The sequence below is a fragment of the Rattus norvegicus genome, assembly GCF_036323735.1.
Source record: "Rattus norvegicus strain BN/NHsdMcwi chromosome Y unlocalized genomic scaffold, GRCr8 chrY_unlocalized_4, whole genome shotgun sequence".
Taxonomy (NCBI): domain Eukaryota; kingdom Metazoa; phylum Chordata; class Mammalia; order Rodentia; family Muridae; genus Rattus; species Rattus norvegicus.
The window spans coordinates 1,436,614-1,571,051 of NW_026947400.1; the positions used below are offsets into that span (position 1 = coordinate 1,436,614).

General features: G+C 38.5%; 3 long non-coding RNA genes across 4 annotated transcripts; 1 reads left to right on the forward strand and 2 right to left on the reverse strand.

Moving 5' to 3' along the window:
• The first annotated feature begins 18,692 nt into the window (after positions 1 to 18,692).
• Positions 18,693 to 99,332, forward strand: LOC134484739 (uncharacterized). 2 transcript variants are annotated; one of them, XR_010062474.1, is made up of 3 exons: positions 18,693 to 18,975; positions 24,077 to 24,183; positions 99,201 to 99,332. It is a non-coding gene; the product is annotated as an uncharacterized LOC134484739 (long non-coding RNA). The 2 variants fall into 2 exon arrangements; XR_010062473.1 differs by lacking the exon at positions 99,201 to 99,332 and adding an exon at positions 51,593 to 52,471.
• LOC134484738 (uncharacterized) lies at positions 52,538 to 60,089 on the reverse strand. The gene is made up of 3 exons (XR_010062472.1): positions 56,910 to 60,089; positions 54,602 to 54,763; positions 52,538 to 52,657 (listed from the first exon to the last, which is right to left on the reverse strand). It is a non-coding gene; the product is annotated as an uncharacterized LOC134484738 (long non-coding RNA).
• On the reverse strand, positions 83,854 to 98,200 carry LOC134484735 (uncharacterized). Its single transcript, XR_010062468.1, has 3 exons — positions 98,002 to 98,200; positions 89,793 to 89,973; positions 83,854 to 85,092 (listed from the first exon to the last, which is right to left on the reverse strand). It is a non-coding gene; the product is annotated as an uncharacterized LOC134484735 (long non-coding RNA).
• Positions 99,333 to 134,438: the final 35,106 nt, after the last annotated feature.

Genomic DNA, 134,438 nt, shown 5'->3' on the forward strand with positions numbered 1-134,438 from the left:
ACTAGGGATCTCCAGGATACAAGAGATTTTTTCATGGAGGGCCTAATGATGATGTAACTGAGAATTTCCATGGCCTACCTCTAAACAGCTTTCTTTACATTGAGCAGTTTCGAGAGTGCCGTTTCCAGGTATGTGCCCTGTAACACAGGGGAATCCTTTATGTACTCCGTCTCTCTAAAGCTAGAGACTTCTCTTTGCTTCATTACAGTTTACATGTTCTGAATGGACAAAGTTAGTCTTGGCAGGGGTAGAAATGATCTAGACACACAGAGTAGAGGAGATACTTCTGGATAATAATTTTATTCCCAGATCAATTCCTGTGACATACAGTGCAATTTCCTAGGTTTTCTGTTTCCTAAAGGACAGAATTTGCCCTACAGTATTTTGACTGAATATTGTATTACATTTTCTTATTGTACTTCTTTTATTGGAGACTTTGTTTATATTCCTTTGTATATATATTTGTGTACGAAAAAACTGTATTTTCCAATTCATTTTTGCACTGATTTTGGCAACAAAGAGGGTCGAGCTATAGAGTAAATCTAAGACTTTAAATATAGTGTACCTAATTCAAATGATAAACTCCCAAATCCTTTTTTTATCCCAATATTACCAGACATCAGTAAAGCAAAGGACAAAATGAACTACAGATTATGTTTCTTGTAGTCCCATTAGATATCAGTACTCTAATATCTGAATTCCTGAGTTCTCAGGGACAGACTTGAGGGTTTTAAATAAATTACCCCGATTCTTTCTTCTGGTAAAACATAAGATTCAGGAGGATGGGCAGGGAGAAAAATCACTTGAGGTCAAGATAAACCTCAACTTCAATATTTTCATAAGAACAGGAGGGAGTCTATTTGACATTGTCATTTGGGGATTCTACATTCATGACCTAGTTTCCCAGAAACCATGTTAAAATTCCACCTAACATCCTAGCTGTAGGAGCCACCAAATTATGTGTTTGTGTGTGTGTGTGTGTGTGTGTGTGTGTGCATACATTTTCTATATATTTTTTATATATATTTCAGACACCGAAATTAGATAAGATTGATGATGCTAAGAAGTGCATGCTGTCTGGAAAACAAGGGCACTGGAGAAAACTTCCTGAAGAAACTATGGCCTATGATCTAAGATCAAGAATCAACAAATGGGATCTCATAAAACTGAAAAGCTTTTGAAGGCAAAGGATACTGTGGTTAGGAAAAAACAGCAACCAACATATTGGGAAAAGATTTTTACCGATCCTACAACAGATAGAGGGCATATATATATATATATATATATATATATATATATATATATATATATATCCAAATTATACAAAGAACTCAAGAAGTTAGAACGCTGCAGGGAGTCAAATAACCCTATTAAAAATGGGGTTCAGATCTAAACAAAGAATTCACAGCTGATGAACACGGAATGGCAGAGAAACACCTAAAGAAATGTTCAACATCTTTAGTCATAAGGGAAATAAAAATCAAAGCAACCCTGAGATTTCACCTCACACCAGTGAGAATGGCTAAGATCAAAATGTCAGGGGACAGCAAGTGCTGGCAAGGATGTGGAGAAAGAAGAACACTCCTCCATTGTTGGTGGGATTGCAGACTTGTACAACCCTTCTGGAAATCAGTCTGGAGTTTCTTCAGAAAATTGGACATTGAACTACCTGAGGATCCAGCTATACCTCTCTTGGGGATATACTCAAAAGATGCCCAAACATATAAAAAGACTCGTGTTCTACTATTTTCATAGCAGCCTTATTTATACTTTCCAGAAGCTGGAAAGAACCCAGATGCCCTTTAACAGAGGAATGGATACAGAAAATGTGGTACATCTACACAATGGAATGTTACACAGCTATCAAAAACAATGCCTTCATGAAATTCATAGGCAAATTGATCGAACTGCAAAATATCCTGAGTGACGTAACCCAATCACAGAAAAACACACATGGTATGCACTCATTGATAAGTGTCTATTAACCCAAATGCATGAAATATCCTAGATGCAAAGAACACGTGATACTCAAGACGGATGATCAAAATGCGAATGCTTCACTCCTTCTTTAAAAGTGGAACCAGAATACACTTGGCATGGAATAGGAAGGCAAAGATCAAATGAGTGGCAGAAGGAACACCCATTCAGAGCCTGCCCCACATGGGGCCTATACATATACAGTCACCCAATTAGAAAAGATCGATGAAGCAAAGAAATGCAGACTGGCAGTTACCACATGTAAATCTCTCCTGAGAGTCACAGTCAGAATACAGCAAATACATAGGTGAATGCCAGCAGCAAACCAATGATCTGAGAAAGGGACCTGCGTTGTAAGAATCACAAAAAGGACTGGATGACCTTGAAGGGGCTCGAGACCCCATATGAACAACAATACCAACCAACCAGAGCTTCCAGGGACTAAGCCACTACCCAAAGACTATACATGGACTGACCCTGGACTCTGACCTCATAGGCATCTATGAATATCCTAGTAAGAGCACCAGTGGAAGGGGAAGCCCTTTGTCCTTCTAAGACTGAATCCCCAGTGAACGTGATTGTTGGGGGGCTGGAGGTAATGGGGGGAGGATGGGAAGGGGATCACCCATATAGAATTGGTTATACAATGGACACCTTTACATACTACATCTCCCTAAAGTTAGAAACTACTTCTTGCTTCATTAGTGTATGCATGCTGTAAATGTAGAAGGTCAGGCACTGGGCATACAGAGAAAAGATCTAGGAACATGGGGTGAAGTAGATTCTTCTGGACAATCATTTTATTCCCAATTCCATTCCTCTGACATACAATTCAATTTCCTAGGTTTTCTATGTTTTCCACAAGCCAATATTTTTTCTACAGACCTTAATTGAATGAATTTCACATTACATTTTCTTATTTTACATTCCTTGATAGGGGACTTTATAAATATATTCCTGAATGTGTACTCAAAACTTCTGTTTTCCAATTCCAATTTTTTAAATGATTTTTTCAACAAAGGGGACTCAGCTATACAGTATAATAATTTAAATATTATGTACCTACTTCAAAGAATAAACTCCCTAAACCTTAATTTATCCAAAAATTACCAGAAATCAGTAATGCAAAAAACACCATGGTGTATAGAATGCAGTTCTCTTGTCCCATTAGATATCAGTTCTCACATATCTACCTTCCTGTGTTCCCAGTCCCAGACTTGAGGGTTATGGATGTTCTACCATGATTATTTCTACAGGCCAAACAATATTCAGAAGGATCGGCAGTGAGAGGAATGGCTTTAGGTCCACTAAAACCTCAATACCAATATGTTCATATGAAAAGGAGGGAGTCTATTGGTCATATTCATTTGTGGATTATAAAATCTTGACCTAGTTGTGCAGAATCCATTTTAAAATTGCACCTAACCAGCTGTACGAGCCAACAAATGTATATTTACTAGCCACGAAAACTAGATAATGTTGATAAAGCTAAGCAATGCATTCTGCAAGGAAGCTGATTTAGATCTTCCCTGAGAGACACAGGAAGAACCTGTCAAGCAGAGAAGTGAATGCAAGTGGCAAACCAGTGAACTGAAAACAGACCTCTTGTTGGTATATTTTGAGAAAGAATTAAAGGAGCTGAAGTGGTTTTCAACCCCATAAGAACAACAATGCCAATGAACCAGAGCTTTCTGGGTCTAAACCAATATTCAAAGACTAAATGGACAGACCTATGGCTCCAACTGGATATGTAGCAAAGGATGGCTTTTTTGTGCTTCAACAGGAGAAGCCCTTCATCCTCCCTGGGTTTGACTCCCAGTTCAAGGGAATGTCAAGGAGCAGTAAGGGACATTGTAGAAATGGGGAGAGGGACAGTTTAGGGATCTTATGGGCCGGAAATTGGGGAGGAAATAACATTTGAATTGTAAATATAGAATTATCCAATTGAAAAAAGGAATAAAATTTGCTAAAAAAATAAAAGAAATTAAAGTAAAGAAATCTGCCACCTAATCACACCTACTGATTCAGAAATCTAAAAGGTCACTGTCAAGGAATGGAACTCAGATTATTACTAGTGAAAAGACTGAGATGATGAAGTCTCAACTAGAAACAATTCTATCTCCCAGATATCAGTGTCAGACACAAACTGCAAAATAAGACCAATTTTTCCCTAAGTTTCAAACCACAGATGAAAATCACCACGTGATTCAGGTAGTCTCTTTACTCTCCTTAAAACAAACTTAAGCACCTTCTATTGTTGTTGTAAAAATTAATAAAAATAAAAAATAAAAAATAAAAATGAAACAGTAAATGTTTTTCTCTGGTTGGTTTACCCTGCTTGGGTTCCACACCTCAGTGCCCCAGATATCTGCTGGATATCTTGGCAGAAACACAGCCCAGCCACACACTTTCTTACAGTGAGACTCTTACATATAAAAACACACCACACAATAATCTTATTTCCAATTGGTAAGATATAATTGCCCACTTAAACATACAAAGCCCGGTACCATCTATCCCTTGCACCTTATATTTACCAAGTCTCCAGCTTCTCCCACAACGACTCCTTGCTTCTCCTCTCTCTCTCTCTTTCTTTACTCACTCTCCCAAATATATCAACCCTTTCATGCTTTAGTTTCTCTTTCTCTTACAAAGACTCCTAGCTTCTCCCCTCTCTCCATCTCCGGTCTCTTCTAACACTTCTCAGTTCCCCATCCTATCTCTAAACCGTTCCCTTCTCCTCCTAGCTTCCTTCTCCTCCCCTATCTCCATCTCCGGTCTCTTCTAACACTTCTCAGTTCCCCATCCTATCTCTAAACCATTCCCTTCTCCTCCTTGCTTCCTTCTCCTCCCTTCACACTCCCAACTGTGCCATCCTCTCCCCCTCCTGCTCAGGTTCCACTGGCTCAACTGTCAGCAACTGTCCTCTCTAACCCTATTCTCTGAATCTAATCCCCCTCTTGCTCCTGACATTTCCCTCTGTCCAAATCTCACGCTCTTGCCTTTATTTAACAAATTCAGAGAAAATTTCAAGGCAAACCACAACATTCTATCAATTCTAAAATCAATATGCAACTTAAAACTCAGGGCTTTAGCCCAAAATATATCCATCACTTAAGCTCTCTACCCGGAGCCACAGATTTTTCTTTAACCTTAATAACTTCTACAATATATGTCTGCATTCACTCTGCCTGCTGTTACAGACATTTATCACAACTCTCAACTTGGTGGTAGTGACTAATTTTTCCTTATCTAAGTTCTGAAGCTTTTATGAAAATCCCCCCTGTTTCAGGAAATGTCCCTACACTCTTCTTTCTAAAACCAAATTTTATCACTTTTTAATAATACCTTTAATAATGAAGTACCTTGTGTAGCTAGGATTTAATCCCAAAATTCACTTGGAGCCCACCTTAAAAAGAATATGAGTATCCTGAAAAACTTTCTAAACAACTTTCTTTAAAAAGCAGCTTTAATCTCTTAACTCTCTGAGCTGCCCTTACTTATCACAGAGCAGCGGACCTACAGCCTGTCAGTACAGGCTGCTTCGCTTTTTCATTGTTTGAATTCCTGGCCTTAAGTTATCACATGCCTTAACATAGAGCCTGTGTCCTCTTACTTAGAAAATAAAACTTTTCAGTAAACTCTAAGGAATGCTATTGGATTCTTGATCATCACCTTGGTTCATGATCTGTTGTAAAAAGAGAAAAGAAAAAAGTAATGTTGCCTTTTACACCGCTAGCACTGGCACCATATTGTCCCATGATATCTGGTAGATATCTTTGGGAAAACACATCCCCACTCCTTGGCTGCCCAGTGTCTCTTGCTGCCACACACTTTCCTATCCTCAAACCCTCATGTAAAAGAACACACAACACAATAATTTTGACCCAATTAATAAGATATAATTGCCCACTTAAACAAACAAAGCACTTTACCATCTATCCCTTAGGAACATTAATACCAACCTGTAAATACAGAGAGCAGAATCTTGACTTCACCTTCAATGGCTTCTCACCCTCTCCTCTTGCTGTCTCTCCCTTTTCCTCTAGTCTCCTCCTCTCCTTTCAAACATCTCTCCCGCCCATCCTTCCTTCTCCTCCAATGACAGGATTCCTTCTATCCTGTTCCTGCCCCTCACATGTACTTTACAAATTCAATGGGAGGTGGTTCTTGTGAAGTCACCTGAGTTCTGAGTACAAGACTAGGCAACTATCCTTGGGCCAGTGGATTTAGCATCAAAATACAGATAACTTCAGGGCAAACCACAACAAGTAGCTTTGATATCCTAGTGAAATCTTTCAAGCCATTAAAAATTGCAAATGTGAACATGTACTAATTTTCTTCTCTTGCTTGATGGTGAAAAAAAGTGGTACCCAACACTGTATGAGACCTAGTATTACATAATACACGTAGAGAAAACAAATTACTCCCAAGGCCAACGTAACTTCATAAGTAAGCAATTTGTTATAAAGTAACAAAGAACAAACAAAGTACTTTTTTCAGTTGGTTTCCCTTCACTGTAGGCAGCAATTTGAATTTCTAGAGCAATGGTTAAGTATTGTATTATTTATCATTAAAAGTACCCTCATAAGAATCTTTAAAAAAAAAAAGAAATCTAAACATCTGTATAAAAACGTCATATCTGCTTTAAATGATCAGAATATACGTCTGTGATTGGAAATCCTTATTAAATCTTATCAGGAAGCTGAGGGTAAAACTGGGTCAGAAATCAGTCATCAACAGTCCAGCTTCTGTGACAGTCACACCATTACCTGTGCCACCATTGTTCTTGATCCCAGCCTTTCCGAACTTCAAATTGTTCCATATATATATATATATATATATATATATATATATATATATATATATATATATTTATTTATTTTACATCAGAGACAGTAGTGGAAACATCTTAGCCAGCTTCACGAACAATTTTATTTTCCAAAAATCTTTTTAAGGGTTGTGGTCGTCTCTGACCATTGTACATTTCTTCAGACAATGATGAAAGCACTGATCTGCCCCAGAGGCAATCCCTAAAAGACCTTGACCACTGTTATTGCCAATACCAATGGTGCTGCCTTGTGAGTGGTGGGAATCTCCATGAGGATTTTCATGCACTTCTTAGATTAAGAGAGATATGAGTGGTATAACTGAGCAACAGTCTGCATGAAGTCCTCGTTGGGTTCATGACTCACCAAGGTCCAATGAGGCTGTGCTGAAGAGTGGGCCATAACCCAGGAGTTCTAAATCTCTATGCCATTTCTCCTTCTCAGGCCTTGGCCATACTCCATGTCAGAACCAAACTTGAACCATTCTTTTACCATGGATAGAATTTCAAATACTCTACTGATAGTGGGCATCCTTACATTGTCCTTGACTTTAATGGAATTGATTTATGTTTCTCTCCATTTAGGTTGATGTTGGGTACCGACTTGCAGCTCATTGCTTCTATTATGTTTCTGCATAGGACTGGTATCCCTGCTCGCTCTTATCCTTTTAACATGAAAAGGGTTTCGAATATTTTTGCAAGCCTTTTCAGCATCTAATCAGATTATCATGTGATTTTTTTCTTTTATTTTCATTAGGTAGTGCATTATATTGATGGATTTTCAGAAATTGAACCATCCCTGCCTCCCACTAGAAATTAATAATTGCACAGCATAACCTACAGAAGTGTTCTCATATTCACACACATACTCTAACAGCTCCTCCAAAAAACAAAAACGAAACATGTTAACAAAAAAAGCCATGCACCCTACAGAACATATCTAATACTCACATACACACTCAAACATCCCAATCGAAAAAACAAAAACCAAAAAATATGCAATCAAAAAAAAATAACCATGCTTCGACAACATCAAAATAGAATGAACTAAATATCACTTATCATTAATGCCTTTAAGCATTAATGGCCTCTACTCAATAGTAAAAGAACACAGGCTATCACAATGGATTTAAAAACAGGATCTATCCTTCTGTTGCACTCAAGAAACACAATCCAGCAACTGAGATAGACACAACCTCATACAAAGGTGTTTGAAAAGCTTTTCCAAGCAAATAGACACAAGAAACAAATGGTGTAGATATTCTAACATCCAGCAAATCAGACATGCAACCAAAAGTAATCAATAGAGTTGGGGAAGGACAATTCATATGCATCAGAAGAAAAATCCACCAAAATGCCATCTCGATTCTAGATGTCTATATGCCAAAGACAAAGGCAGCAATATTGCTGAAGCTTAAATATCAAATCGAACCTCACAAATGAGTAGTAGGGAATATCAATGTCCTACTCTTACCAAGGGCAGGCCATTGAGACAGAAATTAAAAAAAAATGATGTAACTAACATGGGGTTCAATTAAGTTGACCTCACTGGTATCTACATAATAATTCACCTGAATACAAAAGTAAACACTCTCCTTTCAGTACCTCATGGAACCTTATCCTAAACTGATCATGTTCTCACACTCTAAAAAAGCCACAAGGGATACAGAAAGACTGTGCTAACCATTGTATTTTCTCAGATGACAATGGATTAAAACTGGACTTCAACAATAAGAAAAAGTGTATAAACTCATTGAAATTCAATAACTCGCAACTGAAGAACCATCAGTTCAGAGAAGACATAAAAAAAAGCATTCCTAGAATTCAAAGAAAATGAAGGCACAGCTTCTCCAAACTTAAGGGAAATAAGGAAAGCATTGCTAAGAGGAACATGCATATGCAGCACAAGGCGCTTTCATAAAGAAACCAGAGAGAACCAACACTAGCAACTTCCCAGCACACCCTAAATCTCTAAAATAAAAAGAAGCAAATACATATTAAAGGAGGAGACAGCAAGAAATAATCAGACTCGGGGTGAAAGTGGTACATCAGAAACAAAGAATACAAAGATCAACAAAAAAAAAAAAATAGCTGGTTCCTTGCGAACATCAACAAGACAGACAAACCCTAAGACAGATAATGTACTAGGAGGAGAAATAGCATCCAAATCAGAAATGATCAGGGAGCCACATCGATGGACATTGATAAAAGTCACAAAATCCTTAGGTCTCACTTCAGAAACCTGGTGGTTACACAATTTGAAGCTCTGAATGAAATGGATGATTTTGTAGATGGATAACACTGACCACATGTAAACTGAGGTAAGATAAACTATGTAAATAGCTCTACAACACCTAAAGAGACAAAAGAGTAATTAAAAGTTTCCCCACTGAAAGAGCCACAAGGCCAGATTGTTTGAGCACAGAGTCCTACCAGATTTTCAAAGAATTCTCAACATACTCCAAAAAACAGAAACAGGAGGAAAATTGCCAAACTTATTCCGTGACAGCACAGTCACCCTGACACCTAAATCACAAAAGGACTCAACACAGCAAGAATTTCAGACGAACTTCCCTTAAGAACATAGGTGGAAAAAATACTAGGTAAAATTATAGAAAACAAAATCCAAGGACACATGAATATTCCATCCAGTGCCATCTAGTAGGCTTCCTCCTGTAGCTGCAGGAGTGGTTCAGTCTATGAAAATCGATCAAAGTGATTCACCATATAAGCAAACTGAAGTGTAAAAAATTCTGCCCTCAGCATTTCACAATAACTTGTGAGCTAAACATGGAGTTAAACTTTGTTGAAGTTGCATATAAACCAATATATATATATATATATATATATATATATATATATATATATATATATATATACCTAGCTATACTACTCCTGGCCTTATAACTGAAAAGACCTCTGCCATACCTCAAGGACATGTGCTCCATAAGTTTCCTTACTGCTTTCTTCATAATGAGAAGGAAATAGAAATAACCCAGATGCCCCTCAATTAAAGAATGGCTACAGAAAATGTGGTTCATTTATAGTATGGAATACTATGCAGCTATGAAAATGAGTACATTGTGAGGATGTAGTCAAGTAGATGGAATGAGAAAGTATTGTTCTGAATGAGGTAATTGAGACACAAAATAAGATGTACATATTCACTTAAAAGAAGGTATTAGCCATAAAGTACAGAATTCACAAGCTACGATCTACGGGACCAAAGAAGCTAAACAAGAAGAAAGGCCTAAGAAAATGCTTAAATTTCACTCAGAAAGATGAATAAAATAATGAGAGTAGGCAGATGGAAGGAAAGGATTGGGTGGTGAGAGGATGGGAAGGGAAATGGGGTTTGAGAATCATTTCTTGGGAGAGACGGGCAAGAGGGACAGAGGGCCAAGAGAATAAACTGAAATCAGTGACTGTCCAGGGTGGGTGATATCTGTATTATTTGCCTGCAATCTGGGATGTGTGAGGCTACCCCAGCATCCATGAGGGTGACTTTAGCTGAGATTCGTAGCAGTGGGGATACGGGTACTGAAATGGTCACTTTCCATAGCCACAGAGGACCCAGGGTGGAAGGATAATAACCCAAACACACTCCCAAAATTTTGACACAGAATTTGTCCTCTCTATAAGAAACACAAGTACAGAGATGGAAGAGGAAATGAGGGAATGGCGACAAGGTAAGAGGCCGGATGTGAGACTTATCCTATGGGCAAACAGCAAACCCTGACATTATTAATGGTCCTTTCTTATGTTTGCAGACAGGAGGGTAGCATTATTGTCCTCTGCAAGACTCAACAGAGCAGCCGACTGACACACGTGCACAGACATACGGCCAAATATTGAATGGAGCTCAGTGAGTCTCACTGAAGGGCTGAGGGAAGTGTAGACAGAGACAGAGGAGCACAATGATCTTCAGGTGGGGTCACTAAACCAGTCACTTGTCTGTGGATCCTGTTCTCCTACCCGGGCTGCGTTTTCAGGACCTGGTGGGAGACGATGAATGTAGTTGAGTAGAGACTTGATGTGCCAGGGGAGAGGGTGAACCCAGAGGGGTCCTCCACTCTCTCAGATAAGAAGGGGAGAGGATAGAAGGAGGGAGTATTAATGGTAGGAGCCTGGAGGAGTGTGGTTCCAAGGCAGCATTCAGAATGCTACCTGGTGAATAGATGAAACCATTCTAGCAAGGGACTCAGGCATGACATCACTGGGAAGGGTGCGGGACATCATGGGTGTGGGACATGACATCATGGTGGTGGGGCATGACATCACGATTATCCATCAGAAGTAATTATCTGGCTAAACATTCATCAAGAGTGTCAGCTCCACAGGCTCACTGAAGATCCTAAACCATAGTTGTTAGTGAAGTTATATATAGAAAAACCCAGTCAATATCTTATCTTGTGTCCTTTCACCTGTACCAAATCGTTTGATCTCTTTGTTTGACTCTTGATAACTGTTTTGGAACCTCTTGGAATGTGTTCTGAGTAGGATTAAGTCTGTTTACTCTCTCAGAACAGTTAACTGGTGACACCTGGGAGACTGGCAGAGTTGTCACTGGAATTTTGACTAATAGAAAGAGACTTATAGCAGTCCCACTATAAAAGAGCTTAATAACCATTGATATAATTTTAAGATTTATTGTAGGATCGTTATTAAGACTAAAGAATTCATCTACTTGTCTGTATACTAACACTACGGGACAGTACAACTTCATAGGCCTGCAGAGATGTGCTCCAAAGGTGCTATAACTCAATTATTGTTATATATGTCTAATAATAACAACAGGAATAGCATTTTAATAGCAGGAAACTTTCCCAAAATGAATCCATTACAACCTTGCTTAATAAGGGTGTACCAGTTGTGGATTATAAAGTAATCCGATGCTGTTCATCTGAAGATGATCACCTGCCACTTATTAGCTTGTCCAGTCATGGCTCCTGACACTTTCTTCTCAGTCCCACATAGTACCTTCTCCAAAACTGACAATATGATCCATCACAAAACAGGCCTCAACAAATACAAGAAGACTGAATTAATCCCTTGCATCCTATGAGATCACTAAACACTAAGAATGGTCTTCAATAACAACAAGAACAACCAAAGACCCACATATACATGGTAGCTCAGGAATGATTTACTCGAGGAGAACTTGTTCAAGAAAGAAATAAAGAAAAAATTAAAGACACTTTTGAATTTAATGAAAATGAAGCCATAACTTGGGAACACAAAAAAGAAATGCTAAGAGGAAAACTCATAGCTCTGAGAGCCTCCACAAAGAAACAATTGCTATGATCCACTAGCAGTTTGACAGAACACCTGAAATCTCAGAACCAATACAAATCCAAATACACCAAGAGGACTAAACAGCAGGAAATAATCAAACTCCAGACTGAAATCAACCAAGTAGAAACAAAAGGAATTATATAAAGAATCAACAAAACCAGGAGCTGGTTCTTTGAAAAATCCAGAAATAGGCAAATCCTTCGTATTCAAATTAAAAATAACAAAATCAGAATTGAAATAGAGATATAACCATAGAAAATGAGAAAACTCGAAAAATTATCAGATCCTACTATAAAAGCCTATGCTTAAAAAAACGGGAAAGTAAGGAATAAATGGATAATTTTCTATTCAGATACAAGTTACCAAAGTTGAATCAGGATCAGATAAACCATGTAAATACTCCCATAACTCATAAAGTAGTAGAAGCAGTCATTAAATATCTCCCAAACAAAGATCCCAGGACTGGAAAGGTTTAGTACAGAATTCTCTCAGACCTTCACAGAATACCTAATACCAATATTCTCCAAACTATTCAACAATCTAGAAATAGAAGAAACACTACACAATTCTTTCTCTGATGCCATAGTTATGCTTATAACTAAAGCAAACAAAGACCCATCAAAAAAAGAGAATTTCAGACCAATTTATTCATGAATATCCCTGCAAATATTCTCAGTAAATTTCTTTCAAACCAAATCCAAGAACACATCAAAACAATCATCCATCATGATCAAGTAGGCTTCATCCTGGAGATACTGGGATTGTTTAATATACAGAACCTGATCACTAATCAAACTAATCCCACTATAAAAACAAATTCAAAGAAAAGAAAACAATTAATTATCTCATTAGATGCTGAGAAAGCATTTTACAGTTAAAAGTCTTGGAAATATCTTAAATTCAAGGACCATACTGAAGCACAGTAAAAGCAATATACAGCAAACCAGTAGCCAGCATCAAACTAAATGGAGAGAAATTTAATGCAATCCCACTAAAATCAGGAACTAGACAAGGACACCCACTCTTTCCCTACCTTTTCAATATAGTATTCGAAGTCCTAGCCAGAGTAATTAGACAACAAATGTAGGTAAACAGACTAATATTGCAAATGAAGTATTCAAAATGTCACTATGTGCAGATGATGTGGTAGTATATTTAATTGGCCCCAAAATTTCCACCAGTGAATTTATAAGCCTAATAAACAACTTTAGCAAAGTGGCAGGGTAAAAAATTGATTCAAACAAATCAGTACTCTACTCAAAAGAGAAATAGACTGAGAAAGAAATTACAGAAATGACACACTTGACAACAGTCAAAAAGCATATGAAATACTTCAGTGTGACTCTAACCAAGCAAGTGAAAGATATATATGACAAGAACATATGTCTCTGAAGAATTAAATTGAAGGTCTCAGAAATTAGAAAGATCTCCCATGCTTGTGTATTGACAGGACAAATGTTGTGAAAATGTCCATTTTGCCAAAAGCAATTTACAGATTCAATTCAATCCCCATCAATATTACAAGTGAATTCTTCACAGACATAAAAATGACAGTTTGCCAATTTATTTGGAATAAAATAAATCCCAGGATAGAGAAAACTATTCTCAAAAATAAAAGCATTTTGGGGAAATCACCATCCCTGAGCTCATGTTGTGTTACAGAGCAATGGTGATGAAAAACTGTAATGTATTGGTATTGAGACAGGCAGGTAAATAAATGGAATAGAATTGAAGATGCAGAAATGAACCCACACAGCTATGGCCACTTGGAAATTGATAAAAGATCTAAAACCATTCAGTGGAAAAAACGATAGCATTTTTTAAAAAATTGTGCTGTTTCACCTGAAGGGCAGAATGTAGAAGAATGCAAATTAATCCATTCTTATCTCCTTGTACAAAGTTTAAGTAAATGTGGATTAAAGTCCTCCACATAAAGATCACCAGTGGAACAGGAAGCACTTGGTCCTGGTAAGACTGAAACCCCAGTGAATGTGATTGTTGGGGGAGGGTGTCAATGGGGGGAGGGTGGGGAGGGGAACACCCATAAAGGGGAGGGGGAGGGCTTAGTGGGATGTTTGCCTGGAAAACTGGAAAGGGAATAACACTGGTAATGTAAATAAGAAATACTCAAGTTAATAAAAAAAATTAAAAAAAAGATCTCCAAATAAAACCAGATACACTGAAACTAACTGATGAAAAAGCAGGGAAAAGCCTTGAACACTTTAGAATTGGGGAAAATTTCCTGAATACAACACCAACGTCTTTTGTTCTAAGATCAAAAATTGAAAAATGAAACTTCATAAAATTTCAAAGTTTCTGTAAGGCAAAGGACACTGTCATTACTTCCATACAGCAACTAACATCTTGGGAAAAGATATTTAAAAATCCTATATCCGATGGAGCACTAATCTACAATATATACAAAAAATTCAATAAGCTATCCTTCAGAGAACCAAATAACACTATTTAATAGTGGACTACAGTTCTAAACACAAAAATTCTCAACTGATGAATATTGAATGGCTGAGAAGCACCTAAAGATATTTTCAACATCCTTTGTCCTTGGGGAAAAGCAAATCAAAACAATCCTGAGATTCTACCTCATACCACTCAGAATGGCTAAGATAAAAATGTCAGGTGACAAAAGAGGCTGGCAAGGATGTGGAGAGAAAGGAACACTCTGTCACTGTTGAAATTGCAAGCTCTTTAAATACTCTGGAAACCGGCTGGAGGTTCCTCAGAAAATTGAACGTAGTATTTACTACTTGAGGACCCAGCTGTACCATTCGATGGCATATATCCAAAACTTGCTCCAACCTACAACAAGTTCACATACACCACTATGTTTATAACAGCCTTGTTTATAAATGACAGAAGCTGGAAAGAGCCCACATGTCCCTCAAAAGAGAAACAGATAAGGTGGTACATTTACACAATGGTGTGGTACTGAGGTATTAAATAGAATGACTTCAGGCAATTCATAGGCAAATGGATGAAACTAGAAAATATCATCCTGAGTGAAGTAACCCTAACACAAATAAAGGCACATGGCATTCACTCACTGCTAAGGGGGTAATCTCTCGAATTTCTCAGATACTAAGGATGTGACAGGTTCCCTGGACCTAACATTGATGACATTAGCCAACATACACAACAACAGTGATATTGAACCTGAAGACACCACCTGCAGTAGATAGACACGGTCCACAGTGCAAGAATGGGACAATTCACCCATCTCTTATTAAATCACAGTTATCCCTGTCTAGTGGAAATGCAGGGCAAAAATGCAGCAGAGGCTGAAGGAAAGGCCATCCAGAGATCTGCAGACACCAAACTGGACACTGTTGCTGATCTTGAGATCTGCTTGCAAACTGGAGTCTGGTATGCCTAACCTCTGAGAGGCTCTGCCAGCACAGCCAACCATTGAACTGAGCCTCGAGATCCCAATGGAAGATGTAGGGGAAGGCCTGAAGGAGCTGAAGGGGATTGTAATTAGAGGTCGAATAACGATATCAATTAAGCAGACACCTCAGAGCTCCCATGGCCCTAACAACCAACCATAGAATGTATATGGTCTGGTACCCTACATATGTAGCTGAGGACTGCCTCATCTCACATCAGTGGAAGGGGAAGCACTTGGTCCTTCAGATGCTTGATGTCCCAGAGAAGAGTGATTCTAGAGGGGTGAGGCAAGAATTAGTGGGAGATTTGGGGAGGCACCCTCTTAGAGACAAAGTGGAGGAGTATACTGTGGGGTGGTTTATTAACAGGGACTGGAAAGTGGTTAATATTTGCAATGAAAACGAAAACAATGATTAACAATACTAATAATAAAGGAGTGGCATTTTCCATACATTATTTTACTGCACAGGTTAGCTTGGAACATTTATTGTTGCCTAGATGCATATTTCTTCCTACAGTTTCTGATTTCTTGTTTTCTGAGGAGTGTAGCCTTAGGGCTTTCTCTTCATTCAAAGAAGGCATAACACTTAACTCCTTTCTCCAAGCAAGGGTGATTGTAGATATGTCTGTAAAAGGCAGGAGCCATTTGTACAATCTAATTGGGGGTCACCAAAAGAATTAATTACAAGCAAAATTTGTAACACGAACATTATGTGTTCAATAAACTTACTAGTATTGAATGCATCCCAGGATTTCTAGCCAGGCAACTGTGTACGATAACAAGAGACATTTAGAATTTCAATATATGTGACTAGAGAAAATACATTCCATTGAGTAGCATACTCAATATTTCAAAAATATCATCATGGAAATAATATTAAGAGCTTTAGGACAAGAAAAAATAATGAACACCAAGTCACAAGCATCACAGAAACACCTGGAAGTCACATGGAATTCTAATATCAATCACATGCATTCTATGCTCTATTCATATCCTATTACATGTTCATTCCCTAACACAGTCCACCAGTGATTTTCTAGTCCCTGCAGTCTCTGAGGAGCAAGGGTCTGGATCAGCTTTTCACATTCGGTTTTGAGGCTCCAAGACACATGACTGCACCACTGATGGCCTTCAGTTTACAGGAAACTACCCTGTTTTAAGAGTCGCTTGACTGCACAGTGTCTTAAGCACTCCTTGCCCTTTCCGTTCATGTTGATCCTTCCAGAATCCCTTGTCTTGGCCCCTGACAGTGTGCACAAGAGCAGATAGCACTCTGGATTCAAAGGAGGAGAGTCGACAGGGATCCTCCCCATTCAGAAAGCTTGGATGATCGCCCGCTACTACAAGCAGAATTGACAAGTGAGACAGCTCCTGACTGGGCCGTGAAGACCTCACGACTGCCTCGTGCAGACCTCGCGACTTCCCGGTGCAGACCTCACGACCCCCGTGCAGACCTCGCGACTGCACCATGCAGTCCTCGCTACTGCCCCGTGCTAACTCGAGGACAGGCCCTCTCGAGCTTTGGTTGTTTCCTGAGGTCAATGGTCACTCGAGATTTCCCTGCTTTGCCTTCCGGACTTGTCCAAAGTTCTCGGGAGAGAGAGCAATACTCAAATGATACAGCTCAACTGATGTTCCTCACCACTGGGAAGTACATTCACTGCCACTTCACGAGTAGTAGCCCATTTGCCATTTCTTGTTCAATTTCCTAACGACTAAAAGGCCAGATGTGTGGAGAGAGGCCAGTGAGCTTCATCCCGGACTTTACCCTCTGACCATGCACCGCCGATTTCCCAGCCTCCTCGGCCTTGGAACGCCTTTAGATTCTCCGAAGATGATTATAACACCGGACTCCAATGGGGGAAGCACTTTAAGGGTTCCCAGTGTTCGCCACCTGAGACCGCCTTCAGTGTCCCCCAACCGGATTATAACTTCCTACACCAGTGTGGGAAGCAATTGAACAGCAGAGACCCGAGCGACTTTGTACCTCCCGGACTACTTAGACGCACTCGGTACAAGTTCAGATGCACAAAACCCTATGAAGACCAGAGATTCAAAAAAACCTGATATTCGTGCTACAGAAAAGCTACGGAAACTCGAAGATCATATGAAGGCTTCAGTCAGTAAGGGGGTCCTAGACCACAGACCGGAACTGACAGAGAAGAAGAAATGGACAGTTCCACTTCCTCTGAGGGTTCCTGAGGGCATGAGTAATTCACTGACCAAGGATAGCAGATCACTGAGTAACCCACTGACCAGGGATACCAGAAGATCTGCTTTACATCCTGCTACTAGAAAAAGAGTGGCCTCATCTTTAGTGCCCATTCTTGGGAAGATGAAAAAAAAAAAGCGGGTTATGTCTACTGGGTTTGAAAAAATCTGGACTTTGACGAGTTGGTAGCCAGAGTGCCTGCAACATCTACAAACCATAGTACTGGAGAGAACAGTGAAAGTTTCAGAGAAAACCACACTGTACCTGGGCCACCTTCTGCTGACTCTTCTACTGACAAACTGGGCCAGGTAATATTCACACACATTCCAGGTTCCCAACATCATTCCCTATCTAGACATGGAGAACTTGGATCTCCCATTTTTCCCCAAGATGTTCCTATCCACCCAGGACTTTCCGGAAATAACCAAATGTTTCCAATATTCAATAGGGTTTTTCGACATTTGTCCAGTTGTCCAAAATTCTTCCCATTGATCCTTAACGGAAAATCATATGTTCTCCTCTTCCAGAAGGAGTGTTTTTTTTTCTTCTATTTTCATTAACTTGCAAATTTATTATTTACATTTCAAATGTTATTCCCTTTCTAGGTTATAGGTTTACATTTTCCTAGCTCTTCCCACTCAGCTTCTATAGGGGTGTTCCTAACCCGATCCACCCCCATATTACTTTCCTTCACTGGGGTTTTAGTCTTGGGAGGACCAAAGTCTTCCCCTTCCACTGGTGCCACTACTAGGCATTCAGTGATACCAATGATTTTGGAGTCCCGGGTTAGTTCATGTATAGTCTTTGGGTAGTAGCATGTAACCACTAATGAAGACAAGACAATTCTCTAGATTTAGTGAGATGGAGTATGTAAAGGTTTCCACTGTGTCACAAGAGACTCTCCTGGAAAAGGCACTCTTGAAACTGGTCAATATAAGGAAAGCTGTTCAGCAGGTAGGACATGGAGGTTCTCAGTGACATCATCATCATTAGGTCCTTCCCGAAAAATATCTTGTAACCTGGAGAGCCCTAGCTCCTTCTGTGAGGTCAGAAGTGTTGTTGTGACAGCACCTGCTTCTCAGATATTCCTTCAGTACATCTAGGGTTTGTAACTGGCCTTTAATTCAGAGTAAACAGCCATTTTTTAGGGAGAGCAAAGAGGATGAAAGGATCCAAGAAGAGGAGAAGGAAGCTGCCCTTCTGTCATGGTATAAAAAAGGAAGAAATACATGGTCCACTGGAGAGCTCAGTGAATCCTGGGTAGGTGTTTAGTGTGTTCCCTGAACAGACAGCATTGATCTGACCCTTCCACATATGGGAATCAAGAGCTGTGAGCCTCTCAGAAGCATCTGGACTTCCCTGTTCTTATGGTTCCTGGAAGTGAGAGAGTTTATATCATTAATTTCTTTATTCCCAAAGCCAAGGGTTGGGAAGGGCACAGTTGATTTCCTGAGAGCTCATGGACTTTTCTCTTTTTGAAAAGAAGAAAAAGGTCCTAAGGAAAAAGGGAGAGACAGGAATTGTGTCCCTAGCTCAGAGAAAACTCCTCCATGGTTTGGATACCTATATTGCAGTTTGTGTCTGACACTGATATCTGGGAGAGAGAAATGCTTCTAGTTGAGATTTCATCATCTGTCTTTCACTAGTATTACTCTGATTACCATTCCCTTACAGTAATCCTTTAGATTTCAATAGGTGAGATTAGGTAGCAGTTTCTTTTACTTTTTCCATTTTTTTTATTTTTTGGCAAAATTCATTGCTTATTTAATTGGATATTTCTATATTTACATTTCAAATGTTATTTTCTTTCCCAGTCTCCTGTCAATATGAGCCCTAACTGACCCCTCTCCCCTTCTTCTATAACCTCCCATACTGCACCTTGACATTCCCTTGAACTGGGAGTCAAACCTGGAAAGACCAAGGGCTTCTCCTTCTATTGGTGCCCAACAGGGTCATCCTCTGTTACATATGCAGTTGGAGCCATAATTCTGTCCATGCACAAAATATTGGGTTAGTACCAGAAATCTCTGGTTCTTTGGCATTGTTTTTCTTATGTAGTTGAAAGCCCCTTCAGTTCTGTTTGGAGCGACACTCTTGATGCCCTCCACTGTTGATGATATTATTATGGTTAGAATTTACTATCACTATTTTCATGGAAAATCCCCACCAAGCTGCAAAATAGTAATACACATTTGGTGGTAAAGAAAAAATAATACTATTTTAAAGTTGTCCTGCTGACTAATAATATGACAAACCTGTGACATTTCTGATACTTTGTGAACATCACCTTATTACCTGACCACACCAGTATTGTATGTTGGTCCTTGGTAAATGTTTCTTACTTTTCCCTGCCCTCTGTTACCCCTGTTATGGTATAAATTCAGCCTTGGAGGAAAATAAAATTGCCGCCCTGGTCAGACTCCTGTCTTAACGTCATTATTTGTCCCAAGAACCCTTGTCCCAATTCTATTCCAGGCACCCTCTGATCTCTCACTTACAAAAGGCACCCAAGTTGCGGCTCTTTGAAGGTGTCCTGGAGGAGAAAGTCTTTCCCTATTAATAGGCTGGTCTGTCTTCTTTGTTTGTGGACGACTTTGCTCCTTCTTGGACCTTTGGCTCCCACCCCTAACCCCCTCCCAGAGCTATTGCTGAGTGATGGGACAAGCATTCTACTCTCATCTTTTGTGACAGGACACAGAGAATAGGGCTATGGGGTCTTAAAGCACTTTGGTGCATCACAGGGACTGTGCTCCCTCCAGACCACAATTGGTTAAGAGATCAGAGGTAAGCTTGAGCAAATCTGTGTTTTGTGTTCTGTGTTACTTTCTGTTTTGTCTCGGTGTCATGTTTCGCCTTTGTTTCATGCTGACTTGTGTTGTATGCCCCGCTGTCTGAAGGGTTTGAGTCCCAACTGGAGAAGTTTTAGAGTCCACTTGGTGGTCGCTATTGGTCCTGTAAGGGGCTTATGGCTGTGACAGGTCGACTTGCTTGTTGTCACAGGCCATAGGCCCTAGAGGATGCTCTAGGAGGAGAAAGGAATATAGAGGACACTCTAGAGTCACATTGGGAGGTGGGATCAGATGTTCTGCCTCATCCCAGAAACAGCTAAGGTTAAGCTGCATTTTGGGCCAGGTATTGAAGGTAATGGGCATCTGTGGAATTCACTTATAGAATGCTTTTTCTTGGTCTTGTTTGTCTAGTTTTTTTCTTTGGTATTGTCGAGTGTCTTTTTTGCTGTTGTTTCATTTTTGGACTTGGACTGATGATAGTGTTTGAAATCATGGAACTGTTTGCTTTCTTTCTCAAGAAGTTTTACTTGGTCTACTTGGTGCTTAACTTGGAAATAATTTGCTTGAGAGAAATTGTTTTCTGCCAGGGAACCTGCCTTATCTGCTGGCCCTATTGCAAGTGAGGAGTTGGTCTTCAGCATTAAGTCACCTTCCTTGTTAGTCATCATTGACATACACAGTGCCTCTGATCCTATTCCTGCAGCAGTAGGTTCTTGCCCCTGTGGTCAAAATGCCCCAGGTTGGGAATCAGGGTAGTCCCGAAAATAGTTTCAGAAAGAGTCTGCAGCAGACTGTGAGGAACATCTTTGTGCCAGACAGAAAAGGCTTTACTCTAGGATGACAAGAGGAGAAAGTCTTAGCACCGGCTCTTCAGCTTACTCCAACTGGAGGCTGTGGCCACGGTCAGGATCAATGTTTTCTTTTTCATGGCCCTCTAACTCAGTGAGGCGGCTTGGTGAACGGCTACAACTGCAGTCCTTGGAGGGCTATACTTCTATTAAAGATCAGTACTCCAATGTTAGTAATCTATTTATTGGTTGTAAGAGTCCGGAAACCCAACACAATTGTGACCAATGCCTCAGGAATGGTAGCCGAAAGCGTCCTTAAAACCAATTGCCTGTAACTATAGTTTACTCTATGATATCTGAGGCTTCAATCGGATAACACCCCCTGGGCAAGCCCCCCTTCAATTCTCAAATGCTATTTTCTCCTGGTCTTTTGGCGCAAGGTCATCTAGCATGTATGACAGCCTGGAAGAAATTCCCCCCTTAAAGTAGACGAACCATACAATTATTTTATCAGCCACTTGGCATCTAGCACTCAGTTCTTAACCATCTCTCTATCCTTTTGTTATTAATTCTTACTGGAAGCCTAGTGTCCTTCAGAGGCTGGGTCTCTTGATAGGCAGAGCCACTGAGCTGACTCTAAGGAGCTGAGCTGAGCTCAGGACAATCAAAGTCCAGAGAGACAGCCGGTAACAAACCAGCTGCCACTCTGCTCTCATTTTTGTTTCACAGGCACAAAGCTTGTGCCTGATTATGGGCTGGCCTTTTTGCCCCAAGAAAGCTGGCCCATTTAGCTGTATGACTGAATGCTATTTGTCACCTATCTGGTTGTTCCACGTGCTCTCACCATGTCACCCACTAGCATTCTTGCCTGGCACCTCACCGCTGTTCTTAAGAATTTTATCACCCAAGACACTGTGTAATTTGACTTAAAATATATCCCATCCTGCTAATATGGATGTCCCAGATTCACATTCTGAAGGTACTAATTTTAAAACAAGGGATGGTACATTCCCCTAAGTATTAAATTGATATACTTGGGGTCTTAGAACGTTTCAATCAGAGGTTGATACAGAGATTATAATTACTTTAAAATAGTTAAAAGATACAGTGCATTCTTACTGACCTGCTTTTGGGCACAGATCCAAAGAAGGAGCCCAGCGAGGCACTTAACATGGCGTAAGGTACACACGACTTCATCTACAGCCTGCATTCCACTCAAAGGACCTGCTTCCTCAAAGAACTGCATCGCTTCAAGAAGAATGAGAAACCTAACACCCACTCCAGGACAGCTAAATTATGTATTCTTCAAAAATGCAATACCATTCATAGGATTTGACTTTTTGGATAATGCAATTATGATTGTTGCAGGAACCCAAATTGTATTGTCTATTTGATTTATTTTGAGACTTTAAAAAATGTCAATCAGCATGCTATTTTTCCTTCTATGTATCAACACATAATTTATTTTTCAGTTAATGATGCTGTACATTAATTATTTGGGGTTTGCTTATTCCTTATTGGACATGCATGGGATACCTATTTATCTCCTTGTCTTTTGCTTATATATTTTGGCCCTTGGACATTTAATCATTTATCAGCCTTGTTAAGTAACAGGGAGATAATATAACAACAAAACCTATTCACTTATATTATCATAGGCTAACTATCAATGATGCTTTGATGAGGGTCAAGTTCACCTACAAATCTCCAGCCCAGTCCAGGGAAGGACATTTTTGTTCCTCAGTCAAATGAGGCCATCATTCTTTTTTGCCTACTGTCCTGATGCCTTTGCTGAAAAACCAAAAAATTCTCACCCCTGCGTGCAGAGCTGGACAGTCATTGATGGATAGAGAATGATATATTCATGAATAAATGGCCTAAGACAGGAGGGCCGACATTAGCTGCTGCCTTATCCCATGATGGGCCCTGGCTACAAGATTCTCTTGGCCATGTGACAAATAACACCCCAAGTTAGACAGACGCAGTTTCCAAGGGGTGCATTCCAGTACATGCATGGGCACTGGTCACTTTTACATTTGAATATATGTAAATTGGAGATGTTGGTTGCAATTCCCTTGAAGCCCTCCATTGTAAATGTTATTATTATGATTAGTATTAAGTATGACTGGGTTCATGGAAAATCCCCAGCCAGCTGCAGAAGACTAATACAAATCTGGTGGTCAAGAAAATAAAAATATGGTAATGTTGTCCTGCTGATTAATAATATGACAAACCTGTAAACTCTGTACCATCCTTTCAACATCAATCCGTGACCAAACAAATCATGTGTTTTGCCCTGCGTAAATGTTTCTTAGTTCCACCTCCCTCTGTTAACCCTCTTATGGTATAAATTCAGCCTTGGAGAAAAATAAAATTGACGCCTTTTTCAGACTCTTGTCTTGGGATCCTTCTTTGGTCCTTTGTCCCACATTCTCTTCCAGGTACCCTCAGAACCCTCACTTACACAGCATTTGTAATCCCTTCTCAAAATCTACCAACAACATATCAGTTGTCAGTAAACTAGTTTGCCACTAGCATTCACTTCTGTATTTGATATGCTCTAGCTGTCTCTCTTAGGAAGGAGCTATATCCGGTACCTGGCAGAATGCACTTCATAGCTTCATCACTCATATCTAGTTTTGAATATATATATTCAAATATATATATTTGGTGTCTCCTACAGCAATGAGGTTAGGTAGAATTTTAGCATGGATTGTGCGCAACTAGCTAAAGAATGTAGAATTCACAAATGACAATGGCAAATAATCTCACTCCTGTTCTTAGGAACCTATTGAGGTTGATGTTTAACTGGACCTCAAGCCATTCCTCTCACTGCCCATCCTCCTAAGTATGATGTATGGCCTGAAGAAATAATCATGGTGGGAACACAGGTAGGTAGATATGAGAGAACTGATAATTAATTGGAAACAGAACCACATTCTATAGTCTATGTTGTCCTTTGTTTTATTGATATCTGCTATTTTTTGGATAAAATAAGCATTTAGGAGTTTATCATTCGAAGTAGGTAGACAATATTTACATTGTTATATTCATTCTATTGCTAGACCCACATTGTTGCCAAAATCAATGAAAAAAAATGGAATTGGAAAACAGATTATTTGATAACACATTCTGGAATATATATATATATATATATACATATATATATATATATATTCCAGAATACACACACACACACACACACACATACACACATGTATATATATATATATATATATATATATATATATATATATATATATATATATATTCCATATTATATATATATATATATATATATATATATATATATAGGTATATATATATATATATATATATATATATATATATATATATAAATTCCCCAATCAAGGAATGTTCAAATAGAAAATGAAATACAATATACACTCAATTAAAGGTCTGTAGGGTAAATACAGGTTTTTGGGAAACAAAGAAAACCTAGGAAACTGAACTGTATATCACAGGAATGGACCTGGTAATAGAATTATGATCCAGAAGAATCTCCTCCATCCTATGTTCCTAGATGTTTTCTACTCATGCCAAGCCCCTGAATAACTTTCTCCATTCAGACCATGTAAACACTAATACAGGAAAGAGAAGTATCTAGACTTGGAGAGATGAAGTTTGTAGTACGTACAGGTTTCCACTGTGTCATAGGAGACACACCTGCAAATCACATTCTTGAATATATTCAATGTACCTCTCCAATATTCCTTCAGTTCATATAGGGTTTACTAATTGGCTGCTAATTCAGTGTAAAGGGCCATTTAGGAGGGATGACAAAGAGGATGAAGAAATCAGAGGTGTGGAAAAGAAAGCTGGCCTTCTGTCTTGGTATAAAAAAAGGAAGATATGCATGGATTATGGGAAATCTCAGTCCTTGGTAGGAGTTGAGTATATTCACTTGAGACACAGACATGACCTTAGCCCTCCACATACGGGATTCAGGTGCTGGAGCCTCTCAGAAGCATCCTGACTTCCCTGCTTCTAATGGTTCCTGGAAGTCAGAGAGTTTATATCATTAATATCTTTATCCAAAAGGCCAGGTGTTGTGAAGGACACTGTTCTTTTCCTTAGAACTCATCGTTTTTATTCTTTCTGCCCAGAAGAAAATGGTCCTAAGGAAGAAGTAAAAAAAACATGTATTCTTTCCTCAGCTCAGAGGAAATTACTCAATTATTTGGATACTTATAGAGCAGTATGTTCTGATACTGGTATTTGAGAGAGAGAATTGCTCCAAATTTGGACTTCATCACCTCAGACTTTCCACTAGTATTATTCTGACTATAATTCCCTGATAGGGACCATTTGGATTACTGAGCCAATAGGTCTGATTAGCTGCTAATTTTCTTTTCTTTTCTTTCTTTAATTTTTTTTATTTTTTTAGCAAATTTTATAGCATTTTTAAATGGGTATTTCTATATTTACATTTCAAATTTTATTTTCTTTCCCAGTTTCTTGTCCATAAGATTCCTAACTGGTCTTCTTACCCTTCTTCTATAACGCCTTTACTGAGCCTTGACATTCCCTTGAACTAGCAATAAAAACTAGGGAGAACCAAGGGCTTATCCTATCACTGATGCCCAAAATCACCATACTCTGCCACATATACAGTTGGAGCCATAAGTCTGTCTATAAACCGTCTTTGAATATTGGTTTAGTACCAGAAAGCTCAGGTTAGTTGAACTTGTTGTTCTTATTTGGTTGAAAGTCCATTCAGTTCTTGAAATCCTTTCTCAACATCTACAAACAAGGGGTCTGTTTTCAGTTATCTGGTTTGCCACTAGCAATCACTTCTGTATTTGACATGCTCTGGCTGTCTCTCTAATGAAAGATCTATAACTGTTTATTGGCAGAATGCACATTTTAGCTTCATCAATCTTATCTAGTTTTGGTGCCTGATTTTATATATATATATAAAATGGCTCCTACAACTATGAATTTTAGTGGAATATTTACATGGATTCTGTGCAATTAGGTCAAGAATATAGGATCCACAAATGACAATGCCAAATAGATTCCTTCCTGTTCTTATGAACCTGCTGAAGTTGAGGTTTCACTGGACCTAAAGCAATACATTTTGCTGCACATCCCCCTGAAACTGACGTTTGGACTGAAAAACTCTCATGTCTTGCCCTGGGAATACAGGAAGATAGATATTAGAGAAAAGATATGTAATAGAACTATAGAACTGCATTCTATAGTCATTGTTGTCTTTGCTTAACTGATGTCTGTTAATCTTTGGATATTATAATGATTTGGGAGTTGATCATTTGAAGTAGTACACAATATTTCCACTGTTATATTCACGCTATAGCTGGGTCAAGTTTGTTTACCAAATTTATTGCAAAAAATGGAATTCGAAAAATGAAATTTTTGAGTACTCATGCAGGAATATATAGAATATCCCCTGTCAATGAATGTACAATCAAAAAATGTAACAAAATATCCACTAAATTAAAGGTCTGTAGGGAAAATATTGGCACATGGGAAACTGAGAAAACCTAGGGATTTGAATTGTATTTCACAGGATTGGACGTGGGAATAAAATTAATCTCCAGAAGAATCTCCTTCACTCCTTGTTCCTAGATATTTTCTACCCATGCTAAGCCCTTGCCTAACTTTCTCCATTCTGAGCATGTGACCACTAATGAAGCAGAGAAATCTCTAGCTTTAGAGAGATGTAGCATGTGAAGTTTTACCCTGTGTCAAAGGGGACACTACTGGAAAGGGCACACTTGAAACTGGTCAATGTAAGGAAAGCTGTTTAGCAGGTAGGCCATGGCAGTTCTCAGTGACATCATCATTAGGCCCTCCACGAAAAATCCCTTGTATCCTGGAGAGCCCTAGCTTCTTCTGTGACATAACAAGTGTTGCTTCGTCAGCAATTTTCTCTCAGATATTCCTTCCATATATCTATGGTTTACTAATTGGCCTCTAATTCAGAGTAAAGAGCCATTTGGGAGGGTGAACAAACAGGATTAAGAGATCAGAGATGGGGAGAAGGAAGCTGGTCTTTTGTCTTGGTATAAAAGAAAAAAGAAACATGTGGTTCTTGGGAAAACACCCTGGGAAGATGGCTTTAGTTTTTTTGATCTCTGGTTTAACTGTGATCTTGGAGAAGTTGCTGAACATTCTAAAGACCTTTGGGCAGATGGTAAAGTTTCTAGATACCCCTTTTTTATTTCATTGGTCCTGGGGATTGTACGGCTGATGGTAAATGTTTCCCAGGAAGACTGCTAAGCCAGATTGATTTTTGGATGCTTTAGAAGACATGGAATATTTCTGATATACTTGGGCTGATGGCACAAGGTCTAAAAGATATTTTTCGATGTGGACTTTCCCTCAGACCTTTGAAAATATAAAAAAAGCTTTTGTAATTTTGAAGTCTAATTTGCACAATGACAAATCACTTTGAGCATGGACAACACTTTCTGGAGCCCTAGAGCAGTGTGAAGAAATTCCCTGAAACCCTGGGCAGACGGTGAACATGCATTTTGGTAGAAAAGTGAGTTTCTTGAGCACCTTGGGACAATATGGAATGTCCAGTATGCCCTTGTAAGGATTGGCAACTTTCCAAAATTCCTTCGTCATTTTTGGAAAATTCCAAGGGCCTATGGACAGATGGAGAATGTGTGGGACTCACCTGAGGAGTAGTTGTATCTTTTGGTGTCTCTTTTTTTCCAGAAGATGACACAATATCCCAATTCACAACTGTCTTCCTCAGAGGAGAAAGTTCTCAAGACTCCATCCGAAGGATCAAATCTTAACCCTGTGTTTCTAGAGACTGGATGCTTATGGTCCACTATGGTAGAGGGAGAATGCAATCTATTTCTTCCCAGAGTGCACATGTGATATAAATCTACTTGGGTAGAGAGGGATAATTGTAAAGCATGCTGTTCAGCTGCAGTAGATCCTCAGACATCCTTCTCAGATGAGGAAGGTCTTAATGTATCATGTATATGTATAGAAATCCTGACTGTGACATCAGAATGGTGGTTAGGTATTAGAGCTACCTCTGAAGATGTGACTTCTTCTAGAGCATCATGGACATATGTGAAAGATCTGGGAGCCTCATGAGCAGATAAAGATGTTTCTACACATCGTTGTGTAATTGTGGAAGTTCCAAGAAAATTTTCTTCTGCGGGAGAAATGGAATCAGACTTTCATATAGAAGTGTCAGGTTCCCTAGCCTGCTTGATAGGCAAAACGGCTTCGAAGGCACCTTCAGGAGATAAGGTAAAATCCAGAGCCTTAGAAGTATTTTGCAGATGTTCTGGGTCTGCTTGTGGGTATAAAGAAGGACTGGATACCCTTTGGGAATATTTGGAAGAGTCTGTAGCGTCTTTTGTGTTTGTGGATGTTGGCTGAGCTTGAGGAGATTAAGAAGTTCGTATAGACACCTGTGAAGTTAGCAGAACTCATATCCATTCTTTTGCACAAATGCAATCCAAGCAATCCCTTTCCTCAGCTGTTGAGGATGGTACAGACACTGGTATTTCGTTATCATGTTCCCCCACTCCTGGTTCATATATGGTTGAATCCATAACCTTCTCTACAGATGGAATATGTCCTAGAACATCTTTTGTACATGTGTCACATCGGCAAGCCATTTCTACATATGTGGCTGTGGGTAGAACTCCTTTTGTAGATGTTTCTTCTCTCACAGTCTCTTTAAGAGATAGAGTACTACTCAGAGAATTCTGCTAAGTTTTGGGAAATGCTAGCATCTCTGCTGTATATGTGGAAAAATTTGGAGCCTCTCCTTACAGGACAGAATGACCTAGAGTCCCTTGAGGAGGTAGGGGATGTTGTATCTTCTCTGCACTTTGTATAAATATGGAGTCTGCATGGCTCATTGACTGTGTGTTGTGATAAACTTGGTTCTTTTGGGCCTGATGACAAGTCAGGAGGGACCTTTTCGGTGGTAGAGGATATTTGAATAATTCTCTGTTGTATAGTGACATTGTAAGTACTGGGGGAGATGGTGAGGGTGCTAGATCATATTTTTTATATGCTGAAGGCACAAGAGTTCCTTTGGTGGACTCAGAATTTTCTACCACATCTTGCTTTGGTATGGAACACTGAAGAGCCCCTTCTGAAATTGTCAATGGTCCTTGATCTAATGTTGTACATGCAGAAAGTTTTGTCTCTGCTTGGGCTGGTATGTGCGTTTTGAGTTTCACTTTGGGATTTGTGACTGCATTTTGTCACTCTGGACCATAAGTGATGATTTAATCTCATTTTTAATAGTGGAGGGCTTTTAAGTTCCTCTTGGTTTAATAGGGAAGTTCTGAAACCCCCTTTTTCAGCAGAATCAGGTTTAAAATTCGCTTTACCCTAAGCAGATTGCATTAGGCACTTTGATGTAGATTGGGGACATCTTTGACTGTCTTTCGGATTGGACATAGCTCTCTGCCCTGCTTTGGCAGCTATCAACGGTATTAAAGTCTCCGGTGGAGAGGGGGCATGTATTAATCCATTTGTGGAATATGAATAATCACTGAGATTACCTTTAAGAGAAGTAGTTTTGCAGCCCTCTTTTTCTGATGGGGCCTGTTGTACCTCCCCTTGACCAGAGGGTTCTTGTCCATCACACTTTGGAGGAGAATTGGAATGATTAGAGACCTACAGGATAGGGAATGAACATTTGAAACTCCTCTGGAATCTCTGTGTGACAGAGAGCTGATCACCCAGAAGAGTGGGCAATACTGGGACCTCAGGGAAGGAGAGACTGCCACTTCTGTCCACCTGTGCCGACATCCCTAGCCCAAGAGGAAACTGCACAGTGCCTCTGGATACATGAATATAGTAGGAGTCAAGGTACAGGAGCCCTGCAGTCCAAACTGCATCTTTATCTGGTTTAGTCCAAATGCATCCTACACCCAAATCTCATGGGATTGGAAGACTTAGAGCATCAGAGGGGTGGAAACCCCTGAAAACCACCTAGCTCCAACTGGGCCTCCTGTGCATAGGGACCTAGGAGCGGTAGGGGTAGGACATTTCTGCTTGTGGCTCTCATAAAGAGCTGAAAGTCAGCTGTGGAATGACTTCTGGCCTGAGACCAGTGGTAAATCCAACTTTTCTGCTCTAAGTGACCTGACTGGTGGACTCAGAACAAGCAAAGGCAGAACTCTTCTGGGACCAGGCACTTCCAGTTTCTAGCTTTCTCCTGAAACTCGTCATCCCGGCCCAGAGCTCCCTGCTCCTAGACGCTGTGGGAGAGAGAGCTGATTATCCAGTATTGTGCACAATACTGAGCCTACAAAGAAAAGAGGCTCCCATGTCTTCCCACTGTTACCCACATCTCTGGCCCCAGACAAAAGAGCATAGTGCTACTGGACCCAGGAATATAGAGGAGTAAAACTGTAGGAGCACCATGTCCCAGACTGTGCCTGGATCTGAAATGAACTGGATGAATAGCTCACTGCACACAAATCCAGAGGGTGGGGGAACTATACTTTCAGAGGAGCGGACACTCCTGGGAAACCAGAGGATACTATTCTATCCCCAAATTCCTGTCTCAAGAGGGAAACACCTTGTGCCTTCTGTGCCCCCCACCCGCACAGTAGGACCTAGGAGAAGTATGTGAATTTCCTTCTGGTTCCTGCCCACAGGGAGAGCTGAAAGCCAGTGGACAGGAGAAACTACTCGGCTGAGAGCAGAATACTCTGTTCCCATAACTGACTAAAAGAAATCAGGAAAACAGGTTTACAGCCGTCCTGACACACGAGCATACAGGACTGTCAAGCCACTGTCATAAAGAGCAAGACAAGCTAACTCTAGAGACAACCTGATGGCTAGAGGCAAGAACAGGAACTCAAACAACAGTAATCTAGACTACTTAGGCTCATTCAGAGCCCAAATCTCCCACAAAAGCAAACACTGGATATCCAAACACACCAGAGAAGCAAGATCTAGATTTAAGTTCACATTTTATCATAACCATGGGGGATGTTAAGAAGTTCATAAACAACTTCCGTAAGAAAATACAGGACAGTAAAAAAATACAGAAGTAAACAGGTAGAATCCCATAAAGAGGGAACAAAAAGGTACCTTAAGAACTACTGGGAAAACAACAAAACAGGAGAAGGAAATGAACAAAACCGTCCCGGAATTAAAAATGGAAATAGAAACAATAAAGAAACACAGAAGAAGACAACCCTGAAGATGGAAAACCTAGGACAGAGACCAGGAGTCACAGATGTTAGAATCACCAACAGTATAAAAGAGATAGCACACATAATCTAATGAGCAGAAGATTCCATAGAAAACATTGACACAACTGTCAAAGATAATGTAAAACCGAAAAAAACTCCTAGCCCAAAACATACAGGAAATCCAGGACACAATGAGAAGATAAAACCTAAAGATAACAGGATGGAAGAGAGTGAAGACTGCCAACATCAAGGGACAGTAATATCTTCAACAAAATTATAAAAGAAAACTTCCATAATCTAAAGGAAGAGATGTCCATAAACGTACACAAAGCCTACCGAACTCGAACTCCAAGTAGACTGGAATGGAAAAGGAAATAATCCAATCACATAAAAGTCAAAACACCAAATTCACAAAAGAAATATAAATATTAAAAGCAGTAAAGGGAAAGGTAAAATAACATATAAAGGCAAAGCTGTCAGAATTCCACCAGAATTCTCACCAGAGACTATGAAACCCAGAAGATCCTGGACTGATGTCATACAAACACTAAGAGAACATAAAGGCCAGCCCAGGTTACTGTATCTAGCAAAACTCTCAATTAACATAGCTGGAGAAACCAAGATATTCCATGACAAAACCAAATTTACACAATATATTTTTACATATCGAGTAAGACAAAGGAAACTAACTGGCAAACCCCAATACAAGGAGTCAGGTAAAATCATAGATAAAGCAAGAAATTAATCTTTTCACAACAAAACAAAGAGAAGCACACAAACGTAAACTAACCTTCAATATGAAAATAAGAGAAAGTTACCATCACTAATCCTTAATATCTCTCAACTTCAATGGACACAATTTTCCACTAAAAATACACAGATTGACAAACTTGATATGTAATGAGGACCCAGCGTTTTGAACTACAGGAAACACACTTCAGAGACAAAGACAGACACTACCTTAGAGTAAAAGGCTGGATAAATACTTTCCAAGCAAATTGTCTGAAGAAGCAAGCTGGAGTAGCGATTCTAATATCATATAAAATCTACTTTCAACCAAAAGTCATTAAAAATCATAAGGAAGGACACTTCATATTCATCAAAGGAAAAATCCACCAAGATGAACTCTAAATCATAAATATCTATGCTCCAAATACAAAGGCACGTACATACATAAAAGAAACCTTACTAAAGCTCAAAGAACATATGGCACCGCAAATAATAATAGCAGGAGATTTCAACGCCCTACTCTCATCATTAGACCGATCAGGGAAACAGAAATTAAACAGAGACATAGACAGATTAACAGAAGTTATAAACCAAATGGACTTAACAGATATTTTAGAACATTCTATCATAAAACAAAAGGATATAACTTCTCACCACTTCATGGCACTTTCTCTAAAATTGATCATATAATCAATCAAAAACCAGGCCTAAAAGAATATGGAAAGATAATAATAATCCAATGAATCCTACCAGACTCCATGGGCTAAAACTGTTCTTCAATAACAATTAGGAAAGAACACCCACATATACATGGAAGTTGAACAATGCTCTACTCCATGATAACTTGGTCAAGGAAGAAATGAAGAAAGAAATTAAAGACTTCTTAGAATTTCATGAAAATTAAGGTACAATATACCCAAACTTTTGGGACTAATATAAGCTATACTAAAAGGAAAGCTCATATCTCTGAGTGCCTGCATATAGAAACAGGGGAGAGCATACAGCAGCAGCTTGACAGCACACCTAAAACTCTAGAACAAAAAGAAGCAAATATTCACAGGTGTAGTAGAAGGCAGGAAATAATCAAACTCAGAGCTGAAATCAACCAAGTAGAAAAAAAGGGGACTATACAAAGAATGAAGAGAACCAAATGCTGGTTCTTTGAGAAAATCAACAGGATACATTAACCCATAGCCAGACTAACCAGAGGGCACACAGAGTGTTTCCAAAATAACAAAATCATAAACGGAAAGGGAGAAATAACAGCAGAATCAGAGCAAATTATAAAATTTATCGGGGGTTGAGAATTTAGCTCAATGGTAGAGCACTTCTGTAGCAAGCACAAGGACCTGGGTTCGGTCCCCAGCTCTGAAAAAATAATTAAAAAAAAGTTATCAGATTGTCCTACAAATGCCCATATTCAAGAAAACTTGAAAATATGGAGAAAAAGGACAATTTTCTCGACAAATTCCAGGTACCAAAGCTAAATCAGGAACAGAAAAACCGTTTAAACAACCAATAACTGTTAAGAAATACAAGCAATCATTAAAAGCCTCCCAACATAAAAGGAGTCCAAGATCAGATGGGTTTAGTTCAGAAATCTATCCAATATTCATAGAACATTTCATACCAATACTGTCCAAACTATACAACAAATTTGAAACAGGTGGAGCACTACCGAATTCCTTTTATGAAGCCACAATTACTCTTATACATAAACCACACAAAGACCCAACAAAAAAGAAAACTTCAGAGCAATTTCCGTTATGAATATTGGTGCAAAAATACTCGATAAAGTCTTGCAAACTGAGTCCAAGAACACATCAAAAAATCATCCATCATGATCATGTAGGTTTTATCCCAGGCATGCAGGGATGGTTTTGTATATAGAAACCATCAACATAATCCACTATATAATCACACTCAAAGATAAAAACCCAATGATCCTTTCATTACATGCTGAGAAAACATTTGAAAAAATTTAAAACTACTTCATGATAAAAGTCCTGGAAATTATAGGAACATAAGGACCGTTCCTAATCATATACAGCAAACCAGTAGCTAACATTAAATTAAATGGAGAGAAACATGAAGCAATCCCACTAAAATCAGAGACATGACAAGGCTGTCCACTCTCTCACAATTTATACAATGTAGTTCACGATGTCTTAGCCAGAGGAAGCAAACAACAAAAGGAGGTCAAAGGTATATAGACTGGCGAGGAAGAAGTAAAAATAGCACTGTTTGTAGATGATATGATAGTATACTTAGTGACCTCAAAAGTTTCACAAGATAATTCCTGAGCCTGATAAACAATTTTAGCAAAGTGGCTGGGTATAAAAGTAACTCTACACAAAAGCTAAACTAGCAGAGCAAGAAACTAGGCATATGACAACCTTCACAATAGCCCCAAATAATATAAATATCTCAAGGTGACTTTATCCAAGCAAGTAAAAGATATGAGCATATGAGCAGAACCACAAGTCTCTGCAGAAAGTGAAGGAGATTTCAGAAGATGGAAAGATCTCCCATGCTCATGAACTGGCAGGAATAATATAGTAAAAATGGCCATTATACCAAAAGCAACCTACAAATTAATTCCAATCCCCATCAAAATTCCAATCCAATTCTTTGTAGAGTTAGACAGTACAATTCATTATTTCATCTGGAATAACAAAAAACACAGAATAGCTAAAACTATCATCAACAATAAAAGGACTTCCTTGTGAATCACTATCCCTGAACTCTAGTATTACAGAGCAACAGTGATAAAAACTGTATGGCATTGAGATAGAGCCAGGCAAATCAACCAGTAGAATAGAATTGAAGACCCAGAACTTAAACCATACTCCCATGGTCACTTAATTTTTGAGAAAGAGCCAAAACCATCCAATGGAAAAAAAGATAGCATTTTCAGCAAGTGGTGCTGGTTCAACTGGAGGTCAGTATGTAGAAGAAGGCAAATTGGCCCACTCTTACTGCCCTGTAAAAAGCTAAAGTCCAACTGGATCAAGGACCTCCACTTCAAACCAGATAAACTCAAACTAACAGAAGAAAAAGTGGGGAAGCATCTGGAACACATGGGCACTTTAGAAAATTTCCTGAACAAAACACCAAAGGCTCATGTTCTAAGATCAAGAATCAACAAATGCCATCTCATAAAACCGCAAAGCTTCTGTAAGGCAGAGGACACTGTTCTTAGGACAAAATGGCAACCAACAGATAGAAAAAAGATCTTTCCAATCCTACAACAGATAGAAGGGTAATATCCAAAATATGCAAAGAAAACAAGAAGTTAGACTGCAGGAGACAAATAACCCTATTGAAAAATGGGGTTCAGAGCAAAACAAAGAATTCACAGCTGAAGAATATCGAATGTCAGTGAAACACCTAAAGAAATATTCAACATCTTTACACACAAGGGAAATGCAAATCAAAACAACACTGAGATTTCACCTCAAACCAGTTAGAATGGCTACGATCAAAAACTCAGGTGACAGAAGATGCTGGCGAGGATGTGGAGAAAGAGGAACACTCCTCCATTGTTGGTGGGATTGCAGACTGGTCCAACCATTCTGGAAATCAGTCTGGATGTTCCTCAGAAAATTGGACATTGAACTACCTAAGAACCCAGCTATACCTCTCTCGGGCATATACCCAAAAGATGTCCCTTCATATAACAAAGACACATGCTCCACTATTTTCGTAGCAGCCTTATTTATAATAGCCAGAAGCTAAGAACCAAGATGCCTTCAACAGAGAAATGGATACAGAAAATGTGGTACATCTACACAATGGAATATTACTCAGCTGTCAAAAACAATGTCTTTATGAAATTCTTAGGCAAATGAATGGAACTGGAAATATCATCCTGAGTGAGGTAATCCAATCACAGATTCACATACATGGTATGCACTCATTGATAAGTGCTATTGGCTCAAATTCTCGAATTACCCTAGATGCACAGAACCAAAATGTGAATGCTTCACTCCTTCTTTAAAAGGGGATCAAGAATACCCTTGTCAGGGAATAGGGAAGCAAATTGTAGAACAGAGGCAGAAAGAACACCCACTCAGAGCCTGCCCCACATGGGGCCCATACATATACAGCCAGTAAACTAGGTAAAAAGGATGAATCAATGAAATGCAGGGTGATAGGAACCAATGTAGATCTCTCCTGAGAGACACAGCCAGAATACAGCAAATACTTAGGCAAATGTCAGCAGCAATCCACTGTACTGAGAATGCGACCCCTGCTAAAGGAATCAGAGCAAGGCCTGAAAGAGTTAATGGGCTTGAGACCCCATCTGAACAAAAATGCCAACCAAACCTAGGTTCAACCGACTAAGCCACTACCCAAGCCTATACATGAACTGACCTGAACTCCAAATTCACAGGTATCAATGAATGCCTATTAGGGGCACCAGTGGAAGGGGAAGTCTTTGGTTCTCCCAAGAATGAACCCCCAGTGAATGGCATTTTTGGGAGAAGGGCAGTAATGTGTGGGTGGATCGGGAGAGGAAAACCCCTATAGAAGGGGAGAGGGAGGGGCTAGGAAAATGTTAATGGGCAAACTTGGAAGGGGAATAACATTTGAAATGGAAATAAGAAATACTCAATTTAATAAAGATGGAAGAAAAAAAGATACTCCCTCTGGAAGAGGAGAATGTATGATTTTCCTTTCAGGATCTGTGGGAGGAATTTTGGACACCTGGGCAAATGTGGAATAACCCTATAGAACATTGGAACCATTTGGTTATTTCCGGAAAGTCCTGGGTGGGTAGGAACATCTTGGGGAAAAATGGGAGATCCAAGTTCTCCATGTCTAGATAGGGAAGGATGTTGGCAACCTGGAATGTGTGGGGAAAGTACCTGTCCCAATTTGTCAGTATAAGAGTCAGCAAAAAGTGGCCCAGGCACAGTGTGATATTCTTTGAGTCTTTCACTATTCTCTCCAGTATTGTGTTTTGTAGATGTTACAGGCACTCTGGCTACCAACTCGTCCTAGTCCACATGTTCCTCAATCCCAGTAGACATAACCCGCTTTTCTTTTCTTTACTTTTTTTTTTTTTTCATCTTCCCAAGAACCAAGAATGGGAACTTAGATGAGGCCACTCTTTTCGGGTAGCAGGATGTAAAGCAGATCTTCTGATATCCCTAGTCAGTGGGTTTCTCAGTGATCTGCTATCCTTGGTCAGTGTATTACTCATGCCCTCAGAAACCCTCAGAGTAAGTGGAACTGTCCATTTCTTCTTCTCTGTCAGTTCCCTTCTGGAGTCTAGGTCCCTCTTATTGACTGAAGCCTTTATATGATCTTTGAGTTTCTGCAGGTTTTCTGTAACACGAGCATCAGGTTTTTTGAATCTCTGATCTTCATAGGGTTTTGGGCATCTGAACTTGTCCCGAGCCCTTCTAAGTAGTCCGGGAGGTGCAAAGTCGCTCGGGTCTCTGGTGTTCAATTGCTTCCCCCACTGTTGTAGGAAGTTATAATCCACTTGGGGGACACTGAAGGTCTTCCAGGCTGTGGAGGCTGGGAACCCTTAAAATGCTTCCCCCATTGGAGTCAGGTGTTATAATCATCTTGGGGGACACTGAATGGGCTTCCAGGCTGTGGAGGCTGGGAATCCTTCAACTGATTCCACTGTTGCACTCAGGTGTTGTTGTCATCTTGGGGGACACTGAAGGGTTCCCAGGCCGTGGAGGCTGAGAAATCGTTGGTGCATGGTCAGAGGGTGAAGTCCGGGATGAGGGTCGCTGGCCTCTCTCCTCACATCTGGTCGTTTAGTCTTTAAGGAAATTGAACAAGAAATGTCGAATGGGCTACTACCATGTGAAGGGGCAGTGAATGTACTTGCCAGTGGTGAGTCATGGTAAGCATCAGTTGAGCTGTATCCTTTGAGTATGTCTCTCTATCTTCCGAGAACTGTGGACAAGTCCGGAAGGCAAAGCAGGGAAATCTCGAGTGACCATTGATCTCAGGAAACATCCAAAGCTCGAGAGGAGCTGTCCTCGAGTTTGCACAGGGAAGTAGCGAGGTCTGCATGGGGCAGTAGCGAGTTCTGCAAGGGGCAGTCGCGAGGTCTGCACCAGGCAGTCAGGAGCTGCTTCACTTGTCATTTCTGCTTGTAGTTGTGGGGCGATCATCCAAGCTTTCTGAATGAGGAGGAACCCTGTCGAATCTCTTCCTTTGTGTCCAGAGTGCTATCTGCTATTGTGCCCACTGTCAGGGGCCAAGACAAGGGATTCGGGAAGGAGCAACATGAATGGAAAGGGCAAGGGGTGCTTAGGACACTGTGCGGTCAAGCGACACTTACAACATGGTAGATCCCTCTAACCAGAGGCCATCTGTGGTGCAGTGATGTGTCTTGGAGCCTCATAACCGAATGGGAAAGGTTGATCCAGACCCTTGATCCTCAGAGACTGCAGGGACTAGAAAATCACTGGTGGATTTTTTTAGGGAATGAACATGTGATAGGATTTGTATAGATCATTGAATGCATGGGCTTGATATTAGAATTCCATTTGAGTTCCAGATATTACTGTGATGCTTCTGCCTTGATGTATCACTATTTTTTCTTGTCCCAAAGCTCTTAATATTCTTTCCGTGATGATATTTTTGAAATATTGAGTATGCTACACAATCGAAAGTATTTTCTCTAATCACATATATTGAAATTCTAAATATGTCTTGATATCGTATGCAGTTGCCTTTATTATTACTATTATTAACAATTGTATTTCTTTGCATTTCAAATATTGCCCCCTTTCCGGTCCGCCTCTATAATCCCCACCACCACATACTCTTCCTCTTTGTCTCTAAGAGCGTGCGTCCCCAACACCCCCAGTCGTTCTTACCTCACCCCTCTAGATTCGCTCTTCTCTGGGACATCAAGCTACTAAGGACCAACTGCTTCCCCTTCTACTGATGTGAGATGAGGCAATTCTCTGCTACATTTGTAGGGTACCAGAACATGTATATTCAATGGTTGGTGGTTAGGTCCATGGGTTCCCTGAGGGGTCTGGTTAATTGATATCGTTGTTCTATCTCTAATAACAATCCCCTTCAGCCCCTTCAGCCCTTCCGCTACATCTTCCATTGGGATCTCTAGGTTCAGTTCAATGGTTAGCTGTGAATATCTGCATCTGTCTCAGTCAGGTGTTGGCAAAGCCTCTCAGAGGACAGGCATATCAGACTCCTGTTTGCAAGCACATATCAGCAGCAGCAACAGTGTCCAGGTTGGTGTCTGCAGATCTCTGGATGGCCTTTCTTTCAGCCTCTGCCCCACTTTCCCCTCTGCATTTCCATTAGACAGGATAACTCTGAATATATTTGAGATGGGTGAGTGGTCCCATCCTTACACTGGGGGCCATGTCTATCTACTGGAGGTGGTGTCTTCATGTTAATTTCAGTGTTATTGTTGATGTTGGCCAATGTCATCAGTATTGGGTCCAGGGAACCTGTCGCATTCCTAGTATCTGGTTTATCCTAGAGGTTACCCCCATCCTCAACTGTTCCTTCTCTCTATACTAATTTTCCTGGTCCTCTGTTTTTTTCCCTGTTTCTTCCAACATCTTATCCTGATCTCCTATTTTTCTATTTCACTCCCCTCTCTCACACAGGGTGATTCCTCCATCTGACTCCCATGAAAATTTTCTTCCCCCTTCTAATTGTTAATGAAGCAATCCCCCTTTGTCCTTTCTTGTTAAGCTTCAGAGTGCATATGAGTTTATGGTGGATATTATGAGCTCTTGGGCTAATATTCACTTACTAGTGAGGGCATGCTATGTGCATTTATTTGTGTTTTTGTTATGTCACTCAGGATTATATTTTCTAGTTTCATCCATTTCCCTATGAATTTCATGAAGTCATTCTTTTTAATAGCTGCATACCACACCATTGTGTAAATGTACCACATTATATCAATCTGTTCCTCTTTTGAGGGACATCTGGGTTCTTTCCAGCTTCTGTCTGTTATAAATAAGGCTGCTCTGAACATAGTGGAGCACGTGTCCTTGTTGTAGGTTGGAGCAAGTTTTGGGTATATGCCATCAAATGGTACAGCTGGATCCTCAGGTAGTAAATACTATGTTCAATTTTCTGAAGAAGCTCCAGCCTGGATTCCAGGGTGATTTTAAGAGCTTGTAATTTCCACAGTGAAAGAGTGTTCCTTTCTCTCCACATCCTTGACAGAGACTGTTGTCACCTGACTTTTTTGACTTAGCCATTCTGACTGGTATGAGGTAGAATTTCAGGATTGTTTTGATTTGCATTTCCCCAATGAGTAAGGATGTTGAACATTTTTAGGTGCTTCTCATCCATTCAATATTCATCAGTTGAGAATTTTTGTTTAGAACTGTAGCCCAGTATTAAATAGGGTTATTTGATTCTCTGGAGGATAGCTTATTGAGTTTTTTTGTATATATTGGATATTAGCACTCCATCGGATATAGGATTGGTAAAGATCTTTTCCCAATCTGTTAGTTGCTGTATGGAAGTAATAACAGTGTTCTTTGTCTTAGAGAAACTTTGAAATTTTATGAAGATTCATTTTTCAATTTTTGATCTTAGAACAAAAGCCTTTGGTGTTCTATTGAGGAAATTTTCCCCAGTACCAATCTGTTTGAGGCTTTCCCCTGCTTTTTATCAATTAGTTTCAGTGTATCTGGTTTTATTTGGAGTTCTTTAATCCAGTTTTACTTGAGCTTTGTACAAGGAGATAAGAATGGATTGATTTGCATTCTTCTACCTTCTGCCCTTCAGTTGAAACAGCACAATTTTTAAAAAATGCTATCTTTTTTTTCCACTGTATGGTTTTAGATCCTTTGTTAATTATCAAGTGGCCATAGCTGTGTGGGTTCATTTTTGGGTCTTACATTCTATTCCATTGTTATACCTGACTGTCTCAATACCAATACAATACAGTTTTTCCTCACCATTGCTCTGTAATACAACTTGAGCTCAGGGATAGCGATTTTCCCAAATGATTTTATTTTTAAGAATAGTTTTCTCTATCCTGGGATTTTTTTTATTCCATATAAATTTGCAAACTGCCATTTTTATGTTTGTGAAGAAATCAGTTGTAATGTTGATGGAGATTGCATTGAATCTGTAGGTTTCTTTTGGCAAGATGGCCATTTTTACAATATTAAACCTGCCAATACATGAACATGGGAGATCTTTCTAATTTCTGAGATCTTCTTCAATTTATTTTTTTCAGACAGTTGTGTTCTTGTCATGTATATCTTTCATTTGCTTGGTTAGAGTCACACAGAGGTATTTTATAAGCTTTTTCACTATTGTCAAGGGTGTCATTTCTGTAATTTCTTTCTCAGCCTATTTCTCTTTTGAGCAGAGGCAGGATACTGATTTGTTTGAATCAATTTTAAACTCTTCCACTCTGCTATAGCTGTTTATCTGCTTAGAAATTCACTGGTGGAAATTGTCGGGTCACAACATCTGCATATAGTGACATTTTGAAAATTTCCTTTGCAATATGTATCCCTTTACATCCATTTGTTTTCTGTTTACTCTGGCTAGGGCTTTGAATACTATATTGAAAAGGTAGGGAGAGAGTGGTTATCATTGTCTAGTTCCTGATTGTAGTGGGATTGCATTAAGTTTTTCTCCATTTAGTTTGATATTGGCCTCTGGTTTGCTGTATATTGCTTTTATTGAGTTCAGTATGGTCCTTGAATTTCTGATCTTTCGAAGACTTGTAACATGAAGGGCTACGTTCTGTAAAATGCTTTCTCAGCATCTAATGAAATGATTGCTTGTTTTGTTTTCTTTGAATTTGTTTTTATAGTGGGATTAGTTTGATTAGTGATCAGGTTCTGTATATTGAACCATCCCTGTATCTCTGGGATGAAGCCTACTTGATCATGATGGATCATTGTTTTCAAGTGTTCTTGGATTTGACTAGCAAGAAATTTACTGAGAATTTTTGCAGGGATATTCATGAATAAATTGGTCTGAAATTCTCTTTCTTTTTTCGGTCTTTGTTTGCTTTAGTTGTAAGCATAATTGTGGCATCAGAGAAGGAATTGCGTAGTGTTCCTTCTATTTCAAGTTTGTGGAATAGTTTGGAGAATATTGGTATTAGGTATTCTATGAAGGTCTGAGAGAATTCTGTACTAATCCTTTCTGGTCCTGGGATCTTTTGGTTGGGAGACATTTAATGACTGCTTCTACTACTTTACAAGTTATGGGAGAATTTAGGTGGTTTATCTGATTCTGATTCAACTTTGGTACCTTATATCTCTCTAGAAATTTATCCATTGAATCCTTACATTCCCACTTGTTAAGTATAGGCTTTTATAGAAGGATCTGATAATTTTTTGAGTTTCCTCACTTTCTTTGGTTATATCTCTATTTCATTTCTGATTTTGTTATTTTTAATTTGAATATAAGGGATTTACCTATTTCTGGATTTTTCGAAGAGCCAGCTCCTGGTTTTGTTGATTCTTTATATAATTCCTTTCATTTCTACTTGGTTGATTTCAGTCCTGAGTTTGATTATTTCCTGCTGTCTAGTCTTTGGATTTTTATTGGTTCTGAGATTTCAGGTGTTCTATCAAACTGCTAGTGTATCATAGCTTCTGTTTGTTTGTGGAGGCTCTCAGAGCTATGAGTTTTCCTCTTGCATTGCTTTTTTGTGTTCCCAAGTTATGCCTTCATTTTCATTAAAATCTGAAATGTCTTTAATTTTTTTTCTTTATTTCTTCCTTGAACAAGTTCTCATCGAGTAAATCATTCTTCAGCTACCATGTATATGTGGAACTATGGTTGTTTTTGTTGTTATTGAATACCATTCTTAGTCTGTAGTGATCTCATAGGATGCATGGGATTAATTCAAACATCTTGTATCTCTTGAGGCCTGTTTTATGATGGATCAGATTGTCAGTTTTTGAGAAGGTACCATGTAAGACTGAGAAGAAAGTGTCAGGATCCATAACAGGACAGGCTAATAACTAGCAGGTGATCATCCTGAGATACACAGCTTCGGATTATTTTATAATCTACAACTGGTTCTCCCTTATTAAGCAAAGTTGTAAGGGATTCATTTTGGGAAAGTTTACGCTATTAAATGCTATTCCTTTTGTTATTATTAGACATATATAACAATCATTGAGTAATAGCACACCCCTTTGGAGCAGATCTCTGCAGTCATACGAAGTTTTACTGTCCGTAGTGATACTATACAGGCAAATAGATGAATTCTTTAGTCTTAATAATGATTCTACAATAATTCCTAAAATTATATCAATGGTTATTAATCTCTATTATAGTGGGACTGCTATAAGTCTCTATATTTTTTTTCTTTTTCTTTTTTTCAGAGCTGGGACTGAACCCAGGGCCTTTCGCTCGCTAGGCAAGTGCTCTACCACTGAGCTAAACCCCGAACCCGTATAAGTCCCTTTCTAATAGTCAAAATTGCAGTGACAATTCTGCCGGTGTCCCTGGTGTCAACAGTTAATTTTTCTGAGATAGTAAACAGACTTTCTCCTACTAAGAACACATTCCATGATGTTGCAATACAGTTATCAAGAGTCATAAAAAGAAAACAAACGATTTGTTGCAGGTGCAAGGACAGTTAATATAAGATATTAACTGGGTTTATCTATATATAACATCACTAACAACTATGGTTTTGGATCTTCAGTGAGCCTGTGGAGCTGACACAGGTGATGAATGTTTCGCCAGATAATTACTCTTGATGGATATTGATGTAAAAATTCTCGGTTGTAAATTATGTTTCAATTTATGCTTGATCTTTCATATGAACTTGTGATGAACATTGTAATATGGGATCATATATTCTTAAAGATGTTTAAGTTCTGAGGAGAAAGAGAAGTCACACAGAAGGACTGAGAGAGAAGGACTGAACTGGAAGGACAGAGACAGGTGGACTGACCTGGAGATGGACAGAGCTGAAAAGTCAGCTTTGAGTTAAGGAGAACTGAGCTTAGTAGAACTGAGCCAAAAATATCTGGGCTGAGAAGAAATGTAGAGAGGAATAATGTAGATATTATAAGTAACATAAGAGGGCAATCTGCAGAATTACAGAGGAGAAGAGGAAAAGAGAAGAAGCTGGAAAGAACAGAAGGTGCAGGCAGGTTTCTCCTTACCATGGGACAGAACAGGTCATTTCTTAATAGCAATGCAGGCTTACTCTTATCAAAAGGAACAAGGCTTTTCTCTTACACACTTGGGTTTAATTCACTTAGCATTAAAAGGGTCGAAGTGATTTTTTTCTTTATGTTATAAAGATTGGACCTCATCATTCTGCACTGGTGCTTGGTCTCTTGCTCCCTATGCATATGAAAGTAAGGATGTCTGATTAAATATGTAATTACAAGAATGAATGCATATGTGTGTGTGTAAGAGTATAATTGTGAGAATGCGTGTAAGTTGGACCCAGCTGATTTTGAGTGGAAATATATAAATGCACGTTTATGGAATTCAGGTGTAAAATTACATGTTTATGCATATTTGGCTATGTAAAATACTGACATCATTTGTGATTCAAATATACTAACAATATATCTATACTTACCTTCATTATTATATAAACTACTCATTGAAGAAATTTTAATGGATATATCAAAATTTGTTTATAGGAATGGTACATCAAATATTTCTGTTAATAGTCAAAATCAGGAAATTCTTTCTACATGCATTTTGGTATTTGAATATGGAAGAAACTGAATGATCTTAGATTTTGTAATAATGTTTATAAATCATTTATTCTTAATGTTTGTTGAAAGAAGGAAGTTATCAATGAATACATATATACAATGTGCCACACATTACAAAAGCAATGTGCCACACCTTTGTAACATAAATAGAGCAAATTAAATATATAATTTATGAACTAAAGTTGAGCAATCATGTAAAAAAGCAAAATATATCATAGAGTCTACCTACATTTGGAGTTAAGAGATGATTCATGCTTCTGTGTATTTCTTTCTAGACATCTAAAGAGATAAAATTAGTGTGGAAAAGGCTAAAACTGCAATTAGTGTGCTTCATGTAGTATACATATTTAAACAATGCTTTTGAAAAAATATACAGTACATATTTTCAAGGATACATATACAGCATATACAAAAATTCAGTGTCCATAAATTATCAATAACACTCAAGCTACTTTCTCTGGTCTTATTATATTTGAATTGTCAAAGATATACATGTATGTATGTATGTATACTCAAACAGGCATACTCACAGACAAACAAACAAACACACACAATACTTCTAAAAATTTAAAACAAATTTGTAAATAATAGTCTTTCAGACAAAACTAATGAAAAAGGATGAACTAAATTTCCAGTGTAATGTACTCTCAAAAGTGTACTTTCTAGCATATAAAACTTTACCTTATAATTTTTAAAAAAATCGTACGGGGCCAATATATGTAATCAGATCCCATTTGGACTTATTACTCAGAGTTAAAGTAGAAATTGAAATGAAGTGGGAAAAATATTAAATTACAAGATTTAGCTATACACTTTCAATTATACAAAAAAATCTGAGAAACAGTGAAATGACACAACATGTAAAATTGCTTTCTATTAAGCATTGATATCTAAGTTTAGTCTTCATAGTCTATATAAAAGAGAGAACTAAATCTCAAAAGTTTTTTCCGGGCTTAAATACAATTTTCTTGGCTTGTGAATATACCCAGAACCAATCAATACAATGAAAATGGATAGATGTTGTGTTACAACAAATAAAACACATTTTGATTATTTATTCAGTATAAATTTATTTTTGTAGCATTTCTTCCTATGTTTCTGTTGGATATTATATAAATCCTCACTTTGGTGTGGTCAGTGCTTAAATTTAACTGAACATGACTGAATATGTCAATATAGTAGAAATGAATTCTTGGGGCAGAGAATACCTTTGGGTTAAACCTGGTTATAATGAAATGGTGGTGACAATGAGCACAACTAAATAGAAGGAAAGAAACTGTGGCTTCAGGTACAGGAGTCAATATAAGATTTCACTTTGTAGTGTTGGAAGAATTGTTCCGTGATATCATGAGATTGTGCAGTGAACAGGCCTTTTCTTTATTCCTGTAATGAAAGCAAAAATTTGTGGCTTTCAGTTCCTTCAGAGAGCTTGCTACGTGTGCAGATCAATCAGCAACTCGGGAGTAGGGATTTAGGTGTGCAAAATATATTTTTGATACTGAATTTCTTCTAGGTACTTTAGGGAGCTAACTTCATAAGATTTGGAATATAATCAGACAAGAGCTTGTTAAAGATGTAGAAAAGCACGGAGTGTGGTGGCACAGGCCTTTAATATTAGCACTGGGTAGCAGAAGCAGGCATAACTCTAAGTTCAAGGCCAGCTTGGTCTACAGAGAGAGAGAGAGAGAGAGAGAGAGAGAGAGAGAGAGAGAGAGAGAGAGAGAGAATAGGTGAAAGAGATAGTGAGTTCTGGTACTGCCAGGGATATAAAAGAAACAGTGTCACAAAAATTTTCAAGAATAAGTTCTGTATTATACAGAGAAAATTCTCATTTTATTTTAGTAAGATGTTAACAATTCTTTCTTGATTCTAATGAAATCTCTTAGCTATAAAATAATGTGAAGGCAACGAAAATGTAAGAAAAGATGTTTTACATCACTATTCCCCTTAAACTATAAGTTGAATTTTTACTAAATAATCCTATGTAAATACACTTTGAAGGCTTTTCTGTGATTAGCTAAAGGGCATTTACATTGTGAATTAAGAATGATGGATTTCATGCCAATCTTGAATTGTCATCACTAAGGTGTAGAAGCATATTAAGCATACAAAATCATACATAAAATTTTGCACAATAAAAAATGAGAACCTTTAATTGGTTTTCCTCTAATGTCAACACCTTCTTTTTGTTGGAGTGAAGATTGGATGATTTGAACTAATTTTATGAGAAATACCACCTGCTTTCAGAAGATAAGTAACAGAGAAAGATGAGGAAAAACATATGCTAAGGAACAGTGAACTGGGATAGAGTATTCTATGTAATACATAGAACAATAAATTTGACCCATCTGTTACTGGTAAGGTGGGGACTTCATTACGCACATCTATGTACTTAAAAATGTTTTCTTTTCCTTCTTAAGTTTGTATGGTTGCTATGAAAACTATGGGTTTTGTGTTAAGATCTTTGCATATTTAATGATAGTTTTGAAATATTAGTGTTATAATCAAAAGCCGTGCTTTGTACATACTTTTTAAGCAACAAAAAAGAGAAGTGTCTGCTTGGGTTTTATGAAGAAAGTTACTATGTTAAACATGAATTAATTTTTCTGACATATACATTATCTTCATGTACCATGCTTGTTGATGAAATCTTAGCACATAGGAATGAATAGTAACCATCTTAGTATAGTTTCAGGATTTTATTGTATCTTGTTTGCCATGTGCCTTTCTATTAAAATGCTATCACTTTTCTAAGTCTCTTAATTTAACTGGAGAGGTTTGCAATATCTCCTATTCTGTTGGTTATTCATATAATTCGTCTTTGGTGTTGTTATTGAATTTTATGACTAACTTCTTAATATTCTTTATTTTGAAGGTAAAATATATATATACATATACATATATATATATGTAAAATAGTTTATAAAAAGATTATAGTTTTAGTGGAAATATAACTTAGTGATGAACAATTTTATAAGTATTCTCTAAATTATTGAATATTCTACATTTTATTAGTATAAAAATATTATAAATACCACATCCTTTATTAACTTTAACACACACTGCTCCAGTTAATATAAACACAAATATGTTCGTCATATTTATCTTTGAAATTTTCTTAGTTTCTTAGTTTCTTAGTTTCTTAGTTTCTTGACTTTTCTATCTGAGCTTTCTCATCGTTTTTCAAAAATAAATCTATTGCTCTTTTATTGAGAATCATAATGAATATTCATTGATACATAGATATATAATAATGTGACAATATACACAATGGTACTTCATTCTCCCTAGGAAAACTAAACCGAGTAAGGTAACAAAGACTTAGAAAGGCAAATACCATGTGTTCTTTTTCAAAGAGATGAAAGAATCTCCTTTTAATATACTTGTATTTATGTGAAGCTGTGGGTGGTTTGAGTTCACTTAACTGGTATACGTCACAGAGATTAGAGAGATTAGAGAGTAGGGTTTTAAACAGTGTGGTATGGAAGATATTGAGCATGTGGGATATGAATCTAGAAGTAAGAATAATGAAGAGAGACTAGTATAAGTGGTGAGGGACATAGGGCAGGCGGAAACAAAGAACTGAGGAAGCGAGGATGAGGGTGATTGTCTACAAACATAACATATGGCAACCTGTTACTTTATAGGTTAGGTTAAAATAAATATTAAAATTTAAAACTAATACCATAATGTTCAATGCTATAAACATCATGTTTGAGGAAAAATGCCAGGAAGTGATATCAGAATGAAAATAATATATTTATCTTATTTGATCTTAGTCATATTATCCATAATTACTTGTTAAAAACATCATTTGTCTGCCAAATTTATGGTACCACTTAAAAATTGCCTGTGATATAATAATTCCTTATGATAGTAGAGAATTTTTATTATTAGGTCAATTTTTAAAATCTGTGATTTGATCTTGTTTTAAGTTTCTTTTTACTTAAATTTGGTCCTCATGACATTCACTCATACTAAATTATAATTTTCAATTTTAACATACTACTGTAAAATATGATCAAGAGGGTTGTTGAAATTGCTCAATTATAAGTAATATTATCCATAAACTACAGGACATCCTCCACAAAGCTTAAAGGTACAAAGAAGATAAACAAGAAGAATGGCCAAAGTGCATAAGATTGACTCTCACTTAGAATGGGGAATAAAATAGTCTAGGAGGCCGATTGAGGAAAGGAACTAGATGAGAGATGGAAGGAAGAGGAGAATGGATCCTGTGTGTGCAGGGACAGGAGATAGGACCCGATAGTCATGAGAAAGAAAGGAAATCTTGAACTTAAAGAGATGAGGAGGTGGGAGAAACCTCCAGGAAGAGAAAGAGACCTGGTATAATGGAGGTACCCAGGAATCAATGGGGTGACCTAAGCTGTGAATTACATTGGTGATATGAAACATTAAGAGGCCAACTCCCATTGCCTGGAAAGACCAGCAATGGAGGGATAAAGACACAAATACACCCACAAAACCTTCTTCGCAAAATTTTTCAAGCCTAAAAGAAAATCTGAACCGCATTCTAGGGTCCATATTGTCCTTTGCTTTACTGATGGCTGGTAATTTTTGCTTAAATTAAGGATTTGAGAGATTATCATTTGAAGTAGGTATACAATATTTATACTGTTATATTCATGCTTTAGCTGGGCCAACTTTGTTGCCAATATAATTGCAAAAATTAAAATTGGAAAACAGAATATTTGAGTACACATTCAGTAATATATATAAAGTCTCCTTTCAAAGAATGTACAATAAGAAAATGTAATACAATATTCATTCACCTAAATGTCTGGAAGGAAAATATTTGACTTTGGGAAACAGAGAAAACCTAGGAACTTGAACTGTATGTCACAGGAATGGAACTGGGAGTGGAATTATTATCCAGAATAATCTCCTCCACCCCATGTTCCTAGATCTTTATACCCATGCCAAGCCCCTGACCAACATTCTCTATTCCGAACATGTACGTACGAATGAAGCAAAGAGAAGTCTCCAGCATTAGAGATATATAGTATTTAAAGGTTTCCAGTGTGTCACAAGAGACACTCTTGGAAAGGGAACCCTCAAATCTGGTCAATGTAAAGAAAGCTGTTCAACAGTTAGATCATGGCAGTTCTCAGTGACATCATCATTAGGTCCTCCCTGAAATATCTCTTGTATCCTGAAGAGCTCTAGCTTTTCTGTGATGTCACAAGTGTCATGGTGACAGCAACTGCCTCTTGGATATTCTTTGAAGACCTCTAGGGTTAACTCATTGACCTCTTATTCTGGCTAAACAGCCATTTGTTAGGGAGATAAAAGAGAAGGAAGCTGGCCTTCTGTCTTTGTATAAAAAAAGGAAGAAATAAATGGTCCATGGGAAAGCTCAGTGAGTCTTGGGTAGGCGTTGAGTGTTGTATCTGAAGAGATAGCCTTGATCTGAGCCTTACACACATGGGAATACAGAGCTGGGATTCTCTCATTATCATCTGGACTTCCCTGCTTGATATGGTTTCTGGAATTCAGAGAGTTTATATAATCATTTTCTTCATTCCAAAAGTCAGTTGTTGGGAAGGGCACAGTTGTTCTAGTGAGAGCTCATGTCTTTCACTCTTTTTGCCCTGAAGAAAAAGGTCCGAAGAAACAAAGGATAGACAAGTATTGTCTCCTCAGCTCAGTGTAAACGCCTCCATGCTTTGGATTCCTATAGTGCAGTTTGTGTCTGACACTGATATTTGGGAGAGAAGAGCTTCTAGTTGAGACTTCATCATCTCAGTCTTTCCACTAGTATTACTCTGATTACCATTTCCTGATAGTTACCCTTTAGATTTCTGAGTCAATATGTGTAATTAGCTGACAGATGTCTTTTCTTTAATTTATTTCATTTTTTTTAAATTTTAGCAAATTTTATTGCTTTTTTTATTTGGATATTTCTATATTTGAATTTCAAATTTGATTTTCTTTCCCAGTTTCATGTCCATAAGACCCGTAACTAGTCCCCCTAACATTCTTCTATAACCTACCTTAGTGAACCTTGATATTACCTTGAACTGAGAGTTAAACCTAGGTTGGACCAGGAACTTCTCCTTCCATTGGTTCCCAACAAGGCCATCCACTGCTACATATGCAGTTGGACACATAGGTCTGTCCAAGTACAGTCTTTGAATATTGGTTTAGTACCAGAAAGCTCTGGTTCACTGGCATTGTTGTTCTTATGGAATTGAAATCCCCTTAAGCTCTTGTAATTCTTTCTCAAAAACTACCAACAAGAGATCCATTTTTGGTTCACTGGTTTGCCAGTAGCATTCTCTTCTGTATTTGACTTGCTCAAGCTGTGTCTCTCAGGAAAGATGTACATCTGGTTCCAACTATACATTTGGTGGCTCCTACAGCTATGAGGTTAGGTGGAATTTTCACATGGATTATGTACACCTAGGTCAAGAATGTAGAATCCACAAATGGCAATTCCAAACACCTCCCTCTTGTTCTTATGAACCTATTGAAGTTGAAGTTTCCCTGGACATTAAGCCATTCATCTCCCTGCACATCCTCCTGAATTTTATGTTTGTCCTGAAGTAACAACCATGGTAAAACCTCGAAAACCTTCACGTCTGGTCCTAGAGGAACAGGAAGTTAGATATTAAAGAACTGATGTCTAATGAGACTACTGAACCATATTCTATATTTCATGTTTTCCTTAGCTTTTCTGATGTCTGGAAATTTTTGGATAAACTAAGGATTTGGAAGTTCATCATTGGAAGTAGGTACATAATATTTACATTTTTATATTCAACGTTAGGTGGGACCCTTGGGTTGCCAAAATCATTGCAAAAAAACATGAAATTGGAAAACAGAATTTTTCACTTCACATTCAGGAATATATAAAGTCACCTATCAAGGAATGTACAATGAGAAACTGTAATGAAATATGAATTCAATTAAAGGATTGTAGGGAAAATGCTGGCCTTTGGGAAACAGAGATAACCTAGGATATTGAACTGTATGTCATAGTAATGGACCTGGTAATAAAATTATTATCCAGAGGAATCTCTTCCACTCCATATTCCGAGATCTTTTCTACCCATGCAAAGCTCCTGATTATCTTTTCCTTTCAGAGCATGTAACCACTAAGGAAATAAAGAGAAGTTTCTAGCTTTAAAGACATGTAGTATGAAAAGGTTTCCATTGTTTCACAGGAGACAAACCTTGCAAGGGCACCCTCGAATCTGGTCATTGAAAGGAAAACACTTTAGCAGGTAGGCCATGGCAATTCTCAGTGACATCACCATTAGGCCTATCTAAAAAAATCTGTTGTATCCTGGAGATCCCTAGTTTCTTCTGTGATGTAACAAGTGTTGTCCTGACAGAAGTTGCCTCTCCAGTAGTCCTTCAGTACCTCTAGGGTTTACTATTTGGCCTCTAATTCAGCATAAACAGCCTTTGGGAAGGAGAAAAAAGAGGATGAAGTGATCAAAGATGGGAAGAAGGAAGCTGGCCTTCTGCTTTGTTATAAAAAAAAAGAAATATGTGGTCCATGGGAAATCTCAGTCATTTCTGGGTAGTGGTTGAGAAGGTTTGCTGAAAAGATAGTATTGATTGGAGCCTTCCAAATATGGTAATCAGGAGATGGGAGCCTCTCAGATGCATCTGGACTTCCCTGCTAGTTATGGTTCCTGGAAGTCGGAGAATTTATATCATTCATGTCTTTTTTCCAAAGCCAAGTGTTGGGAAGGGCACAGTTTTCTTTAAAGCTGATGGTTTTGGTCCTAAGGAAGAAGGGAAAGACAAGTATTGTGTCCTCAGCTCAGAGTAAATTACTCCGTGCTTTGGATTCCTAGAGTGCAGATTGTGTCTGACACTGATATCTGGGAGAGAAAATTGCTTCTATTTGAGATTTCACCATCTTCATCTTTGAACTAGTATTACTCTGACTATCATTCCCTGACAGTGACCCTTTAGATTTCTGAGTCAAAGGGTGTAATTAATTGGCAGTTTTCTTTTCTTTTATTTCTTTCATTTTTTTCTTTTTTAGCAAAATATATAGCTTTTTTAAATTTGATATTTCTATATTTACATTACAAATGTTATTCCTTTTCCAATTTCCTGTCTCTAAGATCCCTAACCAGTCCACCTCCCATTCTACTATAATCCCCTTACTACCCCTTTGCATTCCCATGAACTGTGAATCAAATATAGGGAGGACCAAGAGCTTCTACTTCTGTTGGTTCCCAAGAAGGCCATCTGGTACTAAATATGCAGTGGGAGCCATAGGTATGTCCATGTACATTCGTTGAATATTGGTCTAGTACTAGAAAGCTCTGGTGCATTGACATTGTTTTTCTTATGGGTTTGCAAACCCCTTTACCTCTTGTAATCCTTTCTCAAAAGTTATCAACAAGAGTTCCATTTACAAGTAACTGGTTTGCCACAAGCATTCACTTATGTAATTGACATATTCTAGCTGTGTTTCTCAGGAAATGTCTATATCCTCTTCCTGGCAGAATGCACTTCTTAACTTCAACAATCTTATCTTATTTTGGTGGCAGATCTATCTATCTATCTATCTATCTATCTATCTATCTATCTATCTATCTATCTATCATATATATATTGGCTCCTATGTGAGGTTAGATGGAATTTACCATTGATTCTGCGCATCTAGAACAAGAATGTAGAATCTACAGATGCAAAGGTCCCTCCTGTCATTATGAACTTATTGAAATTGAGGTTTCAGTTGAACTCAAAACATTTCTTTCCCTGCCCATCCACCTAAGTCTTATGTTTGGCCTGAAAAAAGAATCATTGTAAAATATCCAAAAACCTCAAGTGTGGCCATGGGAACACAAGAAGGAAGATATTGCAGAAATGATATCAAATGGGAATAGAGAAACGAATTGTATAGTACATGTTGTCTTTGATTTACTGATGTATGATGATTTTTGGATAAAATAAGAATTTGGAGTTTATCATTTGAAGTAGGTACAAAATATTTACACTGTTCTCTGCACTCTATACTTCGGCCCTCTTTTTTGCCAAAATCATTACAAAAATGCAACTGTAAAAGAGAATTTTTGAGTACACTTTCAGGAATGAATACAAAGTGCCCTATCTAGGAATGAAGAATTAGAAAATGAAATACAATATTCACTCAATTAAAGGTCTGTATGGAAAATAATGGCCTTTGGGAAACAGAGAAAAACTAGGAAATTGAACTGTATGTCACAGGAATGGACCAGGGAGCAAAATTATTATCAAGAAGAATCTCCTCCACTCCATCTTCCTAGATCTTTTCTACCCATGCCAAGTCCCGATTAATTTTGTCCATTCAGACCATGTAAATACTAATGCAGCAAAGAGAAGTCTCTAGCGTTAGAAAGATGGAGTACAAAAGGTTTCCACTGTGTCATAGGAGACTCTCCTAGAAAGGGCACCGTCAAATCTGGTCAATGTAAGGAAATCTGTTTAGCAGGTAGTCCATGGCAGTTCTCAGTGACATCATCCTTAGTACCCCCGTAATATATCTCTTGTATCCTTGAGAGCCCTATCTTCTTCTGTGTTGTCACAAGTGTTGTCCTGACAGCAACTGCCTCTCAGATATTCATTCCATATATCTATGGTTTACTAATTGGCCTATAATTCAGTGTAAAGAGCCATTTGGGAGGGAGGACAAATAGGATGAAGATATCAGAGATGGGGAGAAGAAAGCTGACCTTCTGTCTTGGTACAAAAAAGGTCCTTGGGAAAGCTCTCTGAGTCCTTAGTAGGTGTTGTGTTGTTTCATGAAGAGATTGTCTTGATCTGAGCCATCTACAAATGGGAATTAGGAGCTGGGGTCCTCTCAGAAGCATGTGGACTTCCTGCTCTTACAGTTCCTGGAAATCAGAGAGTTTATATCATTAATTTCTTTATCCCAAAACCCAAGTTTGGGAAGGTCACAGTTGTTTTCCTGACAGCTCATGGCTTTTATTCTTTTTGCCCAGAAGAAAAATGTCCTAAGGAAGAAGTGAAAGACAAGTACTATGTCCTCATCTCAGGGTAAACTCCTCCACGCTTTGGATTCCTAGAGTTCAGTTTGTGTCTGACACTGATATCTGGGAGAGAGAAGTGCTTCTAGTCGACTCTTAATCATATCAGTCTTTTCACCATTATTATTCTGATTACCATTCCCTGACAGTTACTCATTATATTTCTGAATCAATAGGTGAGAATGGCTAGCAGTTTCTTTTTTCATTTCTTCCATTTTTTTAGTAAATTTTTGCTTATTTTATTGGCTATTTCTATATTTACATTTCAAATGCTATTTTCTTTCCAAATTTCCTCTCCACAAGGTCGTAACTGGACCGACTCCCCTTCTTTTACAACCCTCCTTACTGCACCTTGACATTTCCTTGAACTGGGAACCAAACCTGAGAAGGACCAAGGGCTTCTACATCCATTGGTGCCCAAGGAATCCATCCTCTGCCACATATGCTGTTGGAGCCATAGGACTTTCCATGGGCAGATTTTGAATATTGGTTTAGTGTCAGAAAGCTCTGGTTTGTTGGAATAGTTGTTTTTATGGGGTTGAAAGTCCCTTCAGCTCTTGTAATCCTTTCTAAATATCTACCAAGAAGAGACATGCTTTCTGTTCACCAGTTTACCACTAACATTCACTTCTGTATTTAACATGCTCTAACTATGACTCTCTGGAAAGATCTTTCTCCAGTTCTTGGCAGCATGCACCTCTTACCTTCATCAATCTTATGTAATTTTGGTGTCTCCTACACCTATGAGGTTTGGTGGAATTTTAACATAAATTATGCACAACTGGGTCAAGAATGTAGAATCCACAAATGACAATGCCAAATAGATGCCATTCTCTACTTATGAAACTATTGAAGTTAAGTTTCCCTGGACCTCAAGACATTCCTCTCACTGTCCATCCTCCTGAACCTTATGTTTGGCCTGAACAAAGAATCAGGTTAAAAAACCCTCAACCCTCATGTCAGAACCTTGGAAATAAGGAAGGGAGATATTAGAGATCTGATTATCTTTTGGGACTACAGAACCACATTCTAGAGTTGATATTGTCCTTTGCTTTACTGATGTCTGTGATTATTGGATAAAATAAGGATTTGGGAGTTTATCATTTGAAGTAGGTACACAATATTTACACTGTTATATTCACTTTATCATTGGGCCAAAATCATTGCAAAAAATGGAATTTTAAAACAGAATTTTTGAGTAAACATTCAGGAATATTTATAAAGTTCCCTATCAAGGAATGTACAATAAGAAATTGAAACACAATATTCATTCAATTAAAGGTCTGTAGGGAGAATACTGGCCTTTGGGAAACAGAGAAAACCTACAAAATTTTTATGTATTTCACAGGAATGAACCTGGGAAAAAATTATTATCTAGAAGAATCTCCTGCACTCCATTTTCTTAAATCGTTTATACACATGCCAAACCCATGGCTAACTTTCCCCATTCAAAGCATGTAACCACTAATGAAGAAAAGAGATTTCTACAGTTTTAGAATGATGGACTATGTAAAGGTTTCCACTGTGTCACAGGAGACGTACCTGGAAAGGGCACTCAAAATCTGGTCAATGTAGGGAAATCTGTTTAGCAGGTAGGACATGGCAGTTCACAGTGACATCATGATTTGGCCCTACTGCAAGTATCTCTTGTAACCTGGACTCCCTAGCTGCTTCTGTGACATCACAAGTGTTGTTGTGGCTGCAACTGCCTCTCTGATATTCTTGCAGTACCTCTAGGGTTTAATAATTGACCTCTAATTCACGGTAAACAGCCATATGGGAGGGAGAACAAAGAGGATAAAGATTTCAGTGATGTGGAGAAGGAAGCTGGCCTTCTATCTTTGTATAAAAAAAGGAAGATGTACATCATCCTTGGGATAGCTCAGAGTCCTTAGTAGGGATTGAGTGGGATCTCTGAAGAGTTAGGCTTGATGTGAATCTTCCACATATGGGAATCAGGAGCTGGGAGCCTTTCAGAAGCATCTGGACTTACCTGTTCATATCATTCCTGGAAGTCAAAGAGTTTATATCATTATTTTTTTTATTCCAAAGCCAAGTGATGGGCAGGGCACAGTTGTTTTGCTGAGATCTCATAGCCTTATTCTTTTTGTCAAGAAGAAAATGGTCCTAAGGAAGAATGGAAAGACAAGTATTGAGTCCTCGCCTCAGAGTAAATTCCACCATGCTCTGGATGCCTATAGTGCAGTTTTTGTCTGATACTGATATCTGGGAGAGAGAAGTGTTTCTAGTTGAGTCTTCATCATCTCAGTCTTTCCATTAGTATTACTCTGACTATCATTCCATGAAAATGACTTTTACATTTCTGAGTCAATAGCTGTGAATACTTCGCAGTGTTCTTTTCTTAAATTTCTTTATTTCTTTTTATTTTTTTAGCAAATTTTATTCCTGTTTTAATTGGGTATTTCTATATTTACATTTGAAATGTTATTTCCTTTCCCTATTACCTGCACATATGATCCCTAACCGGCCCCACTCCTCTTTTTCTATAACTCCCCTACTGTCTGTTTTCAATTCACTGATTTGCCTCTAGAATTCACTTCTTTATTTGATATGCTCTAGCTGTGTCTCACAGGAAAGATCTCTATACAGTCCCTGGCACAATGCACTTCTTAGCTCCATCAATCTTATCTAGTTTTGGTGACTGATGTGTATATATTTTTGCCACATGTACGGCCTGCTCTGAATGGGATTTCCTCAGTCTCTGCTCGAAATTCATAGATATTATTGTGTCCACCTTTTGAAAAGGATTAAAGCATGCACATTTTGTGTATCATTTTATTGAGCTTCCAGTTGTCTGTGAACTGCATCTTTGGTAATTTTAGCTTTTGTGCCAATATCCACTTTTGGTGATTTCATAAAATGTGTGATTTCATACCATTTTGTGATTGGGTAACCTCAAACATTATGATATTTTCTAGATCATCCCATTTGTCTTTGGCTTTCTTGAGATAATTGGTTTTAAGAGTTGAGTAGTACACAATTGTTTAGATGTACTACATTTTCTGTATTCATTCCTTTGATGAATGCCATTACGGATTCTTCTAGCTCTTGGGTATTATACATAAGGCAGCTCCCAGAAATGAACACACACACCTATGGGCACTTTACTTTTGACAAAGGAGCCAAAACCATTCAATGGAAAAAAGAGCATTTTCAGGAAATGGTGCTGGTTCAACTGGAGGTCAGCATGTAGAAGAGTGCAAATCGTTCCATGCTTATCACCGTGTGCAACGCTTAAGTCCAAGTGGATTAAGGACCTCCAAATCAAACCAGATACAGTCAAACTAATAGAAGAAAAACTAGGCCAGCATCTCAAACACATGGGCACTGGAAAAAATTTTCTGAACAAAACACCAATGGTTTATGCTCTAAGATCAAGAATTGACAAATGGGGTCTCATAAAACTGCAAAGCTTCTGGAAGGGAAAGGACACTGTGGTTAGGATAAAACGGCAACCAAGAGATTGGGAAAAGATATTTACCAATCCAACAACAGATAGAGGGCTTATATTAAAAAGATGCAAAAAACCCAAGAAGTTAGACAAATAACCCTATTAAAAAATGGGGTTCAGAACTAAACAAAGAATTCACAGCTGAGGAATGCCGAATGGCTGAGAAACACCTAAAGAAATGTTCAACATCTTAAGTCATAAGGGAAATGCAAATCAAAACAACCCTGAGATTTCACCTCACACCAGTGAGAATAGCTAAGATCAAAAACTCAGGTAAAAATAAATGCTGGCGAGGATGTGGAGAAAGAGGAACACTCCTCCACTATTGGTGGGAGTGCAAATTGGTACAACCATTCTGGAAATCAGTCTGGAGATTCCTAGGAAAATTTCACATTGAACTACCTGAGGATCCAGCTGTACCACTCTTCGGCATATACCCAAAAGTTGCCCCAACATATAAAAAAGACACATGCTCCACTATGTTCATCACCCCCTTATTTATAATAGCCAGAAGCTGGACAGAACCCAGATGCCCTTCAACAGAGGAATGGATACAGAAAATGTGGTACATTTACTCAATGGAGTATTACTCAGATGTCAAAAACAATGCCTTTATGAAATTTATAGAAAAATGGTTGGAGCTTGAAAACATCATCCTGAGTGAGGTAACCCAATCACATAAAAACACACATGGCATGCACATGATAAGTGGCTATTAGCACAACTGCTTGAATTACCCTAGATGCATAGAACACATGGAACGCAAGATGGATGATCAAAATGCGAATGCTACACTCCTTCTTTAAAAGGTGAATAAGAATACCCTTGGCAGGGAATAGAGAGGAAAAGATTAAAACAGACACAGAAGGAACACCCATTCAGAGCCTGCCCTACATGTGGCCCTTACATATACAGCTACCCAATTATACAAGATGGATGAAGCAAAGAAGTGCAGGCCGACAGGAGGCGGATGCAGATCTCTCCTGAGATACACAGCCAGAATGCAGCAAATACAGAGTCTAAGGCCAGTAGCAAACCACTGAACTGATAACAGGACCCCCGTTGAAGGAATCAGAAAAAGAACTGGAAAGCTTGAAGGGGCTCAACATCTCATATGAACAAAAATGCCAACCAAGCTGAGCTTCCAGGGACTAAGCCACTACCTAAAGACTATACATGGACTGACCCTGGAATCTCATTTCATAGGTAGCATTGAATATCCTAGTAAGATCACCAGTGTAAGGGGAAGTCCTGGGTCCTGCTAAGACTGAACCCCCAGTGAATATGATTGTTGTGGGGAGGGCGGCAATGGGGTGAGAATGGAGAGTGGAACACCCATATAGAAGGGGAGGGGAGGAGTTAGGTGAATGTTGGCCCGGAAACCAGGAAAGGGAATAACACTAGAAATGTAAATAAGAAATACTCAAGTTAATAAAAAAAAGAAAAGAAAAGAAATGGCATGCTAAAAAAAAGAAGTTAAAAACATATATGATATTTTTAAAAAGGCATTTTTTTTTCCATCCACTCTATGTTGGGAAGCAGAATAAGCAGGTTTTTCTTTGTTTTTATTTTGATAACTGTCACTGAATCTCCTTTGTCAAATAAATAAGTTTATTTTTCTTCTGCTTGCATCCTGTCTGACCTTCCGATTGCTTTTAGCAACAGACCTCAGAACAGATGAAGCTAACGGGGGTAGAGACATTACAGTTGTTGTCCTGCTTTGTACCCAAGGCTGTCAGAAAGTGTTCAGTAGTTTAAGGTGCTAAGTCCTGGAATGGCTTGTTGTATAACATATAGCTTTAAGTCTTGTTAGGATAAAAGTCTTCAAGAGCTTGGTAGGACTTACTTCTAAAGTATATACTAATAAGTATTAATAAAAATAGTAAAAATAGCAATAAACAATAATAAGAATAGGTGACTGGGATTTTTAATGAAAGCAATAATGGCAATTTTATTGACCAAACTTTTAAGATAGAAAAGGTTTCTTAAACATTCTGCAGAGGAAGACAAAATTCTCAAAGGAGCATGCTGAATGTGGTAGTTTAATGTCTTTTCCTAGCAAGAATTCATAGGCAAATAAAAGCTAAGGAAAGAACTGTTGAGTGTGATTTTATGCAGAAAAGGAGTAAACCTGCATGTTTTTCACATGGAAGGATGGGCTGTGTCATATTCCATCATTGCTTATACATGGGAAGTATAGCCTCAGCTTTCAAATGTAGTTGTGTGACTTGATATGGATGGTAAATGCTGAAGGATGTGATAGGTTGTTGAGTCCAGGACAATGATGTAAGGGATAACACAGGGGTCATGCATTTTTTTTTCCTTCTTGTCTCACTCTTCTGTTGTTACAATTGCCATGAATGATCTCATCATTCAGGGGACTGGAGTGAACAAAATGATTTTGAGGAGCATGGGAGCAGATTCTTCAAAGATCATGTAGAATATGAAAGCTGAATGCTGATATCTAATGCTATTAGATTTGTGAATTTGCTTCTTTGTTGTCATTGTAGACAACATAAACAATGTGGATGTACCAAAAGTGAAATAATAATGGAACGTTTATATGTTAATATTATGAATATTTCGTATCATTTATTTTCTCCCCCTCCATCACTTTTTACAATAAACTAAATGTACTCAAAAAAAAAAAAAAGAAGGCCATAAGCGGTAAGCAGAAGAGTAAATCTGAATAATAATAAAGTCTGTTAAAACAAACATGAAAAGGGCTAGAAGCGAGCAAGCAACCCATGGAGAAAGACCAATATACCTCTTGAAAATAAAGTGAACATTGGAAAATAAGTGCTGTAATTGGAAGTAAAAGGTACAGAAAGTCCTACAGTTAGGACAGTGATGGCACCCAGGCTACTGTACTCCAAGAATCTATAGTAAAACCTAAAATTGTGACAAAGCAATTGATTTCATAATGGTCACTGGATCTACATATTCAGTCTTCAATAATGTACTGTGACAATTACCTGATCAAAAGGTACCATTCACGGTAGCAAAAGGAAAACTCCCTTAATGTCTCTGAAGCAGCAAACATGCCATTGACATAGGCAAGGGGATAATAACTCACCTGTTATTAATCATGTCTCATTGCCCCCCTTCTTCCTGTTTCCTTCTGGCAAGAGGCCTCTTGCATAAACAGAAAGCAACCATCATCTTTTTGAAAAATTAGACACAGTTCGACTTACATATACTAACAAAGTTAACCTTTTTTCTGTTTACCAAAAGAATATCTTCTTTGTGAAAGTCCTGAAACGTATTAAAAAGATAGTTGGACTAAAACTCACACTTGTAGTTTCAGATTAGTAGTGAAGAATCCTAGGTATATTGGGAGAATCTATCTTCCCATACCTGTCCCTAAAACATAATCCCATAATTATTCAACTAACCAGATCATTTGTGCATATGTAGATTAAATAATGCACACTCTGGAAGCAAAGGGAGAGATACAGTCTATATTACCAACTGAAAGAGATGGGCATCCTGATATCCTCACAGTCTCACTGGAGTTGTTGTCATTACTTGAGAAGAAACTGGGCTATTTATCATATGAACTATCCAAGATATGAGGGACTGGCAATAGAGGGTAGAGACTACCAACCCCATAGTTCCGATCTCATATACACTCAGAAGTCTGAATCTCCAGTAAAGTATGTAGATTTTCTTGTTCTTGGAAGATGTATTCTTCAGGTGCTTTTTGCAAAGGAGATAAAATTAACATTTGAATGACCATTTCAGAATGAGTTAAAGTGGGCAAATACCTTAGACCCTATTCTTTCATGGATTTCAAAATTCTTCAGTCCTGTCTGTTGATGGCCTCAGAAGTTTCACAGGTTGACACCCTTACAACAGAGAGATAACCTCCTCCTCTCTCCTGAAGCTCAATATAATTGAACAAGGGACACTGAGGCACTGGTCCAAGAGTTATAATCACTTAGCTAGCAAGGGTGAGCTAGGAATGTTCACATTTCTATATTAGGAGGACAACAATATTGGCAAAAATCTGGGGGAGGCAAAAGGAACCTGTATCATAGAATGGTTGATGTAATCCCACTGTTCTCAACTCCGGAGGTACTAGACAGATTTGAGAGATTATTTGTGTGTGTGGGTATTGCTCTGCCTGGATACCAGGGTTTTGGAGAAACAGCAAATCCTAGATACCCCAGAACACATGGGGATACTAGAACCTAATCTGCGTGGAGACAGATGGTATGGAGTTTGATACTTGATAGTTCATTGTGGTTTAACTCCTAGAATTTCAAGGTTCCTCAGAATGTTTCCATCTTTTTTTTTTCACGAAACACATGAAAAGACACTGCATGAAGGATTTACATGAACATTTTAGGGCCGTGAAAACACCTTGTGTGCATCTCTCTAAACAACTGGACCTTGTAGCCTCAGGAATGATCACTTGTCTAAAGGCTATATTAGCTGCCCCTCTTCTGTGAAAGAAGCAAGGTAGTTAATTCTGTGTCAGCATTTTATACTCCTATCAGACAAGAGAGTTGAAGCCTTTCTACAAGGAACACCACAATCTGGCTTCTATTATTTTTCTCATCTATATTAACTTGATTATTTCTTATTTACATTTCGATTGCTATTCCCCTTCCTGGTTTCCGGGCTAACATCCCCCAACCCCTCCCCCTCCCTTTCTATATTTGTGTTCCCCTTGCCAACCTACCCCCAATTACCACCCTCCTCCCAACAATAACATTCACTGGGAGTTCAGTCTTGGCAGGATCAAGGGCTTTCCCTTCCACTGGTGCTCTTACTAGGCTATTCATTGTCCCTATGAGTTTGAAGCCAGGGTCAGTCCAAGTATAGTCTTTAGGTATTGGCTTAGTCCCTGGGAGCTCTAGTTGTTTGGCATTGTTGTTCATATGGGGTCTTGAGCCCATTCCAGCTCTTTCAGTGCTTTCTCTGATTCCTTCAACTGGGGCCCCGTTTTCAGTTCAGTGGTTTGCTGCTGGCAGTCACCTATGCATTTCCTGTATTCTAGCTGTGTCTCTCAGGAGAGATCTATATCCAGTTCCTGTCAGCCTGCACTTCTTTGCTGCTTCATCCATCTTATCTAGTTTGGTGGCTGTATATATATGGGCCACATGTGGGGCAGGCACTGAATGGGTGTTCCTTCTGCCCCTGTTTTAAAATTTGCCTCCCTATTTTCTCCCAAGTGTATTCATGAGACCCTGGCTTCTATATGTCCCTGTTGCACACTTACAGATACTATTCCTGCACCATCCTGGAGTGTAGTTAAGAAGACCCACTTGACATAAATCCTGTTACCCTGTTGTGTGGTGTAGACCCACAGATGCTCATCACTGACTGTCCAAGGTAACAACAATGGTCCAATTTATCTAGACAGACCTAATGGATTACTGCAAAACCCCATCCCAAGAAAGACACTAATGCAATAGTCAGCACAGTTGGTAGTATTTTCATTAAACATTGAGCAAGGTATCGAGTAGCTTCAATAGTTACTGTTATTGAAATTATTTCACGGAAGCCTTAGGGCCAGGTACCTAGGCCCAGAGAAGAGAACTGATTTATCACTCTGACTCAGGATGTCAAATAAGGAAAGGGGAAACCTGTCATCTTGTACATCCACAGACATTATGCTTTGGATACTCCACATGTCTTTTTTATAATACAGAGACAAAATTGACCTTTTTGCTGAGTAAAGGACATTAAGAATTTAGAGAAGGTCTTGGCTCTCCAAGAGAATATTTGGATTCCCCTATGATCTGCTAGGCTTACTACTATGGACATCAAAGAGATGTCTGCCTTGTGACTAAAGGTAACAAGATCACTGACCTGGATTCCCAACAAGTGTCCCTAAAACCCATGATCATACTGACCTGCTACCTGAGACTTCACAGTATAAATAAGATGTGAGCATGCAAAAGAATCAAATGGATACCTTGAATCACAGGTTGGTAGTGAACAGGAGAAGGAAAGATCATTCTTTCAGAAACAATTGGCAGTTTTCTGGTAATTCAGCTTGACCAGGCTACCTGTCTTGGGTACACAGAACTCTATGAATTGCCAGTAACAATGTATATTATAACTACCTACATTGAACGGCATGGCAGGATATGTCTAAGACAGATGTCAGGTTTATATTGTACATTAAATAATCTAGAACATTACAAAATTAATGTATATCATACATTAATATATATTCCCCTATCATATAAAAATGTAATTTAAATTAATGAATTAAGACATAAAACCCAACTTTAACTTCATTGCATATTAACATGAATATTCTCAAATACATTAAAATAATGATTTATGGACATATTTGTGTTATCAGACATACACCATAAAAGTCATAAACCTTTCTCTTCAATAATACTATTACGTACCCCAATTGGTTTCTATTTCTACCATTCTCTGCAAAATCAACAACCTGCCCACTAGTCCCCCTCTTCTCGCTCAGGGCCCATACAACATGGGGGTGAATAACGTGAAACTTTACCAGGCATCTGGTTCTTAATTCAGGGCCATTTACTGCTTTATCATCCATACATTCCCCTGAATAAGAAATCTCTATGGTAACGGGTCTAATTAATGAATGATCATCACAACTGCGATGTCATACATTTAGTATTTTTTTTTTCGGCTGCCTTCAGTCAACATACCTGCTCAAGATGTTTTGCAGGTAGGCCATGGCAGGTCTCAGTGACATCATCATTAGGACCTCCTGGAAAAATCTCTTGTATCCTGGAGGGCTCTAGCTTCTTCTGTGATGTTACAGGTGTTGTCGTGAAAGCAACTGCCTCTCAGATATTCATTCATTACCTCTAGGGTTTACTAAATGGCCTTTGATTCAGAGCAAACAGCCATTTGGGAGGGAGAAGAAAGAGGATGAAGATATCAGAGATGGGGAGAAGAAGCTGGCCTTCTGCCTTGGTATAAAAAAAATGAAGAAATATCTTGTCCATGGTAAAGCTCAGTGAATCTTGTGTAGGGTTTAGTTGGTTTGATGAAAAGATAACATTGATCAGAGCCTTCCTCATATGGGAATCAGGAGCTGGGAGCCTCTCAGCAGCTGGACTTCCCTGCTTGTTATGGTTCCTGGATGTCAGAGAGTTTATAACATTAACTTGTTTATCCCAAATCTGAGTGTTGGGAAGGGTACAATAGTTTTCTTGAGAACTCATGGCTTTTGTTCTTTTTGCCCAGAAGAAAATGTCCTAAGGAATAATGGAAATATAAGCATTGTGTCCTAAGCTCGGTATAAAGTGCACCATGCTTTGGATTCCTATAGTGCAGTTTGTGTCTGACACTGATATCTGGGAGAGAGAAGTGCTTCTAGTTGAGACTTCACCATCTCAGTCTTTCACTAGTATTACTCTACTACCCTTCCCTGATAGTGATCCTCTAGATTTCCGAGTTAATGGATGTGATTATCTGGCAGTTCTCTTTTTTTCAATTTCTTCCATTTTTTTTTATTTTTTAGCAAATTTTATTGCTTTTTTAACTGGATGTTTCTATATTTACATTTAAAATGTTTTTTTTTCCCTTTCCCAGTTTCCTGCCCATAAGATCCCTACCCGTTCCCTTCCCCTAATCCCCCTTAAGTCCTTCCTTTAATCCCCCTTAAGTCCACTTGGCATGCCCTTGAACTAGGAGAGAATCCTAGGGAGGACCAAGGGCTTCTCCTTCCATTGGTGCACAACAAGGCCATCCTCAGCCACATATGCAGTTGTAACCATAGATCTGTCAATGCACATTCTTTGAATATTGGTCTAGTACCAGAAAGATCTAGTTTTTTGGCATTGTTGTTTTCATGGTGTTGAAAGCACCTTCAGCTCTTGTAATCCTTTTTCAAAATCTTCCAACAAGAGGTCTGTTTCAGTACACTGTTTGCCACTAGCATTCTTATATAGAGTTGAACGGCTCTAGATATGTCTTTCAGGAAATATCTACATCTGGTTCCTGGCAGAATGCACTTCTTAGCTTCATCAATCTTCTCTAGTTTTGGTGGCATATATATATATATATATATATATATATATATATATATATATATATATATACACAAACACACTTTTGGTTTCTCCTACAACTATGAGGGTAGGTGGAATGTTAACATGGATTCTGCATAACTTTGTCAAGAATGTAGAATCCACAAATGACAATGCCAAATAGACTACCTCCTGTTCTTATGAACCTATTGAACTTGAGGTTTCACTGGACCTCAAGCCATTCCTCTCCCTGTACATCCTCCTGAATCTTATGTTTGGCCTGAAGTAAGATCATGGTAGAACATCCAAAACCCTCAAGTCTGGCCATGGGAACACAGGAAGATACATTTTTGAGAACTGATATCTAATGGGACTACAGAACCACATTCTGTAGTCCATGTTGTCCTTTGCTTTACTGATGTCTGATAAATTTTGGATAAAATGAGGATTTGGGAGTTTATCATTTGAAGTAGATACACAATTTTAAACTTATATTCACTCTAAAGCTGGGCCTTCTTTGAAGCCAAAATCATTGCAAAAAATTGAACTGGAAAACAGAATTTTTGAATACACATTCAGGAATATATGTAAAGTCCACTATCAAGGAATGTACAGTAAGAAAATGTAATACAATATTCTTTCAATTAAAGGTCTGTTGGGAGAATACTGCCCTTTGAGAAACAGAAAACCCCTAGGAAATTGAACTGTCTTTCACAGGAATGGTCCAGTGAATAAAATTATTATCCAGAAGATTCTCCTCCACTCCAAGTTCCTAGTTCTTTTCTACCCATGCCAAGCCCCTAACTAATTTTCACCATTCAGAGCATGTAACCACTAATGATGCAAAGAGAGGTCTCTTTCTTTATGGAGATGGAGTATGTAAAGATTTCCACTGTTTCAAACGACACACTCCTGGAAAAGACACCCTCTAATCTTGGCAATGTAAGGAAAGCTGCTCAGCAGGAGGCCATGGCAATTCTCAGTTACATCATAATTAGGCCCTCCCTGAAAAATCACTTGTGTCCTGGAGAGCCCTACCTTCTCCTGTGATGTCACAAGTTTTGTTGTGTCTGCAAATACCTCTCAGATATTCTTTCAATACCTATAGGGTTAACTAATTGGCCTCTAGTTCAGAGCAAACAGCAATTTGGGAATGAGAACAAAGAGGGTGAAGAGCTCAGCGATGGGGAGAACAAAGATGGCCTTCTGTCTTGGTAGAAAAAAAATGAAGAAATATGTCGACCCTGGAAAATTTCACTGAGTCTTTGGTAGGAGTTGAGTAGGTAAGTTGAAGAGATAGAATTGATCTGAGCCTTCCACATATGGGATCAGGTGTTCAGACTCGGTCAGAAGAATCTGGACTTCCCTGCTTCTAGTGATTCCTGTAAGTCAGGGAGTTTATATCATTAATATCTTTATAACAAAAGCCATTTGTTGGGAAGGGGGCTGTCCTTTTCCTTAGAGCTCATGGCTTTTACTTTTTCCCAAAAGAAAAAAGTCCTAAGGAAGAAGTGAAAGACAAGTATTATGTCCTTATCTCAGAATAAACTCCTCGATTATTTGGATAACCTTAGTTCAGTTTGTGTCTGATACTGGTATTTGGGAGTGAGACATGTTTCTAGTTCATCATATCAGTCTTTTCAATAATATTTCTCTGACTCCTGATCGTGACCCCTTAGATTTCTCAGTCAATATGTGTTTAAATGGCAGTTTTCTTATCTTTAACTTATTTATTTTTTTATTTTTTAGCATTTTCTTGCTTTATTAATTTGATTTGTCCATATTTACATTTCAAATATTTTTGCCATTCCCTGTTTCCTGCCCATAAGATCCCTAAGCGGTCCCCCTACCTTTTTTGTATAATCACTATTACTGCATTTTGACATTCCCTTGAATTGGTAATAAAACCTCATTTAGACCAAGGGCATCTCCTTCCATTGGGGCCGAACAAAACCAGTCTCTGCTACATATGCAGTTCGAGCCATAGGGCTATCCATGTACAATCTTTCAATATCCATATAGTACCAGAAAACTCTGTTTCGTTGGCATTGATTTTCTTTATTTTTCTTTGTTTGTTTGTTTTGTGGTATTTATTTCCCTATTTTTCTTTCTTTTTTTTTTATTAACTTGAGTATTTCTTATATACATTTCAAGTGTTATTCCCTTTCCCGGTTTCCAGGCAAACATCCCCCTCCCCCCTCCCCTTCCTTATGGGTGCCCTCTCCCTACCCTCCCCCCATTGCCGCCCTCCCCCCATAGTCTAGTTCACTGGGGGTTCAGTCTTAGCAGGACCCAGGGCTTCCCCTTCCACTGGTGCTCTTACTAGGATATTCATTGCTACCTATGGGGTCAGAGTCCAGGGTCAGTCCATGTATAGTATTTAGGTAGTGGCTTAGTCCCTGGAAGCTCTGGTTGCTTGACATTGTTGTACATATGGGGTCTCGAGCCCCTTCAAGCTCTTCCAGTTCTTTCTCTGATTCCTTCAATGGAGGACCTATTCTCAGTTCAGTGGTTTGCTGCTGGCATTCGCCTCTGTTTTTGCTGTATTCTGGCTGTGTCTCTCAGGAGCGATCTACAGCCGGCTCCTGTCGGTCTGCACTTCTTTGCTTCATCCATCTTGTCCAATTGGGTGGCTGTATATGTATGGGCCACCTGTGGGGCAGGCTCTGAATGGGTGTTACTTCAGTCTCTGTTTTAATCTTTGCTTCTCCCTTCCCTGCCAAGGGTATTCTTTTTCCTCATTTAAAGAAGGAGTGAAGCATTCACATTTTGATCATCTGTCTTGAGTTTTGTTTGTTCTAGGGATCTAGGGTAATTCAAGCATTTGGGCTAATAGCCACTTATCAATGAGTGCATACCATGTATGTCTTTCTGTGATTGGGTTAGCTCACTCAGGATGATATTTTCCAGTTCCAACCATTTGCCTACGAATTTCATAAACTCGTTGTTTTTGATAGCTGAGTAATATTCCATTGTGTATACGTACCACATTTTCTGTATCCATTCCTCTGTTGAAGGGCATCTGGGTTCTTTCCATTTTCTGGCCATTATAAATAAGGCTGCGATGAACATAGTGGAGCACGTGTCTCTTTTATATGTTGAGGCATCTTTTGGGTATATGCCCAAGAGAGGTATAGCTGGATCCTCAGGCAGTTCAATGTCCAATTTTCTGAGGAACCTCCAGACTGATTTCCAGAATCGTTTTACCAGTCTGCAATCCCACCAACAATGGAGGAGTGTTCCTCTTTCTCCACATCCTCGCCAGCATCTGCTGTCACCTGAGTTTTTGATCTTAGCCATTCTCACTGGTGTGAGGTGAAATCTCAGGGTTGTTTTGATTTGCATTTCCCTTATGACTAAAGATGTTGAACATTTCTTTAGGTGTTTCTCAGCCATTCGGCATTCCTCAGCTGTGAATTCTTTGTTTAGCTCTGAACCCCATTTTTTAGTAGGGTTATTTGTTTCCCTGCAGTCCAAACTTCTTGAGTTCTTTGTATATTTTGGATATAAGGCCTCTATCTGTTGTAGGATTGGTAAAGATCTTTTCCCAATCTGTTGGTTGCCGTTTTGTCCTAACCACAGTGTCCTTTGCCTTACAGAAGCTTTGCAGTTTTATGAGATCCCATTTGTCGATTCTTGATCTTAGAGCATAAGCCATTGGTGGTTTGTTCAGGAAATTTTTTCCAGTGCCTATGTGTTCCAGATGCTTCCCTAGTTTTTCTTCTATTAGGTTGAGTGTGTCTGGTTTGATGTGGAGGTCCTTGATCCACTTGGACTTAAGCTTTGTACAGGGTGATAAGGATGGATCGATCTGCATTCTTCTACATGTTGCTCTCCAGTTGAACCAGCACCATTTGCTGAAAATGCTATCTTTTTCCATTGGATGGTTTTGAATCCTTTGTCAAAAATCAAGTGACCATAGGTGTGTGGGTTCATTTCTGGGTCTTCAATTCTATTCCATTGGCCTATCTGTCTGTCTCTGTACCAATACCATGCAGTTTTTATCACTATTGCTCTGTAATACTGCTTGAGTTCAGGGATAGTGATTCCCCCTGAAGTCCTTTTATTGTTGAGGATAGCTTTAGCTATCCTGGGTTTTTTGTTATTCCAGATGAATTTGCAAATTGTTCTGTCTAACTCTTTGAAGAATTGGATTGGTATTTTGATGGGGATTGCTTTGAATCTGTAGATTGCTTTTGGTAAAATGGCCATTTTTACTATATTAATCCTGCCAATCCATGAGCATGGGAGATCTTTCCATCTTCTGAGGTCTTCTTCAATTTCTTTCTTCAGTGTCTTGAAGTTCTTATTGTACAGATCTTTTACTTGCTTGGTTAAAGTCACACCGAGGTACTTTATATTATTTGGGTCTATTATGAAGGGTGTCGTTTCCCTAATTTCTTTCTCGGCTTGTTTCTCTTTTGTATAGAGGAAGGCAACTGATTTATTTGAGTTAATTTTATACCCAGCCACTTTGCGGAAGTTGTTTATCAGCTTTAGTAGTTCTCTGGTGGAACTTTTGGGATCACTTAAATATACTATCAAGTCATCTGCAAATAGTGATATTTTGACCTCTTCTTTTCCGATCTGTATCCCCTTGATCTCCTTTTGTTGTCTGATTGCTCTGGCTAGAACTTCAAGAATTATATTGAATAAGTAGGGAGAGAGTGGGCAGCCTTGTCTAGTCCCTGATTTTAGTGGGATTGCTTCAAGTTTCTCTCCATTTAGTTTAATGTTAGCAACTGGCTTGCTGTATATGGCTTTTACTATGTTTAGGTATGGGCCTTGAATTCCTATTCTTTCCAGGACTTTTATCATGAAGGGGTGTTGAATTTTGTCAAATGCTTTCTCAGCATCTAATGAAATGATCATGTGGTTCTGTTCTTTCAGTTTGTTTATATAATGGATCACGTTGATGGTTTTCCGTATATTAAACCATCCCTGCATGCCTGGGATGAAGCCTACTTGATCATGGTGGATGATTGTTTTGATGTGCTCTTGAATTCGGTTTGCCAGAATTTTATTGAATATTTTTGCATCGATATTCATAAGGGAAATTGGTCTGAAGTTCTCTTTCTTTGTTGTGTCTTTGTGTGGTTTAGGTATAAGAGTAATTGTGGCTTCGTAGAAGGAATTCGGTAGGGCTCCATCTGTTTCAATTTTGTGGAATAGTTTGGATAATATTGGTATGAGGTCTTCTATGAAGGTTTGATAGAATTCTGCACTAAACCCGTCTGGACCTGGACTCTTTTTGGTTGGGAGACCTTTAATGACTGCTTCTATTCCCTTAGGAGTTATGGGGTTGTTTAACTGGTTTTTCTGTTCCTGATTTGACTCTATACCTGGTATCTGTCTAGGAAATTGTCCATTTCATGAAGATTTTCAAGTTTTGTTGAATATAGGTTTTTATAGTAAGATCTGATGATTTTTTGAATTTCCTCTGAATCTGTAGTTATGTCTCGCTTTTCATTTCTGATTTTGTTAATTTGGACGCACTCTCTGTGTCCTCTCGTTAGTCTGGCTAAGGGTTTATCTATCTTGTTGATTTTCTCAAAGAACCAACTTTTGGTTCTGTTGATTCTTTCTATGGTCCTTTTTTTTCTACTTGGTTGATTTCAGCTCTGAGTTTGATTATTTCCTGCCTTCTGCTCATCCTGGGTTTATTTGCTTCTTTTTGTTCTGCTTTTAGGTGTGCTGTCAAGCTGCTGACATATGCTCTTTCCTGTTTCTTTCTGCAGGCACTCAGAGCTATGAGTTTTCCTCTTCGCACAGCTTTCACTGTGTCGCATAAGTTTGGGTATGTTGTACCTTCATTTTCATTAAATTCTAAAAAGTTTTTAATTTCTTTCTTTATTTCTTCCTTGACCAGGTTATCATTGAGTAGAGCATTGTTCAATTTCCACGTATATGTGGGCATTCTTCCCTTATTGTTATTGAACACCAGTTTTGGCCGTGGTGGTCCGATAGCACGCATGGGATTATTTCTATCTTTCTGTACCTGTTGAGGCCCGTTTTTTGACCAATTATATGGTCAATTTTAGAGAAAGTACCATGAGGAGCTGAGAAGAAGGTATATCCTTTTGCTTTAGGATAGAATGTTCTATAAATATCCGTTAAGTCCATTTGGCTCATGACTTCTCTTAGTCTGTCGACATCACTGTTTAATTTCTGTTTCCATGATCTGTCCATTGATGAGAGTGGGGTGTTGAAATCTCCTACTATTATTGTGTGAGGTGCAATGTGTGCTTTGAGCTTTAGTAAGGTTTCTTTTACGTATGTAGGTGCCCTTGTATTTGGGGCATAGATATTTAGGATTGAGAGTTCATCTTGGTGGATTTTTCCTTTGATGAATATGAAGTGTCCTTCCTTATTTTTTGATGACTTTTAGTTGGAAATTGATTTTATTTGATATTAGAATGGCTACTCCAGCTTGCTTCTTCTGACCATTTGCTTGGAAAGTTGTTTTCCAGCCTTTCACTCTGAGGTAGTGTCTGTCTTTGTCTCTGAGGTGTGTTTCCTGTAGGCAGAAGAATGCAGGGTCCTCGTTGCGTTTCCAGTTTGTTAATCTATGTCTTTTTATTGGGGAGTTGAGGCCATTGATATTGAGAGATATTAAGGAATAGTGATTATTGTTTCCCTTTCTATTCTTATTTGGATGTGAGGTTATGTTTGTGTGCTTTCATTCTCTTTGTTTTGTTGCCAAGACGATTAGTTTCTTGCTTCTTCTAGGGTACAGCTTGCCTTCTTATATTGGGCTTTACCATTTATTATCCTTTGTAGTGCTGGATTTGTAGAAAGATATTGTGTAAATTTGGTTTTGTCATGGAATATCTTGGTTTCTCCATCAATGTTAATTGAGAGTTTTGCTGGATACAGTAACATGGGCTGGCATTTGTGTTCTCTTAGGGTCTGTATAACATCAGTCCAGGATCTTCTGGCCTTCATAGTTTCTGTCGAGAAGTCTGGTGTGATTCTGAAAGGTCTCCCTTTATATGTTACTTGACCTTTTTCCCTTACTGCTTTTAATATTCTTTCTTTATTTTGTGCGTTTGGTGTTTTGACAATTATGTGACGGGAGGTGTTTCTTTTCTGGTCCAATCTATTTGGAGTTCTGTAGGCTTCTTGTATGTCTATGGGTATCTCTTTTTTTAGGTTAGGGAAGTTTTCATCTATGATTTTGTTGAAGATATTTACTGGTCCTTTGAGCTGGGAGTCTTCACTCTCTTCTATACCTATTATCCTTAGGTTTGATCTTCTCATTGAGTCCTGGATTTCCTGTATGTTTTGGACCAGTAGCTTTTTCCGCTTTACATTATCTTTGACAGTTGAGTCAATGATTTCTATGGAATCTTCTGCTCCTGAGATTCTCTCTTCCATCTCTTGTATTCTGTTGGTGAAGCTTTTATCTACAGCTCCTTGTCTCTTCTTTTGGTTTTCTATATCCAGGGTTGTTTCCATGTGTTCTTTCTTGATTGCTTCTATTTCCATTTTTATTTTTATTTATTTTTTTTATTAACTTGAGTATTTCTTATATACATTTCGAGTGTTATTCCCTTTCCCGGTTTCCGGGCAAACATCCCCCTCCCCCCTCCCCTTCCTTATGGGTGTTCCCCTCCCAACCCTCCCCCCATTGCCGCCCTCCCCCCATAGACTAGTTCACTGGGGGTTCAGTCTTAGCAGGACCCAGGGCTTCCCCTTCCACTGGTGCTCTTACTAGGATATTCATTGCTACCTATGGGGTCAGAGTCCAGGGTCAGTCCATGTATAGTCTTTAGGTAGTGGCTTAGTCCCTGGAAGCTCTGGTTGCTTGGCATTGTTGTACTTTTAGGGTCTCGAGCCCCTTCAAGCTCTTCCAGTTCTTTCTCTGATTCCTTCAATAGGGGACCTATTCTCAGTTCAGTGGTTTGCTGCTGACATTCTCCTATGTATTTGCTGTATTCTGGCTGTGTCTCTCAGGAGCGATCTACATCCGGCTCCTGTCGGTCTGCACTTCTTTGCTTCATCCATCTAGTCCAATTGGGTGGCTGTATATGTATGTGCCAAATGTGGGAGAGGCTCTGAATGGGTGTTCCTTCAGTCTCTGTTTTAATTTTTGCCTCTCCCTTCCCTGCTAAGGGTATTCTTTTTCCTCATTTAAAGAAGGAGTGAAGCATTCAAATTTTGATCATCCGTCTTGAGTTTCGTTTGTTCTAGGGATCTAGGGTAATTCAAGCATTTGGGCTAATAGCCACTTATCAATGAGTGCATACCATGTATGTCTTTCTGTGATTGGTTTAGTTCACTCAGGATGATATTTTCCAGTTCCAACCATTTGCCTACGAATTTCATAAACTCGTTGTTTTTGATAGCTGAGTAATATTCCATTGTGTAGATGTACCACATTTTCTGTATCCATTCCTCTGTTGAAGGGCATCTGGGTTCTTTCCATTTTCTGGCTATTATAAATAAGGCTGCGATGAACATAGTGGAGCACGTGTCTCTTTTATATGTTGAGGCATCTTTTGGGTATATGCCCAAGAGAGGTATAGCTGGATCCTCAGGCAGTTCAATGTCCAATTTTCTGAGGAACCTCCAGATTGATTTCCAGAATGGTTTTACCAGTCTGCAATCCCACCAACAATGGAGGAGTGTTCCTCTTTCTCCACAACCTCGCCAGCATCTGCTGTCACCTGAGTTTTTGATCTTAGCCAATCGCACTGGTGTGAGGTGAAATCTCAGGGTTGTTTTGATTTGCATTTCCCTTATGACTAAAGATGTTGAACATTTCTTTAGGTGTTTCTCAGCCATTTGGCATTCCTCAGCTGTGAATTCGTTGTTTAGCTCTGAACCCCATTTTTTAATAGGGTTATTTGTTTCCCTGCGGTCTAACTTCTTGAGTTCTTTGTATATTTTGGATATAAGGCCTCTATCTGTTGTAGGGTTGGTAAAGATCTTTTCCCAATCTGTTGGTTGCCGTTTTGTCCTAACCACAGTGTCCTTTGCCTTACAGAAGCTTTGCAGTTTTATGAGATCCCATTTGTCAATTCTTGATCTTAGAGCATAAGCCATTGGTGTTTTGTTCAGGAAATTTTTTCCAGTGCCCATGTGTTCCAGATGCTTCCCTAGTTTTTCTTCTATTAGTTTGAGTGTGTCTGGTTTGATGTGGAGGTCCTTGATCCACTTGGACTTAAGCTTTGTACAGGGTGATAAGTTGGATCGATCTGCATTCTTCTACATGTTGCCCTCCAGTTGAACCAGCACCATTTGCTGAAAATGCTATCTTTTTTCCATTGGATGGTTTTGGCTCCTTTGTCAAAAATCAAGTGACCATAGGTGTGTGGGTTCATTTCTGGGTCTTCAATTCTATTCCATTGGTCTATCTGTCTGTCTCTGTACCAATACCATGCAGTTTTTATCACTATTGCTCTGTAATACTGCTTGAGTTCAGGGATAGTGATTCCCCCTGAAGTCCTTTTATTGTTGAGGATAGCTTTAGCTATCCTGGGTTTTTTGTTATTCCAGATGAATTTGCAAATTGTTCTGTCTAACTCTTTGAAGAATTGGATTGGTATTTTGATGGGGATTGCATTGAATCTGTAGATTGCTTTTGGTAAAATGGCCATTTTTACTATATTAATCCTGCCAATCCATGAGCATGGGAGATCTTTCCATCTTCTGAGGTCTTCTTCAATTTCTTTCTTCAGTGTCTTGAAGTTCTTATTGTACAGATCTTTTACTTGCTTGGTTAAAGTCACACCGAGGTACTTTATATTATTTGGGTCTATTATGAAGGGTGTCGTTTCCCTAATTTCTTTCTCGGCTTGTTTCTCTTTTGTATAGAGGAAGGCAACTGATTTATTTGAGTTAATTTTATACCCAGCCACTTTGCTGAAGTTGTTTATCAGCTTTAGTATTTCTCTGGTGGAACTTTTGGGATCACTTAAATATACTATCATGTCATCTGGAAATAGTGATATTTTGACCTCTTCTTTTCCGATCGGTATCCCTTTGATCTCCTTTTGTTGTCTGATTGCTCTGGCTAGAACTTCAAGAACTATATTGAATAAGTAGGGAGAGAGTGGGCAGCCTTTTCTAGTCCCTGATTTTAGTGGGATTGCTTCAAGTTTCTCTCCATTTAGTTTAATGTTAGCAACTGGTTTGCTGTATATGGCTTTTACTATGTTTAGGTATGGGCCATGAATTCCTATTCTTTCCAGGACTTTTATCATGAAGGGGTGTTGAATTTTGTCAAATGCTTTCTCAGCATCTAATGAAATGATCATGTGGTTCTGTTCTTTCAGTTTGTTTATATAATGGATCACGTTGATGGTTTTCCGTATATTAAACCATCCCTGCATGCCTGGGATGAAGCCTACTTGATCATGGTGGATGATTGTTTTGATGTGCTCTTGAATTCGGTTTGCCAGAATTTTATTTTGTATTTTTGTGTCGATTTTCATAAGGGAAATTGGTCTGAAGTTCTCTTTCTTTGTTGTGTCTTTGTGTGGTTTAGGTATAAGAGTAATTGTGGCTTCGTAGAAGGAATTCGGTAGGGCTCCATCTGTTTCAATTTTGTGGAATAATTTGGGTAATATTGGTATGAGGTCTTCTATGAAGGTTCAATAGAATTCTGCACTAAACCCGTCTGGACCTGGGCTCTTTTTGGTTGGGAGACCTTTAATGACTGCTTCTATTTCCTTAGGAGTTATGGGGTTGCTTAACTGGTTTATCTGTTCCTGATTTAACTTCGATACCTGGTATCTGTCTAGGAAATTGTCCATTTCCTGAAGATTTTCAAATTTTGTTGAATATAGGTTTTTATAGTAAGATCTGATGATTTTTTGAATTTCCTCTGAATCTGTAGTTATGTCTCCCTTTTCATTTCTGATGTTGTTAATTTGGACGCACTCTCTGTGTCCTCTCGTTAGTCTGGCTAAGGGTTTATCTATCTTGTTGATTTTCTCAAAGAACCAACTTTTGTTTCTGTTGATTCTTTCTATGGTCCTTTTTGTTTCTACTTGGTTGATTTCAGCTCTGAGTTCGATTATTTCCTGCCTTCTACTCCTCCTGGGTGTATTTGCTTCTTTTTGTTCTAGAGCTTTAAGGTGTGCTGTCAAGCTGCTGACATATGCTCTTTCCTGTTTCTTTCTGCAGGCACTCAGTGCTATGAGTTTTCCTCTTAGCACAGCTTTCATTGTGTCCAATAAGTTTGAGTATGTTGTATCTTCATTTTCATTAAATTCTAAAAAGTTTTTAATTTCTTTCTTTATTTCTTCCTTGACCAGGTTATCATTGAGTAGAGCATTATTCAATTTCCACGTATATGTGGGCATTCTTCCCTTATTGCTATTGATGACCAGTTTTAGGCCGTGGTGGTCCGATAGCACGCATGGGATTATTTCTATCTTTCTATACCTGTTGAGGCCCGTTTTTTGACCAATTATATGGTCAATTTTGAAGAAAGTACCATGAGGAGCTGAGAAGAAGGTATATCCTTTTGCTTTAGGATAGAATGTTCTATAAATATCCGTTAAGTTCATTTGGCTCATGACTTCTCTTAGTCTGTCGACATCACTGTTTAATTTCTGTTTCCATGATCTGTCCATTGATGAGAGTGGGGTGTTGAAATCTCCCACTATTATTGTGTGAGGTGCAATGTGTGTTTTGAGCTTTAGTAAGGTTTCTTTTACGTATGTAGGTGCCCTTGTATTTGGGGCATAGATATTTAGGATTGAGAGTTCATCTTGGTGGATTTTTCCTTTGATGAATATGAAGTGTCCTTCCTTATCTTTTTTGATGACTTTTAGTTGGAAATTGATTTTATTTGATATTAGAATGGCTACTCCAGCTTGCTTCTTCTGACCATTTGCTTGGAAATTTGTTTTCCAGCCTTTCACTCTGAGGTAGTGTCTGTCTTTGTCTCTGAGGTGTGTTTCCTGTAGGCAGCAGAATGCAGGGTCCTCGTTGCGTATCCAGTTTGTTAATCTATGTCTTTTTATTGGGGAGTTGAGGCCATTGATATTGAGAGATATTAAGGAATAGTGATTATTATTTCCCTTTATATTCATATTTGGATGTGAGGTTATGTTTGTGTGCTTTCATTCTCTTTGTTTTGTTGCCAAGACGATTAGTTTCTTGCTTCTTCTAGGGTATAGCTTGCCTTCTTATGTTGGGCTTTACCATTTATTATCCTTTGTAGTGCTGGATTTGTAGAAAGATATTGTGTAAATTTGTTTTTGTCATGGAATATCTTGGTTTTTCCATCAATGTTAATTGAGAGTTTTGCTGGATACAGTAACCTGGGATGGCATTTGTGTTCTCTTAGGATCTGTATGACATCAGTCCAGGATCTTCTGGCCTTCATAGTTTCTGGCGAGAAGTCTGGTGTGATTCTGATAGGTCTCCCTTTATATGTTACTTGACCTTTTTCCCTTACTGCTTTTAATATCCTTTCTTTATTTTGTGCGTTTGGTGTTTTGACAATTATGGGACGGGAGGTTTTTCTTTTCTGGTCCAATCTATTTGGAGTTCTGTAGGCTTCTTGTATGTCTATGGGTATCTCTTTTTTTATGTTAGGGAAATTTTCTTCTATGATTTTGTTGAAGATATTTACTGGTCCTTTGAGCTGGGAGTCTTCACTCTCTTCTATACCTATTATCCTTAGGTTTGTTCTTCTCATTGAGTCCTGGATTTCCTGTATGTTTTGGACCAGTAGCTTTTTCCGCTTTACATTATCTTTGACAGTTGAGTCAATGATTTCTATGGAATCTTCTGCTCCTGAGATTCTCTCTTCCATCTCTTGTATTCTGTTGGTGAAGCTTGTATCTACAGCTCCTTGTCTCTTCTTTTGGTTTTCTATATCCAGGGTTGTTTCCATGTGTTCTTTCTTGATTGCTTCTATTTCCATTTTTAATTCCTTCAACTGTTTGATTGTGTTTTCCGGGAATTCTTTCAGGGATTTTTGAGACTCCTCTCTGTAGGCTTCTACTTGTTTATTAATGTTTTCCTGTGTTTCCCTAAGTGTGTTCATGTCTTTCTTGAAGTCCTCCAGCATCATGATCAAATATGATTTTGAAACTAGATCTTGCTTTTCTGGTGTGTTTGGATATTCCATGTTTGTTTTGGTGGGAGAATTGGGCTCCGATGATGGCATGTAGTCTTGGTTTCTGTTGCTTGGGTTTCTGCGCTTGCCTCTCGCCATCAGATTATCTCTAGTGTTACTTTGTTCTGCTATTTCTGACAGTGGCTAGACTGTCCTATAAGCCTGTGTGTCAGGAGTGCTGTAGACCCGTTTTCCTCTCTTTCAGTCAGTTATGGGGACAGTGTGTTCTGCTTTCGGGCGTGTAGTTTTTCCTCTCTACAGGTCTTCAGCTGTTCCTGTGGGCCTGTGTCTTGAGTTCACCAGGCAGCTTTATTGCTTCAGAAAATTTGGTCTTACCTGTGGTCCTGAGGCTCAGGTTCGCTCGTGGGGTGCTGCCCAGGGGCTCTCTGCAGCGGCAGCAACCAGGAAGACCTGTGCCGCCACTTCCGGTAGCTTCAGTGCACCAGGGTTCAAGAAGGTCTTTGGCTTTTTCCTCTGGCGTCCGAGATGTGTGTGCAGGGAGCAGTCTTTTCTGGTTTCCCAGGCTTGTCTGCCTCTCTGAAGGTTTAGCTCTCCCTCCCACGGGATTTGGGTGCAGAGAACTGTTTATCCGGTCTGTTTCTTTCAGGTTCCGTCGGTGTTTCAGGCAGGGGTCCTGCCGCTCCTGGGCCCTGCGCCAAGGGAGCCCAGAGGCCTTATACAGTTTCCTCTTGGGCCAGGGATGTGGGCAGGGGTGAGCAGTGTTGGTGGTCTCCTCCGCTCTGCAGCCTCAGGAGTGCCCACCTGACCAGGCGGTTGGGTCTCTCTCTCACCGGGTCTGGGAGCAGATAGCTGCTCCGGGCCGGGATCCGCGGGTGTGGGACTTCCGGTAAACACAGAACGTGCCCGGTCCTAGAGAAATTCTGCTTCCGTGTGTCCCAAGCTCACCAGGCAGCTTTCTTGCAGCAGAAAATTTGGTCTTACCTGTGGTCCCGAGGCTCAGGTTCGCTCATTGGGTGCTGCCCAGGGGCTCTCTGCAGCGGCAGCAACCAGGAATACCTGTGCTGCCCCTTCCGGGAGCTTCAGTGCACCAGGGTTCCAGATGGTCTTTGGTTTTTTCCTCTGGCGTCCGAGATGTGTGTGCAGGGAGCAGTCTCTTCTGGTTTCCCAGGCTTGTCTGCCTCTCTGAAGGTTTAGCTCTCCCTCCCATGGGATTTGGGTGCAGAGAACTGTTTATCCGGTCTGTTTCTTTCAGGTTCCGCTGGTGTCTCAGGCAGGTGTCCTGCCGCTCATGGGCCCTCATGATTAATCTTTCTAAATAGCTTACCTAAATCCTCACCTACAATGATTCTAGGTGCAGAGTTAATGCATAATCCTCCATCTTAACAAATCAGGCAGCAGAAAAAAAAAACAACAAAAAAACAAGCACTGTAACAATTTTCAAAGTTCACTTAGTACAGTGCTGTTACTATGGTAACTAAGGCAGACTACTTCTTTGAAAGAATCACATCAGAGTCTAAACAAGGTCATGTCATGGTCTTTTACTATTTTTTCCTCAGAAATGTTTCCTTTGCAACAGCCTCAATAGAACAGTATCTAGATAATTAGTAATTTTGACTAGATTCTTTTGTCTCAGTAATTACTTTTAAAGACTTTGTTTTTTAGGACACTGTCCAATAAAGTAACCTAACTAGGGCTGGGGCGATGGCTCAACTGGTAGGACGTCTGCCTAGCAAACTGAAGCCCTGAGTTTTATATCCATCACCATATAAAACTGGTTATGTTGTTGTTGCACATTCCTCTAATCCCAGCACTTAAGAGGGAAATAGAAGGAAGGGAGTCGGAAGTTCAAAGTCATGCTTGCTACATAATGAATTTGAAGCTAGTAAGACCTATGTGTGGCCTAGCCCTGTCTTTTTTTAATTTTTATTTGAGACTTGCACATTTTGTTTTGTTTTGTTCTGTTCTGTTCTGTTTTTTGATTTCTCCCTCGAGACAGGGCTTTTCTGCGTAACTCTGGCTATCCCGGAATTCTCTCTATAGACAAGGGTGGACTCAAATTCAAAGATCTACCTGCCTCTGTCGGGATTAAAGGGATGCACTGTTATCACATGACATGAGACCCAATCTTAAAGAAAGAAAAAAGGGAAGGAAGGAAGGAAGGGAGGAAGGAAGGAAGGAAGGAAGGAAGAAAAGAAGGAAGAAAATGAAACCTGAACACGATTCAACGTCAAAATTTTGCAATGCCAAGTTCTTGACTTTTTGGTACAAAAATTATTTATGTATCCAATATGTAGCAATATTAAAATATATTTAAAACTTTAGGGATATGATAAACAAAATTAATAAATGGCCAAACCATTTTTCTCTCCAGGGCATTCATGCAGTATGTACACCTATAAAGTCTATACCATGATTTCAGGACAATTCTTACAATGATTATGTGAAGTAAAAGATGTAGCAATGTGTAAGACAAACACAGCCATGACAAATGGGGTCAAGGGAAACAGGAGAAGGAAGCAGAATTACCTCTTACACTGCATGGTGTGGCTGAATGAGCCCCATGGCACAGTGACCACATGGCACATCACACTCAGACCCCTGAGAACGAGCCTGGTATCACAAAATAAAAATAAGGAGCCAGGCAGGGTTACTCACTTCTGTAATCCCAGAACTTGAGTGGTTATGGCAGGAGGATCAGACCTTCACGGTCATTCTCACCTGCATGTCCTCTGAATGTCAACTTTTATTTGTGGCCTAGCAAGCTGTGTGAGAGTTTTGTGCTAAGGGTTTTACTGATCACTGCTTACACAAAATAGTATAATAGAAGCCTTTCAAAAATATGTGGTTTTAAACCTCCATAAATTTACCACTTTAACCATTCCTTAGTATATACAGTTAAACAAACCTCTATAATTTTAAATCAGATATAAGGAAACTTCTCTTAGTACCTTGTAATGAAAGAATAATGTAATCTGATATTTTTTTGTTTTTGAGAAAAGAATATAATTATATATATATATATATATATACATATATATATATATATATATATATATATATATAACAGATAAGTCATCAATGCATCAAATATATCAATGTAAAACTGTACCAATTTAAACTATACTTGAATAGGAAATGTATGTATTTACTAGTACAGGACTGCTTCATGTATAGGTAAATTATGTTGGCTCAAAGTTCTGTTCACATACCCCAGCCCCCTGTGATACTGGGGACAAAGCATCCATTTCCTCATAGTCCAACTGTTCAAACACAGAGGTCAGAAAACAACCCGATGGAGGTAGTTCTTTTTCTCTACCATCGTGCTCAGGGACTGAACTCAGGCTGTCAAGTTTTGCTTCAGGTGCCTTTACTTGTGAAGCCATTTTTACTGGCTCATCCCAACCTTCTTTGTAATTCTTCTTACATCGTGCTAAGGACAGACCACAGAGTTCTATGAATTAGAGGTAAGCTATATATTACTTATTTTGGGACAGGATTTTATTATGCGGCCAGATTGGCCTGAACTCACTCTGTAAATAAGACAGGCTTGGACTTGTAATCCTTTTGTGTTGTTAAAGGTCTTTATGTAAACATAAGTTCCTCAAGGCTGAGTCTCAATAACGAGCTTCGTGATTGAAGATGGTGTGAAGAACCTAACCAGACTACCTTAGACTTTCCCTTTGAAAGTCACTCACTGTTCACTCCTTTATCTGAATGGGCCTGTGACTATCCAAATCTGTCAAATGTTTTCTCTGTGTGTGGGAAGCTTGGCATCAGTGTCTTCCCAAGCATTCTCCACCCTATTTTTTTTGACAAGGTCTCTGATTGAATCTGCAGCTCAATGATACCATAATAGGAGTGGCAAGTAAGTCACAGTGTCTATCTCCCCAGAGCTCGAGTTATAGGTGTTTGCTGCCTTTCACAGCCTTTACATGGGTGTTGGGGACCAAATTCACTACAGCCCTAAAATGTATGCTCAGCAGGGCACCATCCTTTACCAATCTGAAAGCTAAACATGTTATCAGACATCCTAGATCTATACAGAGTTCCACTTGTTTTGCTGTAGCCTGCTTATTGGCAGTGATCATCAATGTGATAAATGCACTGATTTATGTTTCTCTTTGTTTTGTATCAAATAAAATATTATGTGATCACCTCCGATGGTTATAACCTGAGTCTATGCTCCCAGGCTACTAGCACTTAGGTTTGCCTCAAGAATTAACTATTCCTTATTTCCTGAGGTAAGTGCTGTATTTTGTGTCAATAGTACCTTCCAGCAATTTTAACTTCCTAATAAATATATTACTAGTATAATCTACCCCAGCACTCATTTATATCTAAGACAGGAGACAAATATTTCTGATAATTTAGTAAAAGAAGCCATATCACATCTTTTTTTTTCCAAATCAACTGTCAAATCTATAAATCAAGGTGCATACTGGTATTGAGTACTGGCATTCCTTAGCAAGAACTAAAATTATGGAATTCCTGTGGATGTGTTTCCTTCACTGAGGTACTCAATTAAATTCTAACACTTAATAAGAATGGCTATATTTATCAATACTATTCTAGCACAGACCCTATGTCATACTGTGAAAGTTCAGGGACACCAATATCACGGAACTAACAGTGACCTCATCTGACATGGCATCAGATACATATTACAGCAACAGTAGTTTTGTACTTCTGAATATATCTCCCAATAGAGCCGCACAGAAAAGTTTACTGAGAACAATTTACGTGCGTATTTAAAAAGCTCTTTACTAATCTGCATTAGTCAAAGCTCTTTGCACTTTGTAAGGTGTGGGCTGATACTCTCTACTCAGCAGACAAAGAAGGAATACATTTTAGTGCAAGGATGGAAAATCACTGACAGTTCATGGGAGATGGTAAAAATTCAAACTGAGTGTCTGCATTTGGTTCTAAACTTAAAAGACTTTTTTTTTTCTATTCCCAACAGTAGCAAGTCATAGCAGGATTCCATAGAAATGAGAAACTGAAGCGATCAGAGAACTCAATTTGCAGTTAAATGGGCTGTAAACAATCCTTACATGTTCATCAAAGAAAATACTTAAATATTAAATAATTGGTTGGAAGAGGGATTCTTGTGCACCTAACCATTTCTTAACCTCACTAATAAACAAGGAAATTTCAACCTCCCCAACCCCCCCAAGGAAAAACAACAAAAAATCCTCAAAAACGAACAGAAAAAAAAAACACTCTAAACCACTAAATTAAAACCCAACGCACCCATAGGTTAAAGACACTGAGCAGCAGACAGGATTGAAACAGCATCACAATTCTAATCAATTGACTGAAAATCTTAGTGATAATAACTGTTAATTGAAATGAGATTAAAACTATATTCAAGGCTAAAGTGAGATGTCCAGGTACTGAAGCCTCAGCAGAACCTGCAGCAGCGACGGCAGAGTCCAGGGCAACAGAATGCAGTAGTAAGGGCTCAGATGGGAGAACTCAGCCTACCTTCGTGAGTGTTGTAAAGGGCTGGAAATGTCAGGGTGAAGAAAGTTGTAGAGTATTTGCCAGGCAGCATTTACTGGAAGAGGAAAGGCTCTTCTTGTGTCACGGTACCAGCACAGGCACTGGATGAAGCGAAGCCAAGCAGGAATGCACTGAACAGTGGCTTGCACTCTGTATGTATTTCTGTTGCAAAATTCTGGTTCTGTGAATATTTCAAAGAAGAACGAAAACAATATCGCAATTCAAATAAATTAACTGTTCATACCATTTATTCACACAGTACAACTACCCATCAGCATATCCATAAAACCCTATCCCGTGGGTTCACAGTCACTTTCTCCTATGCAGACACTACTTGCACAACCTCTTTAGTGGCTGAGAAAACGAGAGAAGCTGAGGTGACTACTGGGCAATTCTTTTTGTGATTTCTGAATATCCTAGAACCAACTCAAACAATTTTGTACTTTTTTCAAGTGTAATAAAACTATAGGAAAAGAGTCTATGAATAAAAGGAAGAAAAACACATGCTTTGTTCTATGACTTTAAACATAGGAAAATGTAGAAATATTACGGGTACTGAGACAGCTTTGTAAGTGGCAAGTTACTATAAACATACACCCAGAGCACACGCTCTATGGCCTCCTCATAATCATAGAACGCTTATGGCTCATTATTGTTTTTTATTGCTGCTCTGCAGTAGTTTTTGTTTTGGGGACAGGATTTCATTTATGCACCCCAGGATGACTGGCCATCCTATGGGTTCAGCCTCCTCAGTGCTGGGATTGCAGGTGAGTGGTGGCCTGCCATACCCAATTTATCATTATCTTTTGTGAGTACATGCTAGGTCTCTCTACACTTAGATCTTTGTAATTAATGCAAACTTCCTAACTAAATTAACTTGGTGTCACCTAAGCATGGGTAAAGAGCCAGAAGAAGGTCAAGACTTCTGAACTGACCAGGATGTTCTTTCTCAGGCATTCGACCTGATTCTAAGCAATCAGTACTTGGACCACTGGCTCCTACAATGGCATCCTGAGCATTTCTATGAGGACTAGCTGCTGGCACTCTAGCAGTTGTGATACAGCTACCAACACATATGAACATTGAGATATAACTGCAGAATTCTTTAAATGTAAGATGTAAATGTTTTGGCAATAGGTTGACTAAAATCCTAACACAACTTAAATGTCAAATAAATGATTTCAGATAAGGAGATTGCTAACAGGGTGCCAAGCACATTTAATTCTGTGTGTAATGCTATTGGATGAGTTTTCATCATGACATTAACTGTCGAAGTTATCATTCCCAACAGTTCTTTGTTTATGCTGGCATTCACTAGTGTGAATACAAAATCATACTGTATCTTGCGGATCATTTGGCAACAGGCCCTTATTCTCATCCCATTTAAGTTCAAATTGTAAAAGCAGATCATATATTCCAGGTCCATGTGAATCACTGACAGACTGTTCAGCTGATCGGCCATCCAGAAATTGGCAAAGCCTACCTTATGAAAGGCAGCAGTAAATACTCAAAAATGAGAAAAAGAAAGGAAAAAATGAGAAAACATAGAATCAGTTCTCTACTGCAAGGCTGACCATTCAGAATGACTGCTGTTAAAAAGGAAACCAATAAATAACACACGTACACTAAGCCCAGACAACGAGGGTGTGTAACCCAGTAAAGTAGGAAGGAGTTGAATGCAAAATTGGAAGGTAAACAGTGGATGAGTGTGTGGTTGTTGTTGGGGAAAGCAGAAACCAAGTGGAGAGAGAATACGCTAGCCATAGTGGTTCGTTCCTGTAGGCCTTCACTTAGAAGGCTGAGGCAGCAGTGCAACAAGTTTGAGGCTAGCCTGTGCTACGGAGTAAGAAAAATAAGTGATGTAAGCACAAGAGGTAACCCGGTGTTGGACTACAAATCATTTGTTGGACAGGGTAAACTTGGCTGACTACAAAGCTCTTCTTTGCCTATAAAAGACAGGAAGGGACAGACAGTGGTGGCTCATGCCTTTAATTCCAAAAGAGGGAAGAAGAGGCATGCAGATCTCTGAATTGTTATCCAGCCTGGTCTACAATGTGAGTTCTAGGACAGCTGCACAGAAAAACCCTGTCTCACAAAATCAGAGAGAGAAAAACAGGCAGGGAGTGTGATCATCTGAGGTCTGTTGCATTCTCTAACCTAAATGACACTCTTAGAGCATTGGGTTTCAAGCCCAGGATCTTATGCATATGAGGCATGCACTCTACCACTTGACTGCACCCACAGACTATATAATATTGATTTCACTAATGTAATGGTAATGACTGTGTTGGCCTTAACATTTCCACAAAAGTCACCTCTGACCACTATTCTGAAAATAATGATAAATGTGTTGTTAAGCAACTAACTCATGCAATATATTCTCTTAGAGTTTATAAATGGGTATAGCTCAATTCTGATAACAATTCTCTTAAGGGGAGTAGGTTGAGACAGGCTGCACTATGTACCCCAGGCTGGCCTCTAACTTGAAATTCTCCTGCCTTTACTCAGTAAGGCCAGGATCATAGTGTGTAACAGCACGGTCAACTTTCTCACAGTATTTCCTAAGCTAGTCCTTTGTTATTCACATTAACACAAATTCACCTTGACTGGTTTTCTTTAAACCTGTTATAATTATAAAAAAAATTCCTGTCATTGCAGAGGAGAACCAGATACTGTTTGTTGTGCAGGGGACCCAGTGGTACCTGCGTGGAGGAGAATGGATAGAGATAGCTTTTAACTTTATCCTCTTAGTCTCCCTTTACTTTATCATACAGAAGAAAATTTATAGATAATATTGCATTCCTCTGACACTATAGTAATTCTGAAAATGAGCTTAAATTCCTAGCTCTCTGGATGTATCCTTTTTTTATTTAGTAGACACATTCAACCAGGGAAACTATGGCAGGCCTGCCCTCAGATGTGGTTGGTTCTTTCTCTTTATTCTATAAACATTTCTCTTCAGAGAGATACATGACTATATAATATGAATCAATCTTGAATATCATCTATAACAGATAAGGTTTGAATTAGCTATGGAAACAATAATAACAAGTTTTGAGATACTGGTCTCTGGAGCAGATATATTTTGATTCCATGATCCTCAGCCTGTGCTGATAACCACTGAACACTCTCCAGGTCCCTTAAGTTCATGTCCATGCACACACAATTTTACACAAAAAAATTGGTAAAACCTGATCTGTGCCCAGGCACTCATTGCACATGCCTTTAGAGTCAGAGGCAGCAGATCTGGGTGAGTTCAAGATTAGCCTGTTCTGTAGATCCTGATCTCAGACAAACAGGGCCACACTGAAATACGTGCCTTGAAAAATAACAACAACAGCAGCAGCAGCAACAAAAATAAACAAAACCAAACAAATTGATCGCTAATGATATAACTAAGGACTCTATTTTAAAACTTTAGTTAGTTTACTAGAAGAATGAGGTAATGTTACTATTGGAAAGTCTGGGACTTTGTGCTATCTAATTGGATTCCTAGTTGGGGCAAAAAATGATAGGATAGAGGACAAAAGACTTCCTTAGTATAAATAGAATGCACTATATTTGACACAGTAACTTTGCAGAAAGATAGTACTTAAATTTCTTAATTTTTTTTGGGGGGAAAGAAGGTAGCATAAGTCAATTATAAAGATTCCGATACAACTATGAATATAAATGTTGAGCAATCTTTTTTTTAAGACCAAGTATTTTTCAGTAAAAATAATGGAGAAAAAAGGGAAATAAGATATTTATTTTAGGACAAAAGTTTACAAACATTTTCAATAAATAAAACTATGGTGAAAACATTAAGTTAATACTCTGACATACATTTTAGGGAATACTTTTATAAAGGAAGTTTGAGTAAATAGTCGAACTGATTTTAAATGACCTATACCCTATAACACTTCTGTTTTAGTAATGATATTATAAAAGCAATAAATCACTTCTTCAAAGAAGACGTTTACTAGTGTGTTAATCCTTTTTATACCTCACTCTAGCCTATTCAACCAATCAGTCTAAATTTATCATCACACAGTTCAGACCTAGATACCCATCCATTCAACAGGGATCATTCTACTCATCAGTGAAAGTAATTATGCATGAAATGATGGCTTCCTACTCAAAAAAAAAAAAAAAAGGACTCACCGAGGCACTGCTCACAGAGTACGCATCTATACCATCCTGCTATTGCAACATCATCACAGTAAGCTTTCTGAATCTTCCAAAACCGTCATTTAGAAATAAGTTTATAGAAATGCTAGATCGGTGGCTCTATAGTTATGTACTGCTGATTTTGTGGAGGAAGGAGCTTAGTTCCCATCACCCATGCTTGGTTCACCACTGTCTACAACTCAAAATTCAGGGATCAGACACACTCATTAGGCTTTCATGAATACCAACCACATATGTGGTACCCATACATATACATATATGTAGGCACTCACATATATGTTTTAGACAAAAATAAACACTTCATAGGGATTTATAGTTAGAGGAAATCTAAGAGAATACTGAGGTAAATGCAGTATAAAGTAGCCTTGGACTTCTGATCCTTCTACCTTCAAATTCTAAGTAAGGGATTATACAATAACACTCTACCTGACTCTCTTTTCTTTAGAAAGAAAAAAAAGTGCTATATTTTACCACACTGGTTAATTAATTATAATATATACAATCAATTCACTATCTGACTTCCATGTTATAAATGTTCAAGTATATCTGGTATCCAACAAAAGCACTTACTCCTGAATCTGGGCACTATTCCCTTGTCCCAATGTGAATCCTCCCTCTAAGGCTGTGCAATCCAACAGTCCAGTGAGGAATTTGAGGAAGTCAGTGCTAATGTACTATGCTCAAAATATTGTGCATGCCTTCTAGACTTACCAGAAGTTTAAACAACCAAAATCTGGATTTATAGTAGAAAGTTTTTTGGGGGGTTGATAAGAAAGAAGTGCATAAACCCATAAAGCGCAAGTGAATACACATATATTGGGATGATACCAATTGGAGCAAAGAAGCACGGCAGAAGACTCAGGAACCATAATATCACCAGGAATTCAGCAATCTGTAAAGCAGAGGGAAGACAAAAGAGAGAAGGTTCCTCATTATCATTACACAGAATAGCCTTTAATAAACAAATATATATAAAATGATGCACAGTTCAATAATCCTCTAGTGGGAGGTTGACTTGAGCACTGATCAGGTTATTCATGAACACCCTTGCATTCAGTCACTCAGAGTGGAGTACATCTATGGAGTCCCAGTAAGTCAGATGCTCTGTGAGAGCGGAGAACACTCAGGAGACTCCCAGTGAGCTGGCCATTCTTTTAGCGAGGACATGTTCACAAGACTCTGTGCTGTACTACCTCAAAGGGATGATGATGAGACAAATTGTTTCTTGAATTAAGTTAAAAGGTGAGGAAATGATTTACTCCAGCTTGTCTCCAACCATTTGTGTTGATGCTCAGTAGAAAAAGGAATTCAATCAGAAGATAGCTACCACAGTAGATTCTTATCAAGGACCACACAGTTCTATCTATTTCAAGTTTATAAACAACTGAAAGAAATATATTGGTTAGTTATCTACCATGTTCCCTTTAAATATCTTTTCTCATAATTGTCTAAGTCACAGACCTAGGACAAAATATTTCTACAAAGACAGTCTGTATATAGATAATCTTAATAGTCAACAAATATGCATCTAGGCATATTTCTTCTACCTCTTTATGCTGCAGAGTGCCATTAGATTAATTTCTATCAAACTTTTTTAATCATGTTATTCCATTGTTCTATATGGTTTTTTTTTTAATTTTCATTCTTTTTCTAAAGTATAAAACAGCAGGTTTAAATGGCATTGAACAGTAAGACCAGACTTTGTTTTTGTTTGAGACATGCAGTCATGACAATCCTGCAGCATGCTATGTAGACCAGACTGGCTTCAAACACAGGGATCATCTTTCCTCTGCCTTCTGTATCCTGGCATTAAATATGTGCCATGCCTAGTATAAGACTAGTTTAGTCAATGGGAGCTTTCTATATGATGCAACCTCTTCTACTTTGCTGTCTCTGTCATTACACTAATTACATTTACTTCTACTGCACAGATTTGTTGTAAAATGAAAAGATACAAAACACAAGGCAAATGTCACATAATAATAGTTGACATCTATGGAATGTTTAAAACATTAAGAGTTTACTTTGTTCTTGGTACATTTACATGTAAAATAGTTTAAATCATTATAATAGCTTCATGAATTTAAATTATTATGCCTATGTTGATGGAGAAAACAAGAGCACAGAAAGGTTGAGGAATTTGCTCTGGATTATTGAGCTAAATGTAACATTTGGTTGGCCTGGCCTTGTACTTGAAGGTACCCATCTTCCTCTGCCTCCACACCTGGCTGCAACTTTTATAACTGTGCACGAAGCTGGTGCTCTCAAGTACTATGTTGCTTATATGCCCATTCACACCACTCGGGAACACTATTGATCTCCACTTCCTACAATTCTGATATTCAAACACTTTAGCTCTGCAAATTAAAGCTCTTAAAGACATCTACTCTCCAAATTACTTTTCCCAAACCTATGCTACACTACTCCCAGTGACAGTCCTAATGCATCTTACCTTTTAAAAAGTGGGTTTTTTCCCAGCACCTACTGTGCTCTTTCATTTCATCTCAACCAAATTATACTTCCTTAATTTATATAATCATTTTTTTAAAAAAATATTTAATAACTTAAAAATAACAGGTCAGAAAAAGTGTTGCTTTGAAATCAAATATATAAATCAAATATCAAATCCTAGTAGGAGAAATTATTTGATTTAGAATTTCTGGTTCTCAGTTTCCTCTTGGTCAATAGAAATATCATCTGTTCTCATACTGGTCTAAAAGAAAAATGCTTAAAATGATAAGTTATTAGGAAAATGCAACTTAAAAACTAAGACAATACCTCACATCCACTTGGATGGACGTAAAAGCACCCTCATACATTACTGGTAGTAATGGAAAGCGGTATAACCTCTATAGAATAAAATAAGATGCTTTCCTATAAAGTAAAGCATGCCCCAAGCCTGCACTCCTACTTGGGTTCCATTTCTCGCCCCAATAGGAGGGAAACAACTCACCTACGTCACCCGTACAGTGTTTTCTGATCAATACATGTGAGCCATAGCAAGCACATGCCCATAGGTCCTAATATCATAATATAAACAATGAAAGTTTATTAATTAAGTTTAGAAGACCCAAAGAGTCTATGAATGGACGAATGGATAAACAAAAAGTGATATGTGGAACGTAGTACGGATTGATGCCACAACGTAAATGAATATTGAGAACACACTAAGTGAAAATGCCACAAGACTTCAATCACATGGACTATCTACTGGAGGTATATCCATAAAGACAGAAAAGTTCTGTAGTTGTCGACAGCTGGAGCAATAGAAATTTGTGACTGGGCTCCCTTCTAAGACAATAAAAGTTTTAGGTAGATTGTGTAACAATATTGACATCTTCTTGTAAAATATTTAATTCTGAGGTCAAAAAACAGCTTAAGCAAGCATGACAAAGTGAGTTTGCACCATATAAAAACAGGCTTTGTCATAGATACTTATAATTTAGTGCTGTATCATGAAGCCAGTCATGCCGGGAAAGTTCACTAACCAGCAGCCTAGCAAAATAATCAGCCTGAAGTTCAGTGAGCAACCTGGCCTAAGGGAATAAAGCAGGGATAAGAAAGACATCTGTTATCCTCTTTTGGGCTTTTTCATGTACACATGCTGGGTATACCTGTATACAGGAATCTGACACACACACACACACACACACACACACACACACACAAAGAAGGAGTGTTCATCTTTTATACACTTCATTTCACTAAAAAAAGTAATTACAAAGGGGGAAAGTAATAAAATATTGAAGTTGACATTGTAATTCCATCTTAAGATTAACTGTTTTAACTGTTTGCCACTCACGGATTTGCTCCAACATTCCAAAATTTCTAATTCTGTCTGGTCAACTTGACATAACGTAGAGTGACCTGGGAAGAGGTACCCCTATTGAGAATGTGTTGTGACTGTGTCTCTGGGAGACGGTCTTGACTGATGGCTGATGTGAGAGGGCCGCAAAAAAACTCAAGTAATTATGGAATAAGCTGAGTTCATAGAGTTTCTATCTAAGAATAAGAATACCACCTCTGTGAATAATGGATCCATATAATAAAAGCTGCATACTGTTCTATTCTAAACTCTCACATAGTTTAAAATCTTAGTGAGAGGATACTAACATTCATTAGCATCTTTTGCGCTAAGAGATGTTTTATGTTTCTTGCTGTGTATAATTTTATTTTCACAGTAAAAACATACATGATTTTACAGGAGCTAAATGAAGAAACAGAGTTAAATCAAGTACGTCATCTAAGGACACAAATATTTAATTTCAGTAATCTGGTTCCAGAGCCTTCTGGACTTGTATGTAAAATATTTACAAATCAGAACATGTCTGTGAACTCAAAAAAAAAAAAAAAAAAAAAAAACAATGCCCCAAACAGAAGCCTATTCTATATCTTTTCATTATAATCTTTGCTGCATTGAGTCCAGTTGGTGGATATGTTTTCTTTTGTTGTTTTGGGTCCTAAATCACTGTTGAAACTCATCACAGTACAGTGCCTGCGCTTTACATCCCTTTCCAGCCATGGTAAGTAAGAACTGTCTTCTAATACGAATTGTCAATCTTTTTGTGAGCTAAATGAAATAAGTGTATTTTTGGAGTTTGGCTTCTTTTGTTTATTTTTAAATGGTTAGTTTCATGTTCTATAAACCTCAGTTATAAACTTTCATCTGTGTCCCTGTATGTGGCTTCAGTTCATTCCTCTCTCTTCTCCACACCATCCCATTGGGAACAAAACAAAACAAAACAAAACATCTATTACATTGTTGATAGAACTTTGTATTGTTCCAATTTGGGGACATAAACATAGTACAGTTACTAATGTTCTCGAGTGCTTATACGTAGGTGTATGCACTTATCTCTATTCCTAGAGAGGTTCATAGGTTACTGCCCACAAACATAGGTTACCTCCGTTTTGGTAAATAGTGCCTAGCAACACTCTGAAGTGCTATGCCTACCTTTCACTTCCAGTATTACTGCCAAGATGTGCCACTATACAGAGCAACACAACTCCTGTACACTCCAAATATATGGCTATGTGAGAGGCTTCGAGGCTGCTACTGTTGTAGGCACATTGGCACAAAATTATTTCTTTGTATTGTAGCCTCTTAGGTTGTACATTTATAAAAAACAATATAATTAAATTTTTTTAACATTTTACATATACTACCAATTATTCTCAAAAAGGATTTCAACAATCAATAGTCCTACCATTAATTTACAAGTGCTTATTTTATACACTTAAGTCTACTGCAATTGTTAAGTCATAAGTGAAATCTGGAATAATTTGATTATTTTAAATTGAGCAAAGTTTAATAGAAGAAAAACTGAAAAACAAAAATCTGTATAGAAAAAATTATTTTTATGAAATTAAAACTCTGGGATATGAGATTTTTTATTGAAAATTATTGAACACTAGGTCATGTTCCCTTGAGAGACCATAGCAATTTTTCACATAATTTTTATGTGAATGCAAAATGTAAAGAATCTTGCTTGTACTTGCTTTACCGCTGCTGTGTTTCTCTCTGACTCTCAACAGTGCTATCTTCTCAGTACCTGAGGGGAGTTAAATAAAGACAGACAGCTGGCCTTATCTGTTTACCCTACCCCTCACCAATACTCACAAAAATCAAACAAAAAAAGGTTCTGAGGTTAGAGTGTAATGCACAATGTTAGATATATAAACTGCATGCATTAAAAATAAACTCAGAGTAATACAGTCTATGTTTACTAAAAACTTAGCTTGTCAAATAAGTTAAAAAAATAAAAAAACCCAAAATCTCCCTTTCCTTTAATTCACATGAAAAGAAAGAAATCTGCTTTTTTCCTGACTTATTTAACTCTTAAGGATTGACTTCTCCTAGTTTTTCAGTACTGGGGACTGAACTCAGGAGTCCATTTGAGACAGGCAATCATTTTGCTACTGAACTACATAACCCTCTCCTTCCTCTGTACGCCCAAACCCTTTTTTTTTTGTCTAAAGACTCATGGGGGTCAAGGGCAGTTCCTATGTGTTCAAGTCACATAAAGGTGACTTGCGGGTTTACTGGGGAGATAGCACAGTGAGCAGAGAGCTTAAGGTGCAAGTGTGAGGATCTGAGTTTGAATGCAAGGAATCCTCATAAAAATCAAGATTTTATAACATGAATCTATAATCCTTGTGCTCCAGCCACTGGATAGCAGGGGGAGATAGGAGAATATTAGACACCTATAGGCCAGCTTGACTGGCATAGCCGAGGTAAACAATAGAGAAACCCAGCCTCAAAACAAAAGGGAACAATGCCTGCCTTGATCCTCTGATATTCTAACTGTGCAGGGGCTCACATTTACATTTATGGATAATACAAAAACTTCAGGTTCTAAGTTCCTTATAGATGAACAAATAAAGATAAATTTATAATAATCCTGTATATTTAAGGTACTGAGTTCATTGAATAGATGAGGAAACTGCTGTAGAAAAGAAGAATTTTCCATTGGACCAAAACAATCCAACAATGGTGGACCTGGAACTGAAAGTCAGACCGAGTTCTGCTCTTTCCATGGCAGCTTGGTAATCTGGTTGGTCGTGTGTACTGTAGACGTTTCATGTATCCTAGACACGTACACTATAATTACCCTACATGCACAGAAACTGGTTAAAAATTATCATAACTCTCAGCAATATTAAATTGTATGATTTGTGTGAATAATACTTTTTAGCAACTAGTGGGAAGGAGGACCTTGAAGTTTTGGTTGTAATGGCTGACCTGTCTTTCTAGCTACAAAACTCTAATAATACAATGAAAACATACAGTTAATTGGAAAGTTCTTGCAATGCCTTGCAAATAGGTTTATAACTTTGTGATATAAAGTAGGCAATTCTGAGGAAAAAGCATCCAAGAAATAATAAAGTTCTGTACATCACTTAATTTCAATTGGTTTTTCTCTTCAATCCATTCATACTTCTCCAAATATTGTTAAACTTCTCTTATGCTGCATGTAGTATTCTAGTGATTAGAGACAAAAGTCCAGCAATAAAGGTGTTTGGGACCAAGTCCAACTATTTCTTACATATTAGTGGCAAGTAGAGACAGGAGTATGTGATGCACTGTCATGTCACAAGCATCTGAAGAAAACTAATATGGCTAAAGGGATAGAAAAATAGAGAGGAGGCCATTTTGTAGTGTGCTCACTTAATGCCTCACTGATAATACAGCATTAAACAGAGATCTAAATGAAGGGAAAGAATAAGGCAAGTTGACACCCTGGGAAAGAGCTCCCTAAGCAACAGATGTGTCCAAAGAGTAATGGATTCAACTGAATGAGCATGGGGAGAAAGACAAGATAGGAAGTAACCAACAATTAAGGTGTAAAATCATTGAACATACTGTTTACTATGGAGGGGGAGGTTTTGAAGAAAGGGGAACAGAAGGAAACCACATTGCACAGACTTGTGGTTAGAAAAAGCTCAGGGTAGATGCACACTGTTGTACGATAAACAAGAAACAACTCTTGAGACAAAGATAGTAATAATGGATGGAGTGAATAGTGATAAAATTCAAAGAATATGAAGACACAGTAATAAGATTTCATGTTTGTGTAAGTGATAAAATACGAAGGATGTTGTTTGGAAACTAAGTGTTGGCCAAAGGTAAACTATCATGTGTGCTGTCCCCAGCGAGTAGTATTACTAATAGTAACGGTGAGCAACTGATTCGAACACTGTGACAAAAGTGATGTGCCTTCCTACAGACCTGAAGGGTTCAAGTTATCAAGAACTAAATTCTTTACAAACATGAGCCAAAAGGAATAAAAGCCATGAGCTCTCAGTAAAACAACTGTGCCCTTCTCAAAACCAGGCTTTTGGAAGAAAGAAAATAATGATATAAACCCTCTGACTACCAGGAACCATAACAAGCAGGGAATTACAGATGCTTCTGAGAGGTTCCTGTTCCTGATTAACATATGTGGAAGGCTCTGACGAGGCTATCTCTTCAGCGATCCCACTCAACTCCTACCCAGGAATGACTGAGCTTTCCCATTGTTGACATATTTCTTCCTTTTCTTATACCAAGACAGAAAGCCACTTTCCTTCTCCCCATGTCTGATATCATCATGCTCTTTGTTCTCTTTCCCAAATGGCTGTTTACTCTGAATTGGAAGCAAATTAGTAAACCTTAGAGATACTGAAAGAATATCAATGAGGCAGTTGCAGACACAACAACACTTTTGACATCACAGCCGAAGCAATGGCTCTCCAGGATACAAGACATTTTTCAGGGAAGGTGTAATGATGATGTCACTGAGAACTGCCATAGCCTACCTGGGGAACAGCTTTCCCTTATATTAACCAGATTCGAGGGTGCCCTTTACAGGAGTGTCTCCAGTGACACAGTGAAAACCTATACATACTACAAGTCTCTGAAGGTAGAGACTTATTTTTGCTTCATTAGTGGTTACATGCTCTGAATGGAAAAACTTTGTCAGGGGCTTGGCATAGGTAGAAAAGTTCTGGGAACATAAGGTGGAGGAGATTCTTCTGGATATTTCTATTTCCAGGTATATTCCTGTGAGATACAATTCAATTTGTTAGGTTTTCTCTGTTTCCCAAAGACCAGGATTTTCTTTGCAGACCTTTAATTGAATGAAAATTGTATTACGTTTTCCTATTGTACATTCCTTGGTATAGGACTCTATATATTTTTTCCCGTATGTGAACTTAAATATTCCTCTTTTCAATTCATTTTTTTCCAATGATTTTGGTAACAAAGGGGGTCAATTTTAGAGTGAATATAACAGTGTAAATATTGTGTACTCTTTTCAAAAGATAAACTCCCAAATCCTTATTTTTTCCTAAAATTACCAAACATCAGTAACACAAAGGACAACATAGACTATAGAATACAGTATTGTAGTTCCATTAGATATCAGTTTCTAATATCTACCTTCCTGTGTTCCCTCGGCCAGTCTTGAGGGTTTTGGATGTTTTACCATGATTCTTTCTTTAGGCCAAACATAAGATTAAGGAGGATGGGAAGGGAGAGGAATGGGTGAGGTCCAGGTATACCTCAAATTTAATAGGTTCTTAAGAACAGGAGGGAGTCTATTTGGCATTGACATTTGTTGATTCTACATTCTTGAGCTAATTGTGCAGTATCCATGGTAATATTCCACCTAACGTCATAATTGTAGAAGCCACCAAATATATATCCAGTATATATCAGTACATATATATATATATATATATATATATATATATATATATATATATATATAGTGTAACAAATCTAGATAAGATAGATGAACGTAATAAGTGCATTCTTCCAGGAACTAGATATAGATCCTTCCTGAGAGACGCAGCTAGAGCATGTCAAATACAAAAGTGAATGCCAGTGGCAAACCAGTGAACTGAAAACGGAACTCTTGTTGGTAGATTTTGAGTAAGGATTACAAGGGCTGAAGGGGCTTTCAACTCAATAAGAACAAAGATGCCAACAAACCTGGTACTAAACCAATGTTCAAAGACTGTACATGGACAGACTTATGTCTCCATCTGCATATGTAGCAGAGCAAGGACTTGTACGGCACCAAAGGAAGGAGAAGCCCTTGGTCATCCATAGTTTTGACTCCTAGTGAATGGGAAAGTCAAGGGGTAATAAGTGTGGTTATAGAGGCATAGGAGGGGGACTGCTTAGGGATCTTATGGAAATGAAACTGAATAGAAACATAACATTTGAAATGAAAATATATAAATATTCAATTAGGGGTAGGAGATTTGCTCAGTGGTGGAGTACTTGCCTAGCAAGTGCAAAGCCCTGGGTATGCTCCCCATCTCTGAATAAAAGAAAAGAAAAAAAAAGAAATATCCAACTAAAAAGGCAAAAAAAGTTAAAAATTAAGAAATAATACAAAAGAGAACTGCCTGCTAATCACACCTATTGACTCAGGAATCTAATGATTCACTGTCAGGGAATGGTAGTCAGAGTAATTCTAGTGGAAAGAGTAAGATGATCAAACATCGACTAGAAGCACTTCTTTCTCCTAGATATCAGTGTCAGACACAAACTGCACTTTATGAATCCAAAGCATGGAGGAGCTTACACTGAGCTGAGGATATAAAATTTGTCTTTTTCTTCTTCCTTAGGATGTTTTACTATGGGGCAACAAAAATAAATGTGATGAGCTCTCAGAAAAACAATGGACCCCTTCCCAACTACTGGCTTTTGGAATAAAGAAATGAATGATATAAACTCTCTGCCTTCCAGCAACCATAACAAGCAGGCAAGTCCAGATGCTTCTGAGAGGCATCTTGCTCCTGAATCCCATATGTGGAATACTCAGATCAAGTCTATCTGTTTAGTGAAACCACTCAATGGCTATTCAGGCCCCACTGAGTTTCTCATGAACCATATTTTTCTTCCTTTTTTTATACCAAGACAGAATTCAAGCTTCCTTCTCTCCATCTCTGACATTGTCATCCTCTGTGTTCTCCCTCCCAAATGGCTGTTTACTCTGAATTAGTGGCCAAATAGTAAACACTATTGGTACTGAAGGAACATCCAAGAGGCACATGCGGACACAACACTTTTGACATCACTGAAGAAACTAGGGCTCTCCAGGGTACAAGAGATTTTTCAGGGAGGGTCTAATGGTGATGCCACTGAGAACTGCAATGGCCTACCTTCTAAACAGCTTTATTTACATTGATGAGATTTGAGGGTCCCCTTTCCAGGATGTCTCCTGTGACACAGAGGAAACCTTTACGTATTACATCTCTCTAAATCTAGAGACTTCTCTTTGCTTCATTATTGGTTACATGTTCTGAATGGAGAAAGTTAGTTAGTGGCTTGACATGGGTAGAAAATATGTGTGGAGGAGATTCTTCTGGATAATAATTTTTTTCCCAGGTTGATTCCTGTGACATGCAGTTCAATTTTCTACGTTATCTCTCTTTCCAAAAGGCCAGTATTTTCCTTACAGATCTTTAATTGGGTGAATATATTACTACATTTTTTCACTGTACATTCCTTGCTATATATATATATATTCCTGAATGTGTACTCAAAAATTCTGTTTTCTAATTCAATTTTTGCAATGACATAGGAAATGAAGAGGCTCCAGCCATAGCGTGAATATACCAGTGTATATATTGTGTACTACTTGAAAAGATAAACTCCATAATCCTATTTTATCAAAAATTTACCAGACATCAGTAAAGAAAAGGGAAACATGGATTATAGAATGTGGATCTGTATCCATACTAGATATCAGTTCTCTAATATCTACCTCCTGTGTTCCCAAGGGCAGAATTGAGGCTTTTGGATATTTAACCATGATTCTTTCTTTAGGCCAAACATAAGATTCAGTAGGATGGGCATGCAGAGGAATCGGTGAGGTCCATTGAATCCTCAACATCATTACCTCATTGGTTTCATAATACCATGAGGGTTTATATTTGGCATTGTTCTTTGTCGATTCCAAATCTTTGATCTAGTTTCCCAGAATCCAAATTAAAATTCCACCAAAGCTCATAGTTGTAGGAGACAGCAAAAGTATATATATATATTCAGCCACCAAATCTAGATAATGCAGAGAAGTGTCACTGAGAGTAACAAGATATAATTCTTTCCTGAGAGACACGGCTAGAGCTTGTCAAATGAAGAAGTGAATGGTAGTGGTAGACAAGTGAACTTTAAACCCACCCCTTTTGGTAGATTTTAAGAAAGGATTACAAGAGCTGAAAGACTTTCAATACCATAAGAAAAATAATGCAAATGAAGCAGAGATTTCTGTTACTAAACCAATTGTCAAAGACTGTACATTGACATACCTATGTCTAAACTGCATATGTAGCAGAGGATTGCCTTGTTTGGCACCAATGGAAGGAGAAGCCCTTGGTCCAATCTAGCTTTGACTACTAGTTCAAGAGAATGTCAAGGGCAGTAAATGGGGTTATAGAAAATGGGAGGGTTCTGGGTAGGGAACTTATGGCAGGAAACTGGGAAAGAAAATAACATTTGAAATAAATATATAATCAATAATTTTAAAAGAGCAATGAATTTGTCTAAAAAATAAAATAAAAATGAAAGAAGAAAAAGAGAAGAAAACTGCAAGCTAACACACCTATTGACTCAGAAATCTAAAGGGTCACTGTCAGGCAATGATAGTCAGAGTAATACTAGTGGAAAGACTGAGATGATGAAATATCAAGTCAAAGCACTTCTCTCTCCCAAATATCAGTGTCAGAGATAAACTGCACTATAGGAATCCAAATCAACAAGGAATTTCCTCTGAGCTGAGGACAAAATACTTGTCTTTCCTCCCTTCTTCCTCAGGACCTTTTTCTTCTGGGCAAAACAAATAAAAGCCATGAGCTCTACGGAACAACGGTGCCCATCAAATAACCTGACATTTGGGATAAAGCTGTTAATGATATAAACTCTCTGACTTCCAGGAACCATAAGAAAAAGGGAAGAGCAGATGCTTTTGAGAGGCACCCTGCTCCTGATTCCCATATGTGGAAAGCTCAGATCAAGGCTATCTCTTCAAAACACACTCAACTAATACCCAGGACTCACTAAAATTTCCCATGGACGAAGAATTTTCTTTTATACCAAGAGAGAAAGACAACTTCCATCTCCCCATCTCTAATCTCTTCATCCTCCCTGTTCTCCCTCCCAAATTGTTGTTTATTCTGAATTATTAGCCAAATAGTAAACCCTAGAGGTACTGAAGGTATATCTGTGAGTTGCTGTCATGCCAAAACTTGTGTCATCACCGAAGAACTTCAAACTCTCCAGGATAGAAGAGATTTTTCAGGGCAGGCCTAATGATGGTGTCTCTGAGAATTCCATGGCCTAACTGCTAAACAGCTTTCCTTACATTGACCAGATTTGAGGGTGCATTTTCCAGGAGTGTATCATGTGACACAGTGGAAATCTTTATGTACGACATCTCTCTAAAGCTAGAGACTTCTCTTTGTTCATTATTGGCTACATGCTCTGAATGGAGGAAGTTATTCAGAGGCTTGGCAGAGGTAGAAATGATCTAGGTACATAAAGTTGAGGAGATTCTTAAGGATAATAATTTTATTCCCAGTTCCATTCCTGTGACATACCGTGCTATTTCCTAGGTTTTCTCTATTTCGCAAACGCCAGTATTTGCACCACACAACTTTAATTAACTAAATATTGTATTACATTTTCTTATTGTACATTCTATGATAGGGGATTTTTATATATTCCTGTATGTGTACTCAAAAATGGTAATTTCCAATTCAGTTTCATGCAATGATTTTGGCAAAAAAGGGGGCCAGGCTATAATGAATACAACAGTTTAAATATTGTGTACCTACTTCAAATGATAAACTCCCAAATTCTTATATTTTCCAAAAATTCGAGATATCAGTAAAACAAAGGACAGCATGGACTATAGACTGTGGTTCTGGAGTCCCATTACATATCAGTAATGTAATATCCAAATTCCTGAGTTCCCAGAGACACACTTGAGGGTTTTGGATATATTTCCTTGATCCTTTCTTCAGGCCAAACATAACATTCCTGAGGATGGGCAGGGAGAGGAATGGCTTGAGGTCTAGTTAAAACTCTACTTCAATAGTTTCATAAGAACAGGAGAGAGTCTATTTGGAATAGTCATTTTTGGATTCTACAATCTTGACCTAGTTTCCCAGAATCCATGTTAAAGTTCCACCTAACATCATACCTCTTGGAGCCAACAAAAGTATGTGTGTGTGTGTGTGTGTGTGTGTGTGTGTGTGTGTGTGTGTGTCTGTGTGTGTGTGTGTGTATATATATATATGTATATATATATATATATATATATATATATATATATGTATATAATCAGACACCAAAACTAGATAAGATTAATGAAGCTAAGAATCGCACGCTGCCAGGAACCGGATATAGAATTTTCCAGAGAGACACTGCTAGACCATGTCAAATACAGAAGTGAATCCTAGTGGCAAACCAGTGAACTGTAAACTGACGACACATTGGTAGATTTTGTGAAAGGATAACAAAAGATGAAGGGGCTTTCAACTCAATAAGAACTGTTTCAACAAACCAGAGCTTTCTGGTACTAAACGAATATTTGAAGACTGTACATGGATAGACCAATGACTCCAAATGCATACGTAGCAGAGGATGGCCATGTTGGGCACCAATGGAAGGAGAAACCCTTTGTCCAAACTAGGTTTGACTCCCCTTTCAAGGGAATGTCAAGGTGCAGTAAGGGAGGTTATATAAGAAGGGTAGGGGGACAGGTAACGGGTCTTACAGACAGGAAACTGGGAAAGAAAAAATATGAAATGTAAATATAGAAATATTCATTTAAAAAAGCAACAGAATTTAGTAAAAAATAAAGAAAAATGAAAGAAATAAAAGATAGGAAAACTGCAGGCTAATGTCACCAATGGTCTCAGAAATCTAAAGGGTCACCTTCAGAGAATGGGAGTCAGAGTAATACTAGTGGAAAGGCTGATATCATGAAGTGTCAACTAGAAGCACGATATCAGTGTCAGACACAAACTGCATTACAGGAATGGAAAGCATGTGGGAGATTCCTCTGAGCTGAGGACACAATACTTGTCTTTACCTCCTTCCTTAGGACCTTTTTCTTTTGGGCAAAAAGAATAAAGGCATGAGCTCTCAGGAAAACAACTGTATGATTCCCAACACCTGGCTTTTGGAATAAATAAATGAATGTTATAAACGCTCTCACTTCCAGGTATCATAACAACAGGGAAGTCCAGATTCTTCTCAGAGGCTCCCAGCTCCTGATTCTGAAACGTGGAAGACTAAGACCAAGGCTTCTCTTCAGCGAACACACTTAGCCCCTACCCAGGACTCTCTGAACGTTCCCAGTGATGGCATATTTCTTCTTCTTTATTTTTATTTTTATTTTTTAATGAAAACAGAAGGCCATCTGCCTTTTCCCCATCTCTGGTCTCTTCAGCCTTTTTGTTCTCCCTCCTAAATGACTGTTTACATTGAATGAGAGTCTAATTAGTAAACCTAGATTTACAGAAGGAATAACCCTTAGGCCGTGCTGTGATGACAACACTTGTGACATCACAGAAGAAGCTAGTGCACTCCAGGGTACAAGAGATTTTTCAGGGAGGGCCAAATGGTGATGTCAATGAGAACTGCCTTAGCCTGCCTGCTGAACTATAATGGCCAGATTTGAGAGTGCCCCTTCAAGGAGGGTTTCCAGCGAAACAGAGGAAACCTTTATGTATTCATCTCTCTAAAACTAGAGACTTCTCTTAGCTTCATTAGTGTTTACATGCTTTGAATGGAGAAACTTAGTCAGAGGCTTGTCATGGGTAGAACATATCTAGGATCATGGAAGGGAGGAGATTCTTCTGAACAATAATTTTAATCCAAAGTCCATTCCTGTGACCTTCAGTTCAATTTCCTAGCTTTTCTCTGTTTCCCAAAGGCCAGGATTTTCCCTACAGCCCTATTATTGAGTGAACATTGTATTTCATTTTCTGACTGTACATTCCTTGAAAGGGCACATTATATATATATATATATATATATATATATATATATATATATATATATATATATATATCCTGAATGTGTACTCAAAAATTCTGTTTTCCAATTCAATATTTTTGTAATGAATTTGAGAACAATGGAGGCCAAGGCAAAGAGTGAATATAACAGGGTAAATACTATGTAATTACTTCAAACGATAAACTACCAAATCCTTTTTTTTTTATCCAAAAATTATCAGATATCAGTAAAGCAAAGTACAACATGGACAAGAGAAAGAGATTCTGTAATACCTTTAGATGTCAGATAGCTAATATATACCTTCCTGTGTTCCCAGGGTCAGGCTTGAGGGTTTTGGATGTTTTACATGGTTCTTTTTTCAGATAAAACATAAGAGTCAGGAGATTGGGCAGGGAGAGCAATGGCTTGAGGTCAAGGAAAACCTCAACATTATTAGTTTCATAAGAACAGAAGGAAGTCAATTTGGTATTTTTATTTGTAAATTCTAAATAATTGAGGTAGTTCCAAAGTATCCATGTTAAAATTCCACCTAATCTCATGGCTTGTATGAGCCACCATACAAGTTGGTGGTTGAATATATATATACAATATTGGTGGTTGAATATATATATATATATATATATATATATATATATATATATATATATATATATATATATATATATATATACTGTTGAAGCTAAGAATTGCATGCCTCCGGGAGCAGGATATAGATCTTTCCTGAGAGACACAGCGAAAGCTGGTCCAATAGAGAAATGAAAGCTAGTGGCAAACCAGTGAACTGAGAACGGACCTCTTGCTAGTAGATTTTGAGAAACGATTACAAGAGCTGAAGGGGCATTAAAATCATTAGAAGAACAATGCCAAAGAACCAGATATTTCAGGTACTAAACCAATATTCAAAGAATGTATATGGACAGACCTAAGGTTCAAACTGAATATGTAGCAGAGGATGGCCTTTATGGGCACCAAAGGAAGGAGAAGCCCTTTGGTTTCATCACTAGGTTTAGCTCCCAGTTTATGGGAATGTCAAGGGGCAGTAAGGGTTGTTTTAGAGGAATTGGATGGGGACTACTTAGAGATCTTATGGACAGGAAACTGGAAAAGGTAATACAGAAGTATGGAATTAAAAGCAAAAAAAATATTCAAAATGAAAGAAATTAAAGAAAAGAAAACTGGCTGCTAATCACCCCTATTGACTCAGAAATATAAAGAGTCACTGTCAATGTATGGTAGACAGAGCAATACTAGTTGAAAGACTGAGATCATGAATTCTCAACTAGAAGCACTTTTCTCTCCCATATATGAGTGTCAGACACAAAATGCACACTGTAGGAATCCAAAGCTTGGAGGAGTTTACACTGAGCTGAGGATAGAATAATGACCTTTCCCTTCTTCCTTAGGATGCTTTTCTACTGGGAAAAAAGAATAAAATTGATGAGATCTCAGGAAAACAGCACCCTTCCCAACATTTGGATTTTGGGATAAAGAAATTAGTGATATAAACTCTCTGATTCCAGGAACCAAGCAGGTAAGTCCAGATAATTCTGAGAGAATCCCAGCTCCAGGTTTGCATATCCAAGGCTCAGATCCAGGCTATCTCTTCAGGTAACCCACACAGCCCCTACCCAGGACTCATGTATATTTCCCATGGACCAGGTATTGCTTCCTTTTTTATATACCAAGACAGAAGGCCAGCTTCCTTTTCCCCATCTCTGATCTCTTCATAGTCTTTGTTCCCCTTCCCAAAAACTGTTTACTCTGAATTATAGGAAAATTAGTAAGCCCTAGAGGTACTGAAGGAATATCAGAGAGGGAGATGCATACAGGACAACACTTGTGACATCACAGAATAAACTATGGCTCTCCAGGATACAAGAGATTTTTTCAGGGATGGACAAATGATAATGTCACTGAGAACTGCCATGAATTACCTGCTAAAAAGCTATCTTTATATTGACCAGATTTGGCGGTGCTCTTTCCAGGATAGTCTCCTGTGACACTGTGGAAACCTTTCCTTACTACATCTCTCTAAAATTAGAGACCTCTTTGTGCTTCATTAGTGGTTGCCTGCTCTGAATTGAGAAAGTTAGTCAGGGGATTGCAATTGGTAGAAAAGATCTAGGAACATGGAGTGGAGGAGATTCATCTGGATAATAATTTTATTCCCAGGTCCATTCCTGTTACATAAAGTTCAATTTTTTAGGTTTTCTCTGTTTCCCAATGGCCAGTATTTTCCATACAGACATTTAATTGGGTGAATATTGTATTACATTTTCTTTTCTTTTTCTTTTTTGCTTTTTCTTTTTCTTTTTTTTTGGAGCTGGGGACTGAAACCAGGGCCTTGAGCTTGCTAGGCAAGTGGTCTACCACTGACCTAATTCCCCAACACTGTATTATACTTTCTTATTGTACATTCCTTGATAGGGGACTTTATGTATACTCCTGAAAGTATACTCAAAAATTCTGTTAACGAATTCAATTTTTTGCAATGGTTTTGTAAACAAAGGGGACCAACCCATAGAGTGAATATAACAGTGTATATATTGTATACCTACTTCAAATGATAAACTCAAAACTCCTTATTTTATCCAAAAATTACCAGACATCACTATAGCAAAGGACAACATGGAGTATAGAATGCGGTTCTGAAGTCCCATTAAGTTACAGTTCTGTAATATCTAACTTCCTGTTTTCCCAGTGCAAGACTTGCAGGTTTTGGATGTTTTACCATGATTCTTTCTTCAAGGAAAACAAAATTCAGGAGGATGGGCAGGGAGAGGAATGGCATGAGGTCCAGGGAAACCTCAACTTCAATAGGTTCATAAGAACAGGAGGAAGTCTATTTGGCATTTGTGACTTCTACATTTTTGACCTCCTTATGCAGAATCTATGTCTAACATCATAGCTGAAGAAGCTGTAGATAGATTAGATATAGAGATAGAGATCGAGATAGAGATAGAGATAGATAGATAAAGATACAGATACTGATACAGATACAGATACAGATATAGATATAGATTGATAAACATATCTGCCACCAAAACTAGAAAAGATTGTTGAAGCTAAGAAGTGCATGCTGCCAGGAACCGGATATATATATATATATATATATATATATATATATATATATTTCCTGACAAACACAGCTAGAGCATGGTAAATACAGAAGTGAATGTTAGTGGTAAACCAGTGACCTGAAAACGGACCTATTGTTGGTAGATTTTGAGAAAGGATTACAAGAGCTAAAGGGTTTTTTAGCCCCATAAGAACAACAATGGCAATGAACCAGAGCATTCCAATTGTAAACCCATATTAAAAGATTGTACATTGAGAGACCTATGGTTGAAAATACACAGGTAGCAGAGGATGGCTTTTTGGGCACCAATGGATGCAGAAGCCCTTGATCCTCCCTAGGATTGATAGCCATTTCAAGGGAATGTCAAGGGGCAGTAAGAGGAAGTATAGAATAATGGGTGGGGGACCGGTTAGGGACCTAACCTACAGGAAACTGGGATTGGAAACAATATTTGAAATGTAAATATAGAAATATCCCATTCAAAAAAGCAATAAAATTTGCTATAAAATTTAAAAAATAATAAAAACAAATTAAAAGAAAAGAGAATTGCCAGCTAATCACATCTATTCACTCAGAAATCTAAAGGGTCACTCTCAGGAGAGTAATACTAGTGGAAAGACTGAGATGGTGAAGTCTCAAATAGAAGCTCTTCTCTCTCCCAGACATCAGTGTCAGACACAAACTGCACTATAGGAATCCAAAGCATGGAGGAGTGTACAGTGAGCTAAGGACACAATATTTGACTTTCCCCTCTCCCTTAGGACATTTTTCTTCTGGGCAAAATGAAAAAAAAATGATGAGCTCTCAGGAAAACAATTCTGCCCTTCCCAACACCTGGCTTTGGAATAAATAAAATAATGTTATAAACTCTCTGATTTCCGGGAATCATAAAAAGCAGGGAAGACCATATGAGAAGCTCTAATCTCCTGATTCTCATATGTGGAAGGCTCAGATCAAGGATAACTCTTCAGTGAACTCATTGAACACCTACCCATGAAACACTGAGCTTTCCCATGGACGACATATTTCTAGCATTGTTTATAACAAGACAATGCCCAGCTTCCTTCTCTCCATCTCTGATCTCTTCGTCCTTCTTGTTCTCACTCCCAAATGACTGTTTACTCTGAATTAGAGGACAAATAGTAAACACTAAAGGTACTGAAAAAATATCTAAGAGGCAGTTGCTTTCAGCACAACACTTGTGATATCATGGCAGAAGCTAGGACTTTCCAGGATACAAGAGATTTTTCAGGTGGGGCCGAATGATGATGTCATTGAGAACTGCCATGGCATACCTGCTAAACATTCCTCCCAATGACGAGATTCAAAGGTGGCCTTTCCTGGAGTGTCTCCTGTGATACAGTGGAAACCTTTATGTACTCCATCTCTATAAAGCTAGTGACTTCTCTTTGCTTCATTAGTGGTTACTTCCCGTAAATGGAGAAAGTTAGTCAGGGGCTTGGCATGGGTAAAACTGATTTAGGCATATGGACAGGAGGAGTTTCTTCTAGATATTATTTTTTCCCAGATTCATTCCTGTGACATACAGTTCATTTTTTTTCTCTGTTTCCCAAAGTCCAGTTTTTTTCCCTACAGACCTTAATTGAATAAATATTGTGTTTCACTTTCTCATTGTACTGTCCTTGTTAGGGGACTTTATGAATATTTTTGAATGTGTACTCAAAAATTCTGCTTTCCAATTTCATTTTCTGCCATGATTTTGGCAACAAAGGGGCCCATCTATACAGTGAGTATAACAGTGTAAATATTGTGTACCTTCTTCAAATGAAAAACTCCCAAATCCTTATTTTATTCAAAAATTTTCAGACATCAGAAAAGGAAAGGACCACATGGTGTATAGAATTCGTTTCTCTAGTCCCTTTTGATATCAACACTACAGTATCTACCTTCCAGTGTTCCAGTGCCAGATGTGAGGGTTTTGGAAGCTTTATCGTGATTCTTTCTTAAGGCCAAACATGAGATGCAGGAGGATGGCCAGGGAAAAGAATGGCTTGAGGACCAGTGAAACCTCAACTTCAATAAGTTCATGAGAACAGCAGGAAGTCTATTTGGCATTGTCCTTTGTGGATTTTACATTCTTGACCTGGTTGCACAGAATCCATGTTAAAATTCCACCTTATGTCATAACTGTAGCAGCCATCAAGCATATATATATATATATATATATATATATATATATATATATATATATATATGCCACCAAAACTAGATAATAATGATGAAGCTAAGAAGTGCATTCTCCCAATAAAAAGATACAGATCTTTCCTTAGAGACACAGATAGATCATGTCAAATACAGAAGCGAGTGCTAATGGCAAACAAGTAAATGGACCTCTTGTTGGTAGATTTTGAGAAAGGATTACAAGAGATGAAGGGGCTTTCAAACGCAAAAGAACAACAATGTCAATGAACCAGTGCTTTCTGGTAGTAAACCAATACTCAAAAATGGTTCATGGACAGAATTATGGCTCGAACAGCATATGAGACAGAGTATGTCGTTGTTGAGCATCAGTGGAAGAAGAAACCATTTGTTCTCCCTGGGTTTGACTCCCAGTTCAATGGAATGTAAAGGGGCAGTAAGGGGAGTAATAGAACAAGGGGACAAGACAGGATATGGATCTTATGGGCAGGAAATTGGGAAAAGAAATAACATTTGAAATAAGAATATAGAAATATCCAATTAATAATAAGGAATATAATTTGGTGAAAAATAAAAAAAGAAAGAAATTATATGAAAGAGCATGACCAGCTAATCATACCTATTGACTGAGAAATCTAAAAAGTCACTGACAAGGAAGGATAGTCAGAGTAATACTAGTGAAAATACTGAGATGATGAAGACTCAACTAGAAGCACTTCTCTTTCCCAGATATCAGTGTCAAACACAAACTGCACTATAGATTTCCAAAACATGGTGAAATTTTCTGTGAGCAAAGACACAATAACTGTCCTTCCCTTCTCCCTTATGTCAGTGTCAGACACAAACTGCAATAAAGGAATTCAAATTATGGAGGAGGTTAATCTGAGCTGAGGACATAATACTTGTCTTTCCTTTCTTACTTAGGACCTTTTTCTTCTGTGAAAAACAGAATAAGAGCAATGAGCTCTCAGGTAAACAATCATTCCTTTCCAAACACTTGGCTTTAGGGATAAAGAAATTAATGATATAAACTCTCTGATATCCAGGAACCATAACAAGCAGGGAAGTCCAGATGATTCTCAGAGGCTCCCTGCTCCATAGTCCCATATGTGGAAGGCTCAGGACAAGGCTATCTCTTCAGCCAACCCACTCAATCCCTACCCAGGACGCAGAGCTTTCCCATAGACTACACATTTCTTCCTTTTTTATTAGCAAGACAGAAGGCCACCTTCCTTCTCCTCATCTCTGATCAATTCATGCTCTTTGTTCTCCCCCCTCAAATATCTGTTTACTCTGAATTAGAGGCCAATTAGTTAACACTAGAGGTACTGATGAAAAATCTGAGATTAAATTGCTGTCACAACAACACTTGTGACATCATAGAAGAAGCTAGGGCTCTGCAGAATACAGGATTTTTTTTAAGGAGGGCCTAATGATGATATCACTGAGAATTGCCATGGACTACCTGCTGAACTGCTTTACTAACATTGACTAGATTCAAGGGTGCACTTTACAGGAGTGTCTCCTGTGAATCAGTGGAAAACTTTACATACTATATCGCTCTAAAGTTAGGGAATTCTCTTGGCTTCATTATTGTTTACATGATCTGAATGGAGAAAGATAGTCAGGGGCTTGGCATGTGTAGATAAGATTTAAGAACCTAGAGTGGATGAGATTCTTCTGGATAATAATTTTATTCCCAGGTCGATTCCTATGGTCTTTTGTTCAATTTTCTCAGATATCTCTGTTTGCCAAACTCTAGGATTTTCCCTATAGTCCTTTAATAGAATGAATATTATATTATATTTTCTTATTGTACATTCCATGATTGGGGACTTTATAATATTCCTGAATGTGTACTCAAAAAATTTGTTTTCCAATTTCATTTTCTGCAATGATTTTGGCAACAAAGGGGGCCCAACTATAGAGTAAGTATATCAGTGTAAATACTGTGTACATGCTTCAAATGACACACTCTCATATCCTTATTTTATCCAAAAATTACCAGACTTCAATAAAGAGAAGTGCTACATGGACTATAGAATTCGGTTCTCTAGTCCCATTTGATATCACTTCTGCAATATCTACCTTCATGTGTTCCATTGCCATACTTGAGGGTCTCGGATATTTTACCATGAGTCCTTATTAAGGCCAAACATAAGATATAGGAGGCTGGGTAGGGAGAGGAATGACTTGAGGGCCAGTGAAGCCTCAATTTCAGTAGTTTCCAAAGAACAGGATGGAATCTATTTGGAGTTCCCATTTGTGGATTCTGACAGTCTTGACCTAGATGTGCAGAATCAATGATAAAATTCCAGCTAAACTCATAGCTGTACGAGCCACCAAAAGTACATATGTATACATTAGAAACTAAAACTAGACAAGATTGATGAGCTAAGAAGTGAATTCTTCCAGGAAACAGATATAGATATTTCCTGAGAAGAACAGCTATATTATGCCAAATACAGAAGTGAATGCTAGTGGCAAACTAGTGAACTGGACCTCTTGTTTGTAGATGTGCAAGAAAGATTACAAGAGCTGAAGGGGCTTTAACACCGTAAGAAGAACAATGCCAATGAATCAGAGCTTTTTGATACTAGACCAATATTAAAAGAATGTACGTGGACACAGCTATGGCTCCAACTCCATATGTGGAAAAGGTTGGACTTGGTGAGCACCAATGGAAGGAGAAGTCCTTGGTTCATCTTGGTTTGACCTCAAGTTCAAGGTAATGTCAAGGAGTAGTAAAGACGGTTATAGAAAAAGGGAAGGGGAACCAGTTAGGGATCTTATGGGCAGGAAACTGGGAAAGGAAATAACATTTTAAATGTAAATATAAAAAATTCAGTTAAGAAAAGAAATGAAATTTGATAAAAAATGAAAGATATAAAAGAAAACTGCCAACTAATCATACCTATTGACTTGGAAATCTAAAATGATAGACAGAGTAATACTAGTGGAAAGACTGAGATGATGAAGTTTGAACCAGAGCACTTCTCTCTCCCAGATATAACTGTCAACCACTGAACTGAGAACGGGACCACCGTTGAAGGAATCAGAGAAAGAACTCAAATAGCTTGAAGGAGCTCAAGACCCTTTTTGAACAACAATGCCAAGCAACCAGAGTTTCCAGGGACTAAGCCACTACCCCTAAGGACTATACAAAGACTGACCTCATAGGTAGCAATGAATATTCTAGTAAGATAACCAGTGGAAGGGGAAGACTTTGGTTCTGCTATGACTGAACCCACAGTGAACGTGATTGTTGGGGGAAATGCGGCAATGGGGGGAGGATTGGGGAGGGGAACATGCATAAAGAAGGGGAAGGGGAGGGATTAGGGTTATGTTTGCCCAGAAACCGGGAAAGGGAATAACACTCGAAATGTAATAAGAAACACTCAATTTAATAAAAAAAAGTGTCAGAAAAAACTGCAATATAGGGTATCCAGAACATTGAAGAGGTTTCTTTGTGCTGAGAACACAATACTTATCCATCTTCATTAGTATTATGTCTTTTTTACAAAAAGTATAAAGTCCATGACCTGTCAGGGATACAACTGTGCCCTTCACAACACCTGAGTTTTGGAATAAAGAAATGAATGATATAAACTCTCTGACTTCCAGAAAGCAAAAGAACAGGGAAGTCCAGATGCTTCTGAGAGGCTCCTGGCTCCTGGTTCCCTTATGTGGAAACCACATATCTTCAGAGATACCCCTCAACACCTAACAAGGACACACTAAGCTTTCCCAAGCACCACATATTTCTTCCTTGTTTTTTATACCAAGACAAAAGGCCAGCTTCCTTATCCCCATTTCATATCCTTCATCCTCTTTGTTCTCACTCCCAAATTGTCTCTGAATAAGAGGCCAATTAGTAAACCTTAGAGGTATTGAAGGAAAATCTGAGAGGCAGTTGCAGTCATGACAACAGAAGGAGGTAGGGCTCACCAGGTTATAAGAGAGTTTTCATGGAGGTCCTAATGATGATGTCACTGAGTATTACGGTGGTCTACATGATGAACACCTTTCCTTACATTGTCCAGATTCGAGAGTGCCCTTAGTAGGTATGTCTCCGGTAACACAGTGGAAACCTGTATGTACTACATCACTCTAAAGTAGAGACTTCTCTCTGTTTCACTAGTGGTTACATGCTCTGAATGGAGAAAGTTAGACAGGGGCTTGGCATGGGTAGAGAAGATGTAGGAACATGGAGTGTAGGAGATTCTTCAAGACAATATTTTATTCCCAGGATCATTCCTGTGACAATGAGTTCAATTTTCTGGGTTTTCTTTATTTCCCAAAGGCCAGTATTTTCTCAACTACCTTTAATTGAATGAATATTGTATTTCAATTTCTTACTGTAAATTCCTTGATAGGGGACTATGTAAATGTTCCTCAATGTGTAACCAAAAATTCTGTTTCCAATTAAAATTTCTGTAATGATTTTGGTCACAAAGGGGGCCCAGCCATAGAGTGAGTACAACAGTATAAATACTGTGTGCCTATTTCAAATGATGAATTCCCAAATCCTTATTTTATCAAAAAATTACCAGACATCAGGAAAGCAAAGGACAACATGGACTATTGAATTTGGTTCTCTACTCCCATTTGATGCCAGTACTACCCTATCTATCTTACAGTGTTACCATGGCCAGACTTGAGTGTTTAGGATGTTTTACCATGATTCTTTCTTAAGGCCTAATGTAATCTTCCAGATGATGGGCAGGGTTGAAGAATGGCTTGAGGACCAGTTAAATGTCTACTTCAATAGGTTCATAAAAACAGCAGGGGTTGGGGATTTAGCTTAGCAGTAGAGTGTTTGCCTAGCGAACGCAAGGTCCTGGGTTCTGTCCCCAGCTCTGAAGAAAAGAAAAAAAAAAGCAGGAGGGAGTCTATTTGCATTGTCATTTGTGAATTCTACATTCTTGACATAGTTGGGGAGAGTCCATGATAACAGTCCACTTAACAACATAAGTGTAGAAGCCACCAAAATTATTTATGTACATCAGCCACCAAAACTAGATAAGATTGATAATGCTAATAAGTGCATTCTTCCAGGAACTGGATATAGATATTTACCTAGAGACACAGATACAGCATGTCTAATACGGAAGTGAATGCTAGTAGCAAACCAGTGAACTGAAAACGGCCCTCTTGTTGGTAAATTTTAAAAAAGGATTAGAAGAGCTAAAGGTGCTTTCAACCCCATAAGAACAACAATGACAATAAACCAGAGCCTTCTCATACCAGACCAATAAACAAAGAACGTACATGGACTGATCTATGTCTCCAAATGGATATGTGGCAGAGAATTACCTTTTTGGGCAATAATGGTGATGATGCCCTTGGTCCTCCCTAATTTGTCTCACAGTACAAGGGAATGTCAATGGACAGAAAGACTGGTTATAGAAGTAAGAAAAAAGAACAGGTAGGGATCATAAAGGAAGAAACTGGGAAAGGAAATAATATTTTAAATGTAAATAGAGAAAACATCCAGTTAAAAAAAGCAATAAAATTTTCTAAAAAATATGAATGACATAAAAGAAAAGAAAGATGCCAAGTAATCACACATATTGTCTAGGAAAACTGAAGTGGTAGTCTGAGTAATGCTAATGGAAAGACTGAGATGAACATGTCTCAACTAGAAGCACTTCTCTCTCCCAAATATCAGTGTCAGACACAAAGTGCACAATAGATATCCATAGCATGGAGTTTACTCAGAGATAAGCACATAGTACTTGTTTTTCCCTTCTTCCTTAGGACCCTTTCTTCTTGACAAAGTATAAAGGTCATGACTTTTCAGTAAAACAAATATGCCTTTCAAACACTTGGCTTTTTAAATAAAGAAATGAATGATATAAACCCACTGTCTTCCAGGAACCATAAGAAGAGAAAAGTCCAGTGTGTAGGAAGTTCTTCTAGACAATATTTTTTTTCACAGGTCATTCCTGTACACTCTATCTAGTTTCCAGTGTTTGCATGCCCAGACTTGAGGGTAGGATGATTTACCATGATTCTTTCTTAAGGCCAAACATAAGATACTGGACGAGGGGCAGGGAGAAAAATGTCTCGAGGACCAGTTAAACATCTACTTCAAAAGGTTCATAAAAACAGGAGAGAGTCTATTTGAAATTGTCATTTGTGAATTCTACATTCTTGACATAGTTGGGCAGAATCCATGTTAACTTTCCACGTAAACACTTAGGTGTAGGAGCCACCAAATGTATATATGTATACATCAGCCAACAAAGCTAGATAAAATTGATGAAGGTAAGAAGTGCATTCTGCCAGGAACTGGATATAAATATTTACTGAGAGACACAGATACAGCATGTCGAATACAGAAGTGAATGCTGGTAGCAAACCAGTGAACTGAAAACGGACCTCTTGTTGGTAAATTTTCAAAAAGGATTAGAAGTGCTGAGGGTGCTTTAAACCACATAAGAACTATGCCAGTGAACCAGAGCGTTTGGTTACTAGACCAATATACAAGGAAAGTACATGGACTGACCTATGGCTCCAAATGCATATGTTGCTGAGGATGACCTTTTTGGGCAACAATGGAAATGAAGCCCTTGGTCCTCCCTAATTTGTCTCCCAGTTCAATGGAATGTCAACAGAAAGAAAGACTGGTTAAAGAAGTAGGAAAAGGGAACAATTAGGGATCTGAAGGGCAAGAAACTTGGAAAAAAATAATATTTTAAAGGTAAATATAGAAACATCCAGTTATTAAAAGCAATAAAATTTGCTAAAAAGAGAAACATATAAAAGAGAAGAAAGCTGCCAAGTAATCACACATTATGATTCAGAAATCTGAAGTGGTATTCAGAGTAATATTAGTGGAGAGACTGAGATGATGAAGTCTCAACTACAAGAACTTCTCTCTCTGTGATATCAGTGTCAGGCACAAACTTCACTATTGATATCCAAAGCATGGAGTAGATTACTCGGAGCTAGGGTCTCAATACTTCTTTTTCACTTCTTCCTTAGGACCTTTTCTTCTTGACAAAAAGAGTAAAGGTCATAACCTCTCAAGGAAACATATATGCCCTTCACAACACTTGGATTTGGAATAAAAAAATGAATGATATAATCCCACTGACTAGGGAAACCATAACAACAGGGAAGTACAGATGTTTCTGATAGGATCCCAGTTCTGATTCTCATATGTGAAAGGCTCAGATCAAGGCTATCTCTTCAGTGATCCCACTCAACACCTACCAAGGACTCACTAAGCTTTCCCAAAAACCACATGTTTCTTCCTTGTTTTATATGCCAAGACAGAAGGACAGCTTCCTTCTCTTCATTTCCAATCTCTTCATCGTCTTTGTTATCACTCCCCAATTTGCTCTGAATTTGAGGCCAATTAGTAAACCCTAGAGGTACTGAAGGATTTCTGAGAGGCAGTTTCAGTCAAAACAGCAGTTGTGACATCACAGAAGAGGGTCTAATGGTGATGTCGGTGAGAAATGCCATGGCCTACCTGCTGAACAGTTATCCTTACACTGACATGATTCCAGGGTGCCCTTTCTAGTTCTATCTCCTGTGGCACAGTGGAAACCTTTATTTACTCCATCTCTCAACAGTTAGAGACTTCATTTGCTTCATTAGTGGTTACATGGTGTGAATGGAGAAACTTAGTCAGGGGCATGGCATGGGTAGAAAACATCTAGGAACATAAAATGGAGGAGATTCTTCTGGATAATAATTTTATTACCAGGTTCATCCCTGTGACATATATTTCAATTTCCTAGGTTTTCTCTGTTTCCCAAAGACCTGTATTTACCCTACAGATCTTTAATTGAGTGAATATTGTATTTCATTTTCTAATTGAACATTCCATGAGAGGGGACTTTATATATATTCCTGAATATCATATCAAAAATCTGTTTTCATTTCTATTTTTTTCAGTGATTTTGTCAACAAAGTGGGTCCAGTAGTAGAATGAATATAACAGTGAAAATATTGTGTACCTACTTCAAATGATAAACTCCAAAATGCTTATTTTATCCAAAAATTAGCAGATATCAATAAAACAAAGGGCAACATAGAGTATAGAATGTGGTTCTCTTTCCATTTAAGTATCAGTTCTCTCATATCTCCCTACCTGTGTTCCCAGTGTCAGTCTTGGGGGTTTTGGATGTTTTAGCATGATTATTTCTTCAGGCCATACATAATACTTATGAGGATGGGCAGTGAGAGGAATGACTTGAGGTCCAGTTAAACCTCAATTTCAATAGGTTCCTTAGAACAGGAGTAAGATTATTTGGCATTGTCATTTGTGGATTCAACATTCTTGAGCTAGTAGCACAGAATCCATACTAAAATTCTACCTAACCTCATTGGTGTAGGAGAATATATATATCACCAAAACTAGATATGATTAATGAAGCTATGTAGTGCATGCTGCCAGGTACCGGATATATATCTTTCCTGAGAGACACACCTAGAACATATCAAATACAGAAGTGAATGCTAGTGGCAAACGAGTTTACTGAAAACTGATCTGTTGTTGGTAGATTTTTGAGAAGGGATTTCAAATGCTCTGTAAGTGAGTGTTCTGAGGGTACATGGAAGAGAATGTGGGACAAAGGATGCAAAGAAGGATGCCAAGACAAGAGTCTGAACAAGGTGTCAATTTTATTTTTCTCCAAGGCTGAATTTATCCCATAACAGGAGTAACAGAGGGAGGGAGGAAACTAAGAAATATTTACGCAGGGCAAGAACACAGGATTCGTTTGATCACAGAACTGATGTTGAAAGGATGTCAGAGAGTTCACAGGTGTGTCGTATTATTAATCATCAGGACAACATTATCATATTATTATTTTTCTTGAACACCAAATTTGTATTAGTCTTCTACGGCTGCCTGGGGATTTTCCATGAACCTAGTCAACCATAACCTTACTTATATTCAAATGTAAAAGTGACCAATGGCCATGTATGTCCTGGAATGAACCCCTTGGAAACTGTGTCTGTCTTAGGTTGGGGTGTTATTTATCACATGGCCAAGAGAATCTTGTAACCAGGGCCCATCATGGGATAAGGCAGCAGCTAATGTCGGCCCTCCTGTCTTAGGCTGCTTATTCATGAACATATCACTCTATTATCCATCATTGACTGTCCAGCTCAGCACGCAGTGGTGACAATTTTTTGGTTTTTCAGCAAACACATCAGGACAGTAGGCAGAAAAGAATGTTGGCCCCATTTGACTGAAGGACAAAAATGTCCTTGCCTGAACTGAGATGGAGATTTGTGTTTGAGTTTGACCCTCATCAAAGCATCATCGAGAGTTAGCCTATGATGATATAAGTGAATAGGTTTTGTTGCTATATTGTCTCCCTGTTATTTAACAAGGCTGGTTAAATGATTAAATGTCCAAGGTCCAAAATATATAAGTAAAAGAAAAAGAGATAAACAGGTATCCCATGCATGGCAAATAAGAAATAAGCAAACCACACGTCATTAAAGTACAGCATCAATAACTGAGAAATAAATAATGTGTTGATACATAGAAGGAAAAATAACATTCTGATTGACATTTTTAAATATTTCAAAATAAATCATGTTTTGAATAAATCATAAATTTGTGTTCCTGCAACAATCATAATTGCATTATCCAAAAAGTCAAATCCTATGAAAGTTATTGCATTGTTGAAGAATACATATTTTAGTTGTGCTAGAGTGGGTGGTAGGATACTGATTCTTCTTGGGCGATGGCAGTGGACTTGAATCAGTGCAGATCTTTGAGGAAGCAGGTCCTCTCAGTGGAGTGCAGGCTGAAGATGAAGTCATGTGTACCTTGCGGCATGTTCAGTGCCTCCCTGGGCTCCTTCTTTGGATCAGTGCCCAAAAGCGAAGCAGTAAGAATGCACTGTCACTTTTAACAATTTTATAGTAAATATAATCTCCATATCAGCTCCTGATTGAAGCATTGTAAGACCCCAACTATATCCATCTGTCCAATCCTGGTTCAGACCGTGGAGTTAAAGTTAATATTTAGGGGGGTTCACCATCCCCTTGCTTTAGAATTAGGACCTTCAGAATGTGAATCTCGGACATGCATTAAGCAGGTTGGGATATACTTTAAGTCAAAGTACACAGTGTCTTAGGTCATAAAATTCTTAAGAAGAGCTGTAAGGGGCCTGGCAACAATGCTATGGAGTGGCCTGATGAGAGCAGGTGTAACAACCTTATCAGGTGACAAATAGCATTCAGTCACACAGCTAAATGAGCCAGCTTTCTTGGGGCGAAAAGGCCAGCCCATAATTGAGCAGAAGCCTTGTGCCTGTGAAACAAAAATGAGAGCAGAGGGGCAGCTGGTCTGTTACTGGCTGTCCTTCTGGACTCAGCTCAGCTCCTTAGAGTCAGCTCAGTGGCTCTGCCTCTCAAGAGACCCAGCCTCTGAAGGACACTAGGCTTCCAGTAAGAATTAATAACAAAAGGATGGGGAGATGGTTAGGATCTGAGTAGTAAATGCCAAGTGGTTGACAAAATCATTTTATGGTTCATCTGCTTTAGGGGGGAATTTTCTTCCAGCATGTCAGACATGCCTGATGACCTTCCCCCAAAAGACCAGGAGAAAGTAGCATTTGAGTATTGAAGGGGGTTTGCCCAAGGTGTTGTTATCCGACTGAAGCCTCAGGTATCAGAGAGTAAGCTATAGTTAGAGGCAATTGGTTTTAAGGACACTTTCTGCTGCCATTCCTGAGGCAGGGTCACATTGAATTGGGTTTCCTGCCTCTCACAACCAATAAATATATGACTAACAGTGGAGTACTGATCTTTAATAGAAGTATAGCCCTCCCAGTACTGCAGGAGTAGCCCTTCACTAAGCCATCTCACTTAGTTAGAGGGCCATGGGGAAAAAAAAAACATTGACCATGACCTTGGCCACAGCCTCCAATTAGTGTAAGATGAAGAGCCGGTGCCAACACTTTCTCCTCATGTCATCCTAGAGTAAAGCCTGTTTTGTCTGGCAAAAAAAGTTCCTCGTAGTCTGGTGCAGAGTCTTTCTTAAACTATTTTAGGGACTACCCTGACTCCTAACCTGGGGCATTTTGACCATGGGACAAGAACTGACTGCTGCAGTGATAGGATCAGAGGCAGTGTCTTTGTTAATGATGACTAACAAGGAAGGGACTTAATGATGAAGACCAACTCCTTACTTGCAATAGGGCCAGCAGATAAGGCAGGCTCCCTGGCAGAAAGCAATTTCTCTCAAGCAAATTATTTCCAAGTTAAGCACCAAGAGGATCAAGTAAAACTTCTTGAGAAACACAGCAAACAGTTCCATGATTTCAAACACTATCATCAGCCCAAGCCCAAAAATTAAACAAAAGCCAAAAAAGGACACTCAACAATACCAAAGAAAACAAAATAGAAAAACAGGACCAAGAAAAATCATTCTATAAGTGAATTCCACAGATGCCTGTTACCTTCAGTACCTGGCCCAAAATGAAGCTTAACCTTAGCTGCTTCTGGGAAGAGGAAGACCATCTGATCCCACCTCCCAATGGGATTCTAGAGTGTCCCCTAGATTCCTTTTTCCTCCTAGAGCATCCTCTAGGCCCTATGGCTTGTGAAAACTAGCAAGTCACCCTGTCACAACCGTAAGCCCCTTACAGGACCAATAGTGACAACCGAGTGGACTCTAAACCTTTTCCAGTGGGGACTCAAACCCTTCAGACAGCAGAGGCAGACAACACAAGTCAACATGAAACAAAGACGAGACATGACATGGAGATAAAACAGAAAGTAACACAGAACAGAAAAGACTGACTTGTTTGAGATTACCTGTGATCTCTTCACCAATTGTGGTTTGGAGGGAGTACAGTTCCCTGTGATGCACCAAAACCCCATAGTGAACCACTTCTGGAGTGCAACCACGGAGCATAGATTGACAAAGTGACCGGAGCAGTAGCATGAGTGTATAAGGTTTCTAATCCACATATGTGGGGTTGCTCATCCACACAAGGAGAGGCAACCTTGTACCCAAAATGCACATAAATTTTATTCCCTCCAGATTGTAGACTTCAGTAAAAGTGTTAGCTCATTCATTAAACTATCACAAACTCTATACTATCTTTTGAATCAATTGCTCCTTCCTGGGGGAACTATGGACAATATTTTTACAAAATCTAAGATTTTTTTTAAAATTTTTAACCATATTCATTGTGTCCTGAGTGACTCCCTGAGTCATGTCACAAAAGATTACTGTAGAATGCTTGTGCCATCTCTCAGCAGAAGCTCTGGGAGGTGGTGGTGGGTGGGAGCAAAAACTCCAAGGGGGAGCAAAGGCTTTCAAAAACAAAGAAGACAGACCAGCCTATTTACAGGGAATGACTTTCTCCTCTAGGACACCTTCAAAGAGCCTCTCCTTGGGTGCCATTTGTAAGTGAGAGGTCTGAGGGTGCCTGGAATAGAACTGGGTAAAAGGGTAACAACGTAGGTTGTTAAGATAAGACTCTGATCAAGGTGACAATTTTATTTTCCTCCAAGGCTGAATTTATACCATAACAGTGGTAACATAGGGTGGGGAGAAGTAAGAAACATTTACTCAGTCCAAAGATACAATATTGGTGTGGTCATGGAATCAGCTAATGTTGACATAATATCAGAAATGTAAAAGGTTTGTCATATTATTAGTCAGCAGGACAACTTTAAAATGTTATTATTTTTCATGACCATCAGATTTGTATTAGTATTATGAAGCTGGCTGGGGATTTTCCATGAAAATAATCCTACTTAATTCTAACCATAATAATAACATCAACAATGGAGGGCATTAAGGGCATTGCTCCAAACAGAACTGAAGGGGCTTTCAACTTCACAAGAAAAGCAATGCCAAAGAACCAGAGATTTCTGGTACCAAGCCAATATTATGTGCATCGACAGAACTATGGCTCCAACTGCATATATAACATAGAATGGCTCTGTTGGGCACTAATGAAAGGAGAAGCCACTGGTCCTTCCCAGGTCTGACTCCCAGTTTAAGGGAATGTCAAGGTGAAGTAAGGGAGGTTATAGAAGAAGAGTAGGGGGATCAGTTACGGTTCTTATTGACAGGAAACTTTGAAAGAAGATAACATTTGAAATGTAAATATAGAAATATCCAGTTAAGAAAGCAATAAAATTTGGTTAAAAATAAAAAAAATGGAAGAAATAAAAGAAAAGAAACTGCTAGCTAATCTCAACTATTGACTCAGAAATCTCAAGGGTCACTGTCAGGGAATGGTAGTTAGAGTAATACTAGTGAAAGACTGAGATGATGAAATCTCAACTAGAAGCACTTCTCTCTCCCAGATATCAGTGTCAGACTCAAACTGCCCTATAGGGATCTTAATCCTGGAGGAGTTTACTCTGAGCTGAGGACAAGATACTTGCCCATCCCTTCTTCCTTAGGACATTATTCTTCTTGACAAAAAGAATAAAGGCCATGGGCTCTCAGGAAACAACTGTGCACTTTCCAACACTTTGCTCTTGGAATAAAGAAATGAATGATATAAACTCTCTGATTTCCAGGAGCCATAAGAACAGGGAAGTCCAGATGCTTCTGAGAGGCTCCCAGCTCCTGATTCCCATATGTGGAAGACTCAGATCAAGGCTGTCTCTTCAAGGAACCCACTAAAAACCTACCCAGGACTAATTTAGCTCTCCAATGGACCACGTATTTCTTCCTTTTTTTACACCAAGATAGAAGGGCATCTTCCTTCTCTCCATCTCTGACCTCTTCATCCTCCTTTTCTCCCTCCAAAATGGCTGTTCACTCTGAATTAAAGGCCAATTAGTAAGCCTTAGAGGTACTGAAGGAATATCTGAGAGGCAGATGCAGTCACAACAACGCTTGTGACCTCACAGAAGGAGCTAGGGCTCTCCAGGATACAAGAGATTTTACAGGCAGGGCCTAATGATGATGACTGAGAACTGCCATGGCCTACCTGCTGAACAGCCTTCCTTACATTGACCAGATTTGAGAGGGCCTTTTCCAGGAGTGTCTCTTGTGACACAGTGGTAACCTTCACATACTCCATCTCTCTAAATCTAGAGACTTCTCTTTGCTTCATTAGTGGTTACATGCTCTGAATGGACAAAGATGGTCAGGGGCTCGGCATGGGTAGAAAAGATTTAGAAACATGGAGTATATGAGATTCTTCTAGATAATATTTTTCTTCCCAGGTTCATTGCTGTGACATATAGTTCAATTTTCGAGGTTTTCTCTGTTTCCCAACAGGCAATATTTTCCTTATTGACCATTAATTTATTGAATATTGTATTACACAAATGTGATCATGTTCTTGTTTTCTTCTCTATCTTAGTGCTGAAATAAAGTGATACCCAATACTGTATTAGAACAAATATTTTATAGTACACCTAAAGAAAACTAATTATTCTCAAGGCCAACGTAACTTCAAAAGTAAGCAATTTGAATTTACAGAGAAATGGCTAAGTATTGTATTACTTATCTTTAAGTGTACACTTATAATAATCTTAAAAAAAACAGAAATCTAAACATCTGCATAAAAATGTCATATCTGCTTTTAATGATCAGAATGCACATCTGTGGCAATCTTTATTAAATCAATCAGGAAGCTGAGGGTAAAACTCAGTCAGAAATCAGTTATCAACAGTCCAGCCTTTGTGACAGTCACACCATTAGCCTATGCCGCCATTGTTCTTGATCCCTGACCTGAAAAGGTCCCAGTCTTTCCAAACATCAAATTGTTACATAAATTGTGTTTTACATCAGAGTCAGTAGAGACAACATCTTAACCAGCTTCACAAACTATTTACTTTTCCAAATGTGTTTTAAGGTTGGTGGTCGTCGCTGACCATTCTACATTTCCTCGGGCAATGATGGAAGCACTGATCTGCCCCAGAGGCAATTCCTAAAAGACCTTGACCACTGTTATTGCAAATTCCAATGGCGCTGCCCTCTGAGTGGTGGGAAACTCCATGAGGATTTTCATGCACTTCTTAGAATAAGAGAGATATGAGTGCAATAACCGACCGACACTCTGCATGAAGTCCTCCTTGGGTTCCTGCCTCACCAAGGTCCAACGAGACTGTGCTGAAGAGTGTGCCATACCCCAGGAGTTCTAAAGCTCTGTGTCATTCCTCCTTCACAGGCCTTGGCCATACTCCACGTCAGAACCAAATTTGAACCATGCTTTCACCCTGGATAGAATTTCAAATACTATACAGAGTAGGGAGTGTGGGCATCCTTACATGGTCCTTGACTTTAATGGAATTGCTTTACATTTCTTTCCATTAAGGTTGATGTTGGGTACCGGCTTGCTGTCCGTTGCCTCTATTATGTTTCTGCATAGAACTGGTATCCCTGATCGCTCTCATTTTTTAACATGAAGGGGGGTTAGAATATTTTTGCAAGCTTTTTCAGCATCTAATGAGATTATCATGTGATTTTTTTTCTTTCAGTTTCATTATATCCTGGATTATACTGACGCATTTTCAGAAATTGAACCATCCCTGCCTCCCACTAGATATTAATAATTACACAGCATAACCTACAGAAGGGATCTCATATTCACATGAATATTCTAACAGCTACCAAAAAACAAAACAAAAAACAAAAAAACATGCAAACAAAAAACCATGCACCCTACAGAACATATCAAATACTCACATACACACTCAAACATCCCAATCAAAAAAACAAAAAACAAAAAGGATGCAAGCAATAAAACCCTGCTTCCACAACATCAAAATTGCATGAAATAAATATCACTTCTCATTAATACCTTTAAGCATTAATGGCCTCTACTCAACAGTAAAAGGACACAGGCTAACACAATAGATTTAAAAACAGGACCATCCTTCTGTTGCACTCAAGAAACACAATCCAACAACCGAGATAGACTCAACCTCAGACTAAGTAGTTGGAAAAAGTTTTCCAAGCAAATGGACATAAGAAAAAAGATGATGTAACCATTCTAACATGCAGCAAATCAGACTTTCAACCAAAAGTTATCAAAAGAGATGTGGAAGGACACTTCATATGCATCAGAGGAATAATCCACCAAAATGGCATCTCGATTTTAGACATCTATATGCCAAAGAAAAAGCAGCAATATTGGTGAGAGAAATATTGCTGAAACTTAAATATCACATCAAACCTCACATATTAATAGTGGGGAACATCAATGTCCCACTCTCACCAAGGGCAGGCCTTTGAAACAGAAATTTAAAAAAATAAATAATATAACTAACACGGGGTTCAATTAAACTGACCTCACTGATATCTACAGAATAGTTCACACGAACACAAAAGTACACACTCTCTTTTCAGTACCTCATGGAACTTTATCCTAAACTGACCTAAACTCTCCCTCGCTAAACAAGCCATAACAGATACAGAAAGACTGTGCTAACCATTGGATCTTCTCAGATCACCATGGATTAAAACTGGACTTCAACAATAAGAAAAAATGTATAAACTCATTGAAATTCAATAGCTCGCAACTGAAGAATCCCCAACTCAGAGAAGACATGAAAAACAAAAAGGGTTCCTAGAATTTAATGAAAATGAAGGCACAGCTTCTCCAAACTTAAGGGACGTAAAAGCAGTGCTAAGAGGAACATGCATATGCAGCACAGGGCACTTTCATAAAGAAACCAGAGATTTGACACAAGCAACTTCTCAGCACACACTAAATCTCTAAAATAAAAGTAGCAAATACATATTAAAGGAGGAGACAGCAAGAAATGATCAGACTCGGGGTGAAAGTGATCCATCAGAAACAAAGTGAATACAAAGATTAAAAAAAAAAAATTAGAGCTGGTTCCTTGGGAACATCGACCCGGCAGACAAATCCTCAGACAGATAATGTAATAGGTGGAGAGACAGCATCCAAATAACAAAATCAGAAATGAACAGGGAGCTGTATCAATGGACACTGATGAATGTCACAGAATCATTAGGTCTCACTTCAAAAACCCTCTGTAATTAGAAGCTCTGAATGAAGTAGATGATTGTGTAGACTGATTACCCTGACCACAGGTAAATTCAGGTAAGATAAACTATGCAAATAGCTCTACAACACCTAAAGAGACACAAACATTAAGTTCCCCCCCCCAAGCAAGAGCCCCAGGTCCCGATTGCTTGAGTGCAGACTCCTACAAGATTTTCAAAGAATTCTCAACCTACTCCAAAAAAACAGAAAAAGGAGGAAAATGCCAAACTGATTCCATGACACCACTGTCGCCCTGACACCTAAATCGACTCAACAAAGATAGAATTTCAGACGAATTGCCCTTATGAACATTGGTGGAAAAAATACTAGGGAAAATGCTCGAAAATAATATGCAAGGGCATATCAAAACCGCCATTTACTGCGATCATGTAGGCTTTCTCCTGAGGCTTCAGGAGTGGATCAATCTATGAAAACCCATCAAAGTGATCTACCATATAAGCAAACCGAACTGAAAAAAAATATTCTACCCTCAGCATTTCCCATTAATGTGTGAGGTCCACTTGGAGTTAGCTTAGTGGAAGTTACAGATCATTCAATATATATATATATATATATATATATATATATATATATATATATATATATATGTGTGTGTGTGTATGTACATATATAAAATATTCTAATAAGTTAATATTAAATTATTATATACTAACATTATAATAATATAATTAATATTAATATACTATATTAACATATTAAATTGTTATGTATCAACATTATGATAATATAAAATAAATATTAATATATTATATTAATATATTAAATTATTATATATAAATATCATGATAAAATATAAATAACATTAATATATTAGGTTAGTATATTATATTATTATATGGTAATAATACTATGCCTCTCTTATCCTCTTCTGCCTCTCTACCCAACCCCACCCTCAACCCTCTAGTATAAACTTTCCCCTCTTGCCCCCGTTATAGGCTCTAGCATTTACGGAACAATTAAAATGTACAGAAGGTTCATATGTGATCTCCTTATTCCATGACAGAGGTCTTGTCAGGGGCAACATCCTTTTAGGAAGCAGATAAAAATCAGGATACAAATAACATTTGCTGTGGGAAGATCAAATCCGAATAATGTCTTTGCAAATCTATCCAGTGGATTCTGAGAAAACGAGTGATATTCTTTCTAAAGACCCAGCTATACTACTCCTGGCCTTATATCTGAAAAGACGTCTGCCATACCGCAAGGTCATGTGCTCCATAAGATTTCTAACCGCTTTCTTCATAATGAGCAGAAAATAGAAATAACCCAGAAGCACCTCAACCAAAGAATGGCTACGGAAAATGTGGTTCAATTACACTATGGAATACTATGAATCTTTGAAAATAAGGACATTGTGAAGATGTGGTCAAATACATGGAATTAGAAAGTATTGTTCTGAATGAGGTAACTGAGACCCAAAATACCATGTACATGCTCACTTAAAAGAGGGTATTAGCCATAAAGTACAGAATTCACACATTACAATCTATGGAACCAAAAAAGTCTAAACATGAAGAAAAACCCAAGAAAAATGCTTGAATTTCACTAAGATGGAGGAATAAAATAATGAGAGGAGGCAGATGGAAGGAAAGGAGTGGGTGGCTGTGGGGATGGGAAGGGAAATGGGGTTTGAGAATCATTTCTTGGGAGAGACAGGCAAGAGGGACAGAGGGCCAAGAGAATAAACTGAAATCAGTGACTGTCCAGGGTGGGTGCTATGTCTTTGATTTGCCTGCAATCTGGGATCGGTGAGGCTACCCTGGGGTCCATGAGGTTGACTTTAGCTGAGACTTGTAGCAGTGGGGATACGGATACTGAAATGGTCTCTTTCCGTAGCCACGGAGGACCCAAGGTGGAAGGATAAGGACACAAACCCACCCCCAAAATTTTGACCCAAAAATTGCCCTCTCTATTATAGACACAGGGACAGAGATCGAAGAGGAAATGAGCGAATAGCCAAAGGATAAGTGGCCGGATCAGAGACTTATCCTACGGGCAAATGGGAAACACTTACATTATTAATGGTTCTTTCTTGTGTCTGCAGACGGGAGGTAGCATTATTGTTCTCTGCAAGGCTCCACCGAGCAGCCGACTGACACAGAAGCAGAGGCGCACGGACAAATATCAGATGGAGCTCAGTGAGTCTCACTGAAGAGCCGAAGGAAGGACTGAGAGAGGCAGAGGAGCACAATGGTCTTCACGTGGGTTCACTAAACCCGTCGCCTGTCTGTGGATCCTGTCCTCCTACCCGGGCTGGGTTTTCAGGACCTGGTGGGAGATGATGAACCATGTCGTGCAGAGACTTGATGTGCCAGGGGAGAGGGTGCACTGAGAGGGGTGCTTCACTCTCTCAGAGAAGAAGGGGAGAGGATAGAAAGAGGGACTGTAAATGCTGGGACCGGGGAGGAGTGTGGTGACAGGGCAGCATTCAGAATGTTACCTGGTGAATAGATGCAACCATTCTAGCAAGGGGCACAGGCATGACATCATGGAGGTGGGGCATGACATCGTACGGGTGGGGCATGATATCATGGAGTGGGGCATGACATCATGGGGGTGGGGGAATGATGTCATAGGGATGGGGCATGATATCATCATGCTTCAGGGAAAATAGATGAAACTAGAAAAAAATAAAAAAAAAAAAAAAAGCCCGAGACGGAGCTGAGACATAGAGACACAAACATGGCTGGCGTTTACCTACGGATGGTATCAGTATCAGCTGTGAGTTAAATCGTATTTTATCTACAATCCTCAAATGGAGAGAGGACATAGGAAAGGAGAAGGCCGGTGAGGGGGAAAGCATCGACCTCTCTGAAAGGAAAACTCGAACAGATTCTGTGGGTGAGTGAGGGCGTCTGAGGACAGAAGCAGAGGTTCGGTGGGGAAGATGGAGGGATAGCGCTGTGCAGAGAGAACCTGCCAAAATTAGGGGACATATGGGTTAATGCAGAAACTCGATGCACTGGTTAATTCATGGCATCTAGAAGGCCACCTTCCTGAGGATTTAATCTGATGGAGAATGCAGTGTCGGAACCTGAAATCCTTTGATATCGAGCAAGCAAGACCTCAGGGGTGGGGATGGGGCACATTCAGTGGAGTCTGTGTCTGAGGAGGTCAAATGGAGATCCCTGAACAACAGACTGAGGATGGGACAGAGATTAAAAAGCTCAACCAAATGAGGCCTCCATCAATGTAAATGCACCCGAATACCCCTTCATGCTCTCAAAGGTTTGTGTAGCCCTTGCTCACCCTGAGTAAAATATATGCACACAGCGCATCCCCGAATAACTTCTAAAAGAGCTGTGACACTGAATTCCTTGGAGGAACCCTAACTTACTTGCAGGCAGACCTAGATTCTGCTGACCGACTGGTTCCTGGGACCACTTCATCCTTTTATACATGGTGTGCACCTGGACACTCTAAGAAGCTTACATCAGAGATATGTGTGTGTGTGTATGTGTGTGTGTGTGTGTGTGTGCATGTGTGTTTGTGTGCATGTGTGTGTGTGCATGTGTGTGTGTGCATGTGTGTGTGTGGGGGATGTGTGTGTGTGTGTGTGTGTGTGTGGTGTGTGTGTGTGTGTGTGTGTGTGTGTGTGTGTGTGTTAGTCATGCATAAGCTAACCATCCTCACACAGACTGTCTGGATTGGTTTTCCATTTGGAAGGTTGGCGAAGATTCTCTTGTCCTAAGAAAAGACCACTCTGGTTCCCAACTCTCTCTGTGAACCCGTGACAGGGTGCGTGATTTTCATGTGTGAGGAAATTTGCTTTCATGGATACAATATGCCTAGAAAAACACGGCTCAACATGATATTTCCTTAGTCCGTGATCCCTCAGGGCATTATTCCATTATTATTATTATTATTATTATTATTATTATTATTACTATTACTATTATTATTATTACTATTATTATTATTATTACAGGATTATTCCTTTATATTATAGTCTGCGTTGTTACCAGTGTGCTAAAGTTCACTGATGGCAGAAAGAAAGATTTTGGTTAACGGGGGTCCCATTGGATGGCCATGTTTTCTTCTTGGAACTGAAAGTTTTATTTGCATGCGCCCAAGAGCAAATACATGCAAGTACAGACAGTTTCTTGGTCTTCTACATGAGAGTGACATCCTCACGTAGTCCTCTGATCTACATGATCTACAGAGAATTTAGATGGGCAATGAAAAGGATGGTGACCAAAGACCCACGGTAGGGAGAAATACAAAACTTTTTCACAACGTTTCAGGCTTTGGGGATTGATAGACATTATACAACCATATTTTCATTCATAGCACGAATAGTCAGAATTATTAGATAACAGAAGGGAGAAAATTTTAACAACATATTTATGCCGGCTAATTTAAATTCCCCTATTTTATCTCTGGAACATTATATTTTCTCTTTCAGGTTCTTGAAATTATGAAGAACTGAAAACCGGTATCTGTTTATCTGTTCACATTAATTTTTTTTAATCTTTATTAACTTGAGTATTTCTTATTTACATTTTGAATGTTATTCCCCTACCTGGTTTCCCTGCCAACATCCCCCTAATCCCCCTCTTCTATATGGGTGTTCCCCGCCCCATCCCCCCCAATTTCAGCCCCCGCCCCAACAATCATATTCACTGGGGGTTCAACCTTGACAGGACCAAGCGCTTCCCCTTATACTAGTGATCTTAATAGGATATTCATTGCTACCTATGAGGTCAGAGTCTAGGGTCAGTCCATGTATAGTCCTTAGGGGTAGTGGCTTAGTCCCTGGAAGCTCTGGTTGCTTGACATTGTTGTTCATATGTGGTCTCGAGCCCCTTCAAGCTCTTCCAGTTCTTTCTCTGATTCCTTCATCGTGGGTCCTGATCTCAGGTCAGTGGTTTGCTGCTGGCTTTCACCTCTGTATTTGCTGTATTCTGGCTCTGTCAATCTGGAGAGATCTACATCCAGCTCCTGTCGGCCTGCACTTCTTTGCTTCATCCATCTTGTCTAAATAGGTGGCTGTATATGTATGGGCCACATGTGGGGCAGGCTCTGATTGGGTGTTCCATCTGTCTCTGTTTTAATCTTAGCCTCTATTCCCTGCCAAGGGTATTCTTGTACCCAATTAAAGAAGGAGTGAAACATTCGCATTTTGGTCATCCTTCTTGACTTTCATGTGTTCTGTGCATCTAGGGTAATTCAAGCATTTGGGCTAATAGCCACTTATCTATGAGTGCATACCTTATGTGTATTTCTGTGATTGGTTTACCTCACTCAGGATGATATTTTCTAGTCCATCCATTTGCTTAAGAACTTCATAAAGTCATTGCTTTTGGTAGCTGAGTAATATTCCATTGTGTAGATGTACCACATTTTCTGCATCCATTCCTCAGTTGAAGGGCATTTGGTTCTTTCAAGCTTCTGGCTATTATAAATAAGGAATTCTTCACTAAACACATCTCTACACAGACTCTTTTCGGTTGGGAGACCTTTAATGACTGCTTGTATTTCCTTAGGAGTTATGGGGTTGTTTAAATAGTTTACCTGTTCCTGATTTAACTTTGTCAACTGGTATCTGTCTAGAAATTGTCATTTCCTGCAGATTTTTAAGTATTGTTGAATATAGACTTTTGTAGTAGGATCTGAGGTTTTTTTTGAATTTCCTCTGATTTTGTAGTTATGTCTCCCTTTTCATTTCTGAGTTTGTTAATTTGGACACACTCCCTGTGTCCTCTCGTTATCCTGCCCAAGGGTTTATCTATCTTGTTGATTTTTCAAAGAACCACCTTTTGGTTCTTTTGATTCTTTCTATGGTCCTCTTTGATTCTACTTGGTTGATTTCAGTTCTGAGTTTCATTATTTCTTGCCTTCTACTCTTCCTGGGTGTATTACCTTCCTTTTTGTTGTAGAACTTTTAAGTGTGCTGTCAAGCTCCTGATTTATGCTCTCTCCTGTTTCTTTCTGCAGGCACTCAGAGCTATGTGTTTTCCTATAAGCACAGCTTTCATTGTGTCCCATAAGTTTGGGTATGTTGTAACTTCATTTTCATTAAATTCTAAGAAGTCTTTCATTTCTTTCCTTATTTCTTCCTTGACCCGGTTATCATTGAGTAAAGCATTGTTTAACTTCCACGTATATGTGGGCATTCTTTCCTTATTGTCATTAAAGACAAGCTTTAGCCCGTGGTGGACTGATATGATGCATGGGATTATTTCTACCTTTCTGTATCTGCTGAGGCCTTTTTTATGACCAATTACGGTCAATTTTGGAGAAAGTGCAATGAGGTGGTGAGTACCTTTTGCTTTAGGATAAAATTTTCTGTAATTATCTGTTAAGTCCATTTGATTCATGACTTCTCTTAGTTTGTCTATGTCTCTGTTTAATTTCTGTTTCCATTATCTTTCCATTGATGAGAGTGGGCTGTAGAAATCACCTACTCTTATTGTGTGAGGTGCAATGTATGCTTTGAGATTTAGTAAGGTTTCTTTTATTTATGCTGATTCCCTTTTATTTGGAGCATAGATATTTATGATTTAGAGTTCATCTTGATGAATTATTGCTTTGATGAATATGAGGTCTCCTTCCTTATCTTTTTAGATCACTTTTGGCTGAAAGTCGATTTTATTTGATATTAGAAAGACTACTCCAGTTTGCTTCTTCAGACCATTTGCTTGGAAAGTTGTTTTCCAGCTTTTCACTCTGAGGTAATGTCGGTCTTTTTCTCTGAGTAGTGTTCCCTGTAGTGCAAAATGCTGGGTCCTCATTCAATATCCAGTTTGTTAATCTGTGTTTTTTTTAGTGGGGAATAGAGTTCCTTGATATTTAGAGTTATTTAGGAATAGTGATGGTTGCTTTCTGTTATTTTCGTAATTTGAGGTTAGTTTGTGTTTGTGTGCTTCTCTTCTCTGATTTGTTGTGAAAAGTTTAATTTCTTTCCTTATCTATGGTTTTACTTGCCATCATGTGTTGGACTTTGCCATTTATTATCCTTTGTAGGACTGGATACGTAGAACGATATTATGTACATTTGGTTTTGTCATGGAATATCTTGGTTTCTCTATCTATTTTAATTGACAGTTTTTCAGGACACAGTAACATGGGCTGGCATTTGTTTCTTTTAGGATCTGTGTGACATCTGTCAAGGCTGTTCTAGCTTTCATAGACTCTGATGAGAAGTCTGGTGTAATTCTGATAGGTTTGCCTTTATATGTTATTTGACCTTTTCCATTACTGCTTTTAATATTTTTGTTTGTTTTTTGCATTTGGTTCTTTTATCTATTATGTGAGGGGAGGATTTTATTTTCTGGTCCAATCTATTTAGAGTTCTTTAGGCTTCTTATCTGTTCATGGGCATCTCTTTCTTTAGGTTAGGGAGTTTTCTACTATGATTTTGTTGAAGATATTACTGTCCCTAGATGCTGGCAGTCTTCACTCTCTTCTATACCTGTGATCCTTAGGTTTGAGCTTCTTATTGTTTCCTGGATTTCCTGTATGTTTTGGGCTAGGAGCTTTTTCTGTTTTATATTTTCTTTGACAGTTGTGTGTATGTTTTCTATGGAATCTTCTGCTCCTGAGATTCTGTCTTCTATCTCTTGTATCCTGTTTGTGATTCATGCATCTCTGACTACTGGTAT